The sequence below is a fragment of the Myiozetetes cayanensis genome, unplaced genomic scaffold (genome assembly GCF_022539395.1).
Source record: "Myiozetetes cayanensis isolate MyiCay16 unplaced genomic scaffold, myiCay2020 scf31, whole genome shotgun sequence".
Taxonomy (NCBI): Eukaryota; Metazoa; Chordata; class Aves; order Passeriformes; family Tyrannidae; genus Myiozetetes; species Myiozetetes cayanensis.
This window is the reverse complement of record NW_026087533.1, coordinates 3,235,773-3,371,459: the sequence shown is the minus strand read 5'-3', so window position 1 is coordinate 3,371,459 and position 135,687 is coordinate 3,235,773. Positions and strand designations below refer to the sequence as shown.

Genomic DNA, 135,687 nt, shown 5'->3' with positions numbered 1-135,687 from the left:
ATTGTCCCACTCCCACCCACAGAGCACCACGGATTCAGGACCCAGGGAAGGGCTGTGGGGAGGCTTTATAGGGGTGCTGAACTCCTCCACCAACACCCAAACCCTTTCCTCAGGGTTCCTCTCTTTGCAGCTCAAGTTTCCCCACTTGCCTGAACTCTGCAGATTTTTTGGGGTGGCAGCTGGGTTTAATTCTCCCCCTGAACGACACAACTGCCCCCAGATTTCCCCCCTTCCCCACAGGGCTGCTCAGGCCACGGCACACTCAGGAGCAGTAACTGTAGCACACCACGTTCTGCTGGGAGAGCCGACTGCGGTCTGCACTAATAATTAATAATTACACTAATGAACAGTTCGATTCCCTGTGTTTTGTGCTGCTCTAACAGTGTGGTCCCAGACCTCTGGAAGTCACTCCAAGCCAGGACTGAGCGTGGCTGAGTCACAAGCAGCAAAAAAAAAAACCAAAAACCAGCCCAGGTGTGAGCAGTGAAACAGCAGCGTAAATGTCTTATTTTAGCAACCCCAATTTCACATCCACTTATTCCAATGAGAATAAACCTCTAATGTGCAGATTCCCGGTGACATTCTCAGGCAAATGAACCTGCCCTTCTTGCTCGCACCGCACAGGGTTTGCACATTCATGGTTTGGCCCCGACGCAAAGCAAGCGCCGCGTCAGCAGGTTCCCTGGGCTGTGGGGCTGTTCTCACCTGCACGGCCTCATCTGCATCTCCCATTGTGCAAGGAGGCCCAGGGCACGTCCCACGGGGTGCAGGCAGGGCAGGCAGGGCCTGGGATGTCACCTGGGGCTCCTCACAGGGCAGGGGAAAAAAGGGTCCCAGCACGCATCGACCTCCCTGCCCGGATAAAACACACACACGCTGTGGGGGTGACCCCGGAGCACAGCAAGTGCTTGTCCCACCCCTGGAAGTGTCCAAGGCCGGGTTGGACAGGGCTTGGAGCAGCCTGGGCTAGTGGAAGGTGTCCCTGCCCATGGCAGGGGGTGGGACTGGATGGGCTTTAAGGTCCTTCCAACCCAAACCATTCTGTGATTCTGTGACGAGTGTGAGCAAGCAACCCGTATTTCTATCCATAATCCCACTGCACTAAAAGCCCCGACAAGCCGCTGTTTTGCCAATCCCTCCGAGCATAAAGCAGGACAAAAATCAGACAAAATTCCCCTCCTTCCCTGACAAAGCCGTTTCACAGGGAAGGCCAAAAAATTCCTGAAGAAAACAGCCATTGCTCCCCACGACCCCCACGGGGTGTGGAGCCTCACACGGGGTGCGCCAGCCACCCACCCCAAACCCCCTGCAGAGCCCCCAGAATCCCAGCAATACCCTGAAATCCCACTTGGCCAGGTGGGCGAAGACGTTCTTCAGGGAGCTGTGGTGCGTGTAGAGCTCCACCTGCCCGGGGCAGTCAAAGAGGACGTAGTGCCCCTTGAGCCCCTCCAGCTTCTCCTGCAGCCAGTCCACGTTGGCCTCCAGGTACTCCATGCAGTAGAGGAGCCCCCCGTTGGGGCCCAGCGCGAGGCTGCCCATGACGTCGGGCAGGGTGACGAGCTGGGCGATGTCCAGCTCGCAGGGGCAGGGCAGCGCCTCGTTGGCGGGGTCCAGGTTCACCACGGCCACCCTGCGCCCGATCCTCGCCAGGAATTCCCTCATGGCGTGGCAGTAGGTGGTTTTCCCGGAGCCCGGTGGCCCGATGACCACCTGGCCGAAGGCCGGCGAGCGGCCCCTGCTGCCCTCAGACATGGTGGGTCATCTCCTCCTCCTGCTGCTGCTGCTGCTGCTGCTGGCTGGGAGGGGGGAAAAGAACCCGTTTACTGCTTAATCTGTGTTTGCAGGGATGGGATCTGCTGGAATTCCCACCCAGGGAGAGGGTGGAGTGGGATGCTGCAGCCACTTCGTGTCACTCTTCGCACTGAGCCCATGCTGGGGTGGGTGACACCAGTGCCCCCCACTCTGAACACAGGGGTAACCCCCCCCCCAGCCCCTGGGATGTGCCTGTGGGATGCAAATCCCTGCTCCTGCCCAGCTGTGGGGTCAGTCCCACCCTCGCTGGGTCCTTCCTGATGTGGCAGTGCCCACACATCCCCCTGTCCTCCCCTCCACTGTTGTCCCTTCTGCCCTCCCTGTCCTCCCCATGTCACCCCCATTCCCACTCTCCACAGACCCTCCCTTCTCCTGTGTCCCTTCTCCCACCACACATCCCTTCTCCCTTCCATGTCCCGCATATCCCGTGTCCCCTCTTCCTCCGTGACCCCTCTTTGCCCACATCCCCCTTCTCCCCGTATTCCCTCTTCTCTCCAATGCTCCCCTTCCACCATGTCCCTTCTTCTCCCATGACACTCTTTCTCCCCCACATTCCCCTTTGCCTGCGCCCCCATTTATCCCCTTTATCCCCCCTTCATCCCCGCTGCATCCCTCCCTTTGCCGGGCACCCTCCTTTACCCCACGTCCCCCCTTCATCCCCTGTGCCCCCGTGTTTCCCTTTCCCCCACGGGGCCCCTCATCCCCCCTACGACCACCCTTCCCTCCCCCCTTCTCCCCTCACCCCCGCTCCTTGCCCAGGCCCTTTCACCTCTCATACCCCCTCCCCAGTCCCGTATCCCCCCCTCCCAATCCCGTAATTCCCTCCCCAATCCCGGTTTTTCCCCGCTAGGCCGCTCACCGCCCGCCGGTGCCCCCCGCGCCGGGTCCGGGTGGCCGCGGCCCCCGGAGCGCCGCGTTCCGGGCGCGGAGCGGCCGCCGCCCCCACAGCGCCCCCTGGCGGCCGGAGGGACTCGGAGCCGGGGCCCCCAATCGGGGTTCGGGGGTCGCGGGTTCGAGTCCCGGCGTCGGCAAAACCCCACACCCCCGTGTTTTGTTTTCTTTTTCCGAGAGAATCACAGGATCAGCTCGGTTGGAAAAGACCTCTGGGATCATCGAGTCAGACCTGTGATCCATCTCACCATGGCGCCAAGAGCCAGGTCCACTCTTTCCTTGAACATCTCCAGTGAACAGTGACTCCACCACCTCCCTGAGCAGCCCATTCCAAGATTTAATCACTCTTTCTGCGAGGAAATTCTTCCTAATGTCCAACCTAAACCTCCCCTGGCGCAGCTTAAGACTGTGTCCTCTCATCCTACCACGGGTGGCTGGGAAAAGAGGCCAACCCTCACCTGGCTACAACAGAAAGGAAAGGTGAAATTCCTCCCTGACACAGCAATATCCTTAATGAGAGCACACGAGGCCTGGCCTTCACCCATTCCCACTTAACCCTGCAGCCCTGGGTCACTGTGCCCAAGGCTCTCCCCTCTCCAGAGTGCCTGTGTCAGGAAAACAGGGCACAGCAGGTTGGGAAGCCGTGCAGGGAAGCGCCCGCTCCGCCCGGCCGCGGGGAAACGCCTCCCACAGAATTCCTTGGAGGCTGCCAGGACAAGCCTTTCATCCCAGCGAGTTTCTCCCGGGAGTGTGGGATCGCCACGCCCAGGCACCGCGGAGCTGTGGCCAGCAGGGAGCTGCTGGCAGGACAGTTACGGTGCCACAGCCGGCCCTGCCTGTACTTGTCCTTCCCTGGGTCTCAGGCAGCCCTGAAATACGAGTTTGGGCTTTTTAGGCTCGCTGAGCACTCAGGTTTGCTTGATCCCAGCACTATTATCAGTTTTAAGCCCCCACCCAGAAACACAACCCCCAACCCCCACTGAACAGACAACATTTCCCCTCATCTGAACAGTTCAATTAGTCAGGGGGAAAAAAAAAACTCCCCTGCTGTAGCAATTTTTATTACAAAATCTAAAATAAAACAACAAAAAATGTTCTAAAAATAAGTTAAAAAAATATAAACACCCTGCTCCACCCCCGAGACCAGGAGCCAGCCTGGACTGGGGAGATGATCCCAGGGCTGTGGCAGTCCCTGCTCAGTGGGACTGGGATCTGAGGTTGCCCAGGGCAGGGTGGGACGCCCTGACAAAGGCCATGTCCTGCCTGTACTTCATGGCAGTGGGGGGCTGGCGCCGGAGCAGCTGGTCCCCCATGTCCTGGGGCTCGGGGTCGTCGTAGATGGTGGAGATGACGACGGGATTGTCCCTCCGGGGCTTCTTCCCCTTGAGGAAGGTTGGCAGCTTCTCCCCGTGGTACCTGGAGGGAAGCAGGAAAGGTTTGGTTGGAGGTTGGTGAGGCAGCCAGGCATCCCTGTGCTTCCCTGATCACTTCCTTCACGTGACCATGGAATCAGGGAATGGTTTGGGTTGGAAGGGACATCTTCCACTGGACCAGGTTGCTCCGACCTGGCCTTGGACACTCCCAGGGCTGGGGCAGCCACAGCTTCTCTGGGCAACCTGCACCAGTGATGCAGGGAAGATGTGGACCCATATGGATCCCTGTGCTATTCCTGGCCAGCCCTCATGGTCAAACTGCACCCCACAAAGCCTACAGAAACCCCACAGGGCAGGTAGGGGTGGGGACCCTCAGTCCTTCCTCTGTGTCTGTGCTGCAGGAACCTGCACATGGTTCCAGTCCTGCTCTAACTCCACAATCTCCACAGAGAGCCCAGGTAGAGTTCTGAGCACAGGCTGGCACTTGGGTACTTACCCCAGCCCCCTCTTGCATCTGGGGTTCTGACCCTCGTTATCCAGAGCTTCAGCCATCCCAGAGTTGCTGCTCCCCAGGCCCAGCCCCTCCGTCCAGCCCTGCTGCTCCAGCACCTTCCTGCCAAAGCCCTGGGAGGAGGGAAAAACATCACAGACTTGCTGGACAGAGCCCAACCTCACCTTCCCAGAGCTTTCTGCCCCCTCCCCACACCCAAGGCCTCTCCTCCCCTAATCCACATCCTCTGGGCACCATCATCACCCCAGCCCTTCCTGCCCTGCCCCTGGAGCAGGTGTCCAGAGCTCACCTTGGTGTATCTCTCGAAGGTTCCAATCTGCTGCCCTGACACAGACCCCTCCTCCAACCCATCCCGCAGCCGCTGCTCCAGCCACATCCGCACCGAGTCCCGAGCGTCCTTATCACCTCCATCTGGGGAGAAAGGAGCCAGAGTCAGGGCAGCACAGCTCAGGGGAGCTGCACAGCTCTGCCACTTCCCCCAGAGCACCAGGCAGAGGAGGCAGAACCTGTTCTTTTCTGGCAGCTCTGGCCACCAGACCAGAAAAACGTCGTTTCAAGTTCACTGACGTCTTGGATGCTTTTCAGAGGATGACAGAGCCAAAGAGCTCCCCAGATTGTGCAGGGTTGGAATTTCCCAGCCTCCTCAGGTTAGCTTTGATACCTTTGTCGTAGTAGATGCTCATGTCCACGTCCCAGTCGTCCGCTGTCTGCTCGTCAAAGTCTGCCAAGAGAAGGAAAGCAGCAGTTTTGGTGAAGTCTGACACAGAAGAGTTGTTTGTTGGTGGTCCAGCTCCCTGTTTCCTCTAACAAAACGGGAAGGAACCACAGAATCATTAAGGTTGGGAAAGATCTCCAAGATCTTCGAGTCCAACCTGTGCCTGCTGCCCCCCTTTGTCCCACTGCAGTGAGGGCCCAGAACTGGACACAGCACCTGAGGTGGTGCCTCAGCAGTGCCCAGCACTGAAATGGCATTAGAGACTCCCCAAACCCCAGTGCCCACAGAAGGGGCTGAGGCAGCAGCACTGGGGTCTCTGGTGACTGGATTGTGATCAAGGGAAGGTTAAAAAGCGATGGCAAGATGCTGTTTGGCTGCAGCTCAGCTGGACTGTTTGTAGGGGGCTAAACCTGCCCCTGGGGGTCAGTGGGGCCTCAGTGACACAAACACCAGCGTTACCTCCGTTCTCCTCCTGCCAGAACTGGGCATCTGTGTAGAACACCAGGCCAGAGCCTCCTTTCTCCCACTTGAGTTCGATCTCCTCCTCGAAGAGCCGCTCCTCCACCCGGCCCTGCTTGGTCACGTCCTCGTGCAGGGCCTCGTGCCGCTCCCACTCCTCACAGGTGTCATTGTCCTGCAGGGGAGGGGGTGGCACAGGGTGGGTGACACCAGCACAGCCCCTCTCCCTGACCCCTGACCCCCATCCCAACCCCTTCCCTGCGGAACAGCCCCGCTGACAGAGCCGGTCCCGGCCCGCAGCTCTCAGGCCCCGACACGACGGGTGCGGGTGAGCTCATCCCCCGACTGACGCCACTTCCAGAGTCAGCACTGAGAAATCCCACCCCTCACACCCACTGCAGGGATGCCCATTTAAGGAGCAGGTGGTGCTGGACCCAGAGTCAGCACTAAGCAATGAATTAATTCCACTCTGGTTGATTCCTAAGGAGATTGCGTGGGTTTCCCGGGAAGCAGCTCGCTGGCACGGGCACAGGGCAGGCTGGCAGCTCCACTGCTGCCTGCCCAGCTCTGGGCACAGCCCTTCCAGGGCAGGAGCAGCCAAAAGAGCGGCTGGAGATCCAGGAAGCAGCCTGTGAGAAACAGCTGGAGGAGTCTGTTTAGTCTGGAGAAGGGAAGGCTGCATAAAAGGAGGGAACAAAGCGCCTTCTGTGCCCGCTGTTGCCAGGAGGAACTACCAGGGTGGAACTGCAGCAAAGATTTGGCATCTGAGGTTGTTCTGGCGGAGGAAAGAACGGGAATGGCTTGCCTGGGGATCTGTAATGACAGAGGTTTGGGAGAACAGGCCAGACAGGCGTCTGCCAGGCAGGGATGGCTCCACAGAGCCTGCCCTGCCCAGGGCTCCAGGAGCCTTTGTCACAAAGGCCATTTCCCTCTCAGTGACTAAACTTCAGTCCCAGGAGCATTCCAGGTCAGCCATTTGTGTGCAGCTCTGCATGCCCTTTTTTCCAGCACACAAACTGAGCCTCTGGTCACCTCATCTGCAGGCAAAGCAGAGCTGGGCCCATCTGCCAGGGTCTGCTCTGCAGCACCAGCTCCTTGGACCAAACCCCCATCAGAGCCTTTGGGATAAACCCTGACCAACCCCCTTTTGGGTTCAACCCTTACAACCACCTTGCTCTGGACAAGCAGGTTATTTTTTTTGGGGGGGGGGGGATTCGTGCCCCCACTGCCCACACACCAAGAGCTGAACAACTCTAACACCCATTTTTTTTAGGCATGTAATTTATATAATACAGTTATAAGATTAAACCTGAGCTCTGCTGGGCTCGGACGGTGCTGGAATATTCCACTTACATCATCTGAGTGAGACTCCTCTTCCTCCTGCTGCCTCTCCTCCTCCTGTTCCTGGGGCTGGGCCGGGTGAGTCACCCCCGGGCTGGGCTCGGGCCCCTCTCCCTCGGTGATCTCATCCCCTGCAGCCGTGTAAACTCCTCCTTCCTCCACCACCGTCTCAGTGTCCCGGTATTCAAAGGGCACATTCCCATACCTCCGGGATGAGCCAGTCTTTGGGAAATCCAGCTGCAGCTTCTTGATGATCCAGGGGGGCAGCCGGCAGGCCCGGATCAGCTCCAGGAACACGCTCAGGGGGGTGCCCACGTTCCCAAAAGGCATGAAGGAGGGGGGGTTGAACTCGGGCAGGCGCTTCAGCTCTGCCTCCGTCACACATTCCCCGGCAGCCGTCTGGTCCTGGCTGCTGGGAGACGCCTCCGAGCCTGGAAAAGAGAAGGGATGTTTGAGGGAGGGGGCCCAAAAGCCACCTGAGAGGGGTAAAACAGGGCCCTCCCGAGCACGAGGGGGATGAGCAGGGCCCAAAGGGGCTCTTCTGGCCTTGTAGTACATTTAAAGCACTAGGGAAGCTCCATAAGAAGCGTTAACCCTTCAAGCTTGGCTGCAGAGTGTCGGTCCGACCCCCCCCCCCACACACACCGGCCCGTTACGGGCCCCCTCCCGGTGCCCACCCGTACCTGCCGCGGGGCTCAGGCGGACCCTGCGGATGAGGCAGCGGCCGGGCAGCGCGGCCCCGCCGGGCCCGACCCAGCGCTTCCCCGAGTACATGCGGACGAAGCGGCGGGCGCGGCCGGGCCTCACCGACACCAGGCACGAGCAGGTGCGCGGCCCCGCCGCCGCCGCAGCCGGCGGGCGCTCGGGGCGGTGGCGGTAGTGGAAGCAGAGGAAGCCGCCGGCCTCCAGGAACTGGCTGAAGTAGGCGCGGAGGTGCGCGGAGCGGAGCGCGGCGGGGATGCCGCTGACCAGGCAGTACCGGGCCGGGCCGCCATCGCCGCTGGGCGCCGCCATCTTGGCACGGCGGCGCGGGGGGATGACGTCATGCGGGACGGGAGGGAGAGAGGGCGCCGCCTGGTGGACAAAGAGTGAAGTGCGGGCGGGGCGATCGGGGGGTGTCACAAATTTTGGGGACACAGAGGGACCCTGGGGGGGTCACAGGACATGGGGACACAGAGAGACCCTGGGGGAGTCACAGGACACGGGGACAGAGAGAACCTGGGGGGGTGTCACAAATTCTGGGGACACAGAGGGACCCTGGGGGTGTCACAAATTCTGGGGACACAGAGACACCCTGGGGGGGTGTCACAAATTCTGGGGACACAGAGGGACCCTGGGGGGGTCACAGGACATGGGGACACAGAGGGACATTGTGGGAGTGTCACAGGACATGGGGACACAGAGAGACCCTGGGGGGGTCACAGGTCCTGGGGACACAGAGAGACCCTGGGGGGTGCCACAAATTGTGGGGACACAGAGAGACCCTGGGGGATTGTCACAGGACATGGGGACAGAGAGAACCTGGCAGGGTTCTCAGGTCACGGGGGTCTCAAGGGGTCACAGGCCTTCAGGACACAAAGAACCTGGGGTGGGTCACAGGCCCTGGGTAGGGGGGTCACGGACCTTGGGGGCAGAGAAGAACCTTTAGGGGTGTCACAGGTCCTGAGGACAAAAAGATCCTGTGAAGGGTTTGCGGGATCTGGAGACAGACACATCCTGGGGAGGGGGAGGGACACAGGGCATGGGGACAGAGAGACCCCAATGGCAGGGGGACAGCCAGACCCCAGGGGTGGCCCAGACTCCAATGTGTGTGTGTGTGGGGGTGTTTACCAGGCCCTGGGGGTCGCAGGGAGTGGCCAGGCAGGCCCCAAGGTGGGTCACAAACCCCAGGGGTTTCAGGACACTGGGGACATCCAGCCCCCCATGCCGTGTAGGGGGGGAACTGGTGATGCTGTCCCAGGGCTGTTGGGTGTCCCGTGCCCAGTGACTCACTGGGACTCATGCTGTGACTCACAGCCTCCCTGTCCGTGGAAAAGGGCCGTCATGGGGCTGAGATCACCCCAGGAGCAGCGGCAGAGGGAGAGGCCGAGGCTGACGCTGCAGTTCTCCCGCACCCCGGGCTGCTGGCGAAGATTCCAGCTGTTTCCCTGGCACAGGGAGGCTCCGTGCAGCTCTGCCTGCCACCTCACCCTGTGCCAGCCGTGGAAAATGGGGCAGGGTTTGTGCCTGTTGGCAGCGGGGGGAGCGTCCAGGTGAGTCAGAGCATCCACATCCGACACCGCTGGGATACCTTGGGAGAGGCTCAACACCTGGAGAAAGGTGCAGCTTTCCAGGGGAATTTGGCCCTGGAAATTTCTGTGTGCTGGGAGCACCGAGGGGTTTACATCAGAAGGCACCCACTGACATCATTTGACCCATATCTGCGTTGCCAGATGGATTTTTATGGAAAATCCTTTTGCTTCCAGCGTCTTTCCATGCCAGGCCTGCAGCAGATTTTTCTCCCTCCCCACTCTCCCCCGCTCCCAAATTCAACACCACCTCTAAAAAGTCGCCACTGTTGTTCCAAAACGTCAAGCATTTTATTAAAAAAATAATTTATTGCATCTTATATACAAACCACATGAATGTTCACTTACAAAATACTGACACCTCACCTGTGGAAGGCAGGAGGAGCGAGTTTTCCAGGTGTGCACCTGGCTCTGACTCCAGGGAGGGACGTTTGGATCGACCACTAAACCAGCTCCGCTCGTTTCCACGGCGTTCCCAGCTCAGGGTTCACTTATCACACAAACAGGTAAGCCCAGAGCCCAAAATGAGGTGCAGCAGGTTTTTAGGTGCTCTTAGTCCTGTTGTATTTCATGGAATTACGGAGGAAAGATGTGATCTAAGGGAAAGAGGGTGAGTCTGTGGGATTTAACACTCTAGCTTTTCCCCCTGAAGGTATCCCCTGAGTGTTTCTAAGATTTCAAGCACAACAGGCAGACCCAGACCTAATTCCACTGTGTAAGTGATTCCACTGAGGCCACCAAACAGCCCAGGATCGAGCTGTCAGCTGAGGACAACCCTCAGCGCTCGGAGTTAACAGCAAAATGCTCAATGATTTCACATTGTGGAACTGGGACTGAGGGGAAAAACTGGGATCAGGCTCTGCCAGAGCTCACAGGCAGGGGGGAACAGGGAACAGGGAAGGAAATCCCTCACACTCCACGAAATGGAGGCCAGCAGGAGCCGCTGTAAACATCTGCTGAGCCGGAGCTGCTTCTGCACGGATCCTCCAGCCTCAGCCCCAACGGAACACGCGCAGTTCCCAAAGAGTCCGGAGCGCTTCTCTCCCCCGAAATCCCCGCTCCTGGATCTGCTGTGGATCCTGGCAAGGCGTGGGGAGCGTCCTGGGGTGCTCAGCAGGGCACGCACAGCCCCGGAGCCTCGTAGAGCATCTCCACCAGCAGCTCGGCGATGTCGGCGTCGCCGATGACGGGCCGGAAGAACAGATCTGTGATGAGGGCGGGGGGGATGGATTTCAAGGTGGAGGCCACCAGTAAAATGTGGGAAAAGCGTCCCTGGTCCTCGGGGTGCAGCGGCTGCAGGAGCTCCTGGAGGGCTTGCTGGGCCTCCCGCTGCAGGCTCTCGATGTAGAGGGAAGCCCTCAGGCCGGGGATGTCTGGGAGGGAGAGGAGGGGAAGGTGGTGATGAAGAAGGATGGAAAACAGCCCTGGGTTTCCCCCCTGTTCCCACCCTTCCCTATTTCTCGTCTCACTGATGGGATGTACACAGCACTGCTGAGATGTGGCTGTTCCCCAGGGATGCTGTGTGAGGGAGGAAGAGCAGTTAACTGGGAAAATCAAGTAAAGGAACCTGGGGTTTGACATCTGCAGGGCAGGCAAAGTCCTCTGGCTTTTACCTCTACATTTGACATCCCTCCACCCCGCTTCCCACTGCATTTGGGAATGACCAGAATTAGGAAGAAGGTGACCAGCCCTCTCTGCCCTCACACCTGCCCAGCTCTGAGCATCTCCAGGTCTATGTTTGCCCAGGGAGCTGGTGGAGTCCCCATCCCTGGAGGTGTCCAAGGGCTGACTGGACGTGGCACTCAGTGCTCTGGTCTAGTTGACAGGGGGGTGCTCACAGGTTGGACTCGATGATCTTGGAGGCCTTTTCCACCCTCGGTGATTTCTGTGATTCTCTGTTCAGGTGCCAGCTCCGGCCGGCAGAGCCACGAGGGCCTGGCACTCACCTGGGTTGAAGAGGATGGCTCCCTTCAGGTAGGCGTATTCCTTGGGGCTCAGATCCAGGCTCCAGAAGGTGTTGAGGCAGCACTGCAGCCGCTGCACTGCGGCCAGCGTGGGCTGTGTCCTCTCAGGCTCCTGCCCTTTGCTTTGCCCGCTGAGGAGGATCTTCTTGAGCATGCTGGGGGCCGGCGCCTCCGTCACCTCGAAGGTCACCATCTCCTGCACCAGCCCCAGCAGGAAGAGGGGCACCCAGCAGCCGTCCAGCAGCAGGAGCTGGTCCTCCTTCGGCAGCAGGTGGAAGGAAGGCAGGTTTTTCATGAAGCTGATGGTTTTGACCAGCACGCCGGAGGCCGCCTGGCAGGTGACGTGGGGCGTGCGCAGCCGGACGGTGCGGCGCTGGTGGCACAGGCAGCGCTGCCGGGCCCGCCCGGGCTGCAGGTTCTGGCTGAGGAGGGTGTAGAGGATGGCAGTGTTCTTATCCTCGCCGTGGCACTGGCACCTCTCGCACTCCATGCCCGCAGCTGAGCCGGCTCCTCGGCGAAACTCCCTCCCGGTGGGAGACGGACGTGAAACCCCTCCGAAAATCTCCCTCCTCCCAGCTCTGCCAGCCCTGGGGCTGCTCCAGCCAGCTCTTATAAGGCTGGGTCACCACTGAAACACCCCTCCACAGCCTTGACCGCCCTGATTAAGCTGCCCTCATTAAAAAAAAAAAAAAAACAACAAGTCACCCAACCAGCCCCGCTGTCCCTGGGCTGATTGGCCGGGGGCAAACGAGTTCCCAGCGCTGCGTCAACAGCCGTTTTCTCAATGAATCGCAGTCCAGGCGGGTTGGGCCTTATCAGGATTACCCAAACAGGATAAACAGGGTCATTACCCCAGGCTGTACCATGGCACCAAGGCCCTCGAGCTGCCAGGAGCTCTCAGACAAACACGGGGCGCCCGTCTGGGCCCCGGCGTTCAACGGCCCGGCCTTGGCAGGAGCAAACCTGGAAGTCGCGTTATCAGCTGCTGGTTCTGCCCGGCCTTGCTCGGGAGGCTCCTGGTGTGGTTGGGAGGGGGGAAAGAGGAACCCAGGAAAGCGCCCAGGAAAGGCCACAGGTGTTGTTTTGTGGGCTGGAGAAGGGCAAATGCTCCCATGGGCAGAATGAGAGAAAAGGGGAGCTGGGGGGGTTTGGGCTCTGCTCCCAGGGATCAAGGGACAGGAGGAGAGGGAACGGCCTCAAGTTGTGCCAGGGGAGGTTCAGGTTGGATATTAGGGAAAATTTCTCCATGGAAGGGGTTATCCAGCCCTGGCACAGCTGCCCAGGGCAGTGGTGGAGTCCCCACTCCTGCAGGGATTTAAAAGCCATGTGGATGTGGCACCTGGGGACGTGGGTTATGCTGGCCTTGGCAGCACTGGGGGAACGGCTGGACTCAACTACCTCAGAGGGCTTTTCCAACCTTTGTAATTCCACGATTTTCACCATGAATTACCGGCAGAAACAGGGGGGACCTTTGAGGGAGGAGGAGGAGGAGGAGGAGGAGGGAGAACCTCCCCAGGGATCACATTGGACCCCAGCCCCGGCGTGCCGCAGAGGGGATGGGGGCGCACGCCAGGTGGCAGCGCCGGGGCCGCTCCCGTGACGGCAGAGGGTGGCGGGGGGTCCCGGTGCCCGGGGGGAGGTCCCGGTGCCCGGGGGGGGTCCCGGTGCTCGGGAGGGTTCCCAGCAAGGCCCGGGACCCCCGAAGGGCCGCGGGAACCCTCCCGGCCCGTCGCCATAGCAACCCCGACGCGCCTCGCGCCCCGCCTCCCTGGGGAAGATTGACACCACCCTCAACCAATCCGCGAAGAGCACCGCGCGGATTGACAGCCCCTCCGACCAATCCGAAAGGAGAGCGGCGCGGCGGCGCGCTGTGATTGGCGGTTGGGCAGCGGGAGCGCGCGTTTCCGCGGGCGCCGGTGGCGGTTCCGGCGGGGCCCGGTGTGGCGGCGGCGGCAGAGGCGGCAGAGGCGGCGGGATGGGGCTGAGCGCGGAGGATGCGGCCGAGCAGGAGGATCGCTTCGACGGCATGCTGCTCGCCATGGCGCAGCAGCACCAGGGCGGCGTGCGCGAGGTAGCGCCGCCGCCACGCCACGACCGGGGGGGCAGGACCGGGAGGAACGGGGCGGGCGGGGGGTGCGGCGCGGCCTTCCCGGATTCCACCCCGGCACGTGGGGCGCGGGAGGCACGTGCGGTGCTGCGGGAGCGGGAATAACGGCCCCGAGCAGCCCCGCTAGTTAATTAATTAATTAACGGGGTGTTAACGGACGGGCCTTGCACCGCTTCCCCCACCCCCGGCCCCGGTGCCTCCGCCATTCCCGGAGCTTTCCCGGAGGGTTCGGAATGCGCGGGTCACCACGGGGCAGGATGGAGCCCCTTAGCTGCTCTTTCCCACCACAACCCCGGCCCCGCGAGGCCTGACCGCGATCGTGGCTCCTGCCACACTCCTCGTGCTCAGGGATCTGCTGATCCCCCCTCACGGATCCCACCGGGATCCCCCTGGTGCTGCCCTGCAGCGGGGCTGGAGGGTGTGGGAGCCCCCCACTCACGTCCCGCTCACAAATAGTTTATAAAAACACCCACAGCAGGGAATTCCCGGGAAATGAAGGTCAACCAGGAATGGGTGTGTTCCCACAGGGGTTTGGGGGTGCTGCTTGGTAACTGTTCACTCATCGGGGACCCCTGGCAGGCAGCTGGTGGTTATTGTGCAAAAATAAAGAGTTTGCACACTTTAAGGCGTGCAAAAGAAGCAAAATGTGTTGTGTATATACATATATGTATATACATATATATATATATTCACATCCCTGCCCAAATTCCTGCCTTGGATAACAGTTTGGGGTACTGGAACAGGACCTGAGGGTGATCTGCTCCCCTTTCTTCATGCAAACCACACAAATGCCTCTTCTGGAAAGTGGGAATCGAGGAGCTGGATGTTTCCTCCAGGAAAACAGTCACAGGGCTGATTCCAGGATGGTTTTTCACAGGCACAGATGGAGAGGACAAAGGATAAGGGCTGATCCAGAGACAGGGGGTGGCTTGGAGTGACCTGGTCTCACTGAGCCTTTCCTTTTCCACCAGCTTGTGAACACCTTCTTCAGCTTCCTGAGGAGGAAGACAGATTTCTTCACTGGGGGAGAAGATGGAGTGGCAGAGAAGGTAAAAAACAAACCCCTGAGCTTTTAAACTTCTTAATTTACATCCCACCCGTGTCTGTGCCGGGCTGAGACTTCCCTGCATTTGGGTGCACTCGGGGCACCAGCAGCTCGTGGATTCCCTCCTGGAATCCATCACAGCAGAGAGGAAATCGAGGAGCTGCCCCTCTCTGAGGTGAGGAACACACGATTGCCTGCTCAGATGGCACCAACAGTGCAGGTTTTTCTTGCCAGGCTCTGGCCAAAGGCTTGTTTGGAAAGCAAACCTGCCAGACACACTGACTTAACGGTGACACACCAGGGGTGCTGATAACCCCGGGTTACCTTGTTTGTTCACCTCAGGAAGAGCACAAAGTCCACGTCCCCTGCACAGGCAGCTGCACCTTTGGCTCGGGGCTGGATGGAATGAGAGCATCACCTGTGCTGCCCTCACCCTGCTCCGAAGCTGAAAAATTCAAGTTTTACCTCAGGGAAATATTTATTGAAGCATAAAATGGCCAGGCTCCCTGAGCATTCCCTTCTTATCTATATACCAGTATAGCAGCTGTTCCTCCTCCTGGACTGCTGGAACTCCACCAGTTGGATGTGTTAGGGCAGCTTTTAGTTGCTTGCATGGGGTGTAGCATCCTCTGTCCGGTCCCTAAGGTGGCAAAGCTGAGGCAGGTAAGAAAGATAAACCCCACTGTCACTTTTCCTAGGTTAGGGAGCAAATCTCCCCAAATTCCTGGGGGCTCTGTGCTCCCAGGGAGTGAAACCCTGAGTGGCATTTCAGAGGTGAGCACTGTCCTGGCCACTGTCCCTGTCAGGTCTGTGCCTGTAGAAGAAAAGCGTTCATGTCCTCAGGTGGCACCTCTCAAAATGCTTTATGGCTTCCAGAGGAGCTGCTCTGCACTACAAAAAATGCCAGAAGCTGCTTCCCCACTCCTGCTCACCCTTTGGCATGGAAGAGAAAGAGGAGAGGGTGGGAAGATCAGTGTGGTTTTTTGGGTGCAGCCCTTGTGGTGTGGAGTGAGGGGGGTGTGGGTGACACCCACAAGCTCGGGCAGCATAAACAGTTCCCTCACCGTGGATCATCGTGGGCTTGGGGACAGAGCCTGGGAGACAACACATACACATCTTGGATCCTGTATCCCAGGAGCCACTGGACTTGCACTGTGTAAATAAATCCTGCTTTCCTCTCTGAAACAAAGCAGAAATACTCAAGGCTTGGTTACGAACTACAAGGCTTTCAACTGCGAGTTGCTGGAGAAAAGCCCCGAACCCCCCCTGGAAGTTTCTGAAACACGTATAAATCCAATTTTCCCCCTCTAATTCCTTCCTAAATCCTCCATCCTGGTGGATGTCCAGGCTCTGTCCATACTGTTTTCTGGGGCAGCCTTCAGCTCACATACGTGCTGCCCTGCACAGCACCCTTGGCTTTATCGACGTGGGGCAATTGCTCTGGCTCCCTGCCTGTGTACTCAGCTTCCCCTCTGAGCACGTGGCCGTTGGCACCAGGGACCTTGAGATTTTGCCTCTCAGTAGTCACAACAACCTTTGGGGAGTTTGGAGGGAGGTTGAAAGAAAAGATTTATGCAGGAACTGGCCCCTCTAGCGTAAAACATGGGAGCTTTTCAGGCATTTCTCGGTCGTGGCAGCTCCCTCTGGGGAAAAGCCCGGTCATGGGAAAGGTCAGAAGCAGGTAAAAAAAGCTTGGATCCGATGTCCCTGTGCTTCCAGCTGGCCTGGATGTACAGAGTAGCTGTCAGGTGGCTGGGTTGGGCATCAGTTTGTCCTGCTGGAATAGCACAAAGGACAAAATACCTGGAGAATTTTTATTCCTGTGTTATCATAATTATTTAAATATGGGATATTTTATATTTTTCCTCTCTTTTCTCTTACTTTTCTTCTCCCTTTTTCAATTAAAAGATCTCCATCTTTTCAGTCAAAACCTGAGTGAAAACCAAGGGAAAAAGTCACAACACCCGTGTGACTGAACGAATGAGCTCCCCGCCAGACCCAGTTGGCTCCATCTGGGTTTTGAGATGGGGGATTTATTTGAAAGCCCTTGTGTCTTTGCTCCTGTCTCTCAGCTGATCACAGATGCTTTCAACCACCACAACAAGCTGGCTCAGAAGGAGCGGAAGGAGAAGAAGGCCCGGCAGGAGGCCGAGCGGCGCGAGAAGGCCGAGCGTGCCGCCAAACTGGCCAAGGAAAAGCAGGAAGCCAACGAGCCAAGGATCAAGGAACTCACAGATGAGGAGGCAGAAAGGCTGCAGCTCGAAATCAACCAGGTGAGAGTGTTGTAGTTTGAGCTGAAGAGGCTGAGGCCATCTAGTGCCTGGTCAGGAAGTGACAGCAAGTGCCAGCGCTTGGCTGAGTGTTGTTTCCTTCTCTTTTGAAACAGAAGAAAGAGGCACAAGGACAGGTCAACAGTGTGCCAGTGAAACCCTCAGAGGATGAAGGTGAATCAGATTCTAACAAACAGGTAAAACTCACCTGGGGAATTTATTTTAGAATCACAGAGTGGTTTGGGTTAGAAGGGACCTTCAGAGCTCATCCACTTCCACCCCCCTGCCATGGGCAGGGACACCTTCCACTAGACCAGTTTGCTGCAAGCCCTGCCCAGCCTGGCCTTAGGCTGAAAAATATATTTCTGGACAATCATGAGAACTCCTGTGAATGGGAGGGGATGTCCAGTCTGACTTTCTTTAAAGATACACTGAGTTCCCAAAGATTTCAACACAGTTTGGGGTTTTTTTGCTTTTTTTTCCTTGTAATCATGTTGTGACTGCAGCATCTATTAATTTTTGGGCTAAATTTATGTGGCTATCAAACACCTGACCTGAAATTCTTATAAACCTCAAGAACTCTTGTTACAAGTGAAAGGTAAATGGAAACTTGAAAAGCCTTTTTCTTTACACCTGCATTTCTCAGGGAACGGATGACGAAGAGGAAGATGAGAAGGATAAAGGAAAACTTAAACCCAACTCTGGCAATGGAGCTGACCTTCCAAATTATAGGTGGACACAGACTCTTTCAGAATTGGATGTAAGTCCTGCTTTATTACCAGGATCTGAGGAATCTGAGATAGGGAATAAGAGCAGGTGCTGGTCAGAGTGGTGGAGCCCATTCCCTGTGTCTCAGTGTCCTGTAAAGTTTGTTAATTGTACTTAACAGCAGCATTTCAATAGCTGGGGGAGAGCTTGGTAAACTGAATAAAATTCCCAGAAGCTGTAGCTTGCCAAATTTTGGCCTTGCTTTAACCAGACATTAAAATCTGCTTCCCTTTGTATGGCCCCTTGTGTCCTTTTACCTCCCACTCACTCAGGATCTGAAGGAAAATAGTTTGTGCTGTGTGGAACCAAGGCAGAAAGTCTTGGAACAGCAGCACAGGAGGGGAAGGAGAGAATTCACTGCCCAGCTCCTCAAAATCTGCTCTTTTTTCTGCTCCAGCTGGCCATCCCTTTCAAGGTGAACTTCAGGCTGAAGGGGAAGGACGTGGTGGTGGATGTGCAGAGACGCCGCCTCAAGGTCGGCCTGAAGGGCCACTCTCCTGTCATTGACGGGGAGCTCTTCAACGAGGTGAAGGTGGAGGAGAGCTCCTGGCTCATTGAAGATGGTAAAACAGTCACTGTGCACCTGGAGAAGGTAAGGGAATGGTGGGGGAGGATTCAGGCTTGGCTGCCTCTTCCCAGGTGGAATAAGAGTGACAGCCCTGGGCTTTGTCAGTAATGGCATGTTTTGACATCTGTTAGTGACATGAAAATCCAGGGAGAGATCCTATTGTGTCCCTTCTCGTGTCCCTCACTGCCTCCTTTCTGGGCCTCTCCAGTGAGATTTGTTTTTAATCCCATTTACCTCATCCCACATGTGACATCTGGCATTCTCCCAGATCTCCCAGTTGTGAAAATTCAGACTACCTGAAGTAGTTTGAAATAAAAACCCATTATTCCTCTTCAGATTTTACTAATATTTAGGAAACTGTCAAATAAAATTCGATTCCAGCAGCATTTTCCCCGTGACTGAGACTTAAAATTCCTAGAGCAAGTCCAGGAAAAATAAAATACTTTTGGTTCTTCGTCCTTCAGATCAACAAGATGGAATGGTGGAACAAACTGGTCTCCACAGACCCGGAGATCAACACCAAGAAAATTAATCCAGAGAACTCAAAGGTGAGAACTCCTCTGTTTCATGGGGTGGAGCCTTGTCAGGAATGGGCTCCCTTGAGCCAAGGGGTTCCAATTTTGGTCTTGTTTTCAGTTGTCAGACCTGGACAGTGAAACTCGCAGCATGGTGGAGAAAATGATGTACGATCAACGACAGAAATCCATGGGCCTGCCCACGTCTGATGAACAGAAGAAGCAAGACATTTTGAAAAAGTGGGTACACCTCGTTAATCTGTGGGGTTTTGCCTTCCCAAGCCCTCCTCCTCTTCCTCTTTGGCACAGATATGTGAGGAGAAGGCAGGTTGGCCTTCAGTCCCACCGGTGCTCTCATCTGCGTAGTCACTGAATTGTTGGCTGATCACTGGTGTCTATAAAAGCCTAATGGGAAATTCTGGGATTAGCCTAGCTCTGGAATTGTCCTAATCTGCTGATTTCAAGTCCAGAAGACATGCTTGGGACTGGAGGTGCCATCTCTGCTGAACTTTACCACGGTCTTAATTGCTGTCTAATCTCCCTCGGTAGCCCAGCTAATCACCCCTCCCTGCCACTTGCCACCAGGAGCTGTCCCTAAGCCACTTTTATGGCTTTATTGCCCTGTTTGGCAGAAATGCACCGTGGCAGGGAAATGACTCCTGGGGCTCCCAAGGCCGTTCAGAAAGGGGTGGAGGCAGTTCTGGGTCACTGAGCTTCTCCAGCAGGTGCAGATCCACATCTTACCTCTGGATGGAAGGAGGATCAGTGTAGCTGACCTGACTCCATGTTTCCTTTGGCTTTACCTCTGGTGCCAGAAGCTTCCCTGTGGGGTGTGACTAGAGCAGAGACCAGGCTTCCTGAGTGCCTGTTGAGTTAGTGGAAGGGGAGGTAGCTCTGCTCCCAGGAAGTCCACATGCAGGACACCTCGTTGGCAAGGCCACTTGTCTGGTGCTCTGGGAGGTTTGGCTTCTCTGCAGATTGGCTGGCAGAGGATGGAGAGGAAGTTTAGACTTTGTCCAGGCCAAAGGAGACTCTGTGACACCCAGGTGGGTGCTGATCTCTGCCAGCAGAGCCCTCCTGGCTGCCAAACAAGGGCATTATCCTCGCAGCACAGATTTCCCTGGAAATGGAAAGTGGAAACACCCTGGTGGCATTCCAGGTGAAAGCCTGAGATGGGAACACGGAGGAGAGCGAGGCCTGCCCTGACTTATGCTCTGTGTGTGGATCCTCCACATGGGTGTGATGAGTTGTATCCCCTGGAGAACAGGTCACAGGAGGAACTGGGGAGCTTCTGCATGCACACATCCCTCCTGAGCACTCCTAGGCACAGGGCACGGGGCTCCAAACATTCTGATGTGGCAACCTAAGTCCAAATAGTCCCTGGAAGGTGTCCCTGCCCATGGCAGGGGTTGGAACAAGATGGTTTTTAAGGTCTCTCCCAACCCAAGCCATTCTGTGACTGTGCTGGGACTGCAGTACATTTGAAATCAGGTTGTACCTGGTATGAAACCAGATTCCTCTGGTCACGTCCTCCATGAGTTCTCACTGTCAGAGCACTGGAGATACTCCCCAGCTGACAAGGCTCGATCTTAAATCATAATCTGCCCTCACAATCTCCCCTCTGCCCCACAGTCAGTGTTGTAGCTGCCACGTGTTCACCTGAGAGGTAACAGCTAAAGGGTGTCTGATAATTAATAACTCCTGTGTGTCTGGACTTGCTGACCTGGTAGGATGGCAGGAATGCTGCTACCACTGACCCGAGGAAAAGGTGTTTGTAATCCAGGGAGTGTGTCCCAAGGAGCTCAGCAGAACATTCCCTGCTGTGGAGGGTGTGGGGACAAAGCAAAAATCCTTCCCTCCCCAAACAGGGCTGTTCTGGCTCCTGCTGACTCACCCAAGCTCTTGTCTTTGTTTCCCCTGCAGGTTCATGGAACAGCATCCAGAAATGGACTTTTCAAAGGCTAAATTCAACTGAACCCTCCCTTTCTACCCCCCTCTTTCAGTCAGCCCGTTGAATGGGGCAGGATGTGTAGGGTTGGATATTCCTCACCTTTGGGCAAGTAAAACTTCCAGCGTCCCCACCCGAGCCTGCTGTGGAGGCAGCTCCCTGGAGTCACCCCCAGTGTCCTGTGTGGAGCAGCCACAGCAGCTCCAGCCATCTGCCACAATTCCCAAAGGGCACTGGGGAGAGGAGGAGGGATTAGAGCAAAATAAAAAAAGGGTGTTAGGGCTGAGAGACCCGAGAGGTTTTGGGATATGTCCTTAATGTACTGCTTTGCTTCCCTGGGCTCTTCAGAGCTGCTCATCCACTCTTTGCCAGTTCAGTTTGGCAAAGGCACCTCCTGAGTTTTACTCCCTCCTGCTCTCCTGTGAAAACAAGGGTCAGTTTATTTTGTGAAATAATTCTCCTGCTGCCTCCTCGGGAAGGGAAAACAGCAGTTCAAACCCACAGCTACTGCAGCAAACTCTGCTTCTCCTTGCTGCTGCTCCTGTTCTTGCCAGGAGTGGGACAGCTGGAGGGGTCAGCCTGCTGTCCTACAGCCAGGAGAGTGTGTGGTGTGGGCAGGGGAGGACGTGTGGGGGCTCAGGGGGTGCTGTTCCTGCTGGGATGTGTCTCCTGCCTCTTTTCCAGGGGCCTCTCTCCCTGCTGATGGGCATCGCTGCGCTCCGTGCCGAGCTCCTGCTGACGGGTGGCATCACTCTGCATGTTCATATCTGTTCAAACTGCAGTGCAACATAAAGGAAAAAAAAAGTGGAATATTTCCAAGGCAGAGTGTGTGGTTTCTCCTGCAGAAGGGGTCCTGGATCCAGGCTGGGAGGAGCTGGGGTGCCAGGGGGGCTGCTGGCAGGGGCTGGGGTCGTGCTCTCTGCTGCCTGTAAATACTTTTTGGGTCCCCTGCTCTGGACTGGTGGTCTCTCCCTGCCTCAGGAAGAGGCAGTGGGAGCTGCATGTCTCTCAGGAGCGCTGCTGAACCCCATTCCCACCTTAAAGCCTCGGGGCTGACCAAGGCTCATTTCTCCAGGCTCAGCTCACCACTTAGCAGCACATGACCACACCAGGAAGCCACCCTTGCCCCAGGTCTCCTTTATGACAAGCAAAGCAGGAAAGTGTCACGAAATCCTGGGCTCTGGCAGTCCAGGCTACCCCAGATCCTGCTCCTGTGGTCCTTCCCGAAACGTTTCCACCTCCTACCCTAGGGAGGGCACAAATCCTGCTTGGGCAAAGTCCAGCCTGGCACTGCATGTAGTGTGGTGTTGGTGGAGAGTATTTTTTTGAGGAGTACAACACTTTGCCAGTTTTATAGATTACTGGGGTCAAAAAACAGCCCCCACCCAGCTGAGCGTGACCTCGAGGGTGAGCAAGGACCTGGGTCGAGGCAGCTGCCTCTGGACTTCTCCAGGTCCTCCTGCCTGTTCCTCTCACATATCTCTCTACACACACCTGCCTGTCCATGCTTTGGCCCTGATAAAAGAACAGGGTCTCCCCTTTCCATAAAAAAAGCCAGCTCGTGCTGGGTTGGAAGGTTTTAGCCCCAGAACGAGCTCCCTGCCGGTGTCTGCACTGAACCCCGGGGCGTGGGGCGGGTGAGCTGGAAGGGTGAGCTGTCCTGGGGCGTGTGAGGAGCTTCACCCCGCTCTCAGCTCCGTCAGGGCGCTACTGCTGCTGCTCCCTGGAGGTGCTGGAGATGGAGGAACAGGGCTGGGCTCTGCACCTGCAGCAGGATCCTCATCCAGCCGCCGGCCCCTCCTAAGGGACAAGCACAGGCAGGCACCAGGGCGGTCATAAACCAGCAGAGTCCATGGCACCACCCCCAGCCCAACCTGTAGCTTTGTTAGTTCCCCGTTTCCTCCTCAGCCCTGTATCCAGCACCAGAAGCTCCAAGCCCGACCTTTTCCCCAGGGTTGGCAGCTGCCTGGATCTGGCAGCACAGTGGGAGCAGCCTGTTCTAAGTCCAGACCTCCCTCAGTGTCCCCAACCCCAAAATCCTGGGGCTGTTCTGTCCTCAGGCTGGGAGTAACAACTGTGAAAACCCCAAATGTGCTGGTTCCAGGTGGCACTGGGATCTGGTGTCGCCTGCAGGAGGCAGCTGAGAGAAGACAAAGAGAAAAGGCAGCGACAGGAACTCCCCCCCGGGAAGGATTTTTGGGGTGCAGGGGTGTCATTTGGCCTTTCAGGGGGATAAAAGGAGAAGGCAAACAGCCCTGGGAGAACGAGGCCATTGCTGCTGCTGCTGCGAACCCAGCGGGGGTGAACGGCCGGGGGGGCCGTGTTTGTGAACCACAGCCGATCCCAGTGCCATCCCTGGACTTCAGCCCCTGGAGCCAGCGGAACAGAAGGTGTTTCTCCCGATGGCCTTGTCCTCTGCAAACACCCCGCTGCCACCGATTTCCCCCCAGGCCAAGGTGAATCAGGAGCACCCTTTTGCTTCCAAAGGCAGTTCCCCCTGGAATAAACCAGGCTCTGACAATGCAAACCCCCCCCTCACTCTGAGTTTCTGGAGACCACGGAGCAGGGAAATGCTGAGGGACACTGGGATCCAAACCCTACAAACACATCCTTGTCCCTGCAGATGCTTCCCGAGGCTGGGAATGGCCCTGCTGGAGGGTGTCAGGTGATAAAGGTCCTTCTTGTCTTTCCACACCTGCGCCAGGTCACCTGGAGAAGCTGTTTTGGTGCTGCCACCCGCCGGAGCTGGAGCTGCTGGCACATCCCAAGCTCCTCACCCTGTGCCCCCTCTCTAAAAGCAAAACCTTGCAGGCACACGGAGTTTTCCATAGGCTAAAAAGTTTTCCCCAGCAGCAGCTCTTGGCTCAGCTTTTATTAATGACTACAGCAGCTCAGACCATTTGGGAAATATCCCAGACTGCAGGGCTGCTTTGGGAGGAGTGATGGAACAGCAGAACCCCAAGGAGGGAAACAGCCAGTGAGTATTTAATGTCACTGCTTAGTTTTAGGAGGAGCCTCAGCTCCACTGTTCCTACAAGGAGCAGGCTGTGAGGAATTAGGGTCCATCCATCTGCTTTCCAAGGTCTAAGCCACACTGAAATAAATAATTCAGCAGTTCAGGGTGTGGGTGAGGAAGAGGAATTTCTTTAACACTCCTGCAGCCATTCCCTGCAGAGTTCCCAAGCTGCCTTAAGCCAATCCCAGGGAACCACTGTGGGGTGGCTCAGGCTGGGCAGCACATGGATCCCTCAGAGGGATCCATCTCCAGAGACCCTTCCCAGCCAAGAGAAGGCAGCACTTACCTGTTCATGGCTTTGAAATCCTTCCAGGAAACACATCTCTCCAGTTGGTCCTGTGCACCAGGGAGGAGAACTCACCCACACCCCCTTGTCCTCTGCCCTGGGAGGGCGAGGGAAGGTCAGGGAGGGAGGGAATGAAGCTCTGCAGGTTATCCTGAGCTTTTGCAGTGAAATTGGGAAGCGCAGAACTGGTCCTTCAAGTCACAGGGTCAGAGGCTGAGCCAACCTCCCCTCCCCGAGCTGATCCTGCCCAGCCATCAGGGACAGCAGCAGCTCCCCAGCCATTCCTGCACTTCCTACCAAGGCCTGGCGACATCACAGGGACAAGGTGGAAATTCTGGCCCCAGGCTCAGGTTTTCCAGAGCTCATCAACCCTCAGGGAAGGTCCAGGTTTCCCTGCATGCCAACAGGCACTTCCCCAGAGGCTCCTTAATTTGCAGCCAGGCACCATCCCGGTGTTCAGCCCTCTGAACGATCCCCCTGGAGCTGCCAAATGGATGGAAAGGTCCTTGTCTACCTGGCAAAGCAGGAATCAACACACCTCCTGTGCATCCCCCACCCAGGATTCCCAAACTGATGGGAGCAGGAAGGTGAAGGACACAGCACAGGTAAAGAGCTCATCTTTTACTTTATAAAAAAAGACCAAATCAGAACATTTAAGGCCAAGGAGTGCAAAAGAATCCCGTAAGACACCACAGGTGAACCAGCTTCAGGAACCACCGAGTTGAAAATTCTCCTCTTAATGAGTTTTTGGGGTTGTTTTTTTTTTTGGGGGGGGAAGGGGATTGGTTTGGTTTTTTTATAAGCTTAATCCATACCCATTCACTCTTCACACACAGACCAAGCATTAAAAATGTGCTATTTCCACCTGCTCCAGCGGTCGCAGCTCGTTGCAAGTCCAGCTCACCCCTCGTCTCCAAAGCACAGCCCACAGAGCTGCTGTGTGTCAGTGTGACCCGTGCTGAGCCCCAGTGCACAGGTTTGAGCAAACTTGTCCAAATAATAACGTCCAAATAATCCACTGAGAAGCAGAAACCAGGTGGGTCCACCCGTATGGGAGGAGGTGACCACACACGGCTCTTCTGGGAGCCCCAGCCTGGCCTTGCTTCAAGTCTTCTTGTATAAACTGGGCTTTTCACAAACCAACAGCTTTAAACACAAAGCAGGGAGGGGAAGCCAAATCCCAGGCTCAGTCTCTCCCCTTTATTTTCAAACCGTCTCGCTCTCTCAGCGTCTCCAGGTGTGGTCTCAGCAATGCCCCTGATTTCTCAAAGCATTCTGAAAAGCCAGTGCTTTACAAAACCAGGCCCTAGCAGGGACTGGAACTGTCCATTTCAAAGGGTTTTGGTCTGTTAAATAAGCCTGGCTGCTCAGGAGAGGAATTAAATCCTTCCCCCCTACCCAACCTTCTGAAGAATCATCATCACAGGCTGTGAAATTAAGGCACATTTCAAGTCATCTGAGGCACATTTCAGTTCAATTAAGGCACCTTTTAGTCCAATTAAAAAGCATTCCAGTCCAACGAAGGCACAAAAACACGGTCCACACCAAAGCACAGGGCCTATTTTGGGTTCCCTCTCTCCCAAAACCAGTGGGTGTGTTCATTCCACGGCTGGTAAATCCAACACCAAGTGTTTTCCATTCACGTCCAAGGACACCCAAAAGTATAAACAAGTCCCGTGGCTGCACGTGTTTACTTTCTGATAAACAACCAAGTGGCAACACCACAGATCCAGCTTCCTCCTGCTGCAGTGCTGCAGCCCTCAAGGTCACCTGGCACTGTGCCCTGGGGGTAGCATTGCCCCATCTCCTGCTCCCCACTGCCTGGTGGAGAGGAGCAAAGGGAAGGAGAAGGTGCTGAGGGGAAGGAAAGGACCAGCAGTGCCTCACAAACCCTGTGCAGACACTCTCAGGAGCCTTTTCCTTTTGAAGCAAGCCGCTTTTAAGGCACTTTCTAGCAAACACAAGAAGTCAGAATCAAACTGTTTCCTTCAGCTGCCACAGCCCTGCTTCCAGGCTTGCCCAGCGGGATGGGAAACGTGGAGGGCTTGGCAGAGGAGTGAGGAAGAGTTGGGACTGGCAGGGAAGTCCCAGGTCAGTGTGTGCACCTGGGAACACCTCACAGCTTTAGTTCACATCAGGCTGGCAGAGCTGATCCCCCGTGGTCTGCCCAGGGAGGGTGAAGGAAGCAGCTGAGCAGCCATCCCACCTCCCGTGTCTCAGGAGACAAACCAAGAGGCCAAAAATTAAATTAACCCCTTTTACCTGAACCTTCTCCTCACGAGGCAGCAGGACATGACACCAAGGGTCAGCAGGGACAAGGCAGATCTGGCTACTGCAAGCACACAGGTTTTTGGGGACCATCCCAGCCGCTTTAAACAGAGATTTGGGTCTCTAGAGGGGGATTTGGGTCTCTAGAGCCTCACCTCAGCATCAGCACCAACACAGAGACACCACCCAGTCATCCCCTACCCAAGTTAACTCAGGCAATGCCAGGAAGCAAGAACTGTACAACAGATCCCCAAAGCAGGCAAAGGGCTGGGCCACTGAGGCTGCAGGAGCTAAATGTTTAAATCTACAAGAAATCACAGAGGCACAAGTTATCTGATACTTCCTTGTCCATCTTCTCCTCCCTGGGCACACACTCCGCCTTCCAAGTTCATCAGCTCCACAGTGCTCCTCCTTGATGTTCTATATTGTCCAGAAAAAAACCCAAAATATCCAGTGAAATTCAGGCAGCAGGAGGAATTTGGCTTCAGTAAAGGACCAGGGTAGACTGGGCTGGGGGGAAAAAAAGTGGCCCAAGCACACTCCATATGGAAAGAGGAGGAATGTGACTGCAGCAAAGCCCTGGAATGCCTGCCCTGGAATGCTTGGGTCCTTTAACAATACACCTGAAGCAGAGGTGCCCCAGACGAGTCAGTCTCTGTGTCTTGGAAAGAGGAATCTCTGCTTGTTGGAGAGCCTTGGAGAGGAAAGAGAAGAGATGGTGACATTAGCCAGGGTGAAGCACAGCAGTGGAGCACCTGGCAGGTGGGGAAGGAGCTGCCACAAAAGGCTTTGTGTATCATGAGGGAGGAGAAAGCCACAAAAAGCCCACGGGCAGGGAACAACCCTGCCTGTATTGTAGCCATCTCCTAGGACAGATCTGTTATTATGCAGGAGGAAACTTGTCCTTTAGCCCTGGGCTGCTTTTTGGGAGGATCAGAGCTCAGGGGGACAGCCCATCACTCTCCCCTGCTTCCCTTTTGCACAGTTCCTTTTGTTCCCAGGTCTCACCCAGCTGTGACCTTCGGCAGTCACACCCCAAATACAGCCCCAAACTTTGGCGAGGCACACAGAGCCTGAAAGCTCCCGGGACAAATACTGTGGAAGGGCAGAGAACCCTCCAGACTTGGATTTCAATCCTTTTCAGAAGGACCCACCAATCCAGGGAATGTCCTGAGCTCCCATCGCTCCCGAAGCCCAAGAGAACCGAGGGGAATCTAAAGGGCAAGGTCAGCTCAGCCTTTGGGGAGGGTGGAAACTGGAGGCTCACAAAACAGGGGAGGTTCAGGGCATCCCCCTCACTGCTGTGATGCCCCTGCAGCCCAGGCCCCCCTGCAGGTCCCTCACCTGCGCTGCTGTGCCGCCTCATGTTCCGGGCCATCACATCTGCCGGCGTTTCTTCCGATATTTGCACGGCCAAATCTGGAATGAAAAACCGAGAGGGCCTGAGACAGGAAAGGATGACTCAGCAGCGAGGAGCCCTGTCAGGGAACACGGGGATCTCCAGGAGGCACCACCCTCAGGGAGCAGGGGAGGTTGAGTCTGGTTCTTCCCACTGCTTCCACCATTGTCCCGGTAACCTGAGCTGTGTGGTCCTTGAACACCAGGAAGGAACAGCAGCCTCCCTGCTAATCCGGGAAGCACAACACCCACTCGGTTTCCTCTGTTACTTCTGGATGTCTCCTTGACCTCCACACCCAGCTTTCCAAGGTCTTTCTAGAGCAAACTCTCTTACAACCTGTTCTGGAGGTTGGGCACTTCAGGCTGCTCCGGCAAGGAGGAAGCAGCCCTGGAACAACCAGGAGGCACTGGCATTGTGGAACAGCCCTTCCCTCCTCTTTGCAGGGATATTTACCGTGTGGAGGAGGTCTCAGCAACGAGGAGACACTGTCACAGTAGTCTAAAGGTGCATTAGACAGGTAGCACATGGGACAGAGCCAGCTGAGTAACTGGACATCGCCTGGCATAAGCAGCTCATCTGGTCATACCAGTTCAGTTTGACTCACGGTCTTTCTGCCCCGCTTAGAGGTGCAGAGGAAAGACAGAATCACTGCAGCAGCAGCACAAACCCTCCTATTGCTCAGCACAAACCTCGCTGGCAGGGAAAGACACGCTCAAGAAAGGCACAGCACAGTGAGGGTGAGAGGCAGAGGTCTCCATAAGGACCTCCATTCACATATCCCAGGAAAGCAAATCAACCTGTGCATTTTAAGCCTTGTAAAAATAAAGCATTGAGAGCACAGCTGCTGCAGCAATGCAGGCACAAATGTACTTTATCAGAGGCACAGAAACCTGAAATACGTTCCATGGATCAAAATACACACACATACAGACACTGCACAGTTCCATACTCATCTGTGCCGCTAAAGAAAACGAGCTAAAGCCCACCCTGAGGACAGACAACAGCTCTCAACCCCTCCCCACAGCCACACCTCCGTGGCTTGGGTAAAACAACCAAGCAAGGCAGCAACACCCAGGGACCCCACATACCATCCTGGCTGATGACCATGGACTCCAGCATCGTCTCGTTGCCGCTGTCGGGCGCGTTGCCCCGGCTGGGCTTGCCCTCGTGGCTCTGGCCGCCCGGGATGGAAATGTGGGGCCGGACCCTGCTTTTGCGGGTGCTGATGCGGATGATGCCTCGGACCAGCCTGCACTCGGCGTCCTGCTCGTCCAGGTTGTAGTCCTGAGTTATGCTGTTGATGAGGTCCGAGATCTTGTTGGTCTTCTCCAGGAAGACGGTGTCCGAGGTGCACTTGGCCAGCTCGTCGATCTGGTGGACGCTGAAGAGCTCCGTCAGCTTCTTGAAGATCAGGACATCGATCTGCCTGCTGGACATGGAGCCGTTCAGCTCACTGATGTCCACATCAGACTCGTGGAAGGAATAATACTCCTCCGAGCTCCGGTGGCTGCTGGGGAGCGGCGGCTTTTCTATGCTGTTCCTGAAGGGCTTCTCCAGCAGCTCCTTGCAGCAGGAATCCGATTCCAGCTGGTGGCTGGGGCTCCTGTTTTGGTAGACAGGAATGCCCTTGAGCTTCACATCTGGGTAACTGAAACTGCTGCCCATGCTGGACTTCTTGATCTGGTTCCCGTTCTTCTCAGCAGGGGAGACGTTGGCGGGGCTGTTTGGCAGCCGCCCGTTATAGTCTCCGTTCTTTCCATCGTCAGTGGAGGTCTCGGTGGGCCCCGGGTAGGGGATACAGACACTGCAGTCCTGGAAGCAGCCCCCACAGGTCACTATACAACAGAAAACAGCCTTGTACGTGTTCCAGGCCTGAGACAGAGAGGAGCAGCACAAGCTCTGGCTTGGGGGAGCCTCTGCTGTGCCAGAGATAAAGGTGATTGTCTCTGCCTCTCTGCCGTTGGAGTCCTTGAGCTCGGCTTTGCGCCCCTTCCTGTCCCGCATCTGCTGGGCTCGGCTGCGGCTGGGTTTGATCTCCGGCGTGGAGCCGCTGAACACCTCCAAGCTGACATCCGTGTCCTTGGCTGCCCGTGTCCGCAGGGGCACGGCCTCCTGGCAGGCCTGGCTCAGCTGGCGGTGGCTGTTCAGGTCCTGGGGCAGTCGTGTTTTCCGGCCCAGCATGGCTCAGCGCTCGGGCACCTGCGGAACAGGGAGGGCTCAAGTCACGGCTCTCTCGTCATCACCAGCCCCACCTCAGCGAGCTGCCCGTCAGCACCGAGGGGCCTGGCAGGCAAACTCAGTGATTCTCAGACTCAGCATTTCAGTTTTCACAGGGATGGCTCACGCTGGGGCTCACGCTGTTCCCACTTGTGGCACAGAGAGGGAATCCAGCCCCTGTTTCGGGGCTCTCCGACTACTCAAGCTTTGCTTCCCTTTGGTAGACATTCAAACCAGAAGATACAGGCTTTGAAAGGGCTATTTTAAGACATCAAAATCCTTGCAACCTTCAGAAGAGGTGTCAGGCTCTGGAGCAATAAACTCACAGCACAGCTGGAGGTGGAGCTTGGAGCTGACAGGCTCCAAAGGGAAAGTATCTTTTTTTAAACAACTCCCCTTTGTCTCACATTCCTCAGGATCAGGCTGGGCCCTGACAGCGATTATCCATTTCAAAACACATCTGTGCCCAGGAGGAGATGACAAGCAATCCATCATTATGCAAGCTGCCAATTCAGACTCCACGTTACTTGGTGCTATTTAAATTCAGGGGGATTTAGCAACACTGGCATTGCTAACACTAACGATTTTTGCCAGTCATGCTAAGGTTGGGTCGTGTCAAACACATTCCCTGTGAAAACCCCGTGTCTTCATCTGGATTAAGGAAAAGATCTTGTCAACAACTTGGTCTCAAATCACTCCTCAAGGGAGCAAAATCTTTACAAGCCCTACTACGGAGATGCCACAGCAGACTCTGCTCAACTGTTTCCCTCGTTACCAACATGACTGCTCCAGGTCTGCAGGCAGGAGTAAACAGTTTTTGCAGCATCCACTGTCACATTTTATCTCCCCAGAGCCAACAACCAGAGCCTGGCATGTTAATTCTCCCTGTTATTAATCTTTTTATTATTAAAGCTCGGCGCTGGGCGATGCTGAGTCAGGTCAAGGCTGTCACTCTCCACTTCTGTTGCTGCTGCCCTTTATCCCAGGCTGTGGTGGGCCCCTAAATTCTCCATGGTTTCCAAGCTTCTTGGCTAACACTGCTTTCACCCCCAAGAGATCCTTTTAAATACTAATTAGGGTAATTAATAAGCAGTGAGAGCCCAGCCATAGCTTAAATGTTTTAGGACTGTCCTTGTTGCTCTGCTATAGACTTTCTATAGAGCACCTCAAGCATGAATAAATAAATCTGTCTGACCTTGTTAGAGCATTGCCTCTTTTCCTCTGTTTTTTTAAACAAATAGAAACATTTTCTCCACAAAGGAACAGGCCCAGACTGAAAGCCAGGCAGTTACAGCACACCACTGCTTTCCAGGAATATTTTGGCTCTGTTACCTTATAAAAATTCATCCCAGGAGCTCCCTTTGCACATTGCTGGGCAATATGTTAAATAAAAAGCCCCAGATGCTGCAAGTTCAGTGCTGAGCAGGCAGGGCTCCCTCATCTCAGCATCAGTGGAGAGTTTTGATTGCTTTCTGTTCAGAACAATGAAGGTTTTTTCCTCAGCTTCATCACTGGTTCAAAATTTAAAAGCAGGCCAAAAGCATCTGAGCTGCACTGAGGACAGAGCTGATTACTGGGATGTTTCTCTTCATCCTGAGGCCTCAGGAAGAGATCCAACATCTGCACTGCTCACTTGTGTAACAGCAACACAACACTCTGTGTTCTTTGTGCTGACAGCAAGACTCACTTACATAACAATACATGATATTCTGAAATTTCAGAGCATCCTGGACACAAGGAAGAGTATGAAAAAGAGCTGCAAGGACAGATGTCAGAGACAGGCACCTGTCAGAGTCCTGGGCTCGTCCCTTCCCATCACAGCTCATGCTCCTGCAACCCCTGGATCACATGGAAAAGCTCCCTGGGAGCACGGACAAGACACAGCTCCTCAATCCAGCAGCTCCTCTAGCACAGGCAACAGACTGGCCTGAAAAACCCCCAGGCATAAACAAAAGCTCAGACCAAAACCCACATCCAGGGGATACTCACAGGGGTCGTGGCTCTCCCGCTGCTTCCTCTGCTGTCACGCAGGCGCCGTGTGAGACTGGAGAGGGTCCCTCCAAAGAGCCTCAGCATCTGCTCCAGAGGAGCAAGGAAGGGTTCACAAAGGGTCTGCACATCTAAGAGTTAGCCCGGGTCTAAGATCTTCATTGTTCAGAGGACGGGATTTCCTTGGGAAGTTTTTTAAAAAAAAAAAGTTAAATTAGGTTGTGAACCTCCTTAATCAGCACATGGGATTGACAATAACCCTATTGCTGGTGGTGTTGGAAGCCAGGGAACGTCTCCTGAGTTCAGGAGACAGGGTCTGCACACGGATACAACTTCTCTTAACTCCGTGGAATTTTCTAAGCAGCCTTGCCAGGAGCTGAAAGCCACTCTGTGAAGCTCCTGTTCTCCCTGCTGACACCAGGCAGTGATGGAGATCCTGGCCCAGAGTAACGTGGATCCAGCATCTTCCCTGTCCCTCTCAGCTACCTGAGATCTGAGCAGCCCAGCCAAGGAACTGCCTCTCACCAAACGCTTCCCTGTGCCCCTCGCCCAAAACCAGCTGACAGCCAGGACTCCACCACGCTGCAGGGAAACAAAATTTGGCCCTTCTTTCTCCCAGATGAAGGAGAAGGAAGCAGGGAGACCTGCCTGGGCACTAAACAGAGCCCCCTCTGCCTACCCTGGGCCTCCCAATGCCCTCCAAACAGGGGATTTTTGGGGAGAAGAGAAGCCGGCAGCAGGGACAGCCCCATCCCAGCCCGGCCTGCCCTGCCCCGCACAGGGTCCTGCCACGCTCCCCACTGAAGTTTCCCAGCCCCGGAAAGCAAAGCCGAGCCCAGCAAGGACCAGGGAGACCCGAAAACCCGCGGGGAGAGCTCCCACCACCAGCAGCCCTCCCGGGAGAGCCCCGGCACCATCCCCGGGGCCAGGGCGGGGAAGGTCCGGGAGCAGCGGGAAGGGACAAGGCGGGGGAGCCCCGGGGACCGCCGGGGGCAATGGGGGGGGTGTCCCCCAGCCTTGGGGTGGGGGGATCCGGGGTTCCCCGTGCCGGGGGAGCCCGGGGCGCACGGGGAGGGCGAAGCCGCCCCGGCGGGGGGACGGAGCCGAGGGGCGCAGGGGGCTCGGCGGGGAGGGTGTATGGCGGGATCCCCGGGGCGGTGATGGGATGTCCCGGTGTCCTTCCCTCCCTCCCTCCGTGCCGGTCGCGGCCTGCGCTGCCCCGGGGCCGGGAAGCGCCGGGGAGCGGCGGGCGGTGCCGGCAGGGTGGGCGGCGGGGCCGGGGCTGATGGCGGGGCCGGGGTCGGGGTCGGGGCTGGGGGTCGGGGCCGGGCCGGGGCCGGGCCGGGTCCCCCCTGCCGGTGTTACCTGCGAGCCGGGAGCGCCGTCCGGCCCAGCCTCACCTGCGCCAGGTGAGACACGTGACGTGGACGGGCCGCGCCGAGGGACAGCAGAGCGCGCCGGGCGAAGCGGCCCCATCCCGCCGGGAATACCGATCCCACCGGGAACACCCGTAGCCCACCCCGCACTCACCGGGGTCTGTGTCAAAGCAGCCTGGCAGCCCCGTCCCCAGCGGGCTGTGCCCCCAAGTAGCGCTGGCTCCCCGGGGATCGGCTCCCCACCAGAAGCCCCGTGCCCACCCCTTAAGGTCTCCATCGCCATGGACCCCTGTGTATCCTCATCCTCAAGGATCCCTGTCACGAAAGATCCCTGCCTCAATGCATCCTGATCCGGAAGGATCCCTCTCATGAAAGATCCCTGTCCCAATGGATCCTCATCCCCAAGCATCCCTGTCCCATGGGGTCCCTATCCCAGTGGATCCTCATCCCCAAGGATCCCTGCTCCATGGGATTCCTATCCCAATGTCCCCGCACCTCCGAGGATCCCTGTCCTGAAGAATCCTTATCCCAAAGGATCCCTGTCCCAAGGGATCCCTATCCCAGTGGATCCTCATCCCCAAGGATCCCTGTCCTGAAGGATCACTATCCCAAAGAGCTGGGCGGTTCGGATCCTTTCCTGAAGGTTTGGAAAGAAGGACGGAAACCCCTTGGGAAGGTGGCAGCAGGGAAGGAACCTGGCAGAACGACAGCTCTGCACTGAGGCTGCTGCCAGTTTCCAAGAGGAAAGAGGAGAAAGAGAAATCAGTTTAAAGGATGGTGCCAGTGCCAAGAGTCTCCTGCCTTCTCTAAAGGGCACAGAGACAGTGTTTATTTATTCAAGCCTCTGGCACTGAAGCCCAGCCAGTGTCGTTTCCCTGTCTGGGATTTCATTCGTGGATAACTCATAGCACTGCTTGGAAATGTGTCCTCTCCTCTACCAGGTGCCTTGAGCACAGATCCCAGCCATGAAACCTCTCCTGGCACTGTCCCATGGAGCCTGGCATTTCCAGGATGAGCTGAGCAGCACAGTGTGACCCCCTGAACCCAGCACCATTCAGCTCCCAAATTTTTCCCTGTGTCCCATCACCTCCCACATCCCAAACTGCTGACGCTGGGTCCAGGGTGGTGGGACAGGGAGCTGGGTCAACCCCAGGAGTCCCGAGGTTTAAACCTGAAATCCTGATGCAGGATTCCTTCCCTTACACTGTGCCAGGATGAGAGAGCAGTGCCTGGGCCCCCCTGTCCTGGTAACTGGGACACCTGGGGACAAACTTGCAGAGAGGCTGGGAGAGATGGCACCAACATGAATTATTTGCTGCCTGTGACAAGGCTTTGCTTTTCTGGAGCACATCCCAGTGCGGGGCTTTAAAGAGGCTGCAGACGAGGCCAGTGCACATCCCTTGGCTGTGTCCTCCTGCTGCCTGCATCCCTGCGGGAATACCGGCGACTGGACTGGAGGTGGGATGCAGGATGTGGTCCCATCCCGGTGTCCCATCCCGGTGATTGGTGCCTTGGCAGAGGGGCGCTGGCAGGGGAGGGAGAACAAAGCTCCCACCGGGCTTTTGCATCACCGAGGTTTATTCTGAGCGCTGCTAATTGCAGCCTCCTCTGCTAAATCATTAATAGCTCGTCAGCCCGGGCAGAGATCCTGCAGTGCCGGAGGGTTTTGGGGACTCAGTCACTGACTTACCTCAGGGCAGGGGCAGTTCTTTTATTCTCCTGCTATTTGCCTTTCCCAGCTCCTGTCTGCTCACTAGTGGGACGTGCTGGGACAGCCTGGGGACACAGTCACCTTCAGCCTCACTGCCCAACAAACCCAGCCCATCTTTCCCCCTGCTCCATGTTTTTGTGTCCTTTTCTCACCCCGGAGCAGGGCCTGGAGCTGGGAAGGCGACAAGCAGCGCAGACGTGGGAGGTGATCCAAAAAAAGTAATTATTTTCTGAGCAGGTGATGACGGAACGGGCACCTCCTGAGATCCCTCCAACTTCTGCAGTTTGGGGGTTTCACTTTGGGGAAAAGGGGGAAGCTCAGAGCGTGGCAGATCCCAGCCCTTTCCCCTTTCGGGAATACCCTTGGAGATCCAAGTTCCAAAGAAGCAGAGAAAAAACGGGAGAGGAGGATGTTCTGTTTAATTCCTGCCTGTCCCCGCAGATTATTGGGCACGGGGAGCAAGGGCAGAGCTTTAACCCCACGAGGGAGCAGCGGCCCCTCAAATCCCACACCCCATTTCAGAGCAGCATTTGTATCAGATGCACGAAGACTTCAGCTTTCCCACAGCCTGGAATGCAGCCTGCAGAGCTCGAGGAAGCGCCGTGGCCGTGTCTCCGACCCCGGGCGGTGGGGGTGCGGTGTCTGCCGGGGACGAGCCGGCAGCGGGGGCTGGAGCAGTGACGCAGCAGCCGTTGACGCTGCTCCGGTGCCTGTCAGACGTGTGGCAGCCTGGCAGGAGCAGGAATGTGATGCAAAGCGCAAGAGATGGGGGTTTATTTTTTTTCCTCCTAAGGTAAGGGAAGCAAAAATGTCACCAGCTCCGTGGGCGACATCCACTGCAGGCCTGGATGTGGCTCTGCTTGGAACACATTTAGGCTGGGTTTTGTCTTAGGCTTTTGATCCGGTCTGGGGGTGGGATGAGAGCTTGGCACCTCGTTTCTGTCATCCCTTTTATCCTCCCTGCTGCTCCGATGTGAAACACAAGCAGGTTTTTACCCCACACACCTACATGAAGATGCAGCTACTGAGGACGGCATTCCGGCAGGAGGAACCCCAAAAAACAGGCTCTGTGGGGGAGCAAGGTGGCAGCAGCACCTCCCTCTCCAGCCCCCTCCCCGTGCCATCCCACCCCCAGGTCTATTAACACCATATAAATGATAATGACGTTGCTGTGACAGCCATGCGCACCAAGGACACGCTCTCCTGGTGTCACATTCCCTGCACCCCAGATGGGACATCCCAGCCACAGCCTGATGGGTGGTGGGGGGGAAAGAGGCTGCCCCCTGCTCTTCTCCCTGCCCCAGGCAGAGGCACCAGCATCCCCCAGACAGCACCAGGAGCTTCTCAGCTGCTTCTCTCAGGAGCTGCAGACTCAAACCAGCCGTTCCAGTAACCCCTCGTAGTCCGGCTTTCCCCACTAACCCATCCCGGTAAATCTCCCCTCCCAGTCCAGCCTTTCCCAGTGATACCAGCCCGTCCCCAGCTCAGTATTTCCCACGACTCCCCCCGAGGGCACCACAAACTGCTAACACCACCGGGACAGTGCCCTACCGGGCCATACCGAGCCCTATGTCCTGTCAGTGCTGGCACCGAGCCCGCATCGATGCCGTACTGGGCCACACCGAGCCCAGGGCCGGTGCCAGTACCGGGTCTGAGCAGGGCCACACCGAGCCATGCCCAGCCCGGTGTTGTGCCGAGGCCGAGGCTGTGCCAGTGTCGACACCGGTAATGTGCCCCACCGGGCTATACCGAATCCCGGGCCAGTGCAGAACCAAGCCCGTACTGGTGCCGTGCCGGTCCATACGGACCCCCGGGTTGCACCGCACCGCTCCGGGGTCTCGCGTCCCTCCTCTACCCCCCCCCCATCCCCCTTTTGCCGGTGCGGAGCCGCCCCCACCGGGGCCGAGCCACCCTCCGCCAGCACCGCCCCCGGGCTATATATCCCCGCCGCATCCCTCCTCTCCCGCTCCCGCTCCCCATGGCTGCATCCCCGGCGGCACCGGCATCCCGGAGTCCCACCCGCGGCGACGCGCAGCGCCCGTCCCGCGGCGGCCCCGGCGGGCCCGAGGCGGGCCCGGAGAGCGGCGGCAGCAGCAGCAGCAGCAACCCCGGCGCGGTGGAGCTGGCGGCGGCCCGGCGGCGGCTGGTGGCGGCGGAGGGGCGGCGGCGGGCGGCGGCCGAGCTGGAGGGGCGCGTGTGGCAGGTGCACTGCGCCCTGCGGCACGCAGAGCTCCGCCTGGCCGCCCGCGCAGAGACGCTGGGCCGGCTCGGGGCCGGCGTGGCACAGGCACAGCTGGCGCTGGCGGCCCAGAGCCAGCGGCTGCAGAAGGGCTCCGCCGCCGCCCGCGCCCCCGGCCCGCCGCGCTGCTCGCCGCCGCCCGCGCCCTCCGCAGCTGCGTGCCCTGGGCACCGTCGAGGGCGCGGGGGGCGGCCGCGGGGACCCCCGTGCGCCGGCTGCCCGCGGCGCCCCGCGGGTCCGCCTAGGGAGGGGCGTGGGGTGGGACTGGGTGGGTGGATGGAGGGCGCTGGGGTGCTTTAAAGGGGTTTGATCGGGGGGGATCGGAAAGTTCTGTGATGCGTCTGGGGGACTCTGCGGGATCTGGGAGGACCCAGTGCTTCGAGGAGCCCCGGCGGGAGGGGTCTGATCGGTGAGGACCTGGAGGGGTTTGGGGTCCTTGAGGGGGTTGGATCGAGTGGGTGCCGTGATGGGGATGGGGATCCTGCGGATCTGGGGGGGGATCCAGTCCTTCAAGGAGTCTGACTGGTGAGGATCCAGGGTCTTCTGGATTGGGGGTTCTGAAATTCAGGGACAGTTTGATAGGTCTGGGGGACCCTGCAGGATCTGGGGGACCACATGGTGTGGGGGTGACCCAGCGGGGTCTTTAGGGGGTTTGAGGCAGTCTGGGGGCTTGGAAAGCAGTGGGTTTGAGGGTCCTGATTGGATTCTGCAGGGTGTGAGGGGTCTGGGGGTCCCTATGGGGTAGGGGGACCCAGCAGGGTCTGGGGAATCCGAGGGGCTGGGACCCAAAGGATTTGGGGGTCCCAGAGGGATCCTGCAGGGTCTGGGGGACTCTTCAGGGTGGGGGTACCCAGCAGGATCTGGGGACCCCAGCAGTGGCCTGAGGGGTCTGATGGGGGAAGACTCTGGGGGGTTTGAGTTGTTTGGGGTTCTGTAGGGGACCCTGTGGTATTGGGGCACTCCCCAGCAGGGTCTGGGGACCTTGGGGTGCTCTGAGGAATTTTTTTGGGGGTGGGTGTGGTCCCCGGGTGTTTGGAGTGCCTGAAGGATCCTGCAGGGTCAGGGTCCAGGGTGTGCAGTGAGCTGGAAGATGGCAGGGGCAGTGAGGTTGGGGGGCCCAGCAGGGTCTGGGAACCCCCATGGGGTTGGAAGACCCTCCAGGGTCTGGGATCCCTGGGGGATCTTGCCAGGTTTGGATGTGTTTATCGGGGAATCTGCTGCCAGCACCTCCATCTCAGTCTGGGGTCACCTCCCTCCCAAAGGCAGCAGGTTCAGGGCAGCCCCTCAGGAGGGGTCCCAGAGCCCTTGGGCCAGCAGGACACTGGTGGGACTGTGACTGATACTGGGCCTCTGTGCAAGCCTCAGTGGGGAATCGAGCGGGCTCGGGGCCACTCCACTTCCACCAGCCCTGGCCAGCGGTTTCGGCCCCCACAGGGGCAGAGAGCAGGAGAGGACTGGGATTCGTCAGGACTGGAATTCGTGAGGACTGGACCCCGTGATGGCACCGGCACCGCTCGCCTCCCACCGAGCTGGAATTTCGGGACTGCTCTGATGACTGACCAAGCGGGTGACACTTGAAACCTCCCGGTGCTTCCAGCAAACGTCCTTGGGGACATCCAATGTCACCTGGCAGCAGAGCCTGTCGCTGCGGGCTGGCGAGGAGGCACGAGGAGGCGGAGGAGGGCTCGGGATGAAGGATCCCTCTCGGGGCAGAAGGCTTGTGCAGGGCCCTGATGCTGCTGTCCCCATCACTGTCCCCATCGCTGCCCCACCAGCCCTGAGCTGGCCTCAGGATGGAGGGCTCGGACCTGATGGGATCACCCCTTCGGATGGAGGACTTGGACGTGATGGGATCACCCCTTTCCCAGTGGGAATTGCAGTGGCTCAGCTGGCAAAGCCCCCACCGTGATCCCGCTCCTCCGCCGGACACAGCACTCACCGTCCCTGGGATTACAAGAGTCCCTCACCTGAGCCACCAGCTCTCGCTTCGCTGTGCCAAGCTTCTGCAGTGGCTTTCCCCAGAGGCTGCATGAATCCCACTGGAAAAAAAAAAAAAAAATTGTTTATTTATTTTACTAAAAAAAAAAAAAAAAAAGGGTTTGGGCTGGGTGGGATTCGGGGGGTGGGATTTCACTGACGTATGAATGTGCCGCGACTACCTTGGTGTGACAGCAGGTCTGTTGTGTAACCCTGGCTGCTGCTGCTGCCCTCACCGTGCTCTGGAATAAACTTTGATATATATTTTATTCATTACATGCAGTGTCCTGAGGTGCTGGTTGAAATATAACCGAGAGGGTGATTAGAATGGGGATTAGCAAATAAGCCCTGGTAATGGCGTGTAATTAATACCGGGGTGGATTTCTCTGATTATCGACCTCTTCCCTCCTTCGGGGGTGTGGGGACATGGAAAGTGTGCTCAGAATTCCTGCAGCAGAATGTCACTGTGGGTGGCTGGGGTCTCTGGCACCACATATGTAAATATATATATATATATATTCACACAAATACAGACATAATTTGTCCTGAAAAACTCATATAAGGTGAAAAATAAGGTACAACTTGCACATAAATATGTGCAGAAAAGAGGTGGCAGAGAAATATTTAAGCTACCACCCTGCCTTTACGGTCATGCACTGGGAGACCTATGCCTTATTCCCATTAATCCCAGTTTTCAAACAATTCTTCTCAGGTTTGTGCTGCCCTAAGTGGAGCTCTGAGTGCTCTGACACCCCTCGGTGCTCCCTAATTTCTGCCCTTTTGCTAAATCAGTCCCTGGGGGAGGTTTTCCCCTCAGTGCACAACTGTAATCCCAGCCAGGAGGTGATTCCCGGAGCCGGGTGGGGAATTTGCTGTTAATAGCAGCTTACGGGTCTCAGCCAGGAGAAGGGACACATTATCTCTCCCAGGCTTTCAATTAATGGTATGAAATGCACAGCTTGGGCTTAAATCCCTCGATTTCCCCCCCTTCCAGCCCCCCCCCTTCTCTGGTGATTATTTGCAAATCAGCTTTTGACCTGATTAGAGCAGAACCGACTCAGAGGAAATGTGGGAAAAGACCTTAAAATTATGATAAATCAACTCCATTAAACCAGTCAGACCAAAATAATTTGAAATCCTTCCATGCAATGGTTCATCCACACCCCTTTGGTCTCAGTGAGGTTATGGTCTCATCCCACTTTGTATTCCTGGAGTATCTTCAGCTGGAACATGACATCCATTACAATTCACATGCTTACTATTCCCATTTTCCTGGGGGATGTGGTCAGCAAGGACAGAAGCACTGTGGAAGGGCAAGAAGGAGACCCCAGGCCTTCTCAACACCCTGCAAATAGATGAAATAAGGATACCTGTCTGCTCCAGGTGCCCAGGGAACACCACACCCAGGATTTCAGAGGATGGGGAAAGGCAGTGGGGCCCCCTCCATCTGCTGGGACAGGGGGACATCCCCCCCTTCAGCAGTTAAAGTGCACTGGGGAGGCTGGGGAGGGCAGTTGTGTCCTGGTTTTTGGAGTGGAGGAACAACAGCAGCTCCCCAGGCTGATACTGGAGTGAGAAGTGATCCCTGTTCCAGCAAAAATAATTAGAAGGGAACAAAAGCTAGTCCCAGAGTCTCATTACACAGGGGCTGCTCATGGGAGCAGCATCACCTCCTGCACCTCCACAAGTCCCAGGAAGCTCCAGCTGACACTACCACTGACAGGGACAACAGCAAACTCCTGCTGGAGGGTCCTGGGCCCGTTTGGGGCTCAGATTAGGAAGGGGGAAACCCACAGCACCTCCAGCAGGAGCCAGACCCCCCCGGTGCCTTTGGGATCACCCCCTGCCTCGGGAGCACAGGGCTTTACATAACCCCGCTGCCTTCCTGCCCTCCTGCCAGCGATGCTCTTACATAAACAGCACCGACACTTGTTGGGTTTATGAGATTATTTTGTTACAGACTTTCTGGGAAAAATAAAATTAACGTGGGCTGTTAATACCTAAGCCTGGCTTCTCCCCTTTCCGCTGCTAATTCCTTCGGGTTATCCTCCTGGGGGCGTGTGGGGGTGTGAGGGGGGTCGGCAGGGCCACAGGCACCCACGGGTGGGCAGGGGCAGGAACTGCCCAGAGCTGAAATGCCTCTGAGGGGCCGGTGTGAGAGCGAGGGGGGGAAAGTAGGGACTGTGGGAAGGTGGTGGAGGGAGACAGGGGCAGTGAGAGTGATGGAAAGGGGGACAGGGATAGTTGGGAGGGTGATGGGAGAGGGAGAGGGGATGGTACAGGAGTGATGGAGGGGTACAGAGACCAGGTGAGAGTGATGGAGGGGAAGACAGGGACAGTGGGAGGCTGATGGAGAGGGGACAGGGACAGGGAGAGTGGAGAGGGGAGAGGGTGGGTGCGAAAGTGATGAAGGGGGTTAAAGGGACGGGGCGAGGGCGACGGAGAGGGTCGGAAAGGGACGGTCCCAGAGCGATGGGGAGGAGGGGACAGGGCTACCCTCCCGAAGGTCCCAGGGACCGGGAGGCCACCGATGCCACCCGGAGCCGCCCGGTTCGGTCACCAGAGGGCACTGCGGGAGCTGCTGCCGCAGCCGCCGAGGCGGAGCAGCCCCGGGGCGGCGGGGACCGGGCGGGCGGGTCCGGCTCCCCCCTCCAGCCCCGGCACCGGGGAGGTGACCCCCCACGCAGGGGTCCCCAAATGAGGGGACAAGCCTCACCTTCACAGAGTCGCCCCCAAATCCCCGCTCCCCTCAGCATCCCCCAAGTTTCCCTCTCCATCCCCCCAGCTCCCCCCTCTCCACCCTCCCAGCTGCCTCTCCCCACAGCCCAGGCATGTCCGTGCACAAATCTCTGTGGAAACACTTCAAGAACATTCCCCCCCACTCTACCGCCCTCCCCTTAACTCTTTCCTGCTGGAACCCCCAGTGCCCATTCCATGCCCTCTCCCTGCTCTGGCCTTTACTTCTTTCAGAGGTGGTTACAGCCCCAGTTGGTCTCAGGGAGTGGGAATTGCCCCCCTGGCCCCTGATTTGCCCCTTCCAGCATCTGAGCCCAGCCTGGGCTCCCCCAGAGCTTTTATGAGGGGCTGCAAGTCATCTTTTCCCACTCCCTCAGCCCTGGGATGGGTAACCTGGTGCTTCATCCCAGTTCAGATGTGCTGAGGAGTGCCCATAAATCCCCTGTTTTCAGTTTTGTCCTCCCATTCCTGCCCAGACCCCCCATCCTTGGGGTGAGGAGAGCTGGAGGTGGGGGATGCTGCCTGGGGCCTGAAGGTGGGCACCCCTTATCCCCACCACTCCATGACCCCCCATCCCCCAGCACCCCCAGGGGTCTTTCCCTGGCTCTGGTGAGCTTCCAGGTCTCAGAAGCCCGTTCCTGTGGCACCTGGCTGCCCTGCCCTCTCCTTACTGTGCCAAGCTCGTCTTGGTCCACTTCTCTCTTCCCCACTAAAGCTCTTTAAGTCACTGATCTTGTTAAACCTCGGCAATCGGGTTGTTTTGCCCTGCAAGTTAATGTGCCTAATTCCTGCCCTGCTTACTCCTGATTCCCAGCACCGGAATCCCACGCTGGGACTCTGCCCCTGCTCCTGTCCTGGCTGGTTTTGACCACGGCAGCCCCACGGAGAGTGCTTTTGGGTGAAAAAACAGCAGAAAGTGGCTTCTTCAGCCTCCTCACACCCCTTTTCCGAGTGTTTGGGTGTTCAGAACAGTTTTCTCCAGGCATTTGAATCCATTTTTAAAGGAATCACGTAAGGGAAATTGGGTAACTAATGCTGCTACGTGTGGGCTTGGAGAGGTGGTTTCTTCCAGGCCCTTCTCCTTCCAGGAAGGCCAGGCTGCAGCTGGGCACAGCCAGGAGCGTCCAAGCCACGATTTTCCAGGGTTCAAGTGTCCCTGCCTCTCACCTCCCTGCCGGGGTCGTCTGGATCACCCTGCGAGTCTCCCCTCACGGAGCAGCATCTCTATTTTCAGCCCTGGCTGCCCTAATCGGATCACACGCCGTGCCCACAGCCGGCTCCTTCCCAAAGCCCACAGGTGCTCCAGGTTACAGGCTCGGGCAGGATCCGCCGTCTCCTCCGAGGGCTGAACCTTCAGCAGAGGGGAATTAACCTCCCGCTCCTCCCCGGAGCTGATCCCGAGCATCCCAGCACTCGCACCGCCGCCTTCCCTCAAGAACTAGGGTTTCCCTCCACCTACAGCAGCCAAATCTGTGGATTGGCAAGCCCTGGGAAGGGTGATGGAGTGAGGAATGAGCCCCAAAATAGCTCCATGACGCGCGCAGCAAAGGGCAAGGTGCTGCTGAGTGGTTTTGCCTTGCTCGCTGTCCCGTCTCATGCACGGCAGGGGGAGGTGGGAAGAACCCCCCCCTGCAGCCCCAATATATACATATAACTATAATAAATACATAAAATGTAATACCTAGATGTTAAATCCACCCCTCCCAGCCTGCAGCAGGGATGCCCAGAGCAGACACCGAGGGAGACACCCCCTCCCCTGGCTGCTTCACTCCCTGTCCCTGCTAATCCCCGGCAATCCGACATGACGGGAGCCCTGTAACCTGATCACGGTTCATTAAGGGGTTTAACGAGTTGCCAAAAGCACCAGTTAGTGCTCGCAGCCCCTCCCTGGGGAGGATCCGGAGATCCCTGGGCTCTGCACACTGGGGTGTCGGCGAGGCTCTCCCAAAAACTGCACTGGTGTAATCCTCCAAATTAACAAATTTTAGGTTTTGGAGTTCTCATTCCTGGGGTGGAGGTGCAGAGGCAGCTCCGGGTTTCCACAGGTCCCAGTTCCCTCGTGTTTATCCCTCCCCGTGGGTGACACCCTGCCCTCAACATCCCCAAGCTAGAGCTTGCACGCTGCCACAACCCCAGGAGGTGGGGATTAAAAAATAAAAAAAATCCCCAAAACTTTTCCAGCCTTCTGTTGTTCGCAGGTGTGTTTGTTCAACCAGCAAAGCTCCTTTGACAGAGCTAAAAACATGGTGGTTTTGGGGGAGGTTTGAGCCATCCCAGTGCAGGGGCACACGGTGCTGGTCCTGCTCCTGTGAGGTGCTTTGCCTTGGAAGGGAGGGAGGGAAGGAAGGAAAAACAGGAAAGAAAGGAAGGGAAGAAGAGAGTGAGGGAGGAAGGAAGGGAAAGAGAGGGAAAGAGCACATCCCTTCTTCCTCTTCCCCCTCCCATACCCTGTGCATCCCCAGCGAGTTCATCCCCGTGCCGTGGGATGGGTGACACCAGGCTCTCCCCGACAGCGTTTTTGGGTGGAAATAACCCCGGGGCAGGGCTCTGTGCCCACCACCCCACGCGGGACCCCCCGGGCACCAGGAGGCATCGAGCCCCAGCGATGCCCCCGGGGAGCATCGGCCCAACTCCCGCCCCCCGGGCCCGGCACCGCTGACGCTGGGACTATATCGGTCGGTGACGGGAGGGAAAGGAATCCGTGGAGCAAAGCCAGGCACAGGCTCCTCTCGGCTCTCCCCGTCGGCCTCGCCTCTTATGGAGAGGAGCAGAAGGGAAGAGGGGCCGGGAGCAGCTCCCGTTATGGAGAAGCCCTGGGGAAACCCTGGCTCACCCGGACACCCAGCAGGGCCCCAGCGGCCCCAAAGTCCCCCAGCGTGCTTGGGACGTGCCGTAATCCGTGGGGACAGCCCGGAGACACGGCTTGGAGCCATCCTGCCCAGGGGGCCCTGGCCTCTCCGTGGGTCAGGAGAGGTGGGATTCCCTGCGAGGTGCAATAATTACCCCCGGGTTTTAGGCAGGGATACAGGGATTTAAATCCCAATGGGACCACAGGCAGGGCTGACACCTTTAACTTACAGATGAAGCCTCCTGGAGAGGAAGAGGACGAGGAGGAAGAGCTCACAGTGGTGCCACGGTGGGAGCAGCCAGGCCATTAACTGATGATGGCACTGGTGAGGGAAGGTGTCCAGCATCCCACGTGTGGCCCCCACTCCAGCACCCCGGGGCTGCCACTGCACAGCGCTGCTCACCTTCACACACAGCAGGATTTGGGGTTAGACTGGGAGGTCTTTGGGGACCACAGGAGCTTTGAGGATACTCAGCACAGGCATCAGGGCAGAGCCAGGCATGCTACAGCCCCATCTCTCCCCGAACACCCCTTCCCTGGTGCCACCCAAGAGCGATTCCCCTTTTCCGGGTTGCAAATTAAACCCCATTTTTTTTGCAAACCCGCAGAGCGCGAAGAGGCTCAAAACCTGGGCAGCTCAGCACGGCGACGGGTCAGGAAGCACAGCTGAACCCCCGCAGGCCCGAGCCTGCCTCCCCAGGAACCTCCCTCTGGAGCTGGGGAAGCAAATTCTCCTGCTCTTTCCCACGTGTTGTTGTGCTGGACAAATATTTGCTTTGGAAAGCGCTGCCTTGCCCGAGCCCTGCAGCCAAGGCCGGCCCTGGCACCAAGGCTGCTCGCACCAGGCACCGGGGACAGATCCTGCTCTGGCCCAAATCCGTGCTCTTTGCTGAAGGGAAGCAACCACCCTGGAGCTGGACTCCACCGGGATGTTCTGTGGGGATTTGGGACCTTCCTTGGAGTGGGAATGTTACAGCCTGTGGAACCCGTGGGCTCTGACAAGGGGAGCCCCCTCCTTGGCCACTTCCACAGAAAGGAAATCACCTGGAAAATGGGGCAGAAGGGCTGGAGGGGTGGTCAGCACCCCATCTTGAGGGGTTACAGGGAGTATAGGAGAGGCCTGTGGGGTGCTCAGGGGTATTGGGTGTCCATGCCAGGCTTGGAGCCCCCCAAAATTCTAGGAGAGAGGCTGGGGATACACCAGCAGAGGGAAAAGCCCTGTGAAGCTGCTCGGAAGTCTCAGAGGGAAATCCCAGCCTTCCTGTGCTGTTCTACAACCCCTCTTTGCTCCCAGAAGTGCACTTTTAGCTGTGGGGAGCAGGAGAGGGGGTCGTGGTGGGAGCCGGGCATGGCTGGGGGTCTCCAGGGCAGGAATTCGGGGCAGGAACCCCCGGGGCAGCGGCATTCCTGGCTCTGCCAGCGCTCCCCAGCCCTGGCCTCCGCACCGCCGGGAGCGCGACCAGCCCTGGGCGCTGGGACACTGCCCTTTGTTTCGGAGAATAAAGTTAGCGCTGTTACTCAGCCTGTCGCTATTCCAGCAATTCCTGCCTCCACTTTCGCTCGGCGGCAGCAGCGGGAAACATTCCTACCTGGGGGCTGCCAAGAAAAATACGCACCGGAGGGACACGCAGGGACGGGGACTGGCAGCGCCGCGGTGACGGGGACGGCTGTGGGAACGCGGCTGCCCGGGATGGGCATCGCACCCTGGCTGTGCGATGCTGCCTGTTTTGCATCCTACGGGAGCCCATTCCCACCTGGAACAACAAAAACCTGCTGCTACGGGTGGCTTTGGTCCCTTGGGTGACCAAACAGCAAGCAGAGGATGCGGGGGCAAGGTGTGTCACCTCTGTGTGTCCCAGAGGTGAAGATTTATCTCCGAGTGCCGCTGATTTCCATGGAAAGTTTTGCTGATGCCATAGCCGCAGCCGCATGGATCCATGTTTTTCTTCCCCCCCTGCTTGTTTTCTGCCCTTTACCTTGTGATAGGCAAAGCCAACAGCCCGTCCCCGAGGTCCCTGTGTCCCCAGGAGCCTCCCGTGTCCTTGTGCTGCTCCGGTGTTATCATCCCGAGTGGAAAAAGGCGGCTGCTCTGATAACCCCGCTCTGTGGGATAAAACAGCTGCCTCGAGGAAAAGCTGTGGCCTCTGCCAGATCCCACACACCAGCACCCTCCTCCTGCACCCATCCCTTCCCCTGCAGGCTTTGGGAGCCCTGATTTGGGTGCTCCCAACTCCCATCCTGGCCAGCACCTCCTGCCCATGCTGGACCGGGGCTGTAGGGCACGTGAAGCCTTGTGAGGGTCAAGAGGATTCTCCTCCATCCTTTTTTTTGGGGGATGGTCCTCTCCCCTCTGCTCCCAGCTACCCCAGGAAGGTGCTGGCACTGCATCCTCTGCGAAACCCCACAGAACAGCCCCCTGCCACGTGCATAGTCCTGAAACCCCCCAAAAATCCCTGTGGGCACCAAACCCCAAGGGCTTTAATCGGGCCGCCCGGGGCAGCTCACCCGCAGCTGGGGCTCCGCGCTACAGTGCCCAACTCCGGGAACAAAGGCAGGACAGGAGGGAGGCCGGGAACGTCCTTTCCCAGCCCCGGGGACAATAAACAAACCCCAAGGGACCATTCTCCCTTTGTCAGCCCCGCAGGTCACCCGGGGTTTGATCTCCAGCCCAGCGCGGCAGATGGAAAAATTCCCGGGTGAGGGTTTTGGATCAGGTCCTGATGTTTCTCTTCGACCAGGGAGTTGCTGGTGAAGCTGCCTGGATGCTGCCTGCTGTGGTGTGAACCCCAAAAAGCCCCGCTCATCCTTCCAAAGCCCTCTGAAGCGGATCACAGGGATATATATTTTCCCCACTTCCCTTCTTCCCGAAAGCTTTTAAATCCTTCCTATGCCTGCGGAGTAAAAGTTTGAAGGCGGAGCCACAGACGTGCTCAGCAGCTCGGAAACATCCTAAATTTAAGCCCCAGCTGCACCGTGGGCTCCCAGGAGCACAACCCTCCGAGCCTCCATCGCCTGCTCTGCTTTCAGCCCAGGATTTTAACCCAAATCCCCACTTTCTGCCAGAATTTCAGCCAAGATGAAGCTGCATTTCCACTCAAGAAGAGCTGCTGAGGGCTTTGGGGAGAAAGAGGACAAGGGGCAAAGGCTTTAAACTGAAAGAGTAGGTTTATATTAGCTTTTAGAAAGAAATTCCTCCCTGTGAGGGTGGAGAGGCCCTGGCACAGGTTGCCCAGAGAAGCTGTGGCTGCCCTGGATCCCTGGAAGCGTCCAAGGCCAGGTTGGACAGGGCTTGGAGCAACCTGGGCTAGTGGAAGGTGTCCCTGCCCATGGCAGGGGGGTTGGAACGGTGCAGGTGATGCTGCACTGCTGGGCTGGGGCTCAGAAAGAAGGGAAGGCGATTTTTTTGGGGCTCACTCCATCCCACAGCACAGGGCACGGGGACATCAGTGCCCTTATCTTGGCTGTCCTTATCACGGCTGGGCACACGTGGCGAGTGCCGCGCTGCGGGAAGGGAACGCGGCCCCGGCAGCCCCGGCGGCATCGGCAGGAGCACAGGAGTCGGGCAGATGGGTATCACAAAGCACCCAATGCCTCATCAGCTCCTTTTTCCAGCCCGTGTCCTGTGAGGGAACAATTAAAAGGTCTTCCCAGGGCGTGACACGCAGCGTGGGGACTCCCAAAGCCGCCCTGTCCGGTTCCCCTGACACCCCGCCCCAGGCTGTCCTGCTGCACGGGTGGCCCTGGTCCTGCCCTGGCTGTGACAGCAGGCTGGTGGCAGCTCTGTCCCCTGTCCCCTCCGGCCCTGCCGGTGTGGCTGAGAAGGCAATTCCCACTGGGATGATGCAAGCTCCAGGTGCAGGAGGATGAGGAGTGGGCGGCACCTCTGTCCAGATGGAGCCAGGAGTGCTGCTGGTGCCCTGAGGGTGTGCTGGGCTCAGACAGGCTCCCTGTGCCTTCCTAAGGCCCAAAACCTTGTGCTGGCATTTAGGCTCTGCCATACAGCACCTCCTGACACCCCTTTATGCCAGGAAACATCCCCTAAACTCCAGCGTGACCCGAAACCACAGCCCAGGGCAGACCTGTGCGCTCCCACCTCCTAAATGCCCTCTCCATCGATATTCCAGCTCAAAATACTTATCCAAACTGCTCCTGTCTCAACTGACCTCTTCATCCTTCCTGTTGTATATATGCCCAACACATTTACGTGGCCCAGGTGAGGGCAAGGCCGTGTCGGGGAAGATCCAGGCGCGTATCCCACTGTGCTGGGAGAAAAATCCCATCTCCTCATCCCACAGCCAAGTCCTCCCTGGAAATGGCCCCGGGAGCGCTGGCCTGGCCCAGCCATGCACGGCTTAATGAGCTGGCCCAGCTCCCAGCAGGGATCAGGGAGGAGCAGGCTCTGCTCCATGCGGGAAGGGCCCCCCCTGCCCGTGCACCCCACACCCAATTCCCTCCCAGCCCGATGCTCTCCCGGGCCAGGGGTGCTCTCTCTGCACTGGCAGGGATACCCTGCAGCACCTCCTCTCACCCTGCTCATCCACAGCAGCCTGGAGGCAGCACCGACCCACAGTGAGAGCAGAGAGGGGGAAAAACACCCCAACCCTTTTGATCCCACAGCTCCTGGTGGCACGAGCTGGGGGCTGGGAGAAGCCCTGTGGCCACCCCCACAGCTTGCCAGGTCCCCCCAGCTCTGGAGTGTCTTTTGGGGGGTTCAGGGGATGGGGGAGCAGTGGGGACTCCCAGCCCTGAGAAGAAAGGAGGAAAGGGAACAAGCAGCAGCAGCAACCGATGGGGCTAATGAGAGGGTGGATTTCCTCAATTATAGGATAATGCCAGTAATCCCGGCTTTCGAAGGTTTAGGCAAGAGACAAGTGCTGTGGGATGAGCCTTCCTCCCACCCACACAGTGGTGAGGAGCCCAGTGCCTCTGCTGTGAACAGGGGAGCAGAGCAGCTCCCAGCCTGCCCAGACACAAACCCCAGTACCCAAACCCTCTGAGCACCCTCCCCTAAAACCCACCTGCTGCCCTGGGGGAGATGAACCCTCTCCAGTCCAGACCATGGATCAGTCCAGCCACCAACATCTGCCATCCCCTGTCCTGGAGGCAGGAACCAGCTCTTCCCAGCTGCCAGTGGGTTTTGCACTTACCTGGGGCCGTGGGACCTGCCAGGGCTGCCAGGGGACCCTCACCGGGAAGAGTTTATCCCTAATATCCCATCTAACCCTGCCCTCTGGCAGTAGGAATACATTTCTTGTCCTGTCACTCCATCCCTTGTCTCCAGTCCCTCTCCAGCTCTCCTGGAGCCCCTTTAGGCCCTGCAAGGGGCTCTCAGGTCTCCCTGGAGCCTTCTCTTCTCCAGCTGAAACCCCCCCAGCTCTCCCAGCCTGGCTCCAGAGCAGAGGGGCTCCACCCTTGGAACATCTCCGTGGCCTCCTCTGGATTCTCTCCAGCAGCTCCAGATCCTCCTTGTGTTGAGATCCCAGAGCTGGAGGCAGCACTGCAGGTGAGGTCCCACCTAAGTGGGGCAGAGGGACAGAACCCCCCTCTCACCTCCTGCCCCCGCTGTGGGACAAGCCCATGACACGATTGGATTTCTGGGCTGCAAACACAAATTTCCAGGTCGTGTTGAGCTTCTCATCCACCAACACCCCCCCGCCCCCAATTTCTTCTCCCCGGGGCTGCTCTCCCTCCACTCCCTGCCCAGCCTGCCTTTGAGCCCATCCCCGTGGCCTCTCCTGGCTCGGACGTAACACAGCCCGCCTGGATAAAACAAATCATCGGCCGAATAACCACCAGGCAATTACTGCTGTTAGCAATGCCGACCTTCTCCAGCTCCCTGGGTGCTAATGGGGGGTTGGAGGGCACCTGGCCCCTCCCAGGGTTGGCTCACCTGTGACGTGGGGCCGTGGCGAGGATGCGCTTCCTCACGTCGCCCTGAGCCCTCCGTCACGGGCAGCGCCCGCCGAGCACGAGCCAGGACGGCAGCACCCAACCCCTAATGAGCAGGTTGGCTTCAAAGGCTCCCTTCTCCTTTGGAAAGACACGTTCCCAAACCCCAGAGCTGCCTGTGGTGGGAGCAACCCCCGGCGTTGCGGAGGAGGAGGCGACACGTGCTCCGTGGTCCCCTGGCAGGTGGTTGTCACCCTAGGGAAGGGCTGTGTCCCTCCTGCCGTCCCACCATCCTCAGTCTGGGCTTTTATACCCTCCTGATCTCACCTAATAAACACCCCCCAGGCACACAAGCATCCTCTGAGGGACTGGTTTCCCCCCCCCCGAGCCCTGCTATAAAACCCCTCTGCAAAGTGGGATTACACCCTGGACGACCAACCTTTGTCCGGACTATCAAGGGCTGCAGGGAAGGAGGAGCAGAGGAAGAAACTGGCTCAACTCGTTGCACTGGTGACATTTGAAAAGGGTGGTTGGTAAGTGGCATGTTAACATTATGTCCAGTCTTTCAGGAATGCATCCAGGATTCATCAGGGGAGCAGTCCTTAGGTGAGTCACGCCGTGGACATGCGGATTTAACTGGGATTTCAAGCCCAAGCGACCTGTAATTGCATATTAGCAGAGGGATGCTTAAAGTAATCAGCTGTTCCAGCCACGCCGGCTACGAGGGGAGGGAAGGGAGGAGGGCTGGAGGGGTGTCCTGCATCCAGCCCCTCCTTGGATTACAAGGCAAAAATATGGGCCACACAAACACCCTGGGGGACGCGCTGCGCGCTGGTGGCTTTTCCTTTGAAGGCAGGGTGACACTGCTCTTGCTGAACCCTTGATAGCGGCAAGATAAGGAGGGTAAATACACCCTGGTGGTGGAGAGGGCAATGATCAACCACCCCAGCCAGCCGGCCCCGTGAAGGGCTTCGTCCTCATCCGCCGCCAAAGGGAAACCTCCCGGCCGGGAGGGAGAGGTGGGAATGGTTACGGCGCTCGGAAAGAACGATGAGAGCTGCTGGGAGGGAAGATGCGTGTTCTCGCTTGTACGGGAGGGAGAGATAACACATCACACACCGCCCTGCGCCGCCCCGGGCGCCGCTCCAGCCTCACGCCTGTCTCCAGAGCCACCGTCCCACCCACAGTCCCTCGTCTCTCCTGGGAATGTCGTTGTTTCCCCTTGGCATCGCCGATGGGATGTGCGGTGGGTCGGGGCAGGGGGGTGCAAGGACACCCCGTCCTTGGTTCGTGTCACAGCCTCGGTTGTGCAACACCTCGAGGCTGCAGCGAGAAGACAATTGACTCCTTTTCCTCCTTCCTTAAGGAAACGCCTTCGTGACGGTTGCCAATCATTCCCCTGAACACCTCGGGATGCCAGCAGAGGATTTTAATCAAATTTGTCATGATTCTACAAGCTGAAATGGGTGCCCAGGCTCGGGGATCCACCCAGGTGAGGGAGCAGCTCGGCAAGCAGGGCTCACTCCTTCCAAAAGGAGCAGGGAAGAGCAGGCACACTGGGATTTTAGGGGAAGCTGGAATGCTGTGGAGCAGGCAAGAGGCTCTGCATGAGCTGATCTCTCCTTGAGATGGCTCGGGAGGGAAGGGAACGCCTGAGCTGCTCATGCCAGGCTGGATGCAAGAAGTCAGAGGTGGGAGAAGGCGGTTGAGTCAGGGAAATCACGGAGCCAACAGCCAAAAGGTCTGTGGCAACCTGTGTTTGGAGCTGAACAGTGCAAATACTGCATGTACAGAGGAAAAAAAAGCCTTTTCAATGCTCCTCCACCTCTGCACACAAAAGGTTCTTCACCCAGAGGGTGGTTGGGCCCTGGAACAGGTTTCCCAGGGAAGTGGTCACAGCACCAAGTCTGCCAGAGGTCAAGAAGTGCTTGGAGACAAGGCTGGGGTTGTCCTTGATGATCCACGTGGTTCCCTTCCAACCCAGGGCATTCCATGTGTCCAACACGAGCCGAAATCCTGCTTGGAGTAGAAAAGCCCCAACCAGAACCTCCAGCAGCAGCGCCAGGAGGTAAGATTGGAGGATTCAGTGACAGAGCACCAGATGCTTCCCCACCATCAGCCCTCACCCCCACAAGGCTCAGGACCAGACAGGATGGGCAGTGCCATCCCCCCAAGGCTCAGGACCAGGCAGGGTGGGCTGTGCCATCCCCCCAAGGCTCAGGACCAGGCAGGGTGGGCTGTGCCATCCTCCGGCAGCTCAGCCCCGTTCCCGAGAGCGAACTGCCCTCCCGGAACGTCCAATATCAATGGAGCATTTGTCTCGTGCTTGGCACCAGGCTCTGGAGCACAAGGGCCCGTGTGCTGGATCGCCCAAACACAGCTATAAATGGCAAGAGGAGCTGCACAGACAGACTGTTCTCTCATGCTGCAGGAGCTCGAATGGCACAGTTAACACCCGCGCTGCCCGAGCGGCTCCCGAGGAGGAGGAGGAGGAGGAGGAGAAGGGCAGCCGGGGAGAAACGCTGGCACGCTGCAAGGGGAAGAAGAAAAAAAGCTAAATAGAGAGATTAAAATAAAATTTAAATGCCATGCTGGGTCTAGCAAGCCGCCTGCACAGAGCTGGTGCCACCCTCGGCACCGGGCCAGCAGATTAAGGACGGCTGGGAGCAGGGAGGTTGGAGCAAGATGCTTCTTGCATTCTGGAGTCAAGACAAATTCCTGCCGTTTCAGTGGTTCTGGAGCGAGGCCAGATGTCCTTCCAGGAGAAAAAAGCTGCAGATGTAAAACCCGCATCGCCAGCCCCGGGAGTGATCTCGCTGCTACAAACGCCGGCCGAGTATTTTTGGACGCGTCTCCAGGCGTTGATGGCACAGCAGCCCTTTGCAGAGGTGCTGTGGGCACGTGCTGTACTGTACCACGGGCTGTGGCGTGGGCTCCTCTGCTCCTGACTCTGGTTATCCGAGCTGGGCACTGCCCAGACCACGGGGCTAAATATAGGGAGCTGTATTTATAGACAGCTACTATAAAGGAGCAGCCACCCCAGCACACGTCTGCCCTCAGAGCAGAGCTTCAGAGCCAAGCACTGGAGCACCAAGCGTCACTAGAGCCCAAATCTCACCCAGCAGACCCCTCAGGCACACCCTGACTTATCCCTCGCCCTCTGCCTCAGAGAGGAAAATAATGACAGACTACAGGCTGTGAGAAAATATATAGGTGTTTTTTTTTATTTGACAATTAACAAAAGAGGGATCCGAATCTCGGCTGTAAACATTGATAGCTCCTTTCTGATCACAACTAGTACTTTCCACCAACATCCTTTTGTATGGTCTGATCCGCTCCAACAATGCTGAGCCGACTCTGTCAGGGCTTTTGCTGCTCTACTCAGGGTCACAAATCCAGAGGCAGCTTATTCACCACAGCATCAACAGCAGGACCAACCACCCACACTGAAGACAGCTGATGGACTAAGATACTTTAGAGCTGCTTCCACACACGAGAGACGCTCAGGGGAAGGCAGGAGAGCGTGCTGGGCTTGTGCCAGGGAGGGGGAAACATCTCTAAACCCAGCAGGTTTGGAGAGAAATCAGCTCTGCAAAGGCAGAGCCCTGCTCGAGCAGGCAGCAGGGACTCACACAGTGCCAGCCCAGTGAGAACATCCCAGCCCTGTTGTCAGAGGGAAGCTTTGGCCCCCGGACTGTAAAAATTTGGAGATGCAGAGCCAGCAAGTTTGTCCCAAAGAGGGACTGGCACCTCGTCAGCTCCATTGTTGCAGTGGAACCAGAACTGCCTGTAGCTTGACAAGGGGAAGTGAAACTTCATCTTGGGCTGGAGGGCAGCCAGAGCTGGAGGAGCTCGCACCCAGCTGCCAGCCATCCCACGGGAATCTGGCCTGAACATCAGCAGAAACCAGCTTTTTTTTGGGAGATAAGCCTTCCAGAGCCTCTCACCCTCCCCTTTTCCAAGAGGAACCACCCTGCAGGTGGGTCAGCCACACACAGTATCCAAGCCTTAACTACTCAAACCACCTTTCGCTGTTCACAACCAACCAGCAGGGAATGAAGCCGTGGAAAACCAGCAGGGAGAGCCTCCCAGTGCCATTCCCCCAGCAGGGACCTCAGATCACCACCTCGGGCCACCCTCCCCCCCCCACCTCCAGCAACATGAGGAGCACCAGGAAAAGGGAAGATGCACAACACTAAAGAACAGTGTTATAAATAGAAACCTCCCTCAGCTGCAGGAGCGACCTGCCAACAGCTACACAATTCCTGGGATTTGTAGCTGCTTCGGAGAGAGGGATGGAGCAGCCTGAGGTACAAGCAGCATCTGGGCAGATCCAGGACCAGGATCTCAGCTCACTCCTTTCGAGGTCACCCGTTGATTTTTGGCTGGGAGCAGAGTCACCTCATCACCACACTCCCCCGACTTGGACAAGCAAATAAAAATAACCCAACAGATTTGAATACACTGTATTTATTCGTAACAGATTCTAAAGAATCTAGTGAGTCTATGTCAAGCCCATTGCATGACAAGTGATACAGGTGTAGGAAAAAAAAAAAGACATTTAAAACAAAACAAAAAAAATAAATCAAGTGCCATTCAAGCTACTGGAATCTTCCAATTGCCCCCTCACAGGAGGCAGCACAGTATCACTGCAAGGTCTAGAAAAAGTCAGATTCAACCCATTCACAAGAGTCCCACCACACACACTCCGTAAATCAAAAGTGCAATCTCAATGGGAAGTCTCCCTGCCGAGCTGTTGGCTGTAGGGAATCTTTTTGGACATCTCAGGGGGAAGGAGGGAATCTCAATTTAGCGTGCCTGTGGGCAGGAGCAGCCCGTAGAAAACATGCTTACATGGCATCTCTGTTCATCTGAAGTTTAAAACAAAAGAAAAAGTATCATCTGCTCCCAAAAAGCAGCCCTTAAAACCAGTTTTATTTACCTTGCACTGGAAAAATCTCAAGCTTCCCACCCCTGAGGCTCTGGGGAGTTAGGGGCTGCAGCAGAGCCCACACGACAGGCTTGGCCAGGAAGGCAGAGCTGTTCTGCATGGAGGCAGCTAAAAAACCTACACTGTTAGTGACACTTCCCCAGCTCTGACTGGAGAGGGAGCAAAGCTGGGCCAGTTTCCACTGGGTTAGTTCGTGTTAAGCACAAGATCCACCCCCCACCCTTTACTCCCCAACTCCACATCGCCCCTACCCCAAGAAAGGTACCAATCTGGCTATGCACATTCCAAGGATCTATCTTTATTAAGAGCGTTCAATCTGCCCAGCTATTACAGTTTTGTCACAAAAAAAAAAAAGGGCAAAAAACCAAAACCAAAACAAACAAACAAACAAAAAAAACCCCACCCCAAGTTAATAAAAGATACTTCGAGTACCTCAGCCTCGGAGGAAGCACCACTGAAGCCGTGGTGTTCCCGGAGCAGCATCCCTAGGGAGTGCCCGCTGCCTGCCCGCCTCTCCCCCCGTGCATAGTTAGATCTGAGATGCTCCCCGGGCACGGCCATGCAGGCACCTCCATGAAAAACTTCTGTGCTCCAGACACCCAACAACTTCAAAGCCACGTTGGACTGAAAGAGCCAAACCCTCACAACACAAGAGGGTCTGTTTAGAAGACTTTTTTTTTTCTTTTGTTTTCTTCCCCCCCCTCCCCTTTCCTTAAGGCCAACTAACTTCACCCCCACCCCCCATCCAAGCTCCATTTCTAGCTAGAGAATGAATTTCAAATGCTGATGGAATCACATAGCTGGGAACAGGCTGCTTTGGAAGATAGGACCTGCCCAAGGGAAGATCTCCAGACTGGAAGAGCTCTGCCCATCTCCTCGGAGGACACAGGCTCCAGCAACAGCTGGAAACAACTGACTACTCAACTGGGTGGTTTGTGCTTCAAAATGACAAGCCTCATCTTCCCCCATAACCCAGCTGGCCTCTGGCTTTGTGCATTAAAACCACACTGCATGCCAAAAAAAAAAAAAAAAAAAAAAAAAAAAAAAAAATAGGAAGAGCAGCATTTCAAATTCCCCTAGAAAATACAGGATTAGGTACAGCAGCCTGGGGCAGGCTCCTGGACAGATCATCTGCCTCGCCATTTAGGAACACAGCCATGTTTTGGCACTGCAGACTTGGGAGCTTGAAGGAATTCGTATCCAGGTCCCTGCTGCCTCTTTTTCCAGAAAGCTCTGCACAGCATTTTCCACCATGCACTCCCCCCCTTCCCCACTGTTCCCAGTTTCAGGCATTTACACTTAGCCATTCCAATACCTCCCTGGTTTATGCAGCCCCACTTTGACAGCTCTTTGCTCCAGCTGGTCCTTCATAGGCAGCAAGTCATGCCAGAAGAAAAAAAAAAACCACACACAACAAACCTCAGCGACACAGAACCTCAGCCAGGTTACTAGAAATGATCTCACGACCCTCCCCACCCCGCAACAGAAACATTTTCCTCTTCAGACATTCCCCACTCAAGCTCTTGGGACATCAGCCCCTGCAAAAATAATAAAGGTTTACAGTACAGTTGTGTTTATATTGTTACAGGCACTTAAACAGGATTCTTTGGTCCTTCAAAGGAATTAGCCACTCGGGCTTCTGTTGGCAGAAACCACAAGTTTGCACACCCATAACACCTCCTGCACTAAAAAAAAAAAAAAAGAGAAAAAAGAAAAACAAAAAAAGAAAAACAAAACAAAACACAATTCAGATCCATTTCAGGGCAGTGCAGCTCTACCTTAGCGTAATTCTACAGTCTCCCCTCACACACCCCCACCCACCCCATTGCCTTCCAGAATTCCATGAGTCCTCCCATAAACATCCCCGAGTCATCTCATTTCCATGACACTGCACTTCCCATCACAGTGTACAGCAGACAGGTCTTGTCCCAACAACCCCAGGAACAAGACACTCAAGCAAGAGTCCAGGAAGTTTCCTTTTGTTGCAGTTCTAGGAAGGTTGGTTGGTGTTTTTTGTTTGTTTGTTTTGTTTTTTATCCCCCCCATCCCACCCTCCCGACCCGCCAAGGCAAGGAAATACCTTGGAGGACAGACCCTGACGTTTGTCCTGGCTCAGTTACAGGGAAGCCACGTTGGGTAGGACTGATTGCAAGGCAGGAAGGGCTGCACGTGGGTGACATAGTAGTTGAAGTTTATTTCACTGACATAAGGGGCTGGCTGGTAGTAGCAGGTAACGTTTGTGACGGTGGGGATGATGTTCTGCTCAGCCAGGACCCTCACAGCCAGCATGGCAATGAGGTTCAGGGTCTGCCTCCTCTCGTGTCCCATGAGGCAGACTGTGCTCTCATTGACCACCCTGTGGAGGGTCATCAAATAGTCATATCTGTTGCTCTCCATCCCAACAAAGTGGCTCTGGAGGTAACATTCCAGCTTCCTCAGCTGCTCGCCGATGTCAGAGAAGTCTATGAAAAACCTGGAGCACATGTACCTCTGTAGTGCCTTCATATCCACCTCCGACTTGGGCTTAAACCCCCTCACCAGGAGGTTGCAGTACTTCAGGAGCCCCCCTCCCCTGATCTCCTCGGGGTTCCTGGTGGCGATGACCCTGTTCCGCAGGTGGTCCATGGCCTCCTCGAAGTCCCCGTACATGCTCTCCCCGGTGACCGTGGGGTGGAAGTTCTCGGCCATGGGGTTCTCCGAGCACTCCCCGAAGAGCAGGAGCGAGTCCAGGATGATCTGGAAGGAGTCCACGCTGAACTCGAACTGCCGCCGGAGGGAGTCCACGAATTTGAGCTCCACGTTCTTCCCGCTGTTGTTGGAGAGCGAGATGAGGCTCCAGCGGTCGGTCTCGTTGCACACCTTCACCAGCTTCTGCACATAGGCCTCCTTCAGAGTCATGGGGGTGATCTTGTCCTTGTTGACCCCCTCGGGGAGGAAGTCGAGCAGGCAATCCATGACCACGTCTTTGACGAGCTGGAAAACGTCTTCTGTCTTCAGGTCCACACCGAAAATGAGGTCCAGGTCTTTGTACCCCAAGCCACTGTCTTGATGCAGAACGTGACTGGCTGCTGAGCCGTTCAACCTGACGTTATGGACTGTGATTCCTTTCTTCTCCAGGCGGCTACGGACAACCTGAGACATAAAGAGAGACGGTGAGAGGCAAGCAGGAATTTTTGGAGCAGCCTGGTGACAGCAGGATTCACTCCCTGGGCTTATATGGGTCACTCCAGTGCAAGACAATGAAATAAAAAGCTAATCCATTAGAAATAGGTCACTTTGGAAAGCATCCCAAGTCCTGCCAGCAGCTGGGGGTGGCTCTCCTTTACTTATTCCCTCGCATTAGAGGGATCTGACTGCACATGATGAGCTGTTCTGCTTCCAGCGCAGTGTCTGCTCTCCCCTGCCTTCCCCACGCTGAAGGGGAGAGGTTCCCTGACCCCATTTTTTGGGGTGGTCTCTGCCCCCTTCATCCCCTCACCGTTCCAGCCAGCAAGCCAAGACCAGCCAACCCCAAACTGACCCCAAACAGAGAGGCAGCAGCACAGTCTGCAGCAGTCCCAGTGGATTTAATCAGGGTGGCTCACTCCTTTTAGCCATCCCCTTCGGCCTGTCAAGACTCATTAAAGGCAAATCAAGATGCCAGAACTGCTCAAAAGCCCCAGCCAGGCGTATGCAAGTTCATGTCCCAACTAGTAAGTGTATCCTAACAATTTCCAGTGTGTCAGAGCTTCGTGCTGAGCTTGGCGTGCTATCAAGCGCAAGAGGCAGCTTTCATCTTACGGGTGTTACTCCGGTGATTTTAATGCTGCCTGCTCAGTCCTGGCACACCCACCAGTCCCTCCAAAGCTTTGTTCATTTAGAGGGAAGCTGAATCACCTGCCTGATTACTTAACAAGCAGGAGGCTAAAATAACCCCCAAGACCATGAAATAAACGCTCTGGACACCAGCTTATAATTTGAGTTTAACTCAGCTCAAAGATCCCAGGAAGATTAAGTCCACATCTTCCACCAGAAGCTCTTCCCACCTCTCATCCTGCTTTCATGTTCCTCTCCAGCAGCAATTACCCATTTTCCTGGGAGTCCCAGCTAACCAGCCTGAAGCAGGGCTACGGCTTGAAAGAGCCAAAGCTTGGGACACAAATGGACAAATTGTATCACCAAGAGCCAGTCCAACCAGGCCCTTCAGCTCTGCGAGGCTGCCCCAGTTTGAGAGGCCCCGCCAATTCTGGTTTTCGGCCTCCCAGAATCCGAATTTTAATTCGGAACTCGATCAGAAGGGCCAAACCCTCTTGTTGGTTGAGCAGACAGTGCTGGGGGAGATTCAGGGCGCTGCAGCTCCGGCCTCAGCAGCTGTAAAACTGCCCCTCCACGAGTTTGGTTTAGAAAGAAGAACACACAAAAAGTGGAGAACTGCAGCGTGAAACCCTCACCCTGTCACAGACCCCTTGAGACCAAACTAAGGGGCGCCAGCAAGTTCTGCTGCCTCTGCAAAAAAAACCCCAAAACAAGATCTCAGAACAACCCCATGGATGTTTTTGCACTTAGAGGTTGCTCAGGCTCACGATGCAGCTTCCCTGCTGGTGTTTCCCTTTTCTCCCTGACACGAGCCATCCCTGCTCAGGCTAGAAGCATGCCTGGGCTCCTTGCCAAGCCCGTGGTGACAGTCACATGTCAGGCAACAGTTAACCAGGGAGCTATTCACCATCAGAAGTCCCAGGTCCCCCCACCAGCACATCCAATCCAGCCAGTGAAAGAAGTTGCTTTCCAAGGCAGATAGTTTGAAAAAAAAAAAACAAACCCAAACCCATTAAGTTTACTCCTAGAAGAAGAGGCACAGGGTTAATCCCCCAAATTGAACAAACATCATGCAGGGGAGCTCCTGGCCTGCATCTGCTGCCAACTGGAGTCACTCACCCGGGGCACGGCTCCAGCACTACTCGTGGAGTTAAGAGTTTTGTGCTATTAGGCTTAGAGAGACAAGATATAGGTCACAAAAGTGTTAGATGCAGAGCCAGGCCCAGTGCTTGGAGAAGATCTCGTTCCAGATTAATTTCCTAACCCTAGAGAACATCTGCTTAACCCCTTTCCGAGCAAAGCTCAGGACCTGCAGCGTTTCAGGCCCATAAGCTCTGGGCTTACTTGAGCTCCCCAGGTCTGTCCCTGTGAGATGTATTCAGAAAACGGGGGACAAATCCAACTGCTCCAGTCAGCTTTGTCCCAAGTCACCCCAGGAAGCTCCAGCCTGCAGAGCACCTTGCCATTCCCTGGGAGCTTCCACCTGGGAGCTCAGCTGCCCAGCTGCAGGCAGTGGGTTCAGGGATGCATTTTTTCCCCCAGAGGGTTGGATATTTCTAGGGTTAGGCAGCTGCTGACCTGCTTCCCAAAACAGCACCTCACCTTCCGTGTGGTTGGGATAATTGACTCTGACAGCCAGGCGGGAGCAAATCCTGCTGCGTCCTGACCTGCCGCTTCCCACCTCCCACAACAACAACAACAGGATAAATAACTGCCTTTTGGGTTACTTGTTCCAGCTTAGTCAGCCCTAAACACAGGGTCTGCCAGCACGGCCGGGCACAATTACATCCCTCAGTTATTCCATGTTTGAAGTTGCTACTGGCAACATCCTTTTCGGCAGCTCCGACACCGAATCGGCGCAGTTTCTGTGGAACCAGAGAGGAGTAACTGGTGGAATATTTGATGCTGCACGGTGCTGCGGTCTTGCCCAAGCCAAGGGCAGCGTCCTGCCTGCAAATCTCATCTGCCGTTCAGCTTAAAAGCCCGAGCGGCCAAAATTTAGCGCTTCTGCCCCCAACAGATGCGGCAGGAACTCGAGGAATTTAAAACCAGCCGAGCCTTTCAAATGTCACCTTCCCATCTTCCAGGCTTAGCTCGAACTATTTCTCAAGCAGCTGAGGCTCCGAAATCCCGGTGATTAGGTTATTGTGAAAGCCAGTTGGGTTTTAGCGCCGTGAATAGGCTTTTTAATTAGAAGCCAACATGCCCGATTTTACATTTGATGAGTCATTACTGAGGAATGAAAGTCGCCTCCCAAACATGAATATGCATCAGCTCATTCGAACTACATTGTTAGTTTAATATTAAACACGGTTATTACTTGATGGTTAAACTAACAGGAGCTCGTGAAGTCTCGGGCAGGCTCTGGAGGATACACCACTGTCCCGAGAAATCAAAGGACACGGACATTTGATCCGGCACTTGAATTAATAAATGCCTCTTCCAACACAAGCCCAACATGTCCACCAAGCACGAAGCCATTTCGTGGAAGCAGCTCCAAAAAAAAAAGAAGCCACTTTTGCCTCGGCCACACACGTTTCACAGCTCTTAGGGCACCAAATTAACTCGAAAAGAGGAGGAACAACACAAGATGGGAGGAAGCTGAGCGGGATCTGTGGCACAAGCTGCAGCAGCTCCAGCAGGGGGGAATGCATTTTACAGGCATGCGAGTTTTCCAGGAGGGTCCTTCCAGCTTTAGACATTTCTGCAGCGCAAAGAATTCCTGCCAGCCCCCACCGAGACCCTCAGGACGGGGAAGTGGGGCCAGCTGAGTGCACAGCACCCCCCGGATGATGGGGGTCAGTCCCCCCCATGCAGCTTTTAACCCCCCCTGGAGCATCCAGGCCAGGCTGGACAGAGCTTGGAGCAACCTGATCTAGTGGAAGGTGTTGGAATAGGGGTAGGGGCTTGGAATGAAACGGTCTTCCCGAATCCCAGGCGTGCCGGAGGCCAAGCAGCGTCTTGACAACGCTCTGAGAGACAGGGTGGGATTTCCGAGGGCTATGCCGTGCAGAGCTGGGGGGGCTGGGATGGGCTGATCCTTGCGAGTCCCTTCCAGCGCGGGGTACTCACGGTGTTTAAGCTGCCCCGCAGCCCAGAGCGTTCCACGATCCCCGCGCCGGGAGCCCTGCCCTGGGCCCGGCGCGGGGGGAGGCCGAGGGTGCCCGGGCGGCTTGGCTCGGGGCCCGACGGGGACGATTAATGTCGCCTCAGCACTTTTTATTTTCTCCCTGACCCCCGCTGGGACGGGGCAGAGTCCAATGGGGCGACAGCGCCCGGCCCGTGTGTGTCCCCCCCAATTTTACACCCCCGGCCGCCCCGGCGCTCACCTGGACGATGGTGCGGGGCCGCACGGACAGCGTGGGGAAGTTGCCCCGGCCGTGGATGGGCACAGCCTCCCCCAGGATCTGGTCCAGCCGCTGCACCTGCTCCCACGTCAGGACGCTGAAGCGGCTCCCGCGCTGCTCCGACCCGCCCGCGGCGGCCCCCGCCGGCACCGCCGCCACCTCCAGCATCTCTCGCCGACCGCCCCCTCTCCCCGCCACAAAAAAAAAAAAATAATAAAGATACAAACCACCGCCCGAAAAACCAGCCGGAAACAGCCTGGAAAACCGGCCGGAAGAGGCGGGCGGGGAGGGGGAAACGGGAAGATTTAAAAAGGGGGGGGAGGGAGGGAGAGGTATAAAAAGGAGTCCCCCCCGAGAGGCGCCGGCGAAGCGAGGGCGCGCGGGGCGCGGCGGGAGGCGCGGTCGGTGCCCGCAGGGACTCTTAGCGAACCGAACCGGCCCGTCCGCCCCCCGCCCGCCACCGGCCCCGCCGAGCGCTGCGCCCGCCCGCGCCCCGCCGCGCCCTATATAGCCCCTGCCTGCGCCCCATTGGCCCGGCCTGCCGCCAATCCCGGCCCGAGCGCGGGCACGGCGGGGAGGAGCGCGGCAGGGCCCGGAGCCAATCGGAGAGAAGGGGAGGGGAAAGGGGGCGGGACGGTGGGGAGGGGGGCGGGGCGAAGGGCGCGGAGCTCCGCCCCTCCGGCGCGCGGGAATCCCGGCGGTGATTGGTCGGGAAGCTCCATTGATGGGGTTTGATATCCCATTGATACCCCACCGGTGGCCTCTGGTACCCCAGTGATGGGCTTCGATATCCCACTGATGGCCCTTCATACTCCATTGATGCCCATTTGATTTCCTTTGATACCCTTTGATTCCAATTCATGCCCACTGATGCCCCACCAATGCCCCACTGATGCCCCTTTGATGTCCCTTTTATGCCCAGCTGATGTTCTTTGCTGCCCATTGCTCTTTGCTGCCCATTGCTCTTCACTGATGCCCACTGATGCCCCATGATCTGATGCCCTGATGATGCCCCACTGCTGTCCATGCCCTACTGCCCTACTGATGCCTCATGAGCTGACACCCCATCAGTGGTGCCCCATTGATGCCCTGTGATGTGATGCCCCATTAATACCATTGATGCCCCATAATCTGATGCCCCATTCATACCCCATGATCTGACGCCCCATTGATACCCCACATCCTGTTGCCCCACAGTGCATTGCCCCCAGCTGCCCCAGGCCAGCAGCGTCCCCAGGGAGCTCTGGCACCCAGGAGACACAGGGTCACACCCCGGGGTGACACCCTGGGGTGACAGAGCTCTCCCAACCCTGGGACCTCAACCCCAGCCCCTAAATCCCATCGCGTGGCCTCGCTGCCAGCCAAGCCACCGCCTCCTCCCGGGGCCAGACATGTCCCCAGCCTCTGGCAGCCCATTTCCTTTCATCCCAACAGTTCCCATCCCTTTAAAGAGCTCATTTCTCCGCAGCATCTCCCCCTGCAGACGTTCCCAGCAGGCGCCTCCCCGCCGAGCTGGTGCCCGATGCCCTGCGGACCCGTGGACGGATGGGCACAACTCCAGGCTCTGCATCTGCAGCTGCTGCTCCCTTTCCCCAGTTCCTGCTTGGAGCTGGGATCCATTCTTAAAAGCTACAAACCCCGTCGGGACACGAGCCCAATTTTATTTTTACACCCTCACAGGTTTTTGTTGCGAGAGCTCCCCTGAAAACCCCTCGCCCGCCCACCCTGGGGCTTTGCAGAGCTCTTCCAAGCTGCAAAGTCTGTCTCTGAAGCCAAGGCCTCTCCCATATCCCAGGGGTTTGCCGCTGGAAGCTGGAGTTGGCAGCAGAAAGAGTGACTGAGCGTTGAGGGATCTGGGGGGAAATGGTGTGTTTAGGAGCATCCACAGCTGAGGCTGGAGGGGAGAGGGGGCACGGGGTGTCCCGAGCATTATCACCTCCAAAATCCTCCCCATCCCCTGATGGGCAGTCTGAGCAGCCTCCATGGGGGCTGTTGGGGTCCCCATGGGGGCTGGAATCCCCTCTGCTGGGATCCCCCCTTGGGGATGCTCCTCATGCCGAGGTGTTTTGCTCTCTGACTTCCGCCTGTGTCATCCCATGACTCCACCAGGCATCTCCAGTGGGATTAAAAGCTGCTCCTGGTTACCCCCCACGAGTCTCCGAACTGGGGCACAAGAGGAGGAGAGCCCTGCTGGAAAGTGATTTTCCGAGGAACTCGATTAGAAAATCAGGCAGCTGCCTCCCATTGCAAAACCCCTTTGATGCTGTCGGCAGCAAAGCTGGATCGGGAAGGGTTTCCCAAGATTCTGAGAAGGGCCAAATAGCTTTAGAGATCAGAATCCATCCAGCTGGGGGGGATCCAGCAGGAGGAAGGGGCTGACTGGGAGCTGAGCACCCCTCGAGTGGGGCGGTTTGGGGGACCCCACCAGCCACAACAGCCCTGTGTGGTGGGGCAGGATGTGGCCATGGAGCCGATGGGATGGACAGGGCACTGCAGATCCTTGGGGGACGAGCCGGTGTCCTGGCGATGAGCTGGGCCATCCACGGGCCGAGAGGGACAGGTTGCCGTGGTGCCGGCTCCGGAGAAAACATTGGGCCATTAAAAAGAGCTGACGCGCTCCGGCCGGACTGGCTGAGCTGCTCGTTAACATCCATCACCAAACGATTATCCCAGAGAGCCGCCGGCAGCGAACTCAGCGCTGGGAATGGCACCCAGGCCGTTTCCTTCCAGCTCAGCAAGAGCCAGCCCGGGCTTTATTCGTTTGTTTTGTTGGCAATTAAGGAATAATCACGGTCCTGGGGTGAAACGCGGGCGGATCCTGCCTCCCGGGTGGTGGCACAAGGGTGGCAAAGCCCCTTTGGGGATGCGAGGGTGAGACAGGGGCTGTGCAGGGAGAAGGGGTCTCGGGATGCCAGGGTCATTTGTCCCATGGATCTGGGGTCGGCAGCATCCCGGGGCTGCCCAGGGGACACCGGGAAACCGCCTGGGGTGGAGCCGCAACGCGCCCCGCCGTGTGCACGGGGAGGAGCAGGGGTCTTCCCGAATTCCAAGCATTTCCAGGGGCACGGAAAGGGGCAGGGGCTGCCAGGAGGGCGGATGGGGGCAGAGGTGGAACACCCCCAGCTGAGCTGAGCCCCCCGGGGCGTTGGGAACATTTGGCAGCCCCGCGTGGCCGTGGTGGGCTGGTCCGTGGGGGAACTGTGGGGAAAAGGGCTGGAAGAGCCGGGGGAGCGGGGCAGGGGGTGAAAGCCCAGCCTGGAGGTGAAGAGACCTCACGGACTGCCTGACCCGCGTGGGACCGGCTCCGTCCCACTCGGCATTACGCAGGGTGTGTGCCAACTCCCTGAGCGCGCAGGAGGGACCAAGCCCTTCTCCCGGAGCCACCAACGTCACCCAGTGTCGCCCCGGGGGAGCAGCCGTGCTCCGTGTCGGGGTGGGGGCATTCCTCCTGCCCCGCTCCCACGGCAGCCGCCCTGGCAGCGCTCACGTCAGCCGTGTCCCGGGCTGTCCCCGTGAGCACGCGGGCTGTCCCCAAGCCCACGGCAGCTCTCACCGGGCACGCACGGGCTGCCCTGTGCACACACGCAGCTGTGCCCGTGGACACACAGCTGTCCCCACGCAGGCATGAGCTGTCCCCACGCACACAGCTGTCCCCACGCAGATGTCAGCTGTCCCCACGCAGACACCAGCCGCCCCTATGCATTTCCCTGCCATCCCCCTGCACGCACTTGCCACCATCTCCACACAAGCACCCGCCCTGCTGCTGTCCCCACGCACTTGTCACCACCCCCACGCCCACGCTGCCATCCCCACTCACGCCCGCCTCCACGTGCCCGCTGTGGGTTTAGGAGGTGGAGACCTTCTCTGTGGCCTTGTCCAGACCCTCCCTGGGCAAACACAGCTCCTGGACCCCTCCCAGGCACTCGGGCTCACTGTCCAGCTCCTCTCGCTCCCACACAGCCCATCCCAGAGGTGCCACTGCTGCTCGCTGTCCCCAGAGCCTCACTGAGGGGGGACCCGTGTCCCTGGGGCTGTGCCACCAGCTGCTGTGGTGGCCCCGAGTGGCCACAGTTGCCCAGGGAGGTGGTTTTCCCATGCTGGTCCTGGCAAGGTTGGACTTGCACGGGTGCACAGTGAGCACTTGTGTTCACTGCGTGCCATGAGGGTGTCACTCTGTTGTCACTCTCTGCTCTCAGCCTGGGTCCCCGTGTCACCATCCAGGATCCCCAGACTCGGCCCCATCCCCGGCTGCCTCCCGGAATGGATGATGAGTGATGCCTCCGGGATGCCCTCGCCCTGGAGAGGAGCCACCAGGGAGGCCCCGAGATGAAAGGGAGGGCAGGGTGTTATTACTGCAGGTGACACAGAGCTGGGGAATGGCTCCTGTCACCTCCCCTGGCTGCTGCAAAATGCTGCCCGGGGAGTGCGGGGGGCACATGGCACCACCAGGGTGCAGGGACAGGGACACAGCACCGACATGGAGCACCAATGTGGCCCCAGAGCGGGCAGGGACTGAGCTGCCCTCTTGCAGCTTCCCTGGGGTGCCACCAGCTGGGGAGGTCCCCGTCCCCTGGCAGCGTGAACAGTGACCTGTGTGTCCCCAGGCTCAGTGGCTTCCCGGTGACACCATGTGCTGTTTTTCTTGGCATGACTTGTGCCTTTAAAGCCGTGGCAGGGGATGACCCATCTCGGTGCCACTAATTTGAGCCTGGCAGAGAGCGCAGCCACTCCCTTCGCTTTGGGTTTTTGGGCCCCGGGTGACACCTGAGCGCGGTTGAGGGTGGTGGCAGCTCCAGGACACCTTGTCCCATCGCTGTGCTGGCCTCTCCTTCTGGGAAATTTAGGGAGCCAGCCAGGAGCTCTGCTTTGGTGGGCTGCTGAGCCTGGAGCCAGTGACTTGAGGAGTGATTTCATGGCCTTTCCCAAGTCCCCTCGCTGGGGCGGCGGGAATGTTCTCTCTCCTCCTGCCACCCACTGCCCCCCCAGGCTTCATGTCAGATCGCCAGAGGGAAACAGGCACAGGAGAGCCCATCTCCTGGCTGGGGCAGTGTCCTGCAGCTGCAGAGGCAGCAGCTCTTTAACCCTCATGGATGGGGGTCATGGGGAAGGGTGATAACACCCCGATAACACCCCGGCACATGCATGTGCAGGGACAAGGTTGTCCCACACAGGAACCCCCTGTTCTTCCTGTCCTTGGTGCCACCACCATGGCCCAAATACGCTTTGGGAGGGAAAGGGCACGGGGGAGCCATGTGTAGGGAAGAGACGTTGCCACCAGGACTGTGGATGGGGCTGGGGGGACATGCCAGGGCCCATCCAACCCTGGCCTCGGCACTCCGTGTGCTTTGGCAGTTGCTCAGCGGTGACAGCCCATCCCTGGGGGGGGGGGAATCATTAATCCTCCCTCATTATAAAAAGTTACTCAGCCTTTAAGACAGAAACAAGAATATCCTGGAAATGCCTCGGTTTGGGGAGCTCTCACATTAAAGGTATGACCAAAGCCAAGAGGGTGGCTGCACGTGACGCTCGCTGGCACGTGGGCAGGTGAGATTCCCGGGCACTGCCCGGGGCTGCTGTGCTCCTGCTGCTCCCTCTGTGCCCTGGGCTGTATCCAGCACCTCTTGTCCTCCCACCCCTTGAGCTGGGATGGCAAAACCGCTGCTTTCCTCCAGCGAGGACAGAGCCACGGCCTGGCTGTGCCTGTTCCTGCCAAACCCTCCTGCTTTGGCACTGCTGCCCCCGGGGATGAGCCACCTCCAACCTTGTGTGGGGTGCAAGGATGGCACTCACCAAACTGGCAGTTCTGTGGGGCACACGGCATACCCCACCCCCTGGGACCCATGGCATCACCTGCCCCATGGCATTGCCCATCCCATGGGCCCAACAGCATCACCCACCTCATGGGCCCCACGGCATTGTCTGTCCCCGGTCATTGCCTGCCCCATGGGCCCGACAGCATCACCTGCCCCACATCCCTGGCCACCTCATCCTGCCCAGAGACCCCTCGGCAAGGGGGAACCCCTGGGGCAGGGTGACCCAGCCAAATCCCAGCCCGGGGCCATGGGGGACCCTGGGGTTCAGGTATTTTAAGCAGGTGAGCAAGGCCGGCGCTGACGCTCTGCTGGAGGGCGGGGGCTGAGTCACGGCTGCCTGGTGGCTCAGGGCTTTAATTTGCAGCCATGAAACAACATTCCCATTGCAGTTGCCCCAGGGCAAGGGGCTCCCAGAGCCCCCTTCCCTAGGGATGGAATCTTTAGCATCCCCCAAAACCCTGCTGCAGTGCCAGAACAAGGCAGGTGCCACCCCTACCTGCCCAGGGACAACACCCCAGGCTCGGGGTGGGCAGAGCTGTGCTGGGACACCCGGTTGGTACCCCAGGGCTGTGCCAGGGTGATCCATCCCCCTCCAAAAGGACTTCACCCCGTGAGACCACCAGCCCTTTCCCTCCCATGTGGGTCTGGGAGGGATGTGGGAGCCCAGGCTCTGTTGAGCCTCCATCTTTGCCAAAACTGGGAATGGCTGAGAAAGACCCCCCTGGGATGAGGTTCCAGTTCTCCCCAGGCCACAGCAGGAGGGTGAGGGGCAAACCCTCCATCCCAGCTCTGGGGATGAAGCCTCACACCCATCTTGTTCCTCTGGGACAGCCAGGACCGTGTGGCAAAGGGTAGGAGCCCAAACAGCTGGAAAATACCCCCACTAAAAATCAACATTAATTTATTAGAATATTTATGATAAAAACCAAGAATCTCTCTTTACATGTGGGTTTGTTTTGTTTTTTTTTTTTCTTTTTTTTTCTTTTTGTACAAGAGAATTTCCATTGCTTTTTGTTGTTGTTGGTTTTTTTCCCCTCCTGGAGGCAGAGCAGGGCAGCAGGCAGGCGCAGGCAGCGACGTGGGTGCTCACCCCCACAGATGCTGGACCCCCGGGGGGGGTCCCAGCGGGATGTGGAGTGGGGTGGGCACGTGGGGCAGGTGCCCACCAAGGCAGCGGGGCAGAGGCGACGCGTGGCAAGGCACGGCACGGGGAGGGGGGAAGCGGCTGGGGCTCCCCTCGGGGAGGGGAGGGGGGGGCGAGCACCCCGTGGCATCCACGGCGGAGGGTGGCACGTGGTGGGAGCTGGGTGGCACGTGGGGGACGAGGTGATGTGCTCAGACAGGATGCAGGACACCCCCGAGCCCGGGGAGGGCTGTAAATCACCGAAACACTCGGTGATCCCCCCAGCCAAGCCGTGGGGGAAAGACGGGTCCTTCCAAACCCAGCACCCCTGGCACCCCCTGACGTCCTGTCAACTTCCTGGCCCCCACTCTGTTCCTCAGCTCTCCCCCTGCTCCTCTTGGTTGCAGGAGAGATAAATAATCGCCCCCAAGTAGGAGATGCTCCCCTGGCACACCCCAGACCCCGTCTTTGGTTAAGGAGCAGCCGCTGCTGTGCTGGCACAGGGCGAGGGGCCAAGACTGGTGCAGGGTCCCCACAGGGACAGGTGACAGTGGTTCCAGGAGGGATGGAGAGGTTGCTCAAAGAAAGGGGATCCTGGCTCCCCCCTTGCATGGCTCTAAGATATTTATTTGACAAGACCTGGCATGAAATGTGGGGCCAGGGGGGAGGATCCCGGGCACAGCCGGCCCCATGGGGAAGTGGCCAGGGCAGGGAGCAGAGGCACCATCCCAAGGTCCCTGGGAGGGTCCTGGGGGGAGTGTGTGTGTGTGCCAGCCCCAGTGCAGAGCCTGGCTCCTGTTGTCCCTCTGCTCCAGAGCAAGGCAAGGGGGCAGATAAAGCACAACTGGGGAGAGGGGAAGCTGTGCCATGTCTCTATGGACACCCCCGGTCAGAGCCCCCTGTGCCACTCGCAGGTCCTGAGTGGGTGGGCACCTCTGGGAGAGCCCCGTGGGGGCTGTGAGGCACCTGCAAATCCCAGTAAATCGTCCGTCACGCCTAGGCCACGGCGCCCGAGGAGCCCGGGGCATCCCGGGGCTCCTTCCCTGCTCATCGGGGCCAGCCCAGGGCAGAGCCGTCCTGGCAATTCCCAGTCCATCCAGGACAGTCTCCCCTTCCCAAACCTGGTGTGTAGTGACAGGAAACCAAAAAAAGGAGAGCAAAGAACGAACGAATGAAGAGAGAGAGTAACGATAACAAGGCTTCGTGCCAGCAGCTACTGCCCCTTGGGGATGAAGGGCTCCCCCTCCTCCGGCTCCGGCCGGGGCCCCGGGTCGCTCAGGCACCGCAGCATCCGCTGGTTGCTGGGGCTGTCGCCGGTGCCCGGGGTGAAGACATCGTCAGTCCCCGGGGAGGAGGGCTCCTTCACCCGCATCACCAGCCCCTCCTCATCCTCCTCGGGAGAGGGCGGGAGGCCGCTGCAGCCCTTGGGCTCCTCGTTCATCAGGTCCACCGACTCGGGGGACTGCGGCGAGGCCGGGTCGATGGTGATGATGGGCAGGTTCTCAGAGTCCGCCTTGGGTTCGTAGGCCAGCGGGTCTGAGGGGGCAGAATGGGGTCAGGAATAGAAGGGGGGGTCTCAGAGACTCCCGGGTGATGCACCCCAGATATATGGGGCTGGGGGGCCTGGGTTGTCTCTCCGATTTCCAATTCTGCCGTGTAATTCCTCTCCCCGATTTCCACATCCCAGCTGGAGCCGCCGGCAGCCCGGCTCCATGTGGAAGGACAAAGCTGCCCTCTGCTGATGGACCGCAGTCTCTGCAGCCCCGTCACGCCCCGTCACACTGTCACCCTGTCCCCGGAGCAGGAAGGGACACACAGGACAGGAGGAACTGAGGATGGCAAGGAAAGTGCGTGACAGAGGAACTGGGAGTCCAGAACAACAGGTCTTGGGGCTGAGCACTCCTGGTTCCCTCCCCTATGGAGGGCAGGGAAAGGCATGGACACAAACATGGTTGGAGTGAGCTGAGCCCTGGAGAGGCTGGCCAACCTGACTTCCCAGTGGGAATTGTGCTGAGAAGCAAACTAGGTGCTTCTGCTCAGAACAGCAAACCCCTGGGGCTTGGCTGGACGGGTGTGGGATGGGGATGGTCGGGGCTGGAGAGCCCCAGGGAGCCGAGGAGGTGCAGGACAGGACACCCTCCGAGTGTTTTGGGTGCCAGCAGTGACATTCCTGCCACAGCTCCAACCCACCTACCTGAGCCTATGCGAGCCCGGGACATGGTGGGCGAGTCCATCCTGTGAGCCGGCACCGTCAGGTAGTTGTTCATCTGGAATGGGAGCACAGGGACTGTCTCAGAGGAGTTGCCAAGGTACATGGGGAAGGGGAGGCAGGGAACTGACCCCAGGCTGCAGGGATGAGCAAGGAGCAGCATGGGATGCACAGGACACGTGCCCACATCCTCCCAGCCACGCTGCAGGGAACTGCTTGCAGCCTTGGGGCAATCAGAGACCCTCAAGGTTTGGGGTCACCCACTGTCACCTGAACCTCAGCCCCCTCCCTGTGTCAGATACTCATGTCCTTCCCAGGCTGGGAAGCCACCCTGTCCCCCTCCCAGCCTGTGGCAGCATCCCAGTTCCAGCATTCCCCTGACACCTTCTGTTCCAGCTGCCGGGCCTTCTGCCTCCGCAGGAGCATCTGGTTCCAGGCCTCCTCGTAGGGGTCGGCCACGAGCGTGTGCCGGTTGTAGGATCGCAACTGGGAAGAGACCCCGAGGAAAGGAGATGTTAAAATCCCACATGGAAAGGGAAGGAAGGTCACAGCCCTATTTTCCCTGGAGATGGATTAAACAGCCACCAGTGGGCAGAGCAGATCCAGGCATGAGCTGGTGGCTCATCCCTTGTGTGCCACCACGGGATGCCTGATCCTGACTCACCTCAGCCCAGCAAGGGTTTAAAGGCTGGGTTCATCCCTTGACCAAGCCATCCTTCCCCTCAGATTATCCCAGATTATCAGGAGGAAAAGCCTCCTGGGGATGGAGAGCCAGACTGGGAACACAAAGGGCAGCAGGGCAGGGACAGTGGGAGTGAAGGGCCTAGCTGAGGGCTTCTGGTGGGCAGTGGTCCTGGCCACCCCCAGTGAGGCAAAGGGGGCACACACAGTGCCAGGGGACACCTCACCCTCTGCCTGGTTTTCTGCAGGTTGTTGCGGAGGATTTTCCGGATCTCCTCCTCCTTGTCCTTGGACAGGGCCGGCAGGATGCGCTCCACAGGGAGGGACTTGGGGTTGATATTCCTGTGTGGACAGACAGGATTCAGAGTGACACCACGACGGCCACGCACGACCCAAGGGCTGCTTGCCCTGTGGCCACTAGCAGGGAGCACTCAGGGTCCCATGGGAAGGTGCCAGGGCTGGGAACTCACTGGATGGAGACGGTGGAGACAGCGGAGGGGATCTTGCCTATGCCTCCACTCTCCACCAGCTCAATGGCCTGTTTCATCTCCATCTTGTGGTAGAAGGCGATGAGCTGGGGCTCCTTGGAGCGCTCCCCTGCGATCAGGCACTTCTTCACATACTTCTTGTTGAAGCGATTCAGCCTATCCAAGGACACAGGGAAAGAAGGAGCAGCGACATGTCAGACCTCCCCCTGCCCTGCCACCCACTCCCTGCTCCCCATCCCAGGTCCAGGATAGCATGTTTAGTGGTGGGCTCAGTTCCCACCAGCGCAGGTCAGGCCAAGCTGCTCTGAATCCCTCCTGAGCCAGAGAGACTCCAAAACACCCAGAAGCTGCTCACACCCACTATGGATGGTCCTGAGCTTCTGCAGGGACCAGCCATCAGCAGCTGCCACCCTGCTGTGATGAAGGGGCACAGCCCCACTTGGACCCAACCCAGGGCCATAATTCACTGCAGGGGTGTGTGTGTGTGGATGTTACAGCCTAGGGAAAAACCCAGCACAGGGCTGAGAAACCTTCTGGGTGGTGATTCCAACCCTTCCCCAGCCACCAAACCTCCACACTCACTTGTCCTTCCAGTGGTGATGCCCGTAGTGACCACAGATGTCCTCAATCCCCGTCAGAAGGTGATCCAAGAACTGGAAGAGACACTCCGAGGCGTCAGCAGCTCGGAGGGCTGTTGCCCACCCTCTCCCCACCCCTACACCCACGCTAACACAGAGGGCACTCAAGGGGTGCAAAATCAGGGCTGTGGGTCCAGGATGGGCCTCGGGAGGGCAGGACAGACCTACACAACCAGGCTGCGGCTCTACCAGGCACATGGGAGAGCTGGGTCGGAGCGGGCACTGGACGACACAGACGGGGGAGAGCCCTCGCTCTGTCCCCCCTTACCTTGGGCACTGATTTAGGGGCAGGTCCTGCTCTGTGAACCCGCCTGGTTACAGCGGTGGAGGTGGCAGAAGCAGAGAGAGCAGAGGGCTAAGGCGGCGACGAGAAGCGCGCGGGGAGGGCCGGCCGGAGCAGCGCGTTACCTGCGTGTGGATCTCTTCGTTGATGGAGCGCTTTGTCTCTTGCTTCTTCTTCACGGCCAGCAGGTCCACCAAGGGCCGGATGGTCATGCCCTAGGGAAGGGGGAGAGGGGGTTAGATCTCTCCCCAAGGCACACTGGTGGGAGCAGAGTGGGTTCAGCACAGCCAAATCACTGTTGGTGTCACCAGGCAACCTCAAGAGCTTTCGGGGGGACAGTGACAGGGTCAGGGATGGAGGGTGGGGTTGTGCTCCTCGCTCTCCACGCACACACAGAGCCACTAAATAACCCCTTTCCCTCTGAAACCACCACCTGAGCGCCACCAACCTGCACGAAAACTGTGAAGAAGATGACGGTGATGATGGCTGTGAGGAACATGTCCCTCATGCCGAAATGTTTGTAGTCCAGGAGGTACCCGAGGGAGAAGGCGATGGCTCCCCGCAGGCCCCCGTAGGCGATGATGAACTGGTCCTTTGGTGTCAGTTTCACAATTCGGAACTTGTTGATGAACCAGGTGAGGACCAGGACACCTAGGGGAGCAGGGCAGGCTCTTGTGTGAGCAGATGGTGAAGGATCCCCTCCAGACCCAGAGACACCCTGGTAGCCCAGCCTGCATTGCAGTGTCACCCTCCCCAGGGTTGTGGGTGCGGGTGGGTGCTGTCCTGCTGCTCATCCCAACATCCCTCACCTGGGACAAACATGGCCTTTACCCCATCTCCCAAAGCCAACCACCTGCAGGGGTGATGCCCACGGTGGAGCAGTGCCACCCAGTCAACTCCAGTCTCCCCAGCAAGGCAAACCTGGGCATAGCAGTCCTTAGAGTTGCCCATGGCCCAACACTAGGGTAGCCACTCACTGGACAGGGCTTGGAGCAACCTGGTCTAGTGGAAGGTGTGGGGGAACTAGGTGGTCTTTAAGGTCCCTTCCAACCCAAACCATTCCATGATTCTGTGACCATCCCCAAGGACTTTGCCACCACACTGACAGCTCACCTAACACTCTGGCGATGAGGCAGAAGAGCAGCGTGCTGATGACGAAGGTCCAGTTCCAGTAGTGGTGACCAGCCACAGTGGAGACACCCAGGAAGATGAAGATGAGGGTCTCGCTCACGCTGCTCCACATCTTGAGGAAATACTTGATGGTGGTGTGGGACTTGTGGGAGATGTTGGCTTCCACATAAGGCCTCATGACCACGCCAGAGGCGATGAGCCTGGGGGCAAGGTTGTGGCACTCAGCAGCTGTGGGGACATGGGGACATCCCCAAACCCTGGCCCTGCAGCAGCATTTTGTGCTCTTACACCAAACCACAAGGAAAAAGCTTGTGAGGCACCAGTAATTATTCAAGGCCTCCAGAGAAGGCAACAGGAGGTTTCTCCTTCCCCCTGGCAGGGCAGGAGTGAGCAGTGGAGCCAGGCCCTGCCTGCTCCTGTGTACTCAGAATAATGGGAAATGGGCTTGCAAGTGCCCTGGGATCTGTGGAACAACTCAAGAGAGTCACTTCCCTCATCTGCCTCCCTGCTTATCCCACCCCAAACACACCTCTGGGCATGCTGGACCAGTGGTTACACCACAGTAAATCCTTCAAACAGTCCTGGGGACAGGAGGGGGTCTCATCGCCCCCATTCCCAACTCACGCCATGATGCCAGAGAGGTGGAAGAGCTCGGCAGAGAGATAGGCCATGTAGCTGTAGAGGAAGACGAAGAGGGGCTCGATGACTCGGATGTGGGAGGTGAAGCGGGATGTGAAGGCGGCGATCACCCCGTAAATGACGCCCACCAAGACGCCGCCCAGCGACACCACGAAGAAGCTGAGGAAGCCGAGGATGATATCGAGGATGGTCACCTGCTCGAAGTTGGCAAACTCCTCAAAGAGGTGGTAGAGGACCTGGCAAGGAGAAAGGAGACAGGGGTTCAAACTGTCCTGCTGGCAAAGGACAACCCCAGCTCGGAGGGGACCTGCATGGGGACCTTCCCTGGGAGCCAGGCAGGGCCCCAGTGGGGCACACCTGAGCTGAGGTGTGTCAGTGCTTGGTGACCCCAGGCTGGGTCCTGTGCTGGACCAAGCCTCACATCAAAAAAGGCTGGTGGTGCTTTGCTACACAGAACCATAGGGACCAACCAGCTCCTCGTCCTCTGTGGCTCAGAGGGACACTGGGCCATCAGAGATGTGTCTGGGACAGCTCTGCTCTCCAGCTGTCCCAGGAAGGCCTTTGGTCATGGTCTGAATCAGCCAGAGACTGATCCTGTTTCCCAGTGGAAAGGTCAGGATGGATCCAGGCTTGGAGACCCCTGACAGATGCACAGAGAGAAAAGCCACCATCTGCTCTGCTCAGCCTGGAGAGGAGCCCAAACCCTTGAGACAGCTTTTGTAGCTGAGGGAAACCTCACAGGAGGAGCCCATCCCAGGCTGCATCACCTTCTCCCACCTCCAGACACCGGAGAGGTGTTAAGGCAGCGTGTCAGGATGGGAAAAGGGATTTAGAGCATCCTGCAGGAACAGCAGTACTTGCAAGAAGGGAGAGGGTGAGGGGCCAGCTCCTGCCTGCCAGGGCTGGGCCCTGGGACATGGGCAGGGACAGATGTGACAGCAGAAGGCAAAAGCATTCCCCAGGGATGGGAGCAGGGACACAGATCCTGCAGGCAGCCCTTCTGGTCATAAATGGGGCAGAAGTGCCTGGGAGGAGCCCTGTGGTGGGTCAGCGTGTTCGTCATCACCAGGAACCTCAGCAGCAGCACAGCAGCACGCTGAGCAGCCAGCTCCAAAATGGACAGCTGGGATACGGGAGAGGAGCCAGGAAAAAGCAGTGGGTTAGAATTAAATTTAGAGGTCAGCTCTGCAGAGAGGAGGAGGCCATGCAGATGGCTGAGCCAGCACCTGGACACTGATATCCTTTGGAAATGGAGCAGGCCTGGTTCCACCTCTCAAAGGACCCTGCAAAGCTGCTGCTCAGAAGGGGGCTGAGGGGTGGTCTGGTGGGATGCCAGCCTGGCTGCAGCCCCCCTAGCTCCCTTCTTGCCATGGCTGGTGATGTCCTGTCCTCCCACCTCCCCATGGCTGCATCTGGAGGACAGCAAGGGTGAGCACACGAGAGGAGACAGAGGGAGCAGCAGCTACATGGCCGTGCTGCCTGACCCAGCACCAGCCCCTCTTGCCTTCCCTGGCAGGACAGGCACGGGCACGGCAGCAATTCCACCCTGGAGAGCTGATTCCCAGCAAACCAAGGCACCAGGCACAGTCCCTGCTCTTCACCAAGAGGCAGCAGCTGGCTGGACCGTGTGCCCTTCGGCCTCCCCAAACCACCAAATAAACCTCTTCACCTTAACTCACCTCCGCGGTGTTCTGAGCCGCTATATTTAGCTTTGAGCCGCACAGGGTTCGGAGCGAGCGGAGCTGAGCAGCTCGGAACGGCCCTGACAGCAGCTGCCAGCCCCCCGGTGTCCTGCTGCCACCACCCCGAGGTGCTCCCCCAAACCCAGCCCCTCCGCATGCTCACCACCGTGACGGCGTCGTTGAGCAGCGACTCCCCGAAGACCAGGATGTGGAGCAGCTCGTTGATGTGGATCTCCTCGAACACGGCCAGCACGGCCACGGGGTCCACGGCGGAGATGATGCTGCCGAACAGCAGGTTGGCCAGCAGGCCGATGTGGTTGAGGCCGGGGCCGCCCAGCTGGCACACGGCGTACATCAGCCCCCCCAGGAAGAAGGCGTTCCAGAGCGTCCCCACCACGGCGAAGATGAGGATGGTGCCCAGGTTCTCGGTGAACTGGCGCAAGGGGAGGAAGTAGCCGGCGTCCAGGATGATGGGCGGGAGGAGGAAGAGGAAGAAGATGTCCGACTTGAGGATGGGGGGCTTCTCGCCCACCCCTTTGATGAGCCCCCCGACCAGAAGGCCCACCACGATGAGCAGGCAGCTCTCGGGGACGATGCTGGACACTGAAGGGATCACGTGGAAGCCTGGAGAGCAGGAGGAGAGAGGAAGACACGTGTTGGCTGTACAAATGGAAGGTGTTGTCTGCAGCAGGACAGCCCTGCTGGGGTCAGGGAGCAGCTCCCAGCCCTCCCTGCACCCTTCAGCATCCACTAACTTCGTGTGCCTGTTTCCTCTCCTGCCCCAAGAGGGAAACCTTGACACTCTGTCAAGTGGAAACCAGACCCACACCCCCTGACACTGCTGATCTCAAGCCAGAACATAACAGTAAACACCAGTTCAACAGCCACCCTTGGGACACCCCAGGGTCTCTCTGCAGACCCCCAGGCCCATGACAGCTGCCTGTGGCACAGACAGTTCTCCCCACACAAGCTGTCGCTGGCTGCAGCTCTTCCCATTGCAGCTAGTCCCGAGCACACGTAGGCACTGGCATTTCCCACCCTGCCCACCCAGTGCCATTATTCCTGGCATGCCAGGTGCTGGCAGCAGCACAGTGCCCATCCCTGGTGATCCCTGACACAGGGGAGCTGGTGCTTGGTGGGTTTCAGGATGCAATTCCCCTTCCTGCAGCTTCAGGAGCCAGCTGAGACATTTCACATGGCTGGCTGCAGCAGGGACAGGATGAATCCTTGAGGTGCAAGGTAACAGGGAACATGTTTTCCCCTTTTTTAATCACAGCATGACCCCAAGTGCTGATCTCTGAGCCAGCCATGACCTGCTGGGATGATATTCCCCCACCAAACACCCCCCAGCCAGGCATCTGCCAGCACACCGATACCCACAGAAGGATTTTGGGTTCCCTGGATCTTCTCCCAGGCTTTATAATTATTATTTTGAAGCGAGGCATATTTGTTCCCTGGCAAGGGAAGCAGCTTAAAATAAGGAACCCTGCCTTGGCATCCCGTGTTCCTCCGTTCCTTCCGGCCGGGCGGCTGTGCCATCTGCACGTCGTTTCACAACACATTAAATCCCATTCCATAACGAGTCACGATCCCGCTGACGATCCGGAGCTCCCCCCCGAGCCCCCTCCCTGAGCCTGCAGGGACCACATCTGCGCCACGGTGCCGGCTCATCCCTCCTCCACCTGCGCAGCCGGGCGGGGAAGGCTCCGCATCAGCCAGGCTCCGATGGGAAAAGGTGTCGCTTCCACAATCCCTCCCCAAGGACGGGCAGTGAATCAGCTCCCAGCCACGGCCATGGGGGCAGGATTAGATCCCAGATTGCCACCTGAGCTGCAGGCACAGGGTGGGTGAGCCCAGAGGACTCATCACGCCTCAGGTCTGGCCGCACCATTCCGGCCACTCCAATGGGTCCCCGGTGCCGGAGCGATGTGGGAAGGAGCCTGGTGTCTACCTTGGCTCAGCGGCTTTGGGCTCAGGTATGAGGGTAGGCCAGGAGGAGATGGGAACATCCAGACTTTCTCCCAGAGCTCTCCCAAAATCCAGCCACCCGCATTCAGGGACTGCCCAGCCTGGATGTGGCTCCTGATTCACCCCCACAGGGTTTTTCCTCTGTCTCGGATCCCCTGGAGCCCACACAAGCGCTGAGCACCCCAAGGCAGCCCTGGTAGGGTGCTCCCCACGGGAGGGGAGGCAATAATCCTTTTTCCATGCACAGCTCATGCAAACACCGGGAACAACCGACCCTTCCAGCACACTGGGCAATTGCTGGCTGGAATAAGGCTTAAAGCCACACAAGCAGCGAGAAGCCCACAGCAAATCAGTTTTTGCTTGCTAAGTATGTTCAATCATGAATAAAACACAAACACTGACAATTAAGCATCTCTCACTTCTTCCCCACAGGCCCCAGGATTCCATTAAACTGGAACATTCGTGTGCTGATGGGAATTCAATGGTTTAGAGCCTTTTGTAGGGTCCTAAAAATACACTCACACGGGCTGCATTTTAATTATGCCTTTGATTTCACTGAATCTCAGCCATTTTTTGCTCCCTGCTTTCTCTGCTTTAGTATTTTTAGAGCGCTCCAGAGCTCATCTGGACCAATCTGTTGGTGGGATCCTGCTGGGATCCTGCTCCGAGTGTTCCAGCATCCCGCTTTGGGGTGGGAGTGACTAATGGGAAGAAAGCCTCTTGCTGTGGGGATGATGCCAGGCCAGGGTGAACTGGTTTGATCCCAGCTCTGTGCCTGAATTTCCCTCCTGGAGGATGAGGAAGGCTGTGACAGGACGAGGAAGGCTGCAGCAGGGTGCTGGGTTATGAGGATGGCCAGCCATGGGCACATCCAGGGGCAGCAGGAAGGGGAATAAGCCTTGGTAATAACTATAATAATAACAACAGTAATAATAATAATGCTTAATACCCTTCAGGCTCCTGTTTCTGGCTGATTTGGTAAAGATTATTTACTATTCACCTACACCTACTGAGGGGATAAGGCAGCTGGTCCTGGCACATCCATCTTTGGAGGATGAACAGGGATGCACAGGCGAGCACACGGAGCAGCTTCACCCATGAAGAAGCACCCACTGCATTTCAAGTAGTTTTCCTGAATCCCACCAGCAGGGAATTCCCCTTGAGACCTCATTTCCCTGAGAGCAACCCCTGACCCCCAAATCCCCAGCCTGGGGCACGCGCAGTCACTCAAGCGACTGCTTTCCTCTGGAAAACAAACTCCATGGGAGCAGCTCCCCTGTGGATCAAACAGCATCAAACAGCACCGAAACTATTAAAAGAGAGACCAGTTGAGTCAACACCCATCCCAAGAGCTTGAGCAAACAAGGAAAAGGAAATCCAGGAGTTAACAGATCCTATTAAAAAAGTTCCTTGCCCACACCACGCAGCCTGGCTTCCACATGCCCAGCAAGGGAGCACGGGGATTGCTATTCCTTGGGTTGGGGCAGAAAGGAGATGGGACTGGAATTCCAGTTTAAACCACAGTCTAAACACTTGGAGGACTGGAGGAAACACCCATCCTTCAAATGAAAAGAGATTCTGGGGCAAGAGAAGCTGTCGCAAGGCAATGCTGGCGCTGCAGCTTCTGAAGGTTTCTTGTCTTTCTGTTGGGATCAGCAGATTCACACGGTGCCATTCCTGCCCAAGGAATTGATGGCAACATCAGGAATTTCCCCCTCCAACACGAGGGCTCCCATTTCAGCTGCCTAAAGGTTCATCCCCATCCCTCCCAGGGGGAGCTGGGCTGCTTTTCCCAAGGCTCCGGCTGCTGGCGGATGCAGGGCCATGTAAATATTTACTCCCGAGCAACCAGCCAGGGAGAGACTCTGCCCCACGTGTGGTTTTTTCCTTCCTGGGCTGTATCTGGGTTACTGCAGCCCTGGCAGGGGCCGGATGCTGTGCCTGGGGTTATATAAGCTCCATCCAGCAGTGTCTGCTCCCTCGCTGCCTAACGACTCCAAACCCACCCTGACCTGATCTGCTTCCATCCTCAGCCCGGGCAGGAAGAGCCCAGGGGATGTGGAAGGAAGGGATAGGGAGGGAAGGGTGATGGCACCCATCCTGGACCCAGCATTCCCACCCTGGGGATGTCAGAATCATCCAGGTTCCACACGCTCCCCGCCCTGCAGCTGAAGCTGGGGTGATCTCCATGTCCTGAGCTGCTCACAGACATTTGGGAACCCTCTCCCAAGGCCAGAAGGGAATGATTTGCAGCTTCCCAGCACCCCGGCCGCTGCAGTACAGATCCATATGGCACAGGATCCAAGGTCAGGCTTAGTCAGAGCTCTGGCAGCGCTCCCTCCCCTGATTTTAAAGACCTCCCTCAAAGCAGTGCGGAAAGAACATTAGAAGAACACTTTAATCAAACACTTTTCATGGAGGGAAGGAGGTAAAGCCTTCACGCACTTCCCTGATGCAGGCCAGGTCAGGGAGATGTTGACATCTCCCATTCCAGCTCCCGCCACGGGGACATTCCTGGAGTCGGAGCTGTAAGAGGCTCTGCAATTCCCATGGCCCTGAAAAATGCTGGTGTTCAGAGGCAATAAAAAAAGAAAATTAAAAAAAAACCCCAAACATATGTGCCTTCCTGCAGCAGGAGTCACTGGTGCCAGCCTTGGGGACAGGAGGGTTTGTCCCTGCAGCTGGGGTTGGCATGAGCCATCACATCCCCCTGCAGGTTGAATTAGGGTGGGATTAACGTCCCCTCCTTTCACAGGAGGAGAAGAAATACGAAGGAGGAGGGAAGAAAGCCCACTTGGTTGGTGTTTCAAGCTGGAGTTGGGTAAGGAGGGGGAGGAAGGAGGGAAGGGAGCACATGGAGCGGCTGGAAGGGCTCGGCATGCTCACGGTTAAGCCGGATGCTCCTGCGGCTTCACCCCGGCTTCCCAAGCACCCACGCATGGGAAGATTGTTTTGGGAAAGCCAGGATGCTTCCAGGATGATGCCTGTCAGCTAAGAAGAGGCACAAAAATGAGACTGGCTACAAAAACACCCCATCCTCTCAGGCTTCCCAAGTTTACTGGAGCAGCTGCAGGCTCCATCAGGCAGGAGGAATGACACAATTATTAACCAAGGTTAGGCAGCTCTCCCACCCCCCCTGGATGATTTTTCTCTGGAAGGAGGCAGATGAAGGGTCAGTCTGGGTGAGGGGATGGTGAAGACCCCTGGGTGATGCTCACTGGGAACCCAGGGGTGATTTTTTGGGGTGCAGGGTGGGAGTGAGTGGCTGAGGAGCTGGAAAAGCCCTGGGAGAAGGCACAGGGTCTGGGAAGGAGGCAGAGAGGGGGAGCAGGCATGCTCAGAAGGGCTGCCCTTCTGAAGGACACTGCAGAGAGCAGGGTTGGAGGAGACACACGTGTCTGAGCAGCACCAGGGCCACTCCAAAGGCCACTTTAACCCTTTAGGACACCAGGCTGGGTGGGCCCTACAGAGAGGCAGCAGCCCTGGGTCAATCAGCAATCCCCGTGGGGAGGGATCCAGGCAAGCATGGACACCATCCCATATTCCTGTGTCACATGGGGACCATGGAGAGCTCCCACATGGGGATACTTTGCTGGTTGAACCCCAAAATCACTGATGTGTCCCCAGCCACGGGGACTCTTCATCCACAAAGCCATTACTCGGGACCATCCCCTTCTTTCTCCAGGGAGAAGAAGCAGCAGGGCAGGAAGGAGAGAAGGCTGTTTTGGGGTGGTGGAGGGTCAAGGATATGGGAATAAGCCCCCAGCAGGGCTAAAGCTCGGGGAGGATAGTGATGAAGGAACAGAGCATTTTGCAACCGGCTCCTGGGAGAAAACCCGTCTCAGGCTCCCAGAGTTTGGCTGCAGCTTCTTCCCATTTATCCCTCTCACGAAAAAAACACGCTGGATTTCTCTCTTCCCTTGCCTGACCATCAGTTGCCCAAAGATCAGCCAGGTTTTGCTGATGGCTGGTGGCCTCCAGCACAGCCCTCGTGGGATGTCTCCCTGGGAGTGTTTCACCCCTCGGAAAAAATGGAGCTGGATCCAGCGGCTCCCTGGAAAGACAGGGAGTGAGGAGCCTGGGAAGGGCAGGGAGAGAGCTGCGTGCTCCCAGCATCAGCAGCAGATGCAGCAGGGGAGCCTCGAGGGAAGGGGATGAAAATTGAACTTGCTCGAAAGGAATTAAAGAGCTGCTGATTTACACCTATAAATAGAGCGAGGCCGCGGCTCGTGTCACCCTGCAAGGGGAGGGGGGGAAACCACGGTACTTAAATTACACCCACTGCGTCTCCCAACGTCACCACACGCCCTGAACTTCCAAGCCCCACGGATCCCCAGTGTGGATCACTCCAGGAGCTGTCCCACTGGGACGGCACGTGCAGGGCCCTGACGCAGCTTCGGCTTTGCCAAACCCTCTTCTGCCTCACCAGGGAGCAGGCAGGGGTTTGATGCAGGTCCACATCCCCCCCAAGTGCTCTCCTGCAGCTCTTTTTGGGCTGGTTTCAGCAATTTGGGTTGGTTTGGGCAATCTGTAAGAGAAGCACCCAGTGGCTTCAACGTTCAGAACGGAAAAGCGTTGATTTTCCACCCCAAAATGACATTTCCTGGTGAGAAGTTGACTTCTTGTCTTTTGTTTCAAGATACAGGTACAGAAAGTGCTTCTAAGCAAAACAATTTCCTCCAGAACAAACCAAATGTTTCATTCAAGCCTCATTATTTTCTTGTCGCTAATTAAGAAGAAAAGCCAAGAACCAGGAAGGTAATTAATTTATGCTGCTTTTTGTGACTCACTGAGTTAATGCAGATACCACACAGGGGCCACAGAGCTACCCAACCCCCCCAAAACCTCTCTGTGGTCTCAGCATGCAAAGCAAAGCACAGGGAGAGAAGGGAAAAGCAAAACATTCAGCCCTAATTTCGGGGATCACTCCTGCACCCCAGCCATGGGTGGGCAGGGGCTGTAACCAGAATTGGGGTTAAAATCCACGAGCATCCAGCACTGCCCTGCAGCCTCCAGACGTTTTCAGATGTGAGGATGGACTACATCCACATGGGATGTGGGTGGGGAGGGGGATGAAGTCCTGGGTTGCGCCTGGGCTGGGTCCCTGCACGGTTTGCCCACCCAAGGTGCCCAGCACAGCCTGGCTGTGATCCCAACCAGCCACCAGAGCTGGATCACACACAACACCCCCAGAAGTCGTGTTGTCACAGTCAATATCCATTAAGACCCATTCCTAGTGACGAAGGGACTGCTTTATTTTCTCTTGGTGTGACATTACCACCCCCTTACCCACAAGCCTTGCTCAAACAGCTGAGCCCCACCTCCAAGCCACTGAACTGCCCCTTGTTTTCCCTCTCTTTCCCCATAATGCAAACACCCCGGGGGCAAATGGAAAGAGTTTCCTGTGATAGGAGCCCAAGAGCCGCCTGGTAGAGCCTGCAGCTCCCTGGATCCCGCTTATCCAGCCCCAACGCCTACGTGTGGGAGAAGGTGACCTGGCTGCACCCTGCCTGCTTTGCACAAGATAAGAACACCGTTGATAGCATCGGGCCAGTCCTGGAGTGACTCAAAAGCCACAGAACAAAAAGCAGACACTGACAGGTACCAGCCTTGCTGCAGCCCAGCCAGGCAGCCACAACCCAGAACCTGCACCAGCCCGGCCCTCGCACACCTCGTGAGGACTCGTGACAAAGGGTTTAGGCTGGATATTAGGAAAAGGTTCTTCCCCCAGAGGGTGGTTGGGCACTGGAACAGGGTCCCCACGACACCAATCCTGGCAACAGCCTCAGGGACATGGTGTGACTCTTGGGGATGGTCTGTGCAGGGCTAAGAGCTGGACTCCATGATCCCTGTGGGTCCCTTCCAGCTCAGCATATTCCATGATTCCGTGACTCTCTTGTCAGGAGGGGCTGGCAGGGGGATGCAGCAGGGCTCTGATGTCTGACGGTTTCCCAGTGGCACCATCCTCCTGCAGCAGCAGTTCACAGGCAGTTCCCACTGGCAGGCCCCAAATAAGTCCTCCAGTGGAAGGGGAGACAAGTGTAGCCACACTGCACTCCAAGGCAGCTGCAGGGAGAAGCTGTGCCTTTCCCAAACCTCACTGTCCCCTGGGGACCTTTGGGAAGCAAAGCCCACACTCCTGAACAGGATAAACAAAGAAAAAGCTGCAGCCAGAGCCTTCCTCCTGGATGCTGAGAGCTTCTCATGCTCCCTGCACACACGGGATGGATGCCAGGGCACCAGCAGGAGCGATGCTGGTGTGGCTCCCTGCAAGGTCAAGGTGCCAAGGACAGTTCAGAGCTGGTCCAGGGGACAAGGATGGGCTGTCTCACTGCCTGGAGCCTTTTGGAGAGCAGCTTTTTAGAGCCATTTCATGCATTTGAGCTGTGAGGCTGCGGGGAATGGTGATCACAGGAATGGGTCTGGTGTGCTGGTTTAACAGCCATTATGGCAGGGCATGGAGGGAAGGGTGGGCAGGGGGTACTGATCCCTCTCTCCTGCACCAGCCAGTGGCACAGCACAGCTGGGCACACAGAGGGTGAGGAGCTGAGCCCCGGCACAGGCAGCAACTGCCAGGCAGGGCAAGGGCAAAGCCTCTTCTGGTAACTCAGTGCCTGCAGCAACACCACATGGAATGTGCCTTTAATCCCATACCAGCCCCAGCAGGCACTGCCGGACTCCAGAGGGATGCAGGGAGTGCCAAACTTCACACCCTGGCGAAGCAGCCCCCTCCCAGCCACGGGCATCACCAGGGCATCACCATCAAGGATGGTGATGGCACTACCAGGAAGCTTGTGGGTTTTGTGTAGGGCTTGATCTGGAGAGGCAGAAAGGTCCCCAAAAAGATGAGCAGCCTGGGGAACACGACCAAAGGCGTCACTGCATCCTGCAGCAGCCGGAGTCAGGAGCCGCATGCAGATGAGCCCGGCTCCCCACCTGCCCTGACACCCTCCCAGGAGCAACACGCTACCCTTGGGAAGGCAAACCTCATTCTTCCCACCCAGAGTACCCCTGGGGAAGCAAGGAGGGTGCTGCACCTCAGCCAAGTGGGACACAGGTGTGGTGGGACCCCGACAGCAGCGCTGCAGTGCTGCAGAGCAGGAGGGGGATGCAGCGATCCTGGAGAGCTGTGAATCATCCGCAGGCACCCTGGATATCAGCCTGCCAGGATGGGCGGCCCCCCCGCCAGAACCTGCTGTGTACACTTAGGAATAAGCTGTTTACACTGAGAATTTGGTGATATCACGGAGATCTCTCTCTTGGGCACGATCCAGGCTCAGCACCCACTCGCCCCTCTGGCACAAAGCTCCTTCATTTGTTTTTCCCACTTGGCTACTCCCCATTCAAAGGGGCCATGCCCACCTCTCTTCCCAAACATCCTAGGGCAGCTCAGGGAAGCCCACAAGCCCTTTGCATGATCCAAGGACTGGGCCTTCCCTGCAAACCAGACAGCAAACCTCCATGTGCCGAGCCTGCAGCTTCACAGACAAGCGCCAAAGAGCCGGCGGCGATTCCTCCCAATTAAACCTCATCGCCCTGACCCAGAAGGTCTGGTCAGCCAGGCGAGCCACAGACAGCTCGAGTGCTCCTAATTCTGCCCCTTCTGACTCTAAAAGATACACTAATTAATTAAGATCAACCCAAACCAAACAGTTGGCTCCGCTGTGCTGTGTGGAGCAGCTTGCAGCAAACTCTAATTGCAGTGCTGGCGTCTATTAGTGGGAGAGGGACTCATCCTGCTTTGTCTGCACTGCTCCAACTTGGGCTTTCCCTTGCTTTAGGCTTAGGTTAAGGTTAGGCTTGGGTTTAGGAACAGTTCCAGGCCAGCCAGCACCTCTCCACAGAGGGGAGGGCATCCACTGCAAGAGCCACACTTGGGGGAGACCCATGTCCAGAAAACCTGCCTGAAACAGGCTGAGAAGTGCCAGGTTGTTACTGCCCTTGCAGGCAGGGCAGGGCAGGAGTGATCCTGCTTCCCTGACTCATCATACCTGATTCAGGTAAGCCCTAAAACCCCGTTTTTCCCACCACCTACTTTCCACCAGGACACTTGTGTGGCTCCATGCTGCAGCATTCCCTGGAATCTCACAGGGAGCATCCATGCTGGGCAATGTCCCCAAGGGATCACAGTGCCAGTGGTGATCATCGCAATGACAAAATTTTGGGACCAATATCCCCCCTGACCAGGCTGGGATGGATCACAGCCCCATGGCACCTTGGCTGGGATAAGAATGGTGAACATTCCAGGGAGGACAGGGAAGGCAGTACCAGCCTCCTGGGTGGAGAAGGTGTCCATACACAACCATAACAGGATTGCCCTGACAGCAATCCACGGACAGAGGCCTTTAGGAGAAACATTTAAACATATTTATTTTTGAGAGCAGGGAGAACCGAGGCAGCAAGAGCACATCACCCTCATTTTATCTCCTAAGCACTCACAAGAAATTAACAGATCAATTGGGAGTCTTTTACAGGGCTGGTATTAATTTCCTCCGAGCTGTAAAAAGGAAATGAGAGACAAAAGGCATTAAATGGACTTGCCCAAGTGCCCAAGTGAATGGTGTGAGAGCTGGCGTGAGAACCCTGCAGCTCCCAATTTCCAGCCCTATGTTTAGATAATGCTTCTCCTTCACACCAGAAGGAAAGCCAAGGACACTCTGAAAGAAAAGCAGATCTTAAGAAAGACCTAATTGCTGTTAAAGACCGAGAGGCTCAGGGTGCCTTGGACTGTCACCCCATAGCTACAGCCCTTCAAGCAGGGAGAGAAACACGGAGTCAACTGGAGATGCTGCTGGAGCAGCGATGGCTTGGGAGGCTTCAAAGTTCTCCTCCACCTCTCTGCAGCTCCAGAGCTGGCCCATGACAAGATGCTGTCAAACGTTCTCCTCTGAGCTTTGAGAAACCAGTCAGGGTTTGGCACTACGTGCCCAAACCTCCAGTGACTCTGGGTGCTCCGGTAACCCCGATCCCTCCTGACTACATTCCTCTAACTGGCACGTTGCAGAGCCACTCCCAAGCCACAGCCTGAGATTACCAAACCTGTTCAGAGCCTCCAGGCAAGCTCCACACACAGCTTTTCTAGGGTGGAACCACACGAATCTTTACCAACACATGGCACTCACCCAGCAGGAGCCAGGCACGCAGGCACGGAGGCACACGGGGACAAACTGCCACCCAGATTGCTGCTGCTGCTGCTCTGAGACTCATTTTCACTTTTTCCCACCAGCTCTGGATGGGTGAATCCCACAGCCAAGCCTGCAAGGCTGGGATCTTCCCAGCACAGCTCATTTACCCTGGAAAACTGAGTCTTCTCTAGGGGCAACAGCACGCTCATCCAGGTTCACATCCTTCAAAACTATCAGAACAGCGACAGCAGCTGGATTTGAGCACTTTGGGGAGGTTGAAGGTTTAGAAAAACTTTTCCAGCTCCAGGGAAAGGGCCCAGCAGCTAAACATAACTCACTCTCAGCAGCATGCTCTTCTCAGACTCCCTCAGCTGCCGCAAGGCGCTGGATGCCGCAAATAGCTGGGTTAGGAGGGGTCAGCGCCGGGGGATTTCTGGAATAAAATCCTCCCAGTTAACATCTGCACAGTGCAAAGGGAGCCTTCACGCTGTTTGATGCAGGTGGTGAATGCTTTGGAGCAGAAAGGACTCAAGCTGATGTGAGGAGACAGCGCCTGGTCACCCAAAATAAGGGTCCGATCTGGACACCCAAGTTAAGGCTCCAGTCGCTCTCCCAGTTCCTTGCCCTCAAGCACATTTAATTCCCAGTTCCTGCTGGCCCTCGAAGCCCTGGGGAGAGTTAAAGTTGAGCCAGCACGAGGTGACCACGGACAAACTCCGCAGGCAGAGCGATGCCAATCAGCCTTTCCCAGGAAGGGCAGATTTCCTACCGGGAACACGGGCAGGAAAGACAAACAAAAGCTTTTCAGGAAACAACCTGCTGGTCTCCACTCGGACAGGAGGGAGGAGGTAATTGCAATTAGCACTGATTACTACCGGGCTTTGCAAGCCCAGACAAAGTGACACCGCTCTCAGCACACGCCACTGGTGAGTCCAGAGCCAACTGAGCACTCGGCCACCGTCACCTCTTCCCCGGCTTTCGTCAGGAGCTGCCAGCACACACAGATCCCACCCTGGTGAGAGACCCTGGGGGCTGGAGAGCCTTCCCTGTCAGACACCATTCCAGCCTTCCAGCACTGTTCCCAGCCAGGATGCTATTTCACACCCAGCCGAGCTCCTGGGAGCAGATGCTCTTCCCTCCACATAGCAATTCAGACAGGAGAGGAGCTGTACCTTGCAAAACACACCCCCAGGGACCAAGGCTGCTGTGGGAAAAGCATTCCCAAGGGAAACTGAGGCACTCACAGGGCTAGATACACCAGCTCTTCTCTTTAAATGCCTCTGTGTGCTTAAATCTGTGCTTAAATCTGGCATGTCTGCTGTTTAAATCTCCAGCAGTGGGGTGGGAAACTGCCTTGTCTCCAAATCCGTCATTAGGATTTAGCATGTCGTGACTCCAGAATGCAGAGTAATTCCAGGCACTGGAAAAAAAAAAACACTGCCAAAGAGTGTGTGCCTCTGCAAATATGTGTCTGATGAAGAGAGGGGAATTATTTCCCCAGCAGCACCCTCTGTTAAGTGGAATTTAAGTGGAGTCCCTTGAGGTCGATTATATTGTGACTTTCTGGAGACAAAGCCCATGGACGGTGCGATGTTTATGAGTCACTCCTGGGAAACCCAAGGAAACACACATGTTCTCCTCTAATGACAAAAACTACTTTGTATTCTCCAACTTTCTGCTCACATCACCACCCCAACTTCAAAGGAGCCTCGGGTCAGTCCTGCCCTTGTCACGCAGCTCTCCCGGGAAGGAACCCAAAGCCATGGGGTGATGGGGCCACCAAATTTTGATAGCCACCAAAGGTGACACAGCACCAGATTTATTCCCACTGCCCCGCTCCGAGCAAGGCTCAATCTTTGATCTTGCCACTTTCTGTCAAACACACAGCAACAAGTGTGTGCACGCCCATCTGCAGAGCTTTTAATTTCATTTCTTCCTTCCCAAGCAGAAACACACGTGTTCTTCCGCCCGAGGAAAGAGCAGAAGAACAAAACGTGACAAGATAGCCATCCCTCAATTAACACACAGCTGGAAGGTGTTGGAAGATCAGAGAGATAAGTGAGATATCAAGCACCATGCAGAATAGATGGTGATGGTAGCTTGCCTAAGGAGGTGCATCAGCCAGCACCGTGAAGCGAGAGGATCAACCATCAATACTTGGTGCGACTCAAACCATCCCCTGCTCCTCTGCTGTTCTCTTTGAAGTCGCCTGGCCCTAATTTCAAAACACTGAGGATGTTATCAAACCTACACCAGCAGCTCTGAGCCCCAAACAGGGGAGAAGGAAGTGCTGATGAGCCAGGCAGCCCAGCAAAGCCAGAGTGGGGATGAGGTGTTACCCAGCTCTGGCTCTGCTCCACAAGGCTGTGTTTTCACAGAGTATTCCAGGAGGATTTCGGTTTTTATTTGAACAAATTGGGCCTTGGGGATGCAAAAGAGAAGGAAAAAAAAATAAAAGAAATCAAATGTTTACAAGGCAGCTGCAGTAATTCCTCATTATTGCTTTTCCTCTGTTGGTACCCACAGCTCCAATGATGGCCCAGCAAAGGACCAGCTCCTGCACGACCCTGGGACAAGGTTCTACAATCCCCATCACCTCTGCAGTCTACAGTCAAAATCCAAGACTTGCAGGAGGGAAAAGGGAAAGGATTATGTTAATGAAGTATTTATTTGCAAGCCTAATGAGTGTCTGGTTTATACAAGTGCTACAGAGATGTCTGTCTCTCTTCTGCAGAAGAGGGGCTGCAGTTCCTTGGTGTCACAGGACTGTTGTCACTCAAAGAACGACCCTCTGCCCTCCACCACCACCTGCTTTCCCCTTCTCCCATGTGTAATTCTCAAACCTCAGAGGACTCTAATTAGCTACATTAATTGCAGACAAAAGACTTGTTCTCCACCAGACTAATTCCCAAGGGAACTCCAGCACCTCTGGGTATTGTGGTTGGGTGCCTGGACCATTTGGGAGGGAGGACAGGAACCAAACAGGCCAAATATTGGCACGTTCTGCTCGTACCCCACAAACCACCCCCAGGTCTCCTGGAGGTCTCAGGGGAGGGAGAACTTCATGGCATCTCCCTGAAAGCCAGGCCAGCACCAATCCTGGCTCTGGCTGCTGTGGGACTCTCAATTCGACACCCAGATCCCAGATTCCACCTGCAGCCCTGTGTAGGAAGCCAGGCCATCCCTGACCCCTGGTACCAGGTCTCCAAGCCTTCCCTGATAAATGGGATGAAACAAAAGGTTCAGTTCCCGAGGGCCTCGAGGTCCAGAAGCTGCCACAGGCGACAGAGTCCCTGCAGGGAGCAAAGCCATGGCTGCAAACAGAGTGCAATCCTGCCTTAATGGACATTAGGGCTCACCAGGGAGGGATGGGCTGTGATTACAGACCTGTTCTGCTTTTCCCACTCCATCACCATCCCCGTCTTTCACAGCAGGAACCTTTCAGTCTTCCAGCCCTAATTAAACTAATGGTTTTCTCAGATCCATGAAAGGAACGGTTTGGATGGTTTTGAGCTCAAACACCAGCAATGGGCAGAGCAGGGAGGAAAAAATAAACGCCATGGCTGTTCTTTCTGAGATGGTAAAGCAGGGAGAAAGGGAGCCAGAGCATGTGTTTGGATCATTCCCCAATAAGGAAGTGGGAATGCAACAAGTCTGCATTGGAAGAGGCTGTTTAGATTCATTATCATGACAATTTACACTTCTGTGGTACCAGCTGCATCAGTATTCCAAAATCCTTTCCGAACAGTTATTCACCAAGCCCCAATTCTCCTGGAACAGCCACCAGCTCCCCAGTACAAGCAGGGAAGTGGTGATGTCTGAGGTGATCCCAGCCCACACACTACCACGGTATCTGCAGACAACACGTGATAAGACAGGTTTTAAGACAAACATTTCCCTCCAGCTCAGCGAGGGAATCCGCATCAACCAGTCCCAGGATTCAGGGGAACAGCCCTTCCCACCAGCCTTGCTTTGCCAGTGGCCATCCCAGAGAAGCCAGCCCGGCACAGCCCTGCCTGGCTCCCAGGAGAAGCCAACCCTGGGGTGGCAGAAGGGTGACACAGATAACCCCCGTCGTGCTCATCCCACGTCACACACACACATGTATTTCCGTCACGGGTCAAAGCACTTCTTGGAATGTTCCTTTGCTGTCCCCTTTCCCAGCCTTGCAGGTGGCACCAACAGCGATGTTCCCATGCTGGTGGTTTTGCTCCGGGGTGTTTTTGCTGTGTCTGGTACAAGATCCGGTTCCTACACCCTGTGTCACCACCACAACAGGTTTCCTACCCTGCTTATCATCCCTGACCCCAAAAAAACTCCTCAAGTTCCTCAACTGTGAGACCTCAGGGTGGCCCCTCAGAAAGCCCTGGTTTCAGAGGAGGATGACTGTGGGCTGCTAAAAACATTTTGAAAAGCACCCAAGTGCTTTAGCACCCAAGTGTTTTAGCACCCAGATGCCGCTGCCAGCCAGCAGCTGCCAGTTTCCAAAAACATTCCTCTGGTAATTTTGAAACTGCCCCTTCTCCTCCGTGCACAGGAGCCACCCTACCACGGTTTGAGCTTCTGTGAGGCTCCACCACCCCATGTGCACCCATCGTGCTCTGCTCTCTTCTTTTCCCAGCTCCTATCACCCGCCTGCAGGCACCGGGAACTTCCTTAATCTTGTTCCTCCCCAGACACCAGCAGCGATGGGGGGCAGCTGGGACCGGCCAAAGGCGACTGGTGCCACTGCACTGAGCACCAGAGCTGTGCTGGCACAGGGGGCTGAGAGGTGACACCAAGTCACCCCCAGAGCAGCAGTGTGTCCCCATGTGCCCACGGCTCCGGGCTGAGCACCGACTCCATCCCCAGCTCGCTTTACACCAGCCCTACAATCACACACTGGGGACGTCTCTGGTTGGTGCTGGCGGCTGCCAGACGATCTGGAGGGGAGAGGGAACACCCCAGACACACGGCAGAGCCGAGTGCTGCGAAGGGGGAAGAAGAGAGAGAGAGAGAGAGCAATGACTCAGTGATTGCTACAGGCTCCAAACCCGAGCGGCAGTGCGCACGTCTGGCGCATCAGCGAGCCGAGGAGCTCAGCTGTGAAGTCGTGCCCTGCAGGGACCCTCCGCTGCAGTCACCGGCGTGGACACGCAGGGAATCCAGTCCCTGTGTGCTGGCTCTGGCTCTGGCTGAGCTGGAGTTCATCTCACCCTCACAGGGCTGTGTAGCAGTGGCTGGAAGTGGGTTGATAACACCTCGGTGTTTTGGGCCTCCAACACTCCCCCCTCACCAGCAGGCTGGGGGTGGGCATGATCCTGGGAGGGACTGCCAGGACAGCTGCCCCAAACTGACCAAAGGGACACTCCATACCACATAAAAGCCCAGAGAAAGGAGGAAGTGGGGTGGATATTTGTTATTATGACATTTGCCTTCCGGAGCAGCCACTATGCGTGTACTGAAGCCCTACTTCCTGGGAAGGGGCTGGACATCGCCTGCTGATGGGAAGTAGAGAATAAATCTTTTGTTTCCCTTTGTTTCTGCACACGACATTTGCTCTTGCAAACTGCCTATATCTTGACCCATGAGGTTTTTTTCCATCCTAGGTTCTCCTGTCCCATCCTGCTGAGGAGGGGAGTGATAGAATGGCTTGGTGGGCACCTGTGGTCACAGAATCCCAGAATGGTTTGGGTTGGAAGGGACCTTCAAAGACCATCTAGCCCCACCCCCTGCCATGGGCAGGGACACCTTCCACTAGCCCAGGTTGCTCCAAACCCCATCCAACCTGGCCTTGAAGACCTCCAGGGATGGGGCAGCCACAGCTTCTCTGGGCAACCTGTACCAGGGCCTCACCACCATCACAGTAAATTATTTATTTCTTATATCTAATCTCAACCTTCCCTTTTCTACTTTAAAACCACTGCCCCTCATCCTGTCACTAAAGGCCCTGGACTGAGGTCTCTCTCTGTACTGCAGTCAGGAAGATGGACTCCCAGAGAAAAGAAGTAGAGGCACCACCCAACTTTCAAACTTTGGTCTCAAGATGTAAATTTTAGGTTACTTTCCAGACAAGCTCAGCCCATCACACCCCTTGACGCTCCAAGGAGGCTGGGAAGCCACTTGGTGCAGACAGACAGAGGGCTCGATGGAAGGCAGCTCCTAATGGAATATGACTGCTGTGCTTTCTGGCTTTAGAAGGAAGGGCCTGGGATGTGCTTTGGAGACACAGTAGCCCCAGCTCTTCTCCAAGGTGGGTAAGAGCTGGTGGCCCACTATAAAGCTCTGCCCATTGGCCCCCAGCACAGCCAGCAAAGGGACTGCTGCCCACGCTATTATTTACACTCCTGACTCACTTCTTCCCTTTCCCCTGAAACAGAAAAGTATTTACAGTCAAACTTGAATTCCCCTGAATGTCTCCAGGAGCCACGTGAGCCGAAAGGTCAATCCTCAGTCAGGAAACCAGGTCCTCGTGCTAAGAACCCCCACCAGCCCTGCCCAACCACTCCTTGGGCATGGTGGGAAGGAACCCATACAATATCCCTACAAAACCTTGGATACAGGGCACAGAGGGCCTCTGCTTGGTATGTTTATGAAGGTCTGGCCTGCAGCAATGCAACAGGTTGAGACAACAAGCCTCAGACACAAAGGTTTCTCCTGGCAAAGTCAAGTCACCACCAGATGTGGTCTGTACAGGGTTGTGGCTGCCCCTCACCCCCTCTTCTCCTACACAGTCTTAAAATATCACGTGATTGTTAAGTAAAGCAGCCAGCACCAGCCTTCCCCTTCTCTACTGGGATTAACAAAGCAGGACCAGCCCACGCCTGCAGGACACGCTGGGGTGACAAGTCCCTCTGACCCCTGTCAGGTGGGGAACCCTCCAGGAACCAACATCCTCTGAGGCACTTTACAAAAATTACATGAAGAAGGGTTCAACTCACACCCTGGATTCCCCAAACAAACCTAAAGTTTGGGCTCCTGGAGAGAGGATAAATCACCTGGAACGGACAATACCTGGATGTACTTAGGCCTTAATATGTGTCTAAAGTGTCAAGAGGAGCGAGGGGGGAACTGAGCAACAGGACAGAAGTCAGGTTGCATCTCCTGGCCCAGGGAAGAGCCCTGTAAACTCTTCTGAGCTTACATGGTCACCCTGCACTGTGCCAGGGGATAACACCCCAAAGCCATTCAGAGGATTGAAGGCTCTCAATTTTGTAGCAATGATCAACATGGCTCCAATCATCAGTTCCAACCCAGCAAAGAGGCCCCCAGAGCTGGGGAAGGGAAGTCAGGAGGTGCCTAGCTGTCACACACGGCCCACGCTGCAGGAATTCCCCTTCTTAGAGCAAAGATGTTTGTCCCTGGCACCTCAGAATTTTGCAGGGTCACCCTGATGCACCAACAAACTCACGCTGGCAGGATGGGGGGAAGGAGGAAGCACTGCAAGTTCCTGTTCTGCTTATCACTCCCCTTCCCCTCTACACAGAACCTGGATGCTCCAAACCCTGTCGTGTTTAGGGGAGCCTGGAGATGCGTGAGGCTCATCCTGCCATCCCAGTTCGTGCTGCACAGCAGTGCAGGTTGTGTAAGAGCTATTCCTGTGCGGAAAAAAGCCTCTTTTGCTGCTCCTGAACAACATCCTGTGATCCGGGGCGGGACAGACAAGGACAGGATTTGGACACAGAGCAGCAGCTCACGAGCGGAGGGAGCTGTAGCAGCAACTTGGGAACTACACGCCAAGACAACATGAACAAGCCACGCTATCCCCATCCAAACCACAGAGAGGAGGCCAAGGAAAAGGATGTCCCAGGACTGCCCTGCTGCCACAGCCCCTGTCAGAGGTGCAGGTAAGCTAAGGTGCGGATTTTGGCATAATCAGCATCCCTGGAGCTCTGCAGAGCACCTGCCATCCCCAAGGACCCCTGCCAAACCTGCAGCCTCTCCTAAAATACACCCCTTAAACGCGCACAGTTGCATAATATTTGTAACACCCAAGAACTCGCCGACAGAAATAACTTTTCCTGCAGCACAAACCAGCCCCAACTGCAGGCAAGGACGGCAGGAACAGCTTCCCCCGGGGCCGATGACGACGGAGGGTGCCCGTGGGAGGATGTCCCCGTGTCCCCCACCCTGGACGACCCCCGGGAGCTGCTTCCCGATGCCCATTCTGGTGTTTTCCAGCGGCGGTTTTCCCAACGCACACCCCGAGCAGGCAGGGCCGCAGGCCATTAGCCCCTCCTTTCTCCACCAGCTTCCGCACACAGATACTCCTGATTTCATCACTCTTTGCTCTCCGAGGCAGGAGCACTGAAAGCGCAGTGCAACAGCCCCGCGCAGCTCGTTCAACGCGCGCTGGGAGAGCCCTGGGAAAGGAGGTTTCAGGGCTGAGATCCCCCCCGTGGAGAGGCACCCTTCCAGCTGAACCTGCCTGAAAGTCACTCTGGGCAAAGCCAGGAAGGGATAAACCTCCATGGATCCAACCCCCTGCCCTGACTGCCTGTCTCTCAGACAAGCCTCAGGGTCTGAAGTGTTTGCACTCCTGCGCCCACAACGTAAATAAAACACCCAGGAGGGGTTGTGAAAATGGGGATTTACCTGCCTACTCACGCTCACAACAAGCTGGGAAAGGGATGGGATATTTTTAGGAATAGGGATCTGAGCTCCTGGGGGTCTCTTGGACCCCTCCAGACCAGGACAGTGCACAGTTTACAACAGGCACCAGCTTAAAAAAAAGCTCCCAAAGCAAGATTTCCCTCGGCAAGCTGGACTACTCCGTAAGCACAAGCGCTGTCCTGAGTGTTATTTAAACCACCGATGGTAATTGAGGAGCAAAATTTTTTAAAAAAAAAAAACAAACCAACAACAACATCAAAACCAAACCAAATCATCCCCCTCACCAGCTCCAGGCAAACATTTCACCTGCCCTCTTGGCTTTATCAGCACAGGCAGGACCGGGGCCAGCTCATCCCCTGCACTGCCAGGGGTGCGGAGCAGTTACATCACGTCGCTGGTCTGGGGTAATTCCGTTGATACGGATCCAGCTGCAGAAGTTTGGAAAACACTTTGTCAACAACACCCCCGCCCCGGCAGGCTGATGCTTTCCCGAGAGCAGGTGACTTTTCCAGCCCTGCTGCCCGTTATCCCTAATGCGGGAATCCTCCGGACGCTTTGCAGCAGAGGCAGCTGCCCAGCCTGGATCGCTGCGGAGGGGGAGGAAGGGGAGGCTGAAGCACCCGGAGATTTTTAAGTGACTTCTCCAAGGTTACAAAAGGCGTCTGTGGTTGAGAGAGGAAGAGAACAACCCTGACGCTTCCTCCCTGAGTGTCAAAGCGAACCTGGTCCAAGCAGGGGACGGTCAGGGGTCAGGGAGCATCTTCAGCCCTGCTCCCGGGCAGGGAGATGAGCAAGTCTGTGGGAGCAGAGGGGCTGTGGTGCCGCTGCCTGCCAGGCCCAGGGCAGAGACCCAAGGTCGTGGGCAGAGGGTCACCCACCACAGCCCAGCGGGCCTGGAGGGGGTGTATAGGATGTGTAGGAGAATTTATTCTGGGATGTTTGGGGTAGTCACACCCTGAGACGTTCAGGAGGGTCTCTCCTTGGGATGCTCACAGGGGTCACTCCTTGGGATGCTCAGGGATGTCTGTCCTGTTCAGCTGGGGCATCCCACTCTGGAATGCTTGAGGGCCCATCCTTGGGATGCTCAAGGGTTCTCTCTCCTTGGGATGCTCAGGGAGTCCCTCCTTGGGATGCTTGGGGGTGTCTGTCCCATTTGGCTGGGGGGTCCCACCCTGGGATGCCCAGGGGGTCCCTCCTTGGGATACCTGGGGGTGACAGCTCCATTTGGCTGGGGGGTCCCGCTCTGTGATGCTCAGGGGAGGGGATCCCTCCTTCAGACACTCGAGGCCCTGCTCCATGACACCGGGGATCTCTCCCCAGCCGCCTTCCCCATGACCCCCCACGCCGCCGCCCACCTACCCAGCTTCATGAGGCAGGCCAGGAGGATCCACAGGGAGATCTCGAAGGGGATGCGGACGTGCGTGTAGTCGATGCCCAGCACGGGGAAGGGTTTGCGGGGCTTGGCGTGCCCCTCTCCCGAGCCGTTGGCCGGCTGCTCCTTGAGGGGGTGGATCACCTCGGGGGCCGCGGGGGGCGCGGGGGTGAAGCCCCCGATCTCTCCGGCGGGCAGCGGGGCGGGCTGGCCCGGCGAGGGCTCGGAGGTCACCATGGGGTTGGCCTGCAAGCCCTGCCTGGGCAGCAGCGGCCCCAGCAGCAGCAGCGCCCAGGGCAGGGCGCGCAGGGCCGCGGCGCCCATGGCGGCGGGCTCGAGGGGCTCTGAGGGGCGCTGGGGGCGGCCGCGGCCGCGGCTCGGGGCTGGGGCCGCCCGGGGCTGGGGCCGCCCCGCCGGTACCGGAGCGCAGCTCAGGGCGGCCGCGGCGCCGGGGCTCGGCCCAGCGAGCGGGGCGGGCGGGGCGGGCGGGAGGCGGCGGGGGCGGCGCCGGCGGCGGCGGCGGGAGGAGGGAGGGAGGAGAGAGGAAAAGGGGGACAGGGAGAGCGGTGAGGGGGGTAAAGGAGGGAGGGAGGGGTGTTGTGGGGAGAGGGAGGGGAAGGGAAATGGCGGAGCACGGGGGAGTGGGAGGTGGGGTGCAGAGGGGGACAGGAATGGGGAGAGGGGAGTTAGGGGTGTTAGGGGAGAGGGGAGTTGAGGGTGGGAGAGGGAGGGAAAGGCAAAGGGAAAAGGAAAGGGCAGAAGATGGGGTGTGGGGGAAAGGGGGTGTAGGGAGGCAGGAATGGGGAGAAGGGGAGTTAGGGGTGTTAGGGGGAGAGGGAGGGAAAGACAAAGGGAAAGGGAAAAGGAAAGGGCAGAAGATGGGGTGCAGGGGAAAGGGGGTGCGGGAGGGGGCAGGAATGGGGAGAGGGGGCTTTAGGGGTGCCGGTGGGAGAGGCAGGGGAAGCAAAAGGGAAAGGAAAAGGGGTCCGTGGATGGGGGTGCAAAGTGGGGATCACGAGGATAGGAAGTGGGACGCAGGGGAAAGGGGGTGTGAGGGAGCAGGAATGGGGAGAGGGAATGAAAGGGAGAAGGGGTGCACGGAGGGGGGTGCAAAGGGGAGGGCGAGGGGGAATGTGGGTGCCTGGAGGTGAGGGGGTGCAGCGCAAAGCGGGGAGCAGAGAAATGGGAGGGAGCTAAGGCGAGGCTGGCACCGGGGGGGAAAGGCAAGAAGGGATGCAGAGAGACGATGGGGTGCAGGAGTCAAAGGCACCCCAATGCAAGGACGGGGAGGTGCCAAAGGAAAGCAGGAAAACGGGATCTGCGAGCAGAGGGGTGACACAGCACTGCACTGTGCCCAGCAGTGTGTGGGTGGCAGGAGGATGGAGGGCTGCACAGCCCAGTCACCCTGTGCGGAGTCAGACGGGGTTTGTGAGGTGGCAGAGCACCCTGGGCTGTCAGAAAGAGCCCAGCAGCCACCTCTGTGTTTGCTCCTTGAAGAGGCACAGCTGAGGTTTGCATATCACTGGGAGCAGGAGAGCTGCGGGGCGGTGGGGTTTGTGGGACACGGAGGGCTCTGACGGGCACTGGATGCTATTCTGGCCCAGCACGGAGCTGTAACCCCATCTGTGTTCGCCAGTACGGCCGTGCCCTTCTCCCCGGTCACCGGCCGAGTCTGAGTCACCAGGAAATCTGATAAGGCTCCAATAAAACCACTGGAGTAGCGTTGAGGGGGGGTTGCCTGGCACTGCGTGGCCGGGCTCAGCCGCCCTGATTTCTTGGCTCTGCTCCCGACATCCTGAGTGTCATATGTGCGTGTGATCAGAGCAGTCCAGACCAGTGGGAGTTTCGACCTGGTTTAGCTAAACTTCAGGAGCCAAGGGGCCTTTTGGTAAAGGTGCAGCCCCCAGTCCTTGGGGGGCACTGTGTGGGGAAGGCACGGGCCCTTTTTCCGTGACATGTGGCAGCTAAACCTCGAGCTTTGAAGGTTACGCCTGCTGGTTTGCATCGGTTACATTCTTAATTTAAGACGGCATCAGCTCCCAGAGCGCTGGTGCTTGTAAGGCTGCAGGGAATGCAGCCCTTCCCGGCAGGCAGGAGGGGAGCCCAGGAGCCCCTGCTGCAGCTCCTCGGTGGAAATCCATCCCCAAACAGTGACCCATCAATTCAAGCGAATCGTCAGCCCCAGCAGGAACCAGCTAGGTGTGTCAATTCCTCTCTTCCGCTTGGTTATGTGCTGGATATTCAAATTAATCTGTTTTAGCAATTAGGCAAGAAATCCTGAAGCGTTTCTCGTTCTGAAAAGGCTTAGTCATAACTGGGTGAGAAGCCTGAGCCGAGGCGACGCAGTTGGTACACTTTGGGTTGAGGCAGGACTGTGCACCGGCAGCGAGAGCCTCGCTGAGGCGAAAACACGGGGGCTGGTTTGCTTTCAGAAGCAGTTCCTAGAAGCTAAAACAGGTACAATGTTCCTGTGAAATAACTGGGTCAGGTTTTTCTACCTCCTCGTGCCTGGATCAGTCGGCAGCCAGGGTGGGTAGGGCTGGATCGTTCGGTGAGTGGCTGTTGTGCCTTTGCCAGAGGGTGAAGCATCAAATGAAGTCCTTGCTGCTTTGGGAGCAGGTTCCCATCTGGCTGGAAAAGGGCCTTTCAGCCTGTTGAACTCTGCAAAGAATTCTGGTTAGCTGCAGGTTCTTGACAAGGAGGAAGAATTTCCATCCCTGGAGGTGCCCAAGGCCAGGTTGGACGGGGCTTGGAACAAGCTGGTCTAGTGGAAGGTGTCCCTGTATGCTCTTTAAAGACCATCCAGCCCAAACCATTCTGTGATTCTGATTCTATGTTCCTGTTTCCTTTGGATCAGGAGATGAAAACCTGTAGATACCCAGTTAAATAAATGTAGATACCTGTTTTGCCAAGTTAATCCGTCAGCACTGCAGCGCTCTGACAGTGGCAAATACCCCCATCAGGGCCTTGGGCCTGGACCTGCCTTGGGGCTTCATCAATTCTTTGTGTCTCCTGTGTTAGGAGAGCACTCCAGTTACCTCCAGCTTGTCCTGGCCCAGCCAAGGTGCTCAGAGTGACTCCTGAAACACCATCCTTGCACAGGGAAGGAATGTAATTAGATTTATGCTCCTTAGCCTGGGAAGGGCAGAGGGTGTAAAATTGAACTTTATGTGCATGTTATGGGGTTTTTTACACTGAATTTTATTTTTTCTTTTTTTTCCCCTGTGTGTAGCATAGATTGAGGATAGGAAATGAGACATTTATTGCAAGTGTTAAAAATGCCTTCTGAATTAAATTGTTTTCCACTCAAATACTGTAAAAAGGGCAAGGCCAGCGCTCAGGCAGTTTTATTCCTTGCTCCCTGTAATTTTCCTTGTACTGAGAACCCACGCCCTGTTCCATGAGGATACTTTCCCAGGTTATCCTGCAGGAGCTGAGGTGCTGGGAGAACACCTTGTTTCCATTTCCCAACTTGGAAACTGCAGCAGGAAACTTCAGCTCTGACATCCAGAACCAGCAAGCCCTCCTTGCCTCCAGCCCTGTTATTCCTGTCTGTCACCAGCTTGAAAAAAATCAGGCTCCTGCGCCCCAATTTTCTCTCCATCAGCAAGGAAAAATTCCATGTCAAGGGCATCCAAAGGCTGCCCGATTTCCTCTGTGGAGCTGTAGATGCCCATGGGGATGGTATCTGAGAAAAGAAGATAAAACCCTTTTGTAAGGATGGTGGTGATGGATCCCGATTATTATTTGTTTAATTAAAAGACTCTGGACCGATGCAGAGGCAACAATTAACAATTACCTTCTGTGAAGAACTTTGACAACAGCTGCATAAGTAAATGGGTTATGAGATGGAGACAAATCATTGCAGCTCTGTCATTTTATGAGGCTGGAGGTGTAGGGGAGAGTCCTCAGGCTTCCACATAATGTCTGATTTAAGGGGCTTTTCCTCCTTCTGTTGAAATAAGCAAGTAGCAATTTTCTTCTGCCGTGCAGCTGGGGTTATCTGGGAGCCAGGGAATTAAGATCTAAATGAAAATTTATACTATTCATTACACTTTATTAATAGGCTTCAGGGATGTTTAATTGTGGAAATAAATTACAGAGGGATGAATTGGTAAGTTTTGATTTGTTTTACACACACACCCCTCCTTTTTGGGATAATTGGGACTGGAGGGGACGCCAGCTTTGCCTTCAGCCCAGGCCCGTCCCCACAGTCTGCAAAGGATAAGGCAAAGGGAAGGGTTTTGCAAACACTGCCACCCCCTGGCTCTTCCCACAGGAGTTTTAATTTCCAAAAAACCCCGAGCTTTGTGCTGCCTGGGCGAGCTGCTTCTCACACACTTCCCTTTGGCGAGTTGTGCTGGAAGGAGCAAGCGCTGGGCTGGGATTTTCCACAGGGACTCGGTCACAACTCACTGCTCGTGGAGAGGTCAGGGAATCACAGAATGTCCTGAGGAGGCCACCGAGATGATCAGAGGGCTGGAGCAGCTCTGCTGTGAGGAAAGGATGAGAGAATTGGGATTGTTCAGCCTGGAGAAGGCTACAGGGTGACCTAATTGTGGCCTTTTAGTACCTGAAGGGAGCTGACAGGAGAGATGGAGAGAGACTATTGACAAGGGAGTGGAGTGACAGAACAAGGGGGAATGGCTTCAAACTAAAGAGAGTGGGTTTTGATTAGATTTTAGGAGAAACTTCTTCCCTGTGAGGGTGGTGAGGCCCTGGCACAGGTTTCCCAGAGAAGCTGTGGCTGCCCCATCCCTGGAAGTGTCCAAGGCGAGGTTGGAGCAACCTGGGCTAGTGGAAGGTGTCCCTGCCCATGGCAGGGTTGGAACTGGATTATCTTTAAAGTGCCTTCCAACCCAAACTACTTTGGGATTGTATGATTTTCCTGAGCTGGAAGGGACTCACAAGGATCATTCAGTCCAACTCCAGGCCCTGCACAGACACCCCAACAATCCCACCCTGTCCCTGACAGCACTGCCCAAACCCTCCTGGAGCTCTGGCAGCCTTGGGGCTGTGCCCACTGCCCTGGGGAGCCTGTTCAGTGCCCAACCAGCCTGTGGGGGAAGAACCTTTCCCTGAGATCCAACCTGAGCCTGCCCTGACACAGCTCCAGCCATTCCCTGGGGGCTGTCCCTGCTCCCCCAGAGCAGAGATCGGAGCTGCCCCTCGGGAGGAACAGAACCATGGAATGAGTTGGGCTGGAAGTGCCCTTAAAGCTCATCTCATTCCACCCTCTGCCATGGTTAGGGACACCTTCCACTAGCCCAGGTTGCTCCAAGCCCCGTCCAGCCTGTCCTTGGACACTTCCAGGGATGGGAAAGCTGCAGACCCCAAGGAGATTTCCCTTCAGCCTCCTGAACAAACGGAGTGATCTCAGCCTATGGCTTCCCCTCCAGACCCTTCACCACCCTCGCAGCCGAGTCCACACCTCGAGCTGCCGATGGAGCCGAGAGGGTGCAGACACAGTGGAGGCTTCAAACCCACCCAGGCTTGGGGAAGGGGAGGGGGAGCTATGGCCGCCATCACTCCGTGACTACAACTCCCATCACCCCCTTCGCACCGCCGCGCTCCCGCCCCCTCACACCGATTGGCGGATCCCTCAGGAAGGGCTCCCTCCCTTCCCATTGGCTCAGCGAGCTGTCAATCCCGTCCGGGCGGTGCGCAGCGACCGCTGCGCTATTCACGAACGGCACTTACGCCGTTTGCGCAGAGGCCGGGGCGTGGCGCCGCGCGGGGGGCGGTTGCGCAGTTGGCGTGGCGCATGCGCGGTGCGCGGCGGCGGGGCTGGGGGGGAGCCCCGGACAGCTGGCGGGGGTAAACAGGGCCGGGGGCGGGGGGCTCGGCCGGGGGGCCCGCGGGCACCCCCTGCGCTCCGTCCCGCTCCGTCCCGTCCCTCTCGGGCCCGCATGGATGGAGCCTCGCCGCTGCCCGCTGCCCGCCGCCTTCGCGCCCGGGAGGCCTGACAGGTAACGGCCCCCCTCCCCCCTTCCGCGGGCCGGAGGGGCCCCCCCTGCCCCGTCAGCCGCACCCTCCTGTGTCCCCTTCGCTGTCAGCCGCCCCCTCTCTGTGCCCCTTTCCTTGTCGTCTGTCTCCGCTGTGCCCTCTTCCCTCTAAGCTACAGCCCTCGTAGCCCCTTCCTTGTCAGTCGCTTCCCGCTCCATGCCCCTTTCCCTGTCATCTGTCCATGCAGTGCCCCCTTCCCTCTGAGTTACACCCCCGTGCCCCCTTCCCTGTCAGCCACACCCCTGTGCCCCCTTCCCTCTGAGCTACAGCCCCCATACCCCCTTCCCTGTCAGCCATCCCCCATCCCTTCCCTGTCAGTGGCACCCCTGCCCCCGTGCCCTCTTCTACCGCCCTGTACCCTCTTCCCTCTGAGCTATCCCCCGTCCCCTTCCCCGCCTGCCACACCCCCTGTGTCCCCTTATCTGTTAGCTGCCCCCCTGTGCCCCCTTCCCTGTACCCTCTTTCCTCTGAGCTGCACCCCCCATCCCCTTCCCAGTCAGCTCCACCTCCTCACCCTCCTCTCTCTGAGCCACCCCCTGTGCCCCCTTCCCTGTCAGCTTTCCCTCCTCTCCCTTTCCTGACATTTACCCCCATCCCCGTCTTTCCCATCACTTACCCCACCCCAGGCTCTGTCAACTGCCCCCCCATCTCCCCCGAGGTGTTACCTCCCTTCCCTTTGCCGGGAGCAAACCCCTCCTTTATCCAGTCCCAATTTTCCCCAGCCCCTCATCCCTGATTTCCCCAGACTCTCTTCCTGCCCTCTCCCCCTCCATTCCTGCATCCTCTGGCAGGTACCCAGCCCCTGCCAGGTGCAGCCCCTGCTTTTTGGCTTCCCTTTCCCCCTCCCACACCTGGCACTGCCCTGTCCTCACCTTCCTCTCCCCTTTCCTAACTGTGACCGTGCCCTGCTCCCTCCTCTGCTCACCATCCCCTCTCTGAACCCTTCACAGAACCTTTTCCTGCCCCTGGTGGGGGTCCTGCAGCCCCTTTCCCTGGAGTGGGGGATCAGCCTTTCCTCCCCTGCCAGCCGAGCTCCTTCCTGGAGCTGCTGGGCAGTGTGGGGCTGGGCGTTGGGATGTTGCCTGTGCTGGGTGAGGTGGTGTTGTCTGGCATCTTCCTGTTATCCCAGTGGGTGTGTGAGCTGGGGGATGAAGGGGAGAGGCAGGATTCCAGCAGGAGGGCTGAGCTGGAAGCACTATGTGGCTCTGGGCTATCCCAGTTTCCCTGACAGTCCCCTCACACTGAGTCTGTCAGGGCTCAGATCCCACTTCTTCCCCTCACTCTCTCCGTGTTCCATGTCCATCTGTCCTGGGGAACTCCTGACAACTCCTTCAGCTGGAGCAAAACCTTCTTTTAGCAAAGTATAACCAGGTCATTCCCTCTTGGTTTTCCAGGTTTCTTTAAAAAAAAGAAAAAAAAAGAAAAAAAATGTACCTCTCTGCATGTATCTTAATTTGGTCCATGACCTCTTGGGAAGTCAAGGTAAAGAGGGCAGTAAAATAAGTTGTGAGGATAAAGAAGCTGCCTGAAGTGTGTCCTGGGTGGTGTTTGGGTGGGTGAAATGATCTGTAGATGCTGAAGGGAAGGGTTTTGGGGATGTTCCTCAGGGGTGAGCCGTGTATCCGCAGGGCTCGTGGTGTGCAGAGTGCTGCTTCTTCCCAGTGACCTTGAGAAACTTGGGCGCATCCACGCCGTTGGGAATTGGATTGCTTGTGCAAAGCTGCTGATTTCGGGGGTCCTGCTGCTCGGTGGAGTTTCTTGGGGTGGAGGGAGCTTTTCCAAAGGGTGCTGGTGCCCAGGCTGGGGCTCTGACTCCCCCCATCTGCAGGGCACATCTGTGTCAGGGTGTCGGTCTGGGGGTGAGGGAGGTGGGGGCTGTTCAGGTGCTTCCTTGAGAGGGAAATACAATCCAGCAGAGGAGCAATCCCCTCAAATCTGAGCTGCATTGGGATAACTTGGTATTAAATCAATGGAATTATTTGTGTTGTCAGTGTCAAGGTTTTGTTTCCAGACTTGGAGCGAGTGTTTCGGGACGATTGGGATCCCGTTACTCCCCTTCCTCCCCGTGCCCTGGAGCACCCTCTGGAAGTGTACCTTCCCAGGAGCTTCAAGGGGCTTTTGAACTGCTGTCAGTGTAAACACAGCCTGCCAGGTTTGGAGCCCACAGCCTGCAGAAATCTGTGGCTTGTTAATTTTTGACTGCGGATTTAAAGGCCAAGTGTTGCGAAAGTGCTTTTTGTGCCTCTGGAGTTGGGTGTTGCAGGAGCAGGAGAGTGTCCAGGAGGGAACTGCAGGTGGGCTGGTGCTCTGTGTGCTGCAGGTGGAGTTTAAGAAGAGGTTGTTGCCGTGGATGAGGTGACAGCTGTACTGAGATCCCAAGTTTTTAGTCCTGTCTGCCGTGTCCCAGGGCAGGTTTGGAGCGCTGAGGGATGAGGGAAGGTTGTCCTTGCTTGGAATTTGAAGCCTTTATGTGGCTAAGAAATGGGGAGACACGGTTTATTTTTTGTCTAATTATTTATTATATGTGTTTTTCAGGGGACCTAAAAATCTTGGGGGATTCTGTGTTTTATTCCAGGCTCAGTTTGTAACTGGAGGGCGGGTCTTACCTGTGCAGTGGGGGGTCAGTAGTCTTTCGTGTTAACAGCACTTAATATTTATTTAATGAAGTTATTATGTATTTAGTTAGTTAATAATCAAGAATTGGTGAATGTGAGCCTGGGATTGGTGTGGCTAATGCTCAAAATCTGACCCAGAATGAGAATTTGGGACTTCTTTGTCCCATGATAAATTAAAGGTTGCCCTGAGCCTTTGTAGCTGTGGAATACCTGTTGAGCAACAACAAAAAAATAGCAACGTGAAAGCAAGAAAGGCTCTTGAAGTCTTCCTGGCCAAGCACAGACACATGTTCTGGGAGACCTTTGAGCATTTTACAACACCCAGTTGCCAAACCAAGCCCTTTCTAGGAAAGAGAGACACCTCAGGCACCTGCATTCCTGTTTGACTGTGGGTTTTTTCCTAAGCCTGTCACCCAAAGGGCTGATTTCATGGATCATTTTCCTGACCTGTATCTTTTAAGGAATAAAGTTGTGTTGATCTCCTGAGACCTGTGGAACAGCGTTCTGCTGGGCACACCTCTGAGTGACAGTCACCTGCCCAGAGGGTTGGGAAGCTCCACAACACTTCTTTAATCCTAAAAACACTCCCAGAAATAGCCAGCTCCTGTGTTTTGTGTCCCCTGGCCAGTGTGGGTGTCAAGAGTTCCAGAAGGGAGAAAAATGCTGGGACAAAGGAGACTCTGTTGGAAATCAAGGCAATTTGAATCTCTCTTATATGGACTGGCAGGTTTTCGGGGGGGTTTGGATCTTCCTTCCCTCTGTTCACCCAGTGGGTTTATGGTGTATTAAAATGGTTTTGCAGGGATTTATTTAGCTCTAAACTGGCTTCTTGGTGGGGGTTATTGTGTAGGGGAGATCTGGATCTGCATTTTTCCACGTGTGTCCTTGAGGTTGTTTGGTGCTGTTTGAATGAAAAGGAGCTGATTGGAAATTAGCCATAATTGGACATAGAAAATGTGACAGAGTTTCTTTTTTGTAGGGCTCTTAGGAGAGCCATGGGGTTTTTGTCCTTTGGGAGGTGAAAGCCTGCCTGGCCCTGGGTCCTTCTGGGGTCCTAAGCTCAAAATTAAACTGCTGTCAAAGAGGGAGACAAGAAATCTGCCTGTCAGGGAAGAAGAGGAAAAAGCTGGATGCTACTTGGAGAGAGGAGACTGTGAACAGAGTCTGGGAATGATGTAAGGAAGCACTAGGAAGAGTGGAAAGCTACAGACAAGACTGAGGCCCTGAGATCTGCTGGAATATTGTCCCTGGAGTCTCTTGAGGATATATTTTGGGTTAATGGATCGTTTGTTTCCATGGAAAAAGTTGTTTAGCTCCCGTCAGTGACTGGTCACAGGTTCCTGGGGAGAAGGGCTGGGTGAGGGCAGGTGGCTGGTGTGGTTAAAATTCCCTGTGAGGAGGAGAAGGAGTGGAAAATTGGGATATAATCTTAGAGGCAAGATGATCTTGGGTTTTGTCCAGTGAGCAGCAGCCCCTCACCCGAGGGGTGAACTGCTGAGGCATCACAGAGCGATGGTCTCTGCCCTGTTGCAGCTCTGGAGGGAGGAACTTGCTGTATCCTGGAGGATTTGTTTAAGGAGGCCAATCCGTGGGGATCCAGCCCAGGAGAAGGGCAGGTGGAGGCTTGCTAGCTGGAAAAGGTGTCTGGAGAAGCTGGAGGAGAGAGAGGGCAGATACCACTGATCCTGCACGTGTGGTGTGTCCAGACCTGGAGCTGCTTTTTGAGTCAGCAGTGCTCCTTCTCCCTGCAGAGCTCAGCACATGGGGCTGTCTGGAAACCCCGTCCTCTGGGATGTCTGCAGCAATGGAGGCATCCATTGTCCACTTATCTAGCCCAGCTGGCAGCTTTGTGTGGATCTGACACAAGGAGTGAGGGGTCTGTCCTGACTCCCTGTGTTTCACAGAGTCACTGAGGTTGGAAAAGACCTCCCAGATCCAGTCCAACCTGTGCCCGATCCCCACCCCCAGCACTGAGTGCCATGTCCAGTCATTCCTTGGACACCTCCAGGGGTGGGGACTCCACCACCTCCCTGGGCAGCCCCTGCCAATGCCTGACCATCCTTTTCATGGAGAAATTCCTCCTGATGTCCAACATGACCCTCCCCTGGCACAGCCTGAGGCTGTTTCCTCTCCTCCTGTCCCTGTTCCCTGGGAGCAGAGCCTGACCCCCCTCCAGGTCCCCCCTCCTGTCAGGGAGTTGCAGAGCCAGAAGGTCCCCCCTGAGCCTCCTTTTCTCCAGGCTGAGCCCCCTCAGCCACTCCTGCTGCTCCAGCCCCTTCCCCAGCTCCATTCCCACCTCTGGACACATTCCAGCCCCTCAATGTCTTCCTTGAAGTGAGGGGAAGCAGCTCAGAAACTTCTCAGGAGTTTCCCTCTGTGCTGCAGAGTCAGCTCTGGACCCACCTGCCCTTGTGCCTGGGTGCTGCTTCCTCCCCTTCCTGTCCTTGGGAGCTGTTCCTGACAGCAGTTGTTGTCATTCCCAGAGAAGCTGTGGCTGCCCCATCCCTGGAAGTGTCCAAGGCCAGGTTGGACAGGGCTTGGAGCAACCTGTGCTAGTGGAAGGTGTCCCTGCCCATGGCAGGGGGTGGGTGAGGTGACCAGTGGAAGCCCTCACGTGGCAGCAGCCTGGCAGATGAACCAGCAGAGAATCAGACAGGGTTTGTCAGAACTCCTGTTTTGTTGCTGCGTTTCTGTGAAACGCTCTTGTTTCAATGAATCAGCATTTCCTCATGTAAAAGAGGAAAATTTGGGCTTGTTGTGCTTGGGAACGTTTTTAAAGAGAGTTTAAAATCAGTGGGTTACACAGGACAAAATGGGTATTTAAAATTTTATTTTTATACTTTTTTTTTTTTTAAGGGGACTGTAGAAATATCAAAATGGGACAACCTGTGGTATGGAAATGAAGGGAATTACATCATTTTTCAGGGACTGACTGGTCCCTTGCTAGGCAGCCTGTCCAGAGCAGGGCTGTGACCATCACTCTGCAATTTGGATGATTTTTAGCAAGTGTAGCTAATTCTATGTAGTTTAAATTATTTAGGTTAGTAAATTAAACTCCATTAAGAGGGTACAAAACTCATAATTTCTCCTTGGGAATTCAACTTTAACTGGTCACCCCTTTCCTCTTACTGAGGTAATTGGGTGTTCAGTTGACCAACCATCCCCTGATGTTTGACTGTTGTGACTTCTAGGAATGTTTTATACCCTTTTGGTTGTTCTGATTTGGTTTTGCTGATAATTAAATGTAATAAAGGAGAGAGAAGAGTTGGCCAAAATCATCAATACTGTGTTTATTCACAATATGAGTCTTGTTGATTGCAGAGCTTGGGGAACATGACATTGGGCATGAGTGGACATGGAATGGTGGGAGGGGAAACTGTGGGACAGGACGCTTCCCAGGGTCTTTGCTGGCATAGAAACATGGATTTTCCAGGCTTGTTTAGTCCTGGAATCCTGCTCATTGTGAATTCCTCCACAGACTGGGGATGGCCTCAAGTCAGGCATTGTTCAATCCTAGGCTGTCCCTTCCTAGAGTTTCTTCAGGAGCCTTTATACCCAACTTTTCAGTTCTTACCCACTGCTGTTTTTGGAAAACGAAGCTTGACATTGTCTGAATGGCCTAATATGGTGTGTGCCTGCCTGTGTCCCCTCCCTGTGCTGTCCTGCAGGTAGCTGAATGCCCTCAGCGTGGATCTGGGCCCGGTTGGAATGCTTGGATGCACAGCAGCTCTTCCCATAGCTTCTTTTCGTCTGCCCCATTACAAGAAGATGGCAAAAGCCAACATTACCAGAGACATCATCCACAGACAGATCAAGGTACGTGTTGGGTGGAGGGAGATGGAGAACCAGCGTTTGTGCTGGATTGGGAAATTCTCGTGGTGGTGCCTTTACTTTGGAAAAGATCTCTTGTTGATAAGCTCCGTGAGAAGCTTAAGAGAACAAACACATAGGACCTGTCACTGTCCTTAATGAGGAGCTGGGGTGAAGTGTGGCATGGCAGGAACACAGTTCCTCTCCCTGTGCTAGTTTGCCATCAGCAGCTCTGTTCCTTTTGAGGGAAATACAGCTGCCTGTGTTTGGGCACCACAAAGGCCCCTCAGCCAGCTTCCCTCTCTCCTCTCTGTGTTCTCCCCGTGTGATCTTGCCATCAGAGGTATTTCTGACTGTAGTACAGCTAATGATCTCTGTCACAGCCTCTCTCTGTCTCCTCTTCTTTAGAGAGTGGTGTGTTGCTTCCTTTGTGTAGGGGAAAAAGCTGCTGCAGTGGTTGGATCAGTCATCTGATGGCTGCATTTGTGGAATATCAACGTGAAAGGACTGGCTGCAGCAGACACAATAGGCAATTATTGCTTGGACTCAGAGGCCTGAAATCATTTGCAGCTCTGCTGGTAATCAGCATTCAGGAAAGGGGTCTGTGAGTAGCCAGAATAAGGAACTGGAAGTGCTCACTTTGCAATTTGGTACCAAACTTTGTGTTACAAGCTTGTAATTTAATCCATGTGCAAAGATTTCTTTTGCTGCCCTAACAAGGAGAGGCTGGTTCTGTGGTTAGAGCCTTAGCCTGGGACTGCCTCACGCTGTCTGCTCTGTCAGACTTCGATATGTGACCTTGGGAAGGTTGCTAAGTCTGACAGTTCCTTGTAGGGAAAGCAAAATCCTACCCCACAGCCCTCACAAAGCCACTGAGGCTGCAGCAGCACAGGAATTACACCTGCAGCACCTTGCACTGGGCCCAGCAGGCCCTTAGGAATGCTCTCCACAAAAATACATCAGGGGATTTGAAGTCTGTCCTGGAAGCTCCTACAAAAAGCCTGGTTTGTTTTCCCTCCATCACTTTCATATCTGTCTCCATTTTGTTTTCAAATACTTTTTGGAGTGTGTGGAGTTCAGTAATGAACATTGGGCTGGGAAGGGAATTCAGCAGTTCTGTGTGTCTACTCTGGGACTGCTGATGTGTTCCAAGCCCCTTCACTGTGATTGTTTTCTTGGGTTTTTTTTTAGCCCCATCAGTATAATTTTGACATCGGTGTTCCCATCCCTAAATGCTGATAACAAAGACTTAAGCTGAGCGTGGTGTGGGACAGGACCAGGGCTGGGTCAGGTCCTAGGAAGGAATCTCCCTGGCTGTTCCACCCAAAATGTGACTTGCATTCCCTTCCCTCCATCCCTGCCTCTGCAGTTGGCCTTTTTTCATCGAAGCCATCTGCTAATGCATCTGTGAGCCCTGTGAGATCACAGGGGAAACAACTGTCCTGCTTTTCTTCACCTTCATTTGTACTGACGCAGTTCTGTGGCAGCTGTTCCCTCCAGAACAGCCTGTGCTGTGGTGCTGCAGCTCCAAGGTCCTGCTCCATGGCTGAGGAAATAACCCATCCCAAAGGAAGCTGTCCACTCACATTCCCTGGGACTTTGCCCCTGCTGGTGCCTCGGGACAGGCTCTGTAATGGCAGAGTTCTCCTGAGCAGCTCTGGTCCAGTACTGCTGTCCTCAGGATTGAGTTCCTGCTGAAGTCATCACCAGGGGATAATAATAGGCATTCCCAAGCTCTTCCATGTCTTCTGCTTAAGGCCCAAAGTAGGCAACTTACTCTGGCCTGGTCGTGGCTCCCCAGCTGAGCCTGGCACTGAGCTGAACACCATTTTAAACCAAATCAGGGGCAAAGATTATGATCTGCCTACCTGAAGATGTTGGAATGATGGCTTAGAAGGCTGGAGAGGGAATTGTCAAAAGGACATGGAGTGATAGGACAAGGGGGAATGGTCTCAGCTGAAAGAGGTCGGGATTAGATTGGATATTAGGAAGGAATTGTTCCCTGTGAGGGTGGGGAGGCCCTGGCGCAGGTTGCCCAGAGAAAATGTGGCTGCCCCATCCCTGGAAGTGTCCAAAGCCAGGTTGGACGGGCTTGGAGCAACCTGTGCTAGTGGGAGGTGTCCCTGCCCATGGCAGGGGGTGGAACTGCATCATCTTTAAGGTCCCTTCCAAGCCAAACATTCAGTCATCCTCTGATTCTGTCTCCCTACTTAGAGCGCAGCTCCCTCACGCTACAGACACCCCAACACCCGGCAAAGGCCCTGCTTGATTTTTAAACTTTTAAGAACCTTCTCTTCAAAGGGCATAGAGGAGTGCTTTGTTTGCCTTTTGGTCAGTGTGGTGCTTGTTTGCCCCGTGCAGGAGAGGGGAGCGCTGGGCTTCGAGCGGCACTACCACGTCACTGACCCCTTCATCCGCCGCCTGGGCCTGGAGGCAGAACTGCAGGTGAGTGGGCAGTGCCCAAAGAGCAAACCAGCTGCTTCCTCACTGCAGGAAGGGTATGAAGCTCTCTCTTTTATGGGGTAGATGCTGATTTCTTATCCCCCAAGCTGCGTCAGAGCCAGGAATAGCTCAGTGAGAGTTTGTGTGAGCTTTCCGCATGTAACCTGCTGCACCTGCAAGAGAGCCAGTTGTCAACTCTTCAACGCACTCAGCTCTAATGCCTGATGTGTTCCCTAAAGAACAGGTTGTTGTTTTGCACTCTGACACAGCTTATTATGTCAGATCTTAATATTACCTTGGTTTGTGGGAGGAAAGGGTTCTTTTGTCCCCCTTTTCAGTCGCATCTCCCAAATCAAACGCTATCCATGCTCCCCCACTTCTCGCTACAGCTGTTGGCTAATTTGGATGAAGATGGATGATGGAGTCACCCAGCAGCAAGGTGCTTCTAACAGAGCTATCAAAAGTGCCTTTTCCCTGTGTTCCCAGAGAACCTGCACATGTAATTTGTCAGCCTCGCCGAGGGCTTTGGAAGCAAAGTCACCTTTCCCTGCGTACAGCGGGATTTCAGCTGTAGCCTCCGAGACTAAAACTGCCATTTTATTCAACACTACCTTTTTTTTTTATTATTTGTTTCACTTTACCTTTTCTACCCCAACTGCTATAGCATGTCTTTCTTTTCTGGAGGTGCTTATTTGTTATGTAGGTGTGTTGTTTGGTTTTGTTTTTTTTTTTTTTTGCAGGGTTGGAATAAAAACATAAAAAACCCTGCTTGTGTTGGACAAGTTGTTATTTGTGGGGAGCTCGCTGTGTCCTTGCCTTAGAACAGCTCTGCTTGATAAATCTGAAGTTTGTGTAATACCATCTTCTTTTTTTTTCCTTCCCTCAGGGTCACTCTGGGTGTGTCAACTGTCTAGAGTGGAATGAAAAAGGAGAGTAAGTATGTGGCTTGGTTTGGGATCAACAAACCCATAACCCCAGGTTCTTCCAAGAGTAAGATGTAGGTCATCTTATCACAAGCAGCTGCTTCCCATTTCTAGTAAAGTGGAGCTCAAAGCTCAAAGTTTTAGCTGTAGTAGAGCTCACGCTTCAAAAAGAAGCTTTATTTTGTTAAATATATCTGGATATTATTAGAAATGCCCCTTTAGTCAGTTCAGAAGGGAAATGGTCAGACTAAGAAGTGGAGATTGAAGGCTGCTTCTCTTCTCTTAAGTGGTATTATGGATTATAATGGATCTTTAGGATTTGCCCAGCTGGTGGTGACATTTCCCAACCCCCTTCACCACGCTGTTAAAAGCTGCTGCTGGGGGACAAATATCTAAGGCAGGGAGGTAGAGAATTTACCCCTCTGCAATTTTAGATGGAAACTAAAGGGCATTTCCATTAACCAAGTGGAATAAAGACTTTCTGCCTGAGAAAGGAGTGGTTGGAAGGAAGAGCGTGTATTTCTGGACACGCCTCTTAGAACATCCGAAGTCAGCTCTCAGAATGATTTACCAGTGAAAGTTTCATGTGCTTGAAAGAGATTTGGCTACAAGGAAGTAAGTTTAAAACAGCTGAGAGTTGCAGATGTCCAGTTCTTTTGGGCTCAGATGCAGAGGGATGGATGTGCAAGGTCAACAGCACCTTGCAATGACTTTGTACTTTTCAAGTGGTTTGCGGTTCACTCCATGAGCCCTGGGACTGCTCGGGCACATCCGGAGCCTGGGAATAAATGCCTTGGCTTGGCTTCAGGGATGATGGGCAGCACTTAACACAGGATAATGAGGAAAATGGAGGCCCTGCATTTTGTTGCTGACCAAATACCCCCGTTTTCCCCCGTGCCATCGGGATCCGTGTGAGGCGCTTCAATCAGCCGAACCAATGCAAACCGCTGGCTTTATTTTCCGTGGAGCTGCTGTTTGGCAGGTTTAGCTCCTTGACCTGGCTGAATGGATGAGTGCATGGGGAACACAGAGCTGAGGAAATGGGCTGCTTAGGGCTGAATTAACTTAATGGATGTCTGTGGTCAAACCGCTCTGTGAAATTGGTCGCGGCTTAGAACAGAACAATACATGGTGCATATTTCTCTTCTCTTTCATTCAGCTTGTTGGCCTCTGGCTCTGATGACCAGCACACCATTGTCTGGGATCCTCTGCACCACAAGAAACTCCTTTCTATGCACACAGGACATACTGCAAACATCTTTTCTGTCAAGGTATGTGGTTAGAAGAAATGAAGAGCCAACAAAATTGGCAGCTCAGCAGGGAGAGAATAAATCCTTGCTGGGAAACATTTTCCTGCGAGCAGTTTGCCTCCCAAATAATTTAATATTTCTAATGGTACCAAAAAAATGGATTAAATCCAGGACTGCACTTAGTTTATGCAGATCCCAGGCTTGTTCTCTCTGTGAATTCAAGGGAAAGGGTTGTAGCAAACTGGGATGTGTGACAAAGAGGCAAATTGAAATGCGTGTGTCCTGCTGTAGCTGGTGACTCCTGAGCTTGCACACTGACATGTGTGTAATGCAGGTAATGACATGGGTTATCCCATGTCCCTGAAGCAGTTCCTGCTCCATCACTGCCAGGACAGCCCAGTGATGGCCATGTGAGCAGCCTCAGCCTGAAGCTCAGCTCTCTCTCCCACAGTTCTTGCCGCATTCGGGGGATCGGATCCTCATCACGGGAGCTGCGGATTCCAAGGTGCACGTCCATGACTTGACTGTCAAGGAGACAGTCCACATGTTTGGAGACCACACCAACAGAGTGAAGCGGATTGCCACGGCTCCCATGTGGCCAAACACCTTCTGGAGTGCAGCAGAAGATGGGTTGATCAGGTACAGAATTCCGGCTGGTTTGGTTTTAGGATCCCTCGTGGTATGTGCTGTGCAGGGATCTGGAGAGAGGCTGTCTCTGTGCTACGGAGCTTAAGCTCATCTCTCCCTTTTCCTGAAACTGGAAAAATTTGTCTTGTAAAATCTGATAAGTACCCTCCTCGTCTCCTCCATTTTGCTCCACTGAAGAGGGAGGCCAGGAAAGGAACAGCCATGGGAAGGGAGATACAACACTTCATAACGTTTCCCTCCAGAGTCATTGAGACTCTGAAATGGGTATTGTTACTATGAGGCTCTGTTTCACTTTTCCTACGAGCTACTGTTTGTGAGGTCATGACTTGGAGTTTAATTTGGAACTTGAATGAATTTGTGCCTGTTATAGAGCTGGTTTTAATGATTATCCTGATACTGAGGCCTACTGTGTATTGAACTGAGATGCTTCCAGTAACCTGTGGCACAAATGACTGTTGTTAACATGTCCTTGGTGCCATCTCATCATAGATAATGAAGTGTAGGTCACTGCTGAGCAGTGTCAATGTGCTGCTTTGAGTGGTCTTCAGTTTGGCCATCAAGGAAAACTTAACAAAAGGTTCTTCCCCAGAGGGTGGTTGGCACTGAACAGGCTCCCCAGGGCAGTGGGCACAGCCCCAAGGCTGCCAGAGCTCCAGGAGGGTCTGGACAGTGCTGTCAGGGACACAGTGGGATTGTTGGGGTGTCTGTGCAGGGCCGGGAGTTGGATGGATGATCCCTGTGGGTCACTCCCAGCTCAGGGAATTCCGTGATTCTCTGTTGCTGCTCCTGCTCTCCGATGCCACGAGTGCCTGACTGCCTCCCTTTGCAGACAGTACGACCTGCGAGAGAACAGCAAACGCTCTGAGGTCCTGATAGACCTGACTGAGTACTGTGGGCAGCTGGTGGAGGCCAAATGCTTGACAGTGAACCCCCAGGACAACAACTACCTGGCAGTGGGGGCCAGCGGGCCCTTCGTGCGGCTCTACGACATCCGCATGATCCACAACCACAGGTAACAGCTTTGCTGGGCCCACGTGAGCTACAGGAATCTGGTCAAAGCTCTGGGAGGAAGGGGGACTTGCAGGCATCTGTCATATGTGAAGTTTTACTCATTTTTTTTCTATCACCCAAAGCCTTTTTGATTTCTGAGCACACTGGGGTGATGCGAGGCTGGTGACCCCACAGCTGGGTGGGCCTTGTCCTCGTGGGTGGACATGAAGTGTTAGCTTGGATCAGGCTTCCAGCAGTTGAATGCTACGATTGTAATAAGGCTGTTCTTCCTTCTGGCTAGAAAAAGCATGAAGCAGAGCCCTTCAGCTGGAGTACACACGTTCTGTGACCGACAGAAGCCCCTCCCGGACGGCGCGGCGCAGTACTACGTGGCAGGTATGGACACCCCTACTGGGGAGGCTTTGGGAGAGACTGGTGGGACTTTATTGCCTGAAGAAGCAGAGTTCTACTCCTCACACAAGAAACCACTGCTAGGGGGAGTTCTTCCATGGCACGCTCCGTGGAATTGCAGTTTATTTCACTTCTGTGCTGTGGATTCTTACTCAGTTCCCAGCTCTGGCAGTGCTGTGGGGTGGTGAGCTGGCCTTGCTGCTTCTTGTCCAGCACAAATGTCTTTTTGTCACTTTTATTGGAATGTCAAGGATTGGATAACCTGGGCTCTATATGCTTTCCCTGGAACTGGTCCCAGCAAAGCTGCTGTTCAAAATCTTTTTGGCACAGGAGAGAAATGACTTGTCCTCATCCTGCAGATGAAGAATCGGTGATGCAGTGTCTGAGCAATCTACCTGACATTCTTTTCCAGTGCTTGTTATTTACTATCTTTTTCCCAAAAAATGTTTGGGTTTTTTTTCAATATCTCAGACCAGCACGTTCAGCAGACCAGTTCTGACAGTCCTGCTTCTGATGAGTCCCACTGGAGGATTCCTCAGGTCCCCTGAATTGGTCATGCAACACATCTGCTGTCTGAGCAACAGAGCCCGTGTGTGAGCTGAATATTTAGGAGCTTTGGTTTGGTTGTGCTGAGGGCTTTATTAGGGAAACCTGATTAGGGGGTTGAAGATGGAGGTATTTGCAGATGGCACAAATCACAAAAGCCAAATCCTGGTGAATCCCTAAAACTGAGATTTGCTGGGTTCTGCAGGCTCACTGTTAACAAGGCAGTTATAGTCCTCATCTTCATGTGGAGGTGGCCTTGCAGAATTAAAATCATTGAATGGTTTGGGTTGGAAGGGACCTTAAAACCCATCTCATTCCACCTCTTGCTGTGGGCAGGGACACCTTCCACTAGACCAGGTCACTCAGAGCCTTGGACTCTTCCCTTGTAAAAGGGAGCAGCTGGGGTAGGACAAAGACAGCACTTAGGGGCTAAGCCAATAATTATGGACTTCTCCTCTCCACAGGGCACCTTCCAGTGAAGCTTCCAGACTACAACAACAGGCTGAGGGTTCTGGTGGCCACATATGTCACCTTCAGTCCTGATGGCACTGAGCTCTTGGTCAACATGGGAGGGGAGCAGGTAAGGAGACAGCTGAAGTTTGGCAGAAAGCTTCAGATGCGGTTGTTGAGTCGCTGCACATTGTTGTGTGCTCTTGAAAACAGGTACAGCAACTTCTCTGGCGGTAATCTGATTGATTTTAAACTGCTTTCTGATTAATTCACACTAAGTGCTTGGGATTAGGGATTTGTTTGTTATGCTGTCACTGACCAAACTTGAACCACGTTCTGTTCTGGTTTTCCAATTCACTGTTCGCTCTCTGGAAGAGGAAAAAAAACCAAACAAGTTCTGGAACTGACCTTTGCTGACCTAGAAAAGATTCCATAACTCATTCTTGAAACATCAAACTGCTTCTGTAATAGAGTGTAGTGACTAAAGGACTTGGTGAAGTAAAGGCCTTCACCTGGAATATTGATTGCTTTAATTTTAAGCTCTGGGTGATATTCATGGATCTTCTGTAAAGCCTATCAATGAAATGAGAAAATCCTCCTGACAGCATTAATCAGCATGGATTAAGCAGGAACTTTGCTACTGGACAGGTTGCACTGTGGTTGTCCTCTGCAGGTCTTTCTCACACGTGCTCTTATTCCCTTTAAGAGGAGGTGCTGAGAAGGTGAAGTGTAGGTGTGATCTGGGCCATCCATTCCTGTCCTAGTACAACTGTAAAATAGAATTTCACAGGGCTGCCTTTGGAGTTTCTTAGGAAATCTTATAGAAATCTTGAATCCTAATAGATCCTTCTCAGTTTCTCAGGTTTCATCTTGGAGAGGTCCTTCCCTCAGTTCGGTGTACCACCTCTTTTCTGTCAGTAAATGTTTGGTTCCCTCATGATCACTGTGTTAACTGAAGTATCTGATTGGAGTTGAAGCTTTTTGAGCAGGTTGGTCAGTGGTCAGGCCATCTTTTAAGTTCTGTAGGTGTGGGGAGTGCTGTCTTAGCTCTGGAACAAGACCAGGCTCCTGTTTCTCAGCATTATCCCCTCTGAACCCAGTGCTGGAATGGAGCACACCACTGGTACTGCTGCCATCCCCATCCACAAACAAAATTCCCAGTTAGAAAATCTGAAAACAGCAAACACAGACACGAACCCGTACACCCATCTGGCCCTGTTTTATTTTGGGTGACTTGAGCATCTATATTTTGCTGAATTTTTTTTTTCTTTTTTTTTGTCTCATTCTCTTTTTTTTTTTTCCCCTTTCCTCAGGTCTATTTGTTTGATCTGACATACAAACAGCGACCATACACTTTTCTCCTCCCGAAGAAGTGCCACACTTCAGGGGGTAAGTGTGATGCTGTCACTAAAGGGAGTGGAAGGCAGAGTGAAGTCAGGGTGCAGCAGGAAAATGAAGCTGTTGCTGGGTTCTTTCTGCAGGGCAGTTCATGCCCTGAGTTCTAAAACCCTTCTACAGAAGGACAAAATGTATGTCTGGAGGGGAGAAGTGACCTGGGAAGAGCTGAATGTGTGTGTGTGAATTAAGGAGAATGCTTAAAGCTGTGCACAAGGATTAAGTAGACTTTGTAGGTGGTTGAGGTCCTGGTATCCTGCCTTCAACTAAGGGGGAAGCTTTGTGGACAGGCATGGAAGAGTTAAAAAAAGAATGTGAAATGTAGGATACTTTTGTTTCCTTAAACACTCAATACAAGGAAACAGAGCGATCTTCCCTAGTCTAACAATCTGGCCTGGCACTAATAGCCCTCCTACAATCAAAAAGTCATTTATTTGACCAGAAAGTGTGTCCAAAAGCCCTTTTATTCCTGGCCCTGTGCACAGATACCACGGGCAGCAGGCAGTGAGTGGCTGCAGTGACATTCCTGACTCTGGGCAGGGAGTGTTCCCAGCTCACCCCTTCCCTGTGTGACCTGTGTCCTCACCTTAGGCCTTAATCTAAAAATCACCTCCTGGTAGCACAGAGGTGCAGCTGCACCAAACACTCCCTGCTGGGCACAGAAAGTTCAGGGAAAGGCTGGGAAAAGGTGTCACCAGGACAAAGTCCTGTGCCTGCACGTCCCTGCACGCTGAGATCTCTGAGCAGCTCAGCAGGCTGGTTGGACGGTGTCCCCAGTTCCCCAGTCTGAAGCGGCTGCAGGAGCACTCCCAACTGCAGCATAAATGCAGTTTGTGAAGTTTAAGCTGAATATTTTCTGGTGAAATGGCAGCTGATGTGGCTGCATGACCTGCAGAGGATGGGTTAAGCCTGTAACAGCTCCCTGAGCAGTAGGGGAAGAAAAAGAAAGAAAGCATCTGGAATTCATCTACTGGATTCCTTCAGTTGTTCTGCTCATCCTCCTTCTTCTATTAAGTGTTCAACAGCTTAGTTATATGTTCATTTGTCTGAAATACAGAGTTATACTATGCAGAGTTATACTTGTGCAGTTTTGGGATTTTTCACACAGGACAATGGGGAATGGCCTGAAGGAGAGCAGGGATAGATGGATATTGGGAAGAAATTGTTGGCTGTGAGGGTGGGGAGGCCCTGGCACAGGCTGCCCAGAGAAGCTGTGGCTGCCCCATCCCTGGAAGTGTCCAAGGCCAGGTTGGACAGGGCTTGGAGCAACCTGGGCTAGCGGGTGGAACTGGATTATCTTTAAAATCCCTTCCAACCCAAACCATTCTAGGACTCTGATACTCCAACTATGGCCTAAACTCAGTCAAAGGCAGGTCCCTTCAAGCAGCCCTCTCTGTGTGTGTGTGAGTACTTAGTTGTGTGTGTATCTGGTTTTCTGTTCAAAACTACCATTGCCAAGGACACTGCAGAGATTTGGTACTAAACAGAAGAAGGCAAATCAAATCTGTGTGGCTGGAGGGGGTGGAGTGGGACATGTGATGTCCCAAAAGTGATGTGTGGTGTGGCATTGGCTTGGCTCTGCTGTACAAGAAACCCTGAAGCTGCAGATATGAGTTTGTATAATCTACACTGATGCTTAGCATGGCTTTATATATATATATATATATTTATTTATTTTTCTAACCTTCAGAAGTGCAGAATGGAAAAACCTCCACCAACGGAGTGTCGAACGGCATCCACCTCCACAGCAACGGCTTCCGCCTGTCCGAGGGGAGAGCACACGTGAGGTAAGGGCACAGCTGCACCTCCACAGGACTCCTGGGGCTCTCTCCTTGTCCTCTTCCTCTTGCCAGGGTGAGATGCTACCAGAAAAAGTGTGAAGTACAAATCCACTTGGTGTGTTTGACGTGGGTTGTGCAGTGGCGTCTGTCCCAGGAGCTGTAGTGGCACCTGGGCTGTGAGCAAGAGCATCAGGGAGAAATTATCCATGAAGATTTTTCCTCTCTTAAGATGAATCAGGGTGGACAAAACTAAGAAATGACTTTTCAGGCCTGGAAGCAAAGAGTCCTGGGTGGTTGTTTCTTCCTGAGTTGCAGGAACTGTGTGTTGGGAATGGCAGAGGCCGCCAGGTGAAAGAGCCTTGCTTCCCTTTGCCGTTTTTTTGGGCACCTGCCTTCTGCAAATTGCACAAAGCAGCCAAAATCTCTTTAGGACAGTTACACTGGAGCCACTACTCCTGCAGTCTGCATGTGAGCTGGGAATGGATGGACAGCCTCTTTCTTGTTATTCCTGCTCCTTTCATTCCTTAAGCGCAAAATGCAGTTGGGGCGAAGCAGCAGCACATCTTGGTGGCTGTTTTTCCCGAGACACGGTTCAAAGTCAAGACACTTATTTAATACCATATATGGGTAGTCTGGGTTCCACCAGAGTCACTTTGTGGAATGTTTCAGCTCGTTTCCTCTAGGTGGCCCCTCCACCGCGGCAGCGGGAATGGGGCTGGAATTTTGGGTTGTGTGGAGCGTGAGCCTGGTGCACTCGGATGCTTCTGGATTTGCATTGTTATGCATTGCTAAAAGGGGATGGGAAATGTTTGTTTATGCAGTGGAAACAAAGATGTGTTGGTGAAATGGGGTGTTTAAAATAGCCACTGCTCACTTTGGAGTGTCTCTGTGGATGAAGAAACAATGGACATGATGGTCCAGCTGATGCAGTCAGACTGTCAGAGGGCAGGTTCAGATTAGATATGAGGAAGAAATTCTTCCCTGTGAGGGTGGGGAGGCCCTGGCACAGGTTGCCCAGAGAAGCTGTGGCTGCCCCATCCCTGGAATTGTCCAAGGCCAGGTTGGATGGGGCTTGGAGCAACCTAGGATAGTAGAAGGTGTCCCTGCCTGTGGCAGGGATTTGGTCCCTCCCAACCCAAATCATTGTGTGATTCTGTGGTCAAAAATTCCTCCTAAATTCAGGTTATTCAGGTCCAGGATCTCTTTTGCCTCTTGCTGAATCCTTTGGTATTAGCTAAAGCTCGCTGGGACTTGCTAAGCTCAGACTAAACACCACAAACATTTACCTGGAGTTAAGGATGTCCAACTTACCTGTGCTCCTCCCTTCTTTCCCATCAGCCCCCAGGTGGAGTTACCTCCTTACCTGGAGAGGATCAAGCAGCAAGCCAACGAGGCCTTTGCCTGCCAGCTGTGGACTCAGGCCATCCAGCTCTACAGCAAAGCAGTGCAGAAAGCCCCCAACAATGCCATGCTCTATGGGAACAGAGCTGCTGCCTACATGAAGCGCAAGTGGTAAGGAGCCAGAGTGTCAGGGTTCAGTGTCACAGGTGCCTGACTTCCAAGGACCACGGAAATCTTTTTGGAAGACCTGGTTTTTCTATGGGGTTGGGGTTATTGGATTGAGCCATAAATGGGCACCTCTGGCACAGCACAAGGGGATGGCACAGTAGCATGTGTTGCAGAAATTCTGGTCAGGCCCAGCTGATAAAGCTCATCATCTCACCTGCTGACACGCTGAGTAAAGTTTTGATCCTTCCCTCTTTAAAAAGAAACCCAAAAGCCACTTCTGAGTCACAGCATTATGGGTGTCTCCAAGGGTGTTTGCATTTCTCTGGGTGGTTCTGATCTGCATTAGAATAGAGCTCTAAGTCTACTGTCAGCAGATGAGGTAATGGTGAGTGTGCTTTGCAGCATCTCATGATAGAAGGTTGGTTTAGGGCTGCCTGGGGTGCCTTTGTTTGCTGCTTTATCCAAGTACCTCGTACTGCAGATACTCAGACCTTGTGGTTCCTGGTGTTCACCCCACTTAACCCACACTCCCCTTGACTGGAAACCTCTCAGAGGGGTCTGGGGAGGTGGCAACTGGTGCCTTGGAGTCTGGAGGGGATTCTGTCCTGGTGGCTGCAAAACACCCTGTCAGGCTCTGCAGTAGGTGAAGTCTGCTCTGACCAGTGGCCAGAGCTGCATCTGCAAGATACAGCTGAGTTATTTTAGTGTCTGTCCCCTTGAGCACAGTAAGACTGAGTAGCATGACTTGCCATTAACATATTTAAAATAGCTGTGGTCCTTCATCTCCATTTGCTTTGTGAGGATATCCTTCTCCTCTCCCTGCTGAAATCCCCGGTATGAATTCTCCTCTCCTCTTGCCAAGACAAAGAGCAGCCAGCAGTTGTTGTGACTGTTGGTAACTGGCCTACTGGCTGTTTTGCAATAGCAGAGATTTGGGAGCTGCCTCAAAAAGACCTCAGTGTTCAGAGGGAGGGGAACAATAGGTTGGGATTAAGGAATGGAGGACAGAAGCTGAGTGCTGATCTCACGAATGACATTTCTCATATAGGAATCGTTTTTCCCGAAGGGTGTTGGCAGATCTGAACCTTTCAGTGTGTCAGCTACTGCCTTGCCACAGTTTTGGGTAGCAGGAAGATGTGAAAAACATAAACACAATGGGTTTCTGTGGCATGCAGTGGGTAGAATTTAAACAGTACTGAGCTGATCTCTTCGAGGTGCAGAAAAGGGGCACTTTTCTGCTAAAAACAGCTCCTGGTGTGTGGAGAAGGTGGCAGGGATGTCACTGAGCAGGAGGCAGAGGCAGGCAGTGACCCACACTGAACCACAGTGTGTCTCTGAGGTGTTCTTGATGTTTGGAGCAGGAACAGGTATAGGCCACCCTCAGAACCCTGCAGGTCCTGCTTTGGCCTTGTTCTCTGAATAACAGAGAGATCAAGAAAAAAAGGAAGGTCTGTAATTTCCTAACCTCCCCTTGCTCATCTTCCTTAAGATGCTGCTCAGACTCTGCAGCACTTCAAGGCTGTTCTTTGATATTTTGCTCCTAAAAGCCAACTGCATCACCCTCTGGATTGCTTTCAGCAGTCCATGTTGACAGTACTGAGCTGATTTCCAGTTTTGCACAGGTTGAGTCAAAGCTGTAACAAAGGGAGAAGTCAGTGCCTGCTTTACATCCCACTGTGCACATTTTCACACCAGTCTGTTGGGCTGACACTGGGAAGTTGGGGCTGAAGGATGTTTGAGGGTGGTAAAGCAGCTCATAGCCCAGTCAGGTCTGAAAATGTGACACACCAGTCTGTCATCCTAACAGGTAACTTGCATCCCCTCTTCCTCTGATTAAAAGTGGCCTGTTGCTGTGTCCAGCTTTCTGAATTAACACAGACAGTGCTAGATGACCTCCAGTGATCCCTTCCAACCTGAGTCATTTTGGGATTCCGTGACACAGGTTCCATATGATCTAAAACTGTTACTCTGTGGAAGGCACAGGGCAGTTCATCATCTTCCCCTTGGGACTGTTTCAGACAGTGCAGAGTCACAGACTCCTGGAATGGTTTGGGTGGGAAGGAACCTTAAAGATCATCTGGTTCCATCCCCTGCCATGGGCAGGGACACCTTCCACTAGCCCAGGTTGTCCTCAAACTCCATCCAGCCTGGTCTTGAACACTTCCAAGGAATGGGGCATATAGGTTACAGGTATTAAACACCATTATTATTATTAAACATCACGTGGAGCCTTGGCATTCTCTCAGGACAGCTTGTGGTGCCTCAGAGCAGTTCAGGCTCGATGCTGGTACACCAGCCCTGTCAGTCTGAGCTGAGCACCACACAAGGCTCAACAAATCCCTCCTGCTCCCAGAGCACAAGCAGGGACACCTTTATTCCCACAGCCAGAGCTCAGGGAAATCAAGCACAGTACTGTAAACAGGATATCAATATCCATTACCACACCAGTCTGCCGTAACCCTCCTTTCTAAAACTCAAAGGTTTCTCCTGTAAAGCTGGAAAAAAAAGACTCCTGCTTGAGCTATTTGTCCCTCAGGGCTCTGAGGTGTGGTGGGTGGTTCTGCAGCTCCCGGCTGAGGGCTCTGAGTGTCCGTGGGCAGGAGCTGTGCCGTGTGTCCACACAGGGGCACGAGTGAGCTGCCGTGTGAGGAGCCTGTCTGCCTGGCACGGGAGGCCTGTGCTGCCTGGCCAGAGGGCTGCTGCATCCTCCATCTTCAAAGGACTTCCCGAAATGTGTTACAGCAGGGAGCTCTGCTCTCCCGGATTTAAAATGGCAGGTCAGGGCTCGCAGGGCATCCCTGTGTGGTCACATCCCAGCGCTGCCTGTGGGCGTCGGGGAGGCTGGGCTGGGTCAGGTGGTGCCCCCGAGACACAGCAAATGCTGTTAGTGAGCTTTGTGGGGTGCCTGCTGCATGGAAAGAGCTGGAAACAGCAAGCTGTGGAGTTGAAAAGAGGGCTGGGAAACGGCAGTGGAAAATGTTGGCTGTTGCTGCTCGGGCTGTGTGATCCACTGCTCCCTTTTCCTCAGGGATGGGGACCATTACGATGCTCTGAGAGACTGCTTGAAGGCCATATCCCTAAATCCATGCCACCTGAAGGCCCATTTCCGCCTCGCCCGCTGCCTCTTTGAACTCAAGTATGTGGCAGAAGCACTGGAGTGTCTGGATGACTTTAAAGGGAAGTTTCCAGAACAAGCACACAGCAGTGCCTGCGATGCATTGGACAGGGACATCAATGCAGCCCTTTTCTCCAAGAGTGATAATGGTGAGTGCCACTGCTCCGTGTGCTCCTTCAAGGTTACACTGAAATCTAATGATCAGACAAGGATTTTCCTCCTTAAACTGCCCCTCAGAAGTAAAGCTCCGACTTCTGAGAGAGATTGATTGTTCCTGTGCACAAAAACCGGCCTGAGCCTGTTCTTTCCTTGCGCCTGGTCCTGGTTTGCTCTTGAGTGAGAGTGTGATAAAAGGAGTCTGATGTAGCCAGGAGATAATCTGGAAGGAAGCTGGTGCTCTAAGCCCTGCTCCCTGCTGGAATCGTCCTTACCTCTTCCCTAAAGCTGTTGGGGTCTCTTGGAGTGCTGTTTGCTCAGAACATGTTCCTCCCCCAAATGGTGATGAGGGAAAAATCTGTTGTCCTTCCAGCTGAAGACAAGAAAGGGGGAGGCCCCATCCGGCTCCGAGCCACAGGCCGCAAGGATTCCATCTCTGAGGACGAGATGGTGCTGAGGGAGCGCAGCTACGACTACAAATTCCGATACTGTGGCCACTGTAACACCACCACAGACATCAAAGAGGCCAATTTCTTCGGCAGGTACGTTGGCAGAGTGTGGCAGGGGTGCAGGACAGGGGCGTGGGCAGCAGCAGGGTGCTCTCTTCCATCAGGTAAAGCCTCACCTGTAGCTCCGTGTGTTTATAAAATGAGACAGGCACTGGTTTGGAGGGTTAAAAAAGATGACCCCCCTCCTGTGTGGCTGCACAAGGAGCTGATCAGTAGCAGATCCACAGAGGGACCGGGTTGGGTTAGTGTTTGAGGAGTCCATCTGGGATTGAAAACAGGACTCCTGGAGACAGAGGGACCATCACAGGAGCTTTATCTGGATCTGTAAGCGTGAGGGGTGTCAGCCTGTGAATTATAGGAGATCCTCATGTGTGCTGGAGACTGGCTCTGAGCTGTGACCTCCCGCCTGTGCTCCTCTCGCCCTAGCAATGCACAGTACATAGTCAGCGGCTCGGACGACGGCTCCTTCTTCATCTGGGAGAAGGAAACCACCAACCTGGTCCGAGTGCTGCAGGGAGACGAGTCCATTGTGAACTGTCTCCAGCCTCATCCCAGCTACTGCTTCCTGGCCACCAGTGGCATCGACCCGGTCGTGCGGCTGTGGAACCCCAGGCCAGAGGTAAGAGCTGCAGTCAGAGGCTCCTCTTGCCAGGAGGTGGAACGTGGTCTCTCCTGCTGCTTTTTCACTGCTGACATCTCTAGTTAGAGCAGCAGGAACAGCCCCTGAGTTCTCTCCCCTCGTGCCTTGCAGAGTGAAACCCTCAACGGTCGGGTGGTGGTGGACATGGAAGGTGCTTCCCAGGCCAACCAGAGGCGGATGAACGCGGACCCTCTGGAGGTGATGTTGCTCAACATGGGGTACCGGATCACAGGACTGACCAGTGGTGGGGCTGGAGGCTCAGATGATGAAGACAGCTCAGAAGGGCAGGTCCAGTGCCGGCCCAGCTAAAATAGAACTGCCTCTCCTTCCTCTAATTGTGTGGCTGAAAGGGAACCTAGTTTCCTTGGTCCTGGACTCTCTCTGATGAATGACTGCACTGTTTCGCACTATGCACAGAGTAGGACAAGCTGGCAGGGGCAGGAGCGGCCGTCTCTGTAAACCATCACCTCCTCCTCCTCCTCCTCCACAGCATGGCAGTGCAGTCCGGGGTTTGCCTTTAGTGGAATTTAGTCCCAACAGGGGTCTTTGAGTTGTCTGTAAGCAGTGTAACTGGTGATTATTTTTCCAGAGCTGCTGTATGATCTGGTACAGGGTGATGTTGCCTGCATTGCAGAGGGGATGTTAAATTCCTGAATAAAATACAAACCTAGGGCAGGGGTTATGGAATGAATTTACTGCAGTGATTCTGAAAGCTTGACTCTGTGCTACCAGCCTGTCTAGAGGCCCCCAGTTTAGGGTTGTTGGCCATGAAACACCTGTTTTATCCCATAACGTCTTTCTTCTGGCTTCCATCTCAGACACGTTGTCACCAGATGTGGCTGTGCTGTGTTGAGGACTGGAGATTGCCTGTCTTGTCCCCCTGTCTTAGCTGAAGGACTGTTGAAGGCACTGGGTATGTGCAGCTCGAAGGGGCAGGATGTGCTTGCCCAGTTCTGGTACTTTCTCCCGTGGTCCATGAACCCGTGGAGGGAGGTGACAGCAGTGGGGACAGGTTGGGTCAGAGGCTTAGGAGTCGTGTAGCTGAAGCTGCTGAGGGAAGGGGCAGGTCACAGCCTCTCTCTCTGTCGCCCAGCACGCGTAGCTGTGTTCACCTTCTCCTCTCCGTGTCACCTGTGTGGGAGCTGAGCACGTTGTCACCGTGTGTATGTTACAACTACAGTTCTGAGCTGTTAGAAGCAGCATTTCTGGGCAGCCAGCTGCTCTGTCTTGGCCCAGGTGGGCCTTCTCTGCCTCGTTGTTGGTGTGACATTGGATGGATTCGTGATCCTCTCAGGAACCCTCCTTCCTCTTCCCGCTCTCCACGCCCTGACTGGCTGCAGAGCCAGGAGCACACCAAGAAACGCAGCACTGGTACTTCCATTCCTTCCCCTCTCGTGTAGCACACGGCCCTGTTTTTCCCTCTTGCAGTTGCCAAACACTAAATACCCAACAGATCTTACACAGCTGTGCTACAACCGAACCCGCAGAGGTTGTTTTTTTCTAGGACTATCAACTAAGACCAAAGAGCCCCTGGAGATCTGAACCGCTCTGCGCTGTCTCGTAGCTCTTCCTGCTGAAGGTCTGAACATGCCAGCCTCGGTCCCAGGGGTGTGAGGTGTGTGTCTGGGAGTGTGTGCGCATGTGTGTGTGTGCTGTTCTTCCATGTGGTGCAATCCCTGGTCTTCCTGTTGCTGCTGTGGAAAGATGAGAGGCCTCCTTTTCCTCCTCTGGCTGTTTCTGGCTGCCAGGCGTTGCTGAGCGAGGCTGCGCAGTGCTGGCTGAGCAAGGGCTGCCTCTCCCTTCCAGAACAGTCTGTGAGATGAGGAGGGAGAGAGGTCATGGAGTCTGGCAGCGTCTCTCCAAGGACACTGTTCCCCTGCAGGGAGAGAGAACTGGGATCTCATCCCTGCCCCTCAGACAGACGTCACCTGCTCTGTCTCGGAGCGAAGCCAAGCCCACCCCGGTATTCGTGGGAGCCCCTTGAAACAACCTCCTCCCCTCGTGCTCTGGGATGGCAGAGTCCCCTCCACCTTCTCCCACCGAGGCAGAGCTCACCTGGGACAGGTCACTCTGCTCCTGAGGGCAGCTTTGCTTGTTTTCACGCAGAACCCACGACTGTTCCGTTCACCTGTTCGCTGGGGCACCGGCTCCCCCACCCCGGGTGTACCTGCTCTGCAAGACCCAGAGGCAGCAGAAAATTCTCCTCACTTGGGTGGCTTTCTGACACGCTCTGCCCTTTTCTTTTTTTTTTTTTTTTGCTTAAGGCTTCCTACTAGATGCATCCTTTCTCCCCCCCTCCCCTTCTCCTCCCACTCAAACTTTTTTTTCAGCTTTCAGTAGACAACGTCTGCAGACTTTGATTTTTAAACTGAGAGACTGAGATGGAAAGCTCTGAAGAGAACAGACCTCTCCCTCCCCATTCACCTTTTGCTGTGGCAGCTATTTTTTGGGGTTTTTTTACCCTTGTGAGACAGTGCAGCTCTTTTACCTGCCAGTTGCAGTGTGAAAGCAACCAGATTCCCTGCCTCTGCAGTGGGTTGCTGTTTTTAATGGCTGCTTTGGTTAAAAAAAAAAAAAAAAAAGATAAATAATAATAGGAGTGAAAAATCTTTCTGCCTCCAGCCCCTTTTCCCCTTGTTGTGGGCAGATTACCTGCTTGTCACTTGTTAATGAGGAATTTGTATTTATTGGTGAAGGGAAAAAACATGCTGGGGAAGTCGGGAGAAGATGTTGCTTTATTGACCTCTGCTGTTTACTTCAACCCCCTCTTTGGGAAAGCTTCTTCCTGCTCTTTCTGGTTAACTCTTTCTAGCCTGGGATATGCAGGGATGCCTCCTTTATTTTTGTATTCTAGCAATGGGCTCTCCGTTAGGAGACTCTAGGATTCTCTTAGTGTTGCAGTGACCATTGCTTCTCGCTTTTTTTCGAGTACTAAAGATGATCATCTCGTAAACTTTGCCCCTGCAGTTGTAGAGGTAACACACGAGCCTTACTGCCCTCATTAGTAGGAGCAGAAAAACTTGTTTCTCTGGTCCCTGGAAGAGAAAGGGTTAAGCGATTAAACAATTCTTTGTTCTAGTCCTTTCTTGGTGTCATTTTGTTTGGGGGGATTGTTCTGGCTTTGTTCTACCTTCCTCCTCTGGGGGTGGGTGGAGGGGTGGCCTGGTTGGGGCTGGGTGTTGTCTGTGCTTTGTGGAGAATAGAGACACCAAAAACTCGAGTGGGAAGGGGGCTGGGGAGCCCAAAATGTGGTTTATAAGCTGTGGTGGCCTGCTGAGTTAGTGCTGAGTTAGGTTATCCAGGCTTGGGAACTCCATCTGTCAGTGGAGTGAGGGTCTGACACAGTTTAGACCCAGAGATGATCCTTTGCCAGAGGATCTCACAAACTCACTTTCTCCTCTGGGCTCCTGCTGCAAAACCTCCCAAATACTTCCCTGCCCTCCAAGCTGCAGCCCTTAAGGAAGAGCTGGAAAACCAGTCTGCTATTTTCAGAATCCATTTGAACTCTTAAAAAAATTCCCGTTGGACACCTTTCAGCTGAAGGCCTTTGGAGGCCTCTTCATTTCAAATCCTGTCTGATATAAATTATTGCTTGAAAAGGCAGCTCTGCTCTAACAAAGCAATGAGCATCCATAGCTGGAATTGGCAATCAGCTAATTGGGTCAGCTCTTGGAGTGAGTGGTTGGAAGCTGAGTGGCTGAATCATGGGTGGAAATGGGTAGAAGGACCCAGAAAATGAGTTTTATTTGTAATTTTGGTGAGGGGATTGGGTTGAGGAGGGAGAGGAGTGATATAGTCTGGGATGTGGGGGGAGGAACAGTCACAGCCTGCCTGACAAATTCACTTTTCTCTGATGGAACTGTTGCAGTGCCAGGAACAAATGTGCAAAGGGCTCAAGATGGCTCCTGTCTCTGAGCAAAATGGGAGCAGGATGTCAGGAATGTGCCTGCTGTGGGTGCAGGGAGGAGTTTAGTCCTTGGAGTTTGTTCAGGCCTTGCTGCTGCAGGAGATGAGACTGATGGGGACTTTTCTCTGGGGCTGGCACAGAGAGGAGGTGGGTCTTGTCCTGGATTTCAGAGCTGAGAAATCATCGTGAGCAGCGCTTGGCTCTGTGAGTGCTTCCACTTGTCCCTGAGAAACTGGTGGCTTTTCCTTTAAACGTGAAAGTTGCCCTGTGGACCAGCTGTGTCAGTTGGAGAGGGAGAGAGAGAGGAGGAAATGCAGCTTCCAAGTGACAAGGAAAGAGAAAAGACCCGAAGGTCAGAGCTGAGGGGTGAGGTGGCTCAGGGCCACGCAGTTGGGGTGGGTGGCTGAGCTGCGTCTGTTCCTGAGCAGCACCATCATCAATAGAGCCCAGAGTGACGTTTCTGGTTCATGCTGAGCCATTAGAGCCTGTCAGAGATTGCAGCAGGCACAGACCAGAGGAGGGGAACAACAAAAACGCAGAGCAGCCCAGCCCAGCCTCACCTCCGGGGTGGGGGAAGGACACCGGGCTCCATGTCCTCCATCAGCCCGTGGTGCCTCGGTGACATTTCCAGTCGGCTCCTGCTGCCGCCTCGGCTGTCAATGTCAGGAGGGGGAGGGGATCTCCTCCTGGAGTGGTTTGGTTCTGGCAGTCCCTCTAATGTTCGAGCTGTCACAACAGGGAAGGTTCCCAAGGAAGCACTGCTGAACAGGAGCTGGCTGGGCGCCTGCTCCTTCCAGGCTCTGCCACGAGCCGGGCTGGGAAGGGGCTCCAGCTGCACCCATGGTGGTGTGTGCTTGGACAAACTGGTCCATCCTCTCCTCTCAGGAAGGCTCTGGATCACCAGGGTCCGAGCAACACCCTGGCACCTGCAGTGAGCAGGGAAACGTCCTCGTTGTCCTGAGGAGGTTTTGGCTGAGGGGAGGTAGAGCCGCTCCCTCACTGACAACAGCAGAGAGGAGCCATCAGGGGCAAGTCCCTGGCAAAACCTTTTGTTTCTCCTCCAACGAGAGCTTGCACAAACAATGATGGCACCATTCCTGCTCTGCACATCGATCCAGGGCTGTAGTCAGGCAAGAGAGCTGCAATAAAACCCCGGCCTTTAATTTTATGCATGGAGAACTTCTTACCTGCTCTCCCCTCCCTGTCCTCTCCCCCCGCCAACCCCCCCCACCCCCCGCAGTTCCTTTTCCAACTGCAGCTATTTTTCCCTGCTGACTTCAGGTGTTTTGTATTCTGCTTAGATCAATAGCAGCACAACAGCAGCAGCTTTCCAGTTGTCACTAGGAAGACCCTGCTGTCAGCTCCAGCTCATCCGTGCGGTGCTGGAGCTGGAGAGCCCTTGTGCCTCCCTGACAAACACAAAGAGATGTGCAATACACCAGTGCTCTATTGATTTTTATTTTTTTTTAATTATTATTATGGGTTGTTTTTTTTTTTTTAATCCAGCCTGGGGATAGCTGTGTTCTTCCCCAGCTCCAGCAGCCGGATTTGTCTTCTTGCACTTGGTTGGAGAGGGAATAAACTGTGTGAACAGCCCCTTGCCCACGCGGGAGGTGGCACTGTGGGGACGTGTCCTGCTGAGGCTGTCAGTGATGTCCCTGCTGCGTGGCTTTGCCAAGGAGCTGGTCCCTGGTGATATGCTGCTTAGCAGCCTCTGAGCCACGAGCAGGAAGAGCAAATCCATTGCCTAATCCGACAAACATGCCAGGACCACATTAGCTGATGTGAACATTGGCCCCCATTCATGGATTTTTCACAATCTCTGATATTTGTGGTGGCCTGGAGCAAACCAATGCCAGGGGTTTCTTTTCCTTTGTTAAACAAAAAGTGTTCACTGAGACACAACCTCTGTGTGCATCTTCCATCCCAAGTGCCAAAATGGAATCATAGATTGTTAAGGGTTGGAAGGGACCTTAAAGCTCATCTTGTTCTGCCCCCTGCCATGGGCAGGGACACCTTCCACTAGCCCAGGTTGCTCCAAGCCACGTCCAACCTGGCCTTGGACACTTCCAGGGATGGGGCAGCCACAGCTTCTCTGGGCAATCTGTGCCAGGGCCTCTCCACCCTCAGAGTTAAGAATTTCTTCCTGATACCTAACCTAAATTTGCCCTCTTTCAATTTGTACCCACTGCTCCTTGTCCTAAAATAGGAAGTGTGTGTCAGAAAGCGAAGCACCAGCCATGGCTTAGCTCTCAAGGGTGTTTGATTTCCTCAGCTTTCTCTCTTTTGGAGACTGTTCTGTGAATTCCTTTACTGTCAGATCCCAAGGAGCACAGTCTGAGGCTCTTGATCAGCTCCTGGCACAGTGACAGGTCACACAGAGACAGTGCCCACGCTGCAGCTCCATGTGAGCACCACATGGACAACTCTGTGTCCATCCCAATGGTCCTGAAGCAGCTTTCACAGGATCACAGAGTAGTCAGGGTTGGAAGGGACCTCTGGAGACCACCCAGTCCAAACCCCCTGCCAAGGCAGGTTCACCCGGAGCAGGTGACACAGGAATGTGTCCAGGTAGGTTTGGAATGGCTCCAGAGAAGGAGAGTCCACACCCTCCCTGGGCAGCTGTTCCAGGCTCTGCCACCCTCCTGTTGAGGTGGAACTTCTTGTGTTTTAGTTTATGGCCATTCCTCCCTGTCCTTTCACAGGGAGTGAAAGGAACACTGAAGTGAAAGAACCACTGAGTGAAAGAACCACTGAACAGAGTCCAGCATCATCCTCTTGACACCTGCTTGGAAATATTTCCCTCTTAGGCTGTCCTAAACCATGGTCTAGACTAGGAAATCAGGTGGCATGTGAGATAAAGTCTTAAGGGCTCAGTAGAGGCGAGGAAATGTAGTGTAAATGTAGCATTTAGGGCATTACTGAGCTACTTGTGTTGAAGACGGAGTGCTCAGGAGGAGCTGGTGTGGCTCGAGGTGGGGAGGTCACCTCAGCACCAGACTTTAGTCATTTCTGCTGCCACAGTGGCCCCTGCAAACGGGAGGACACCAAATGGTGTCCCCTCTGACATGGGCAGAGGTCTCCCATCTCCTGGGCATTCCCCTTGGAAGCGTCACTAGTCTCAAACTCGGTTGGGTGTGTAAGTGCTCCTCTGTCCCAGAACAGAGAGTATCGGTGGAGGTGGAAGGCTGGGCTCAGCTTAACCATTGGGAAAAGTCAGGTAAGGGAAAGCAGGACACAAAGTAGGGAGAAGTCTTTGTTGAAGGAGAGAAATGTCAGTAAAAAGTGGGAGCTGTAAGTTTGTGATGACTGTCGGGAACAGGGTTTGTTAATCCCAAAACCTCTGCGCTGGAGCTGCCTGGAGAGGAGCCCAGCCACGTGCAGGAAGGGGCAAAGACTGTTTATTTTTATTCCCAAACCCCTTGGCACGGTGCAGTGTGACACCAACAAATGTCCTGGGGAGCTCTGGCCACTCCGTGCCCTCGACAGGAAAACACGGCTCAGGGTCCCCGTGTGAGGAGGAAATGAGCAGCTTCCAAGGAAAGCGTGGAAGGAGACGGAGAGGAGAGCAGGGGCTGCATGCTGGACGCTCTCCTGCACCCCTGGGGCAGAACATCCCCATCCTGTGCTTCCCATGGGTCTTGCTCTGTGTTCTGAGTGTGTTGTGGTGGGTGGAAATCCGGAATAAACGCATTTCTTCAGCTTCCTCGCCTAGTTTGGATTAAACTTCCTAATAAAGCAATTGTTATTTTTCTAACCCGATTCTCCCTCTGTAAATGCTGTTGCTCTCTGGGCTGTACCTCCCCTTTCCCGGGGGTCTCCGTGTGATGGTCATTCCTGCTCCTGTGCTTCCCAGAGGGGGTTTCACCTGGGGGAGCCCCTTCCAACTCCTGCCCTTGGGAAGGGCCACAGGGATAAGGTCTCTGGATGCACACAAGGTGGGTGTGAAGGGTGAGGGGACCTGCCAGGACTCCCAGGGCAGGGACACAAACCTCCCTCCCTTCTGGCAGGGGACTGGGGCCAGAGCAGGGGTCCCAACACGGTGTTGGGGGTCCTGTCCCGGAGCAGGGGGTGCTGGCCCCGGGGTTGGGTTCCAGCAGCAGGACACGGGTCCAGGATCAGGGCTGGGGATGCTGGGCCACGAGAGGGGGTCCAGGACCAGGATGGGGGTCCAGTACCAGGGCTGGGGGTGTTGGTCCTGTAGTGGGGATCCAAGCCTGG

At 55.5% G+C, this 135,687-nt stretch overlaps 9 protein-coding genes across 13 annotated transcripts in view; 3 read left to right on the top strand and 6 right to left on the bottom strand.

Moving 5' to 3' along the window:
• Nucleotides 1–2,128, bottom strand: part of GPN2 (GPN-loop GTPase 2) — a 4,981-nt gene extending 2,853 nt beyond the window's left edge. The window contains exons 1-2 of one of the 2 annotated variants that reach the window (XM_050326531.1): nucleotides 1,336–2,128; nucleotides 706–852 (exon numbers count right to left, since the gene is read on the bottom strand). In XM_050326531.1, the coding sequence (XP_050182488.1) occupies nucleotides 706–852; nucleotides 1,336–1,752 (564 nt within the window). In that variant the 5' untranslated portion in view covers nucleotides 1,753–2,128. The remainder of the gene's footprint in view (nucleotides 1–705; nucleotides 853–1,335) is intronic. The other variant, XM_050326532.1, reaches the window with a different exon arrangement.
• A 1,606-nt stretch (nucleotides 2,129–3,734) lies between these two features.
• On the bottom strand, nucleotides 3,735–8,116 carry GPATCH3 (G-patch domain containing 3). Its single transcript, XM_050326521.1, has 7 exons — nucleotides 7,786–8,116; nucleotides 7,115–7,533; nucleotides 5,762–5,936; nucleotides 5,249–5,308; nucleotides 4,877–4,998; nucleotides 4,573–4,700; nucleotides 3,735–4,119 (listed from the first exon to the last, which is right to left on the bottom strand). The coding sequence occupies exons 1-7, from the start codon at nucleotides 8,114–8,116 to the stop codon at nucleotides 3,900–3,902; spliced, it is 1,455 nt and encodes a 484-aa protein (XP_050182478.1). The 3' UTR covers nucleotides 3,735–3,899.
• A 1,992-nt stretch (nucleotides 8,117–10,108) lies between these two features.
• NR0B2 (nuclear receptor subfamily 0 group B member 2) lies at nucleotides 10,109–11,915 on the bottom strand. Its single transcript, XM_050326541.1, has 2 exons — nucleotides 11,337–11,915; nucleotides 10,109–10,763 (listed from the first exon to the last, which is right to left on the bottom strand). The coding sequence occupies exons 1-2, from the start codon at nucleotides 11,842–11,844 to the stop codon at nucleotides 10,501–10,503; spliced, it is 771 nt and encodes a 256-aa protein (XP_050182498.1). The 5' UTR covers nucleotides 11,845–11,915; the 3' UTR covers nucleotides 10,109–10,500.
• A 1,360-nt stretch (nucleotides 11,916–13,275) lies between these two features.
• Nucleotides 13,276–21,396, top strand: NUDC (nuclear distribution C, dynein complex regulator). 2 transcript variants are annotated; one of them, XM_050326530.1, is made up of 9 exons: nucleotides 13,279–13,425; nucleotides 14,433–14,510; nucleotides 16,579–16,779; nucleotides 16,893–16,973; nucleotides 17,423–17,536; nucleotides 17,942–18,136; nucleotides 18,577–18,660; nucleotides 18,749–18,867; nucleotides 20,551–21,396. In XM_050326530.1, exons 1-9 carry the CDS (start codon nucleotides 13,330–13,332, stop codon nucleotides 20,600–20,602), a joined length of 1,020 nt encoding a protein of 339 aa, XP_050182487.1. In that variant the 5' UTR covers nucleotides 13,279–13,329; the 3' UTR covers nucleotides 20,603–21,396. The 2 variants fall into 2 exon arrangements, with proteins under 2 accessions (XP_050182486.1, XP_050182487.1); XM_050326529.1 differs by lacking the exon at nucleotides 20,551–21,396 and having other exon boundaries at nucleotides 13,276–13,425; nucleotides 18,749–19,182.
• Nucleotides 21,397–24,483: 3,087 nt separating this feature from the next.
• Nucleotides 24,484–36,658, bottom strand: KDF1 (keratinocyte differentiation factor 1). 3 transcript variants are annotated; one of them, XM_050326524.1, is made up of 5 exons: nucleotides 34,817–36,658; nucleotides 31,751–31,932; nucleotides 28,633–29,743; nucleotides 27,490–27,564; nucleotides 24,484–26,839 (listed from the first exon to the last, which is right to left on the bottom strand). In XM_050326524.1, exons 3-5 carry the CDS (start codon nucleotides 29,723–29,725, stop codon nucleotides 26,757–26,759), a joined length of 1,251 nt encoding a protein of 416 aa, XP_050182481.1. In that variant the 5' UTR covers nucleotides 29,726–29,743; nucleotides 31,751–31,932; nucleotides 34,817–36,658; the 3' UTR covers nucleotides 24,484–26,756. The 3 variants fall into 3 exon arrangements, with proteins under 3 accessions (XP_050182481.1, XP_050182480.1, XP_050182479.1); XM_050326523.1 differs by lacking the exon at nucleotides 34,817–36,658 and adding an exon at nucleotides 33,116–33,245; XM_050326522.1 differs by lacking the exon at nucleotides 34,817–36,658 and having other exon boundaries at nucleotides 31,751–33,007.
• A 157-nt stretch (nucleotides 36,659–36,815) lies between these two features.
• TRNP1 (TMF1 regulated nuclear protein 1) lies at nucleotides 36,816–37,376 on the top strand. The gene has a single exon (XM_050326097.1). It carries the CDS (start codon nucleotides 36,816–36,818, stop codon nucleotides 37,374–37,376), a length of 561 nt encoding a protein of 186 aa, XP_050182054.1.
• An 18,857-nt stretch (nucleotides 37,377–56,233) lies between these two features.
• TENT5B (terminal nucleotidyltransferase 5B) lies at nucleotides 56,234–63,072 on the bottom strand. Its single transcript, XM_050326526.1, has 3 exons — nucleotides 62,602–63,072; nucleotides 57,558–58,609; nucleotides 56,234–57,162 (listed from the first exon to the last, which is right to left on the bottom strand). The coding sequence occupies exons 1-2, from the start codon at nucleotides 62,785–62,787 to the stop codon at nucleotides 57,590–57,592; spliced, it is 1,206 nt and encodes a 401-aa protein (XP_050182483.1). The 5' UTR covers nucleotides 62,788–63,072; the 3' UTR covers nucleotides 56,234–57,162; nucleotides 57,558–57,589.
• A 6,244-nt stretch (nucleotides 63,073–69,316) lies between these two features.
• On the bottom strand, nucleotides 69,317–98,716 carry SLC9A1 (solute carrier family 9 member A1). Its single transcript, XM_050326518.1, has 12 exons — nucleotides 98,351–98,716; nucleotides 77,470–77,930; nucleotides 75,610–75,860; nucleotides 74,968–75,185; nucleotides 74,303–74,505; nucleotides 73,980–74,069; nucleotides 73,516–73,586; nucleotides 72,916–73,089; nucleotides 72,673–72,787; nucleotides 72,149–72,250; nucleotides 71,750–71,822; nucleotides 69,317–71,091 (listed from the first exon to the last, which is right to left on the bottom strand). The coding sequence occupies exons 1-12, from the start codon at nucleotides 98,685–98,687 to the stop codon at nucleotides 70,769–70,771; spliced, it is 2,418 nt and encodes an 805-aa protein (XP_050182475.1). The 5' UTR covers nucleotides 98,688–98,716; the 3' UTR covers nucleotides 69,317–70,768.
• Nucleotides 98,717–104,185: 5,469 nt separating this feature from the next.
• Nucleotides 104,186–130,637, top strand: WDTC1 (WD and tetratricopeptide repeats 1). Its single transcript, XM_050326519.1, has 16 exons — nucleotides 104,186–104,332; nucleotides 110,653–110,800; nucleotides 113,156–113,239; nucleotides 114,123–114,169; nucleotides 115,319–115,430; nucleotides 115,861–116,048; nucleotides 116,887–117,069; nucleotides 117,349–117,443; nucleotides 118,469–118,584; nucleotides 119,768–119,843; nucleotides 121,540–121,636; nucleotides 122,969–123,142; nucleotides 126,168–126,403; nucleotides 126,784–126,952; nucleotides 127,346–127,538; nucleotides 127,671–130,637. Exons 2-16 carry the CDS (start codon nucleotides 110,693–110,695, stop codon nucleotides 127,866–127,868), a joined length of 2,076 nt encoding a protein of 691 aa, XP_050182476.1. The 5' UTR covers nucleotides 104,186–104,332; nucleotides 110,653–110,692; the 3' UTR covers nucleotides 127,869–130,637.
• The last annotated feature ends 5,050 nt before the right edge of the window (nucleotides 130,638–135,687 follow it).

Coding starts and splice junctions, on each gene's coding strand:
- GPATCH3 (XM_050326521.1), bottom strand. CDS start 8,116: ATGGCGGCGCCCAGCGGCGATGGCGGCCCGGCCCGGTACTGCCTGGTC. Junction 5,937..7,114: donor AGGAGTCTCACTCAGATGAT/GTAAGTGGAATA, acceptor CCTCCCCTGCAG/GACAATGACACCTGTGAGGA. Junction 4,120..4,572: donor AGATGCAAGAGGGGGCTGGG/GTAAGTACCCAA, acceptor GCTTCCCTCCAG/GTACCACGGGGAGAAGCTGC.
- NR0B2 (XM_050326541.1), bottom strand. CDS start 11,844: ATGGAGTGCGAGAGGTGCCAGTGCCACGGCGAGGATAAGAACACTGCC. Junction 10,764..11,336: donor AGCCATCCTCTTCAACCCAG/GTGAGTGCCAGG, acceptor TCTCCCTCCCAG/ACATCCCCGGCCTGAGGGCT.
- NUDC (XM_050326529.1), top strand. CDS start 13,330: ATGGGGCTGAGCGCGGAGGATGCGGCCGAGCAGGAGGATCGCTTCGAC. Junction 13,426..14,432: donor ACCAGGGCGGCGTGCGCGAG/GTAGCGCCGCCG, acceptor CTTTTCCACCAG/CTTGTGAACACCTTCTTCAG. Junction 18,137..18,576: donor TCACTGTGCACCTGGAGAAG/GTAAGGGAATGG, acceptor TTCGTCCTTCAG/ATCAACAAGATGGAATGGTG.
- KDF1 (XM_050326524.1), bottom strand. CDS start 29,725: ATGCTGGGCCGGAAAACACGACTGCCCCAGGACCTGAACAGCCACCGC. Junction 27,565..28,632: donor CATGGTCATCAGCCAGGATG/GTATGTGGGGTC, acceptor TTTTCATTCCAG/ATTTGGCCGTGCAAATATCG. Junction 26,840..27,489: donor GAGGCGGCACAGCAGCGCAG/GTGAGGGACCTG, acceptor TTCCTCTCCAAG/GCTCTCCAACAAGCAGAGAT.
- TRNP1 (XM_050326097.1), top strand. CDS start 36,816: ATGGCTGCATCCCCGGCGGCACCGGCATCCCGGAGTCCCACCCGCGGC.
- TENT5B (XM_050326526.1), bottom strand. CDS start 62,787: ATGCTGGAGGTGGCGGCGGTGCCGGCGGGGGCCGCCGCGGGCGGGTCG. Junction 58,610..62,601: donor GGCCCCGCACCATCGTCCAG/GTGAGCGCCGGG, acceptor TTTATGTCTCAG/GTTGTCCGTAGCCGCCTGGA.
- SLC9A1 (XM_050326518.1), bottom strand. CDS start 98,687: ATGGGCGCCGCGGCCCTGCGCGCCCTGCCCTGGGCGCTGCTGCTGCTG. Junction 74,070..74,302: donor TCTTCACAGTTTTCGTGCAG/GTTGGTGGCGCT, acceptor CCCCTTCCCTAG/GGCATGACCATCCGGCCCTT. Junction 71,092..71,749: donor CCGGGCTCGCATAGGCTCAG/GTAGGTGGGTTG, acceptor CTGCCCCCTCAG/ACCCGCTGGCCTACGAACCC.
- WDTC1 (XM_050326519.1), top strand. CDS start 110,693: ATGCTTGGATGCACAGCAGCTCTTCCCATAGCTTCTTTTCGTCTGCCC. Junction 117,444..118,468: donor GGCGCAGTACTACGTGGCAG/GTATGGACACCC, acceptor TCCTCTCCACAG/GGCACCTTCCAGTGAAGCTT. Junction 121,637..122,968: donor GAGGGGAGAGCACACGTGAG/GTAAGGGCACAG, acceptor CTTTCCCATCAG/CCCCCAGGTGGAGTTACCTC.